This window comes from Indicator indicator, chromosome 1, assembly GCF_027791375.1.
Source record: "Indicator indicator isolate 239-I01 chromosome 1, UM_Iind_1.1, whole genome shotgun sequence".
NCBI classification, from domain to species: Eukaryota; Metazoa; Chordata; class Aves; order Piciformes; family Indicatoridae; genus Indicator; species Indicator indicator.
Genome location: NC_072010.1, coordinates 24,563,328 through 24,680,578, shown reverse-complemented (window position 1 = coordinate 24,680,578; position 117,251 = coordinate 24,563,328). Strand labels below are relative to the sequence as shown.

Here is a 117,251-nt window from a genome sequence, read left to right as displayed (position 1 = left end):
GGTCTGGTTGATCTTTCTTGTATTCTTGATGCTCTGCAGCCACTGTTTTCCTCCCACAGCTCTACTACTTAGTAACACAGACCCTTGCAAGCACCCATCTCCTATGGGCAAAGGCCATCTCTCCAGCCCTGATGAGAGGTCCCCAGCCCTGCAGAATGGCATGTAGGCTAAAGCTGCTGACACTGCAGGGGCAGTTGGCCCAAAAATGCTGGGGTCTGCACTCTGTTGTCACCATGGCAGGGCATGTGTCTGCTGTTCACTGTGAGGCCCCTGGCTCTGTCCTGCACTGATCGCTGCTCTGGGGAGCTATGTTCTCAGCCAGCTAGAGCTTGTACAGGGCTGCTCCAGACCTGTGGGAAAGGTGTGTGTCTGCTTTGGCTAGGAACCAGCTGAGCAGGAGCTCAGATTCTGCTTTCTTCCGGAACAGGCTGGTGCTGTTGGAGGTTGCAGTGTCCTCACATGCAGCAGCACACTGATGCTCCTTGAAAGGCTCTGGAAATCCTCCACTAACCCCAGGAGAAAGATCATTCACAAGATTTCAAAGGAGAGCCCAGAAAATCCTGCACAAACCACTGTGCCTGTTGGCTGCCTCTGACAGAAATGCAATTCCTCAAATGTATGTCTCCAGCAACTTGAATCTGCCTCCAGTGTTGGCAATTGTCCATTAAGAATATTCACTTTGACATATCAAATAATTTTATAATTCTTTAAACAAATCTATGCTAAAGCAGTTCTTCATTTACTGAGATTCAAGGCACACCATGGTTATCTTGAGGTTTGAATTTAGCACTCAGTGGATTAGGAGAACCATGAATTAAGCCTATGGCCTTCAATATATGTACACGAGTTGTCATAATAATGCATACAGCATTAACACAGCATTTCATACATTCTTGGTACTAACACCTAGAAATCAGCTATAAGTAAAAATCTGATTCAAGCAGCCTGCATGCATACAGGCATGTAAGACATACATCCATACACAAATGTATGATAAGCTATTTTGAACACACACTTAAATATAGTCAGAAATCAGAAAAATTAAGACAAACTAATCTATTAGCTTTGCATTTGTTATCTTCTAAACTATGCTAACACTCATCTATGGTGATGGTAAATGGCAGGTGGAATAAAAACTGAATGCTGCAATAGAATGACCTAAATTTGCCAAGCCAGGGAAAGGCTCCTTATTTCATGATCATAAGTGATGTTATCATAGGATAATCCAGGCTGGAGGTCTGTAGTACACAATGCAGTTCAAAGTATGGTCAGCTATGAGGTCAGGCCAGGTTGCTCAGCGCATTACCTAGCTGGTTCTTGGAAATCTTAGAGGGAGACTGCATAGTCTTCCTAGGCAACCTCTTCAGCTGCTTAACTGAACCCATTCTGTCCAGTTTGTCCTCCTAAGTTTCTCTTTACATCCAGCCTTCCAGCCAGATTTGCTTCTGACTTTATCCCCCTTCCTGTCACCATGCATTGCTGTGAAAAGCTTGGGCCCATCTTCTCAATAACCTCCCTGCAGATATTGGTAGGCTGCTCTTAGGTACCGCAAAACAATACTGAAAGTCCAGCTCCATCAACTTATCCTCACAGGGCCTGTGTTCTGCACCCTGACCACTTTGGTGGCCCTCCATTGAACTCACAAGAATTTATCAGTCTTTCCCGTTCTTAGGGTGCCAAAACCAAGCACAGTACCTAGATATGGTCTAATAAATACTGAGTAGAGGGGATCATCTCCACCTCCTAATTATATGCTGACTCTGCTCTCATTAATACATCCCACAGTGTTGTCTACCAACACCCCCCCACAGTGATTTTCAGCAGAACTCCTGCCCAAACTAGTCAGTCCCTGACTGTATCATTGCCAAGGGTTCTTTCTGAGCAGGGGCTGGACTTCATGTTTGCCTTTACTCAATTGCATGAGGTGGTTCCACTCCTCCAAGGACTGTAAGTGCCTCTGTATGGCAGTGTATTAACTGACCCCTCCTATTTTGCCTGATCTGGGAACTTCACAGGCAAGCACTCATACATCTCCATGTTTAACACATCACATCCCAGGACAGTTCGCTGTGGTATCCCAGTTATTACCAGCCTTCAGGCAAAGTAAATTGAAGAAAGGAAATGTCACTTCAGTCTTCAAAACAGGCAAGAAGGAGAATCCAGCCAACTACAGAGCAGTCAGCCTCACCTCCACCCCTGGAAAGACGATGGAGCAGCTCATCCTGGAGGTCATCTCTAACCACATGGAAGACAAGAAGGTTATGAGGAGTAGCCAACATGGATTTCCCAAGGGGAGATCCTGTCTAACTAATCTGATAGCCTTCTATGAAATTATGGCCAAGTGGGTAGATGAAGGAAGAGCAGTGGATGTCATGTATCTTGACTTCAGTAAAGCTTTTGATAATGTCTCCCATAACATCCTCATAGAAAAGCTCAGGAGATGTGGCATAGATGGCTGGTCAGTGAGGTGGATTGAAAACTGGCTCCACAACAGAGTTCAGAGGGTCGTCATCAGTGGCACAGAGTCAACTTGGGAGGCCTGTGGCCATTGGTGTTCCCAGGAACATCTCTCCTCACCCCCTAAGAAGGACCATGGGATGGTAACTATTTCTCCTGCTCTTTCTCCATTTTCTCCTTCCCTCTCTCTCCCTTTTCTTTTTCTGTTTTGTTTGCTCCATTTTTTCTCTCTTTAATAAATAGTCTGTTCATGATATATATGACCTTGTTTGTGTTTTAATTTTACTTACAGAAATGTTCAAAAAATATCCACACCTCCTTCCCAACTTCTGGACTGAGACACATACTTAGCATTTCAGTACCTCTCACCTGTAGACATGTATCTATAGTAGATACCAAAGGACAGGAAAAAGTATGATGCTCATGTCTCTTAAAGAACATCCACTATGGGTAACTTTTTTTTTCTTCAAGTGAGTTGGCACATAAATATAATACCATTTTCAGTGCAGTTAGCAGTGTAGTAGCAGTCAGCTACTATCAAGCACAGGAGAAGGTTCTCCAATAAACCCTCCACCATGCTGCACGTAGTATCAGTCTGCTATCAGCTCTAGTGGTGAAATTAGTGTGGTGGAATTAATTTTAGAATCATTAAAGCTTGGATGAGGCTGCACAAAGATGCACAGGGGATAACCAGAATACAGCAGATCTTCAAGTACTGCTCTGAGAGTCATCTAAGTCCTGGCAGAAACTATTCTGATCACTGAACTCCTAGAAGTATTTCATAGAAGGCCTGGGCACAGACCACTGTCCTGTTGCATAGTCACTAGTTACAACAGAATACTTAGACATAACACCTGCAGGGGAAATGAATAGCCTAAAACATGTCCAAAGATCTGACTCTGTGCAGTTAAAAAAATAACTAAATAAAAATGCCTTCTGATATCAAGACTGTGACAGATGAATTAGACCTAAAAATAAAAGGCTCAGAAGAAAAATACTTGAAGTAAGTTCCTGGCTAAAATGAAACTCCCACTGCTTCTGAAATGAATAGTGTAGAAACATGGCTGAGAAACAACAGAAAAGAATGTGAGGGTGAGGATCGTCCCATGCCTAGTAGAGGTAATGGCTATCAGGAGCATCATATTACCAAGAATATGGCATCAGGAGGTTCAATTAGGGAATCCACCTTGAGAAGCCTCCCAGTTGTTAAAGTCACTAATCCCAGGGATTTTAACTGAAGAACTTTTTGGGTTTCTTTAGTGCCTTTATAATAAAATGAGATAACCCAGCTAGTTAATAAAGTTCTCAATAGTTTTGTATTTAAATAGAGTGGTGGACCCTAAGCTAGTTCAGTATTAAGAATTAGTTTTTCTTGCAGAGAACAGGAACTGTAATAATGTTACTGCTTCCTTGGGTACAGAAGCAAAGCCACCAGTGACCTCCAGACCACTCATGCAGTCCTTGTTTGGGTATGCCAAAGCCACATTCACTCCAAAAGACAGGCTTTTGCAAGCTAATGTACCTCTGTAGCCCCTCTTGAGATGAGAGATCTCAGGATCCCCTGGCATAACAAAGAAATTTGTTGAGATATGGCAAGATATCTTCAGAATGGTCCCTCTCCTTAGTACTAACAATGGAAAAAGCTATTCTGAGAAGTGCAGTGTGCCCAGGCCCACCTATATATGCAAAGGAACCTCAAAAAAGTGGTAATTTTCTAGATTAATTCTTGGAGCATGTCCCTTTTCTCTCTTAGTGTAGAGTTAAAAGACTGAACTTCATAAAAAAATATTCCCCACTCAAACAAGAGCCCCTATAGGGGCAGGGCAATAGAAAGAAGACCTTCCTCAGTGAAGCTCATCAAGTCAGTCTTAAGAGTGAACCAGCTGCTAACATGCCAACAGGCCAGAGAGTAGAAAAATGGCACAAAAAGCACTATTTCATCAGGAAATATAAAGAAAGAAATAGGGTATTAGGCACACTGTCCATAGAAACTTACACAGCACATGAGAGAGAATGGAACAGTACAGCTTCCTGAAGTGTACAAAAACATTCTCCACCCTTAAGCAGGAAGTTCTTTCAGTGAATGTGCATATACGTAGTCAGAGGGTTGCAATTCTGTGTACACAACATTTCAAAGCTCCACCTTCATTTTTAATGCTTTATGCCAAGTATTATAGACCAAGTATATAAACTGAAGCAAGGCCCTCACTGTTGACAGCCATTTCACAACTCCACAGGCTACAAGAGAGCACCTAGTTTACAACAAAAACAAGTATTTGAGTCTAAACAAGATTTGTCTCTGGTGAAGGCTCTAGTATGCCGCAGCAATAGACTACACATTCTATACTGTTAATACTTTCTTTTTTTAGGGTGATTATAATTGGCTCTTTTAGCTTAACTTGCATAAACAGGAAAAAAAAAAAAAAAAAAGGGCAAGCAAGCTATATTCCAAATTCAGCACCAAATAGTAGCATAGAAACTAAGAAGGCAGAGTCACAAATTTTGACCAAATTAATGAATTAAGTATGGATTTAAAGTGTATTCCTGACACATTAAGCAAACTAAATATGACAGCACCAAGTGACAATAGTTCTGTGCTATGGCAATCTCTCACTTCCTTATTTTGGATAAATACAAAAATGGAAAGCAGGCGATGGATGTTGATCTGATATTAAATACAAGAGTTAAAAAAATAAAAATAAAAAAAAAACCCAAACAAAACAACACTAGTAGAAACTTAGGTAAAAATAAAACACAAGTAATTTTTAGCTCTTTACATTTGTTGGACAGTGCTCAAGTGCATAATCATTAAAAGTGGTAGGGATACATAAATTTGAGTAATTTTTCCTTCTATGAATACAAGAAAATGGTTTGGCAAAACTTGATCTTTCTTACTGCAATAATCTTACTTTAATTTCACATTCCTACCAAAGACTTGCCTCTTCCCTAATAGAAAGAAGAAAAAGTGAACTCATCTTCTGCCTAAATCCCTCCAAATGATTCCTTCTTTTTGGTTTACACTTCATTTTGTATTTTGGAGCACAGAGTTGGCTACTTATGCTTCAGGAGAGTCCTTCATTGTCATTTCATTGGAAGACAGCTTCACAATTTTAGCAAAGTAACTTTGGAAGTAGTGTGGTTCCCTAGAGAGCTGAGATATCAAGATGTAGTTCTAAGTACTAGTTCTCTAGTTGAGTGTGATGGTTTGAAACTGTCTTTTTAATTTTTCCTTGCAAAGTTCAGAACAGAGAAAGTGAAAGAATGTAAATAAGTCACTATTGGGTGTAAGAAAGCAAAATAACGATTGTTCTAAACACTTCCATTGGATAGATAGAAATGTTTAAGAACTATTACCCAAAACAAAGTAGGCACTCTGCACATTCTGCGTTCGGCAGTGGGGGCAGTTGCTGGGCTGTCTGGCTGCTGTTTCTTCTTCTCTTCTGGCTGAAGATAACACACTGACCTTGGCAGCTAAGTTAACAACTTTCTGCTCTAACTAAACTCTGCTTCTCTGTCCAGGGGGGTCTGGGGGGGAAGCTCCTGGGAGAGGGAGGCCCCTTTGGGAGGGTCCCCTTGGGGGGAAGCAAAGGCAGATCGATTGTGCTTTTTCTGTTGATTGTATATATTTGTGAATGTTGTGAATTTTGTATATTTGTACATATTCATTGCATTTCATTGTAGATTTTAGACTCTGCTTGTAAATACAGCTTTTCATTTGCTTCCAGACTGGGCTAGCCTGGTTATTGTTTGGGGGGGGGGGGGAATTTCAGCTCACACCGACACATTGAGCTACAGAATGTGTGCACTTTTCCACTATGCACTGCAGTTGGGTAGTAGCCTCATGGCTGCTTCTGTTTGCAACTTGGTATCTGTGAAACAAGCAGTACAACGGCTGCATTTAGAATCACAGAGTATCTTCAATTGGAAGGAACCCAATAGGGATCGAGCCCAAATCCCTGCTCCTTGCAGGATTACCTAAAAAATAAACTGCACATCTAAGGGCATCGCCCAGATATTTTCTTAAATTCTGACAGGCTTGGTACTGTGACCACTTCCCTGAGGAAACTGTTGCAGTGATTGACCACCCTCTCAATGAAAAGCTAATGTCATAAATGGGGGAGATATAGAAACCTGGCTCATTGGGGCCCACTGAAGGAAATGAAGAGCAGCAATGACACACATTGCTCTCCTATAGGAGAGGACACATGTGAGGGAAGGGGAGAACCATCCCAGGCTACTAAGAAGGTATATTGAATTAGTAGGAAACACTGGGTCATCAGGGTTTCACAAAATGCTCCTATGAAGAGAAGTTATGTTGCAAAATTTAGTGAGGTACTGTAGAAGGAATCATTACTGAAGGTTACTGAAGACTATTTCTAGTAGGCAGCTTTGAGAATCTTGTTTTGAGATGGATTTTATGTTTGCCACCTCTGCCTCATTTTTGTTGCATTTCAATGGATGCTTCCTTAACTATATCCTCCTATCTATGGAAGTTTGAATACTATTTTGCCTACTTACTCATAACTTGTGACACTTGACCTCAGCAGCAATCACCTTTTTTCCATAAACACATTCTGGAAACTAGCTTAAATTCCGTGTGTTCTTAAGTAAATTTCAACACTTTGATCTCTTCATCCAAATCAAAGAAAGCAACGTATTCTCAGTTCTCCTCTCTTAAAATAAATTTCAATTATGATATCATCACTGACTTAGCTTCTCCCATCTAGGTTTCTATCTTGAAGTGAAGCGTCCTGTCACCGGTCATCTGCTTTCCCATCTTATCTGTTAATTCTCTGCCCTTTGACATCACTCTAGCACCTTTCAAATTAATAACTTATTTCTAACATACCAATTCTCACCCAACATGCCACAACTTTTCCATCACCAAACCATACAAAATATAGCAGAAGACATATAGAAGGTTTAAAAAAAAAACAACACATTTTTTTCCTCCTTCAGCTCTTATCATTTGAAATGGCTATGGAAGGACAACAGTAAATGGGGAAAACACAAACACAGTTTCTACTGCCTTTCAGTATGTTGCAGGCAAAAGGCGCCAGAAAAATGGTGGTGTATATCAGGCTCATATAACACGTTCCTGCATCTACAGATATGGCTAAAAAAACCTACACCACTTAAAATTAATAATACCTTACTGTTTTATTAGATGAAAAACTCCTCTGCTCTTTAAAATATCTTTATCTTCCATTATTTTAATTTTGGTAAATAGAAACATAGTAACAAGGAACAGAGAAACCTCTAAGCTTAAAATCTACCTACCAAAGAGCCAACTGTTCCAAACCAGACCATTTCAAGATGCTGTGACTTTAGAAGAAAGCCGCCTTACAGTATCTGCACATCATCTTCACTTATTTGAAAAAAAAAAACAAACACCAAACAAAATCCCCCCAAACAAAAACCACAAACAAAAAGCTCCCCAAACTTTTAAAAGCAAGAATATTTTATTCTAGCACATTCTTTTATATTGTAATTACTATTATTTAGTCTGTTACTGAATTTGCATGTTCTCTTACACTGCATGTGCCAATTTGAACAATTGTATCTATAGAAAATTGATCAAATGCAATCATTTTGACAGTCTTACAGAATATCTAAATCCTTCAGCTCTCCACATCAATTCAGAACCACTTAGCATATTTTTGAACTGCAATTATTTTTTCTTAATAATAATAAAATTACTTCCAAATAAGCAGGTAGCTTATTAAGTAACACTGCTTTGATTTTCAAAATACAGCATTCCTCTGTACTGACATAATTGAGGTAGGATACAAGCTCCAGAAACACAACTAGCCAAACGAAACACCCCGTAAGATGTTATCCATCCTCCAAAGAAACTATGTTAAAGCTAACTCTGGCTTATCACATGATTACTGAAATACTGATTTGGAGGGGTAGAAATTCATATTTGAGAGGCTTCCTTACTTCTTACCTAGGTATGGTATGATGCTGCTATCTCAAAAAAATATACAATGTATCTTCATTATAAAAATGAAAGTGCTACTAAACACCACATCATGCCTGCAGTGAGACATTGAAAACAGGTTAAATGTGAAACCTTACTGTTACTGCATATACACACTGTAATACTGTGTCTGTCCTGCTTATCCAAATATAATGGCACTTGGTGAACTCTGCAGAATTCACATCCTTTAAACAGAAGAATGTGGAGAACTTTAAAGCAAATTGGGTGGCTTATCTGTACTCTTATCCCAAGCTGCCCAGCTTACTTTTCCACGAGCAACGAAACACCATAGGCTGTACTGTACGTAATGAAGTACGTGTCCTAAGTATGTTGGACAGACCTACTGACACAGCACCAAATCTGCTGACATCTGTGGAACGTAAGTCACTTCTGTCAGCATTAGGAAACTGCCCCTAAACGGTAAACACCTTTTGTAGAGGAAATATCTAACAACAATGCAAAGACCCAATGGCAATCTGTGAGCATAACAAGAATCAAGAATACATTCAGGTTCTTCTGACTGGACAAAGGGTTTGGTCAGGTGAATTTTACCATATTGGTCATCATAAAGACATCAGAATAGTGGGATGGCCATCTAGAATGCCATCTTAATCCTGTGTTTGTAGTCCTGCAACCTTTGGCAAACATGGTGGTATACCTGAATCTGTTTCTTAACAAAAAAAAAAAAAATTGTAAAATATGTGGTACACCTACCTTGGTGAGGTAGAGATGTATTAATCACTACAATACATGTACAGAAAACAGACAATTGGGGAAAAAAAACCCCAAACATTTCCATCCACAAACTCAGAATTTTCTGTGTCTGGGGTATACAGTTTTAAAATACACGTATGCTCTTTTCATGACATTAGCATATTCAAACGTATCAATGTATTTGGGTTTGTACTCCTATTTGTGTAGGATAAATACATTTAACAGAACCACAGGGTTGTAACTTGCAGGACCCAAAACCTATTGTGTGTGTTCACCAACGCAGACTTTGATAAACTGTCAAAACCTACACATTCAAAAAAACAGCAAGAAAACTGCAGACGCCTGTCCGTGAAGTTCAGTGGTAGCTTTTGTAGAGTATCAGATGACAAATGCTATGCCAGAATGAAGTATTTAATCTTCAATTCTAAGTTTTTTGCCAGTTACTTACAAAGTGATCATATTCATTTTCAGTAGAAATTTCTTTAATATGAATGCTTTTGTTGTAAATTCTTGTGGTTTTGCTCACATAAGATTGAAATGTCAAAACAAAAAATGACAAAATAACTGAAAACAGCTTCAATTTTGCTAAGAAACGGAGCCAACTGGCAGAGTCGAGTACTGTTAATACAGAAGTCTAGATTATCCTACGCAGAACAGGTGTAGTCGCATTACAAGTTTCAAGCAACTTCATGTTTCCTTCCTATTAGTAGTTGATTAGCTAGCCTTAAATATTATCTCAGTTGGTGACCAGTAAAAAATCCCATGCTTCTGAAATCAGAATGAGTAATTCTTAAACACCAGTGTCAAGATTACAATCACTGTTTGCATTGTGCATATGAACTACAGATCACTGAGAGTTTCCTGTTGCACTGCAGCAAGAAAACGTAACACAAATAAGCCTAATTTGCTGCCAAGTACAGCAAGATACTTCGGTAATCTCACAAAAACTTCATACTGGAACTTGTTACAGCGAGTTCAATTTGATCTTTTAATGTAACACAGTACATTTTTATAAACTTAACATTATCATTGCAGAAGAGAATGCTAACTCAATGTTAGCAATTTACCTTTTATACATAATTATACTCTACTGTAGCTACTGTAGGCAGATCTCAAAATGTTAGTACATAAAATAGTAGTTTTCTTTATATGAGATGAGAATTAACTTGGAAGAGTTTGAAGGTAAGAATGAAGTATTTGCTGTGCCTATTTCTCAAGAAATAATGAATTACACATTATAACCCAAGAAATCAACATTTAAATTGCAAACACTAAACATGATCAGTAATGTGCATCTGTATTTGATGAAGTTTAACCTAACCATGTTTACATGCATAAAGCCTCAAGAGTCTGCAGCAGTTTCAGCATCAATTTTTCATATTTTTTTATAAAATGGACTTAAAGATACATCTTCCATAAACATTTTCAGTGCAATTCTGTCAAAGAGGAAAATATAAAGCTAGTTTTCAATCATTTCATACCATTAAAAAAACCCCAACAACTTGCATTTGCACTGCTGAAGCATAAGCAAGCCAGTTCTGTTGTGCCAACTATTCCAAACTCAAGTAATTTCAAATCAATAATAAATTGTCTTGCTAGGCAGCACTTTCACTGTTATCTATAGGCATAAATGTTGAAAAGCTGAACACTGGAGAGGGTGGAGTTGAGGCAGAAAAATCTAGTTGTTTATAATACCTATTTCCAATAGTAAGAAAAAAAATTATAATGAAAACAATTACTTAAAGGTTTCTTTGCCATGGTTTAGTACAATCCTTTTCTCTAATCTTTACAGGCCACCTTGCAACTATACTTATTTATTGATGGATTATATGAAAATGCTTCATTATTCAATGACATAAAATTTCTTAAACGAGAAATTGATTTTTTCACACATTGTCAACTGTAGGGAATCAGAGGGAGAACAGCACCTGAAATTATAATGTATGTGCTTAGCTGAACAGCGTAGTAACCTATACATTTTGGTTCAAAGACAATTTGTAAACTGTAGTACTGCATACAGGATACTGCTTTAAGTATTTAGTTTCTTCCTTTTTTTTTTTTTTGTTTCATATTATACCCACCCACCTCCCCCCCCAAAAAGCAAAACAGAACAACCCCACAAAAACCCCAAACCAAAAAAAAAACAACCTTTTTTAAGGTAGCACAAAATAAAAATGGAGCTTCATTCAAATCTTGAATACCTTGACTGCAATAATCAACAAAAACTTAGTTCTTCATACCAAAAAATTTTGGCTCAAAAAAAAAAAAACAAAACCACCAAACCAAACCAAAAAAACCCCCAATAAAAAGTACAATAAACTCTCAATAAAAGGTTCTGTCATGACGCAACCTACCATATACTACTGCTAGATACGAGTTTCCAAAAAAACATTACATCCCATTTTCAGCACATTTTTCATAAACATGCAACTTCACTATAAAATACAAAACACTTGGCTCTCAAGAACAGCTTTATAAAGACACACTGCATCAATAAAATTTTTCTTTGTGATTAACTTTACATTGTAATAAGAACTGTATTTTTGCTAATGTTTATATATCAGATTTCATATTATAATGTAGTAATAATTTGCTCTTTGTGAACATCATGTTCAGAAGGAAATATCTATACACATTAACATACTACACTATTAAAAACTCAGTTACAGAATTTTATTGATACAGTAGATTAATAAAAACTGATAGGGGAAGATAAAATGGGTAGGGTATTCAGTACATTATTTAATAACACACTGTTAAAATTAAAATATTTTAAATCCTTTTTGATTTTTCAATGCCACTAGAAGTCCAGAAAAGTCTGGCATCAATACTGAGGTGTAAAACAAGTCAAACAACTTCTTTCACAATTTGCATCTCTTGTATTTTCTGTCCAACATTGTTCGACTGCAAAAGAAAGTAATTGAGCACCTCTGATGATAGGTAGGTGCCTAAAGGTAAACATTAGGCTAAATTCATGAAGAAACAAAGACCTTATTTTCCTTCTCAACAAATAGTGGCAAAAGAAAATGGCACTATTTGTTCAACTGATTTTTTTTCACAGTTAAATGTCAACAAGAGTACAAATATGAACACTGACAGATATTGCTTGAGATCAATTTTCAACAAACTCTGTTCTTTTTTAAATCAACAGATCCAATGAACAGTGGGGTACTGTCAGTTTAAAGCCGCAGATAAAAGCTATACAAGCACTTTAGAAGTCAGAAACATTAAAAAAAGAACTATTTACAATTTTCTTCTTTAGTTCATATGTCTACAAAGCCAGCGCACATTACACTTCACAAAAATCCACAGTTAATGATATCAACATGTGTGTGGCTAAAGCTTGTGACCTAGGGACTGCAAATGCAGGGGCAGTAAAGTAAGTTTTGTCTTTTTTTTTTTTTTCAGCAACCCCATTTGTGCACTAACAGCTTCATTCAGTCTCAAGCTTTAAAGTATTCTTCAAAGTTTTCACCTGGAAGGCTGATAACTACATGTTCACTCATCGCCTTTCCCTTTTGGAAGTTCTGCGACGGACCTGTTTGGAGGAAAAAAAAAGTTTTAAAAGTGTTTTTACAGAAATGTTTTGAAAAATTGAAGAATAAATATGTTTTATAATGGAAAAAACACTTAGTCTTGCAATAATCCTTGAGTGACTGTACACAGTGTCATTCATTACTCATTTTATCACAGGTACAAGTCTCAGTCAGTGTCCATTATCCTCAGTCAATGTCCAGTAACTTTGACATTACTGAGCCTGTACCTTTCAAGTACTCAAAAATAATCTAATTTCCTTTTCCAGAGTTTTCATACACTCAGATGCTCCAATCACCAGATGTGTCCAAAAATGTGAAGTCATTCACAGTTACATACTTGTATTAATACTAACGTATTTGTATGAAATAAAATTATTTTAACACATTTGGATACGCTAGTGGTTAGACAAAATTAAAAAAAAACAAAACAAAACAGTTTAGGATTCTGCTCCAAGATTCCATACTTTTTTCCAGTACTGTGAATTTTGTGTTCTTTTTTTGCATAAAGAAACATTATTTACTAGTATAATCTAGCTGATAAGAACAGGCTTCAGTTACCTGGAAAATAATTCCTCTAAGGGATTACACAACTCAGGCAAACAGGTAACAAAAACTATTCAGAAGAGAAAAATCTAAGATGCATGAGAAAAACCTGACATTTTCTAAGAAATGCAGCTTTTCTGGGAAACCAAAGTTCAGTGCCACTACACAAGAACAGCAGTTGGCAACCACTTCATTCATTCTAAAGGAAGAAGGCTAAGTTCTAAGAACAGAAGTCATTCTCTGAACATCAACATTCAGAGGATACTACAAAGACTCAAAGAAAATTTCAGACATTTCTCTTACATTGATTGTGGAAACTTCCTCTTCTTCCATTACTTCTTCCTGGGGAATGTCATCACTGACAGGTGAACTACTCTGAAATACATCCATCTCTTCACTAGATTCATTTTCTTTACTGGCTGCTTGTTTAGAACGTCCTGCACGGCTACAATCAGAAGAAAAATACAGATCAGTTTTACAATATATGTATGTATAAACCCTACGAGGGTATATGTTTATATGTTATATAAACATATTACTTTACAAGAACAGCAGCCTCAAAATTCCATGTTATACAATACTTCTGTCTTACATACCTACCTAGTTCATCCACACACAGAACAGAAGTGGAAGTAGGAGGCTGGATAACAGCATTTTCAAATCAAATTCTTCCAGGAGTACAAAGTTCAACAATATTTGCTTCTAGACATCAAGACAGACTTTTTTTCTTCTTCAAAACCAGAAAGAGGCCAAAGAAGGTTGACACAACAGTAACCAGCCAACAAGAAAAGCCAAACAGCCAGGGACTGAATTCTTGTTTGCTTTTTTCTCTCTCCACTTCAGCAGATATACTACTATAGGAGTTTATACACAAAAAAATTGAGTAACTGCATCTGTGTTTTACAGATCTTGAAGAATCCATGTTGTTATTTATAAAATTAACACTATAATGAACTTAAATGCAAATCTTCCAAGGTAGGTCATGCCAACAGCTAGGGATAATCAGGATACCAATACTTTAATCGGGATAATCAAGACCAGTCAACAATATCTTAAATGGTCTGTTAGTCATGAGAGATGAACCACAAGAGAAAAGCACTCATTTGCTCATGAGAAGTAGTCTGCCCCACACCTTAACAAGAAAGGCCCACTAGATATGTATCCAGTGCTAACAGCTGCACCCATATCACTGTTCTGGTTTGGCTCATTAGCACAGCGCAGAATCACATCACAGAATCATCCTGCTTACTGAGGATGCAGTCTTGGTGCACCTAAAACTAGGTGACTTTTAGGATGAAGTAGAACTAGAAACTTGGCTCCAGGCATACAAAACAACCACACTTCAATCTCCAGTGGGAGCATATAGATCCATAACCATTGTCCTCCAATAGCATCAAACCACACATGGTGGGAATTTTCAGTCCTGAGAACCACACTAAAATCTCTGAATTGCATATAATAATTGTAGTGTAGTGGGGGTCTCAGCATCTACCAATATGACATCCTTTGGGAAACAATACAAAGTGGCCTATACTCAAGCCTTCCAGGACTGAAAGAAGCAATGGAATTGAAAAGGATACAGAAGAATTATTCACAAGCTAGGTTCATCTTTCTAAATAATACAAAAATAAGCCAGTTTACATGCACTAATTGGTAACCCAATTAGTGCTCACAAACAGGTTATACACTATAACTTCATAGGTAAAATCCCAAATTCTTATGCCAAATCCATCCCTAAGAACCCCAGAAAGCTTTAAGCGTTCGGATGACACATATCCTATCTTGTGCTACATAGTGCTGCTCAGTCTATCAGATCCCTTCCATTAAAGCTGCTGTAGATACCACGTCATAAAGGGACAAAGGTCTAACTGCAACACACTTCGATGACCGGGGAATTACTACAGTCTCTTTTTTTTTTCTTGCAGATATGGAAAAAAGACAGTCAAAATTTGTTCGGTCTGATCACAAAAAAATAAAACACACAAGATTTTTTTGAATGAAATCCAGAATAGATCAAAAACTCTGAAGCCTCAACTTACTTGAGCTCCTCATGCCAGAACAAAGTACATATGTATACATGAGCAAAAGCCATGCCTGTTACTGATCATGTGTCCTGATAGCTTACTTTCTGTTTAAAATGGGGTAAACAAACACACTGAGTTCATTGTCTTCGCCAAAAAGTGAATCAGAAGCTAGGTAAGTATTTGCTAAGGGACATTTACAAAAAACATGACAGCACATGACCCAAAAAACCACTGCAACCTGTTGGCATGTCTTCTCTGGATGGCAGGAACAGTTTCCAACTCGTGTTCCACCACACATGTAGCAGTGGCTTCTGTATTAACTAAGATAGTGTTGGGACCTGTGTTTCTAGTTAGAGAGTAAAGGAGCAGGAGAGGCCTGACCTGAGGTAGAGAAACAGAACACTGGAAAGGTCAGGTGCAAAAATGCCAGAATATGTAATCTGGTGTGAAGCTAGAATTTGAATGAAGGGTGCAAGACTGTTCAGGCAAAGATCTCTGGTATGGAAGATCTCCAGGGACAGGCAAATCGGTACACTAAACTCCACAGAAAGATCAACATAATGATATGATGCTAGCTAAGCCAAATAAGCTAGAAAAACAACAGAGTAACAAAAAATGCGAGAGTGCAGATGACTAAATAGTGCCTGAAGGAATTTATCACCAGGTTCTGGAGACATATCTTGCAAAACTGGTCTACGAGCTGCAGGATGACACCAGTGGACAGGTAAGTCCTGTCCACTTGTACACCTCTGCTTTGCACATTTTGCATAAGCACGTACCGAAAAGGTAGATACCTGTAGGTTCCTACAGCAGGTACATGAATATGAAGCTAGCCACAGAGTTTACCTTTATTTTGGAGCTTAATGCACCTCAGAATTTTCAAGAGCTACTATTCTTCATAGATTGTAGCGCATTTTATTCATCTGGAAATTATTCAAGTGGGTATTAAAAAGGCCACAAGACAGAAAGTAAGTATTAATTTAAGGAAAATCAGAATAAACAAAAATCCTCTACAATACTGTTTCACTGCAGTAACAATTTGATTCCTCCTCCCCATCCAAAACAAATGGGAGCATGTTTCACTCCTTGAAGTCCTAATAAAGCCCAATCATCAAGGCCCTCATGTGTTTTATTGACTTTTCTCCTAGAAGAGCAAAGCTATGTATTATGCTATCTGAACACATTAAAATTACTTGTAGCCTCTTGCTCTGGTTTGAGATGTTCTAGGAGAAGTAGCTATGGAAAACGTTTTAGAAATAGCAATGGCAATTTTTTTCTTAACTGTCAATTAATGTATTCTGAAATATTTCCTGTAAGTGATTGTTTGGGGGCAGAGAGGCATATTTTTAATTTTTTGCTAAACACAAATTTAGAAAATATTCACCACTTACACTTTTTTTTGCTGTGATGGTGGTGTTTTTGATCGCCTTCCTCGTCTTTTCTGTGGCGTAGACTGTGCTGATTCAACTGTACTAGTTTCAGATGGTTCTGCTCTGTTTTGAGGAAGACCCAAATTGCAAAGTATCAAATTATAACTAATGTCCAAGAATAAAAAAGATGCAGCTTACAAGAAGATAGACTTACCTCTGTTGTGTTCTTTTCTGTGTCCTATTTTGCCTGCCTTTTGGTTTCTGTTCAATGTTTTCAGTTTGTCTTTCTTCTTCCTCTTCCTCCTCTTCTGCTGCAGCTGCTGGTGGTTGTTTTTTTTTGTTTCTTTTTGATGATTTTGCTACTGGTTCTTCCTTTGGTGTTGCCCCATTATTTCCTTTGGGAGGGCGTCCTCTTCTCCCTTTCTTTGGTGGACTGTTCTGTTCATCCTCACTTTCTATTACATCATCTTTTAGTCTTTTTTCCTCTTGCCATTGCGTTTCATCAGATTCTGAAACAACTGCAGGTCTCTTCCTTCCTCGTTGACTACCTCTAAGTTTCTGCTCTTGACCCAGTTTATTCAGGTCATCTATGCTTAGTTTCTCTTCTGATTCTGTGATAGCTGTTTTCTTCCTTCCTCTAGGCTTCTCTATCTCTGACTGAAAAGGTAAGATTACATCTTTAATGTTAAAAATTGAAGTCACATATGCAAAACTATAGAAACCCAGCAAGGCAAAGAGCCTTCAAGTTATGCAAGTTGTCTGCTAAGATTGTGTACCATCTGCATTTCAAAAACTTTTGCAAAAGTATAAACACATACGTACATATAAAATGCCAGGCAAGAGAGAAAGATTATTTCAAAGATGAGCAGTTACACTGAAGAGGGTCATGTCTTCTGTATTTGTATCCTCAGCTGCATCAATTGGCTAGAACATCCATAACTGCATTTTTTTTAGTACAGAATTATAAAGATATAGAGGATGGGAACTCTCAGCTTGTGGCTTCAGCCCTGTCATGAGCTGCAAGGTTCTTATAATTGGCTCCTATGCTGGCAGTGGCAGGGCACTAACACAGAAGATGGTGGGCAACCTGAATTTTCAGTTGTAGAAGGAAGCCCATGAATTAGTGGTAGCTGCCAAAACACTGCTATGAGAGCTGTACTAAAACTCAACATTTGCTCTGCATAGCAAAAAAACCCACGAGATCCTTAAAAGAATCATAGAAGAGTTTGTGTCAGAAAAGATCTCTGAACATCATTGTGTTCCAAATATCTTGCTATAGACAGACCATCTTCCACTAGGATCAGGTTGCTCAAAGCCCCATCCAACTTGACCTTCAAACACTTCCAGTGATAGGGCATCCACAACTTCTCTAAGCAACCTGTTGAAGTATCTTACCACTCTTGCTGAAAAAAAAAAATTTCTTCCTTGTGTCCAATCTAAACCTAGCCTCTTTCAGTTTTAAACCACTGACTCTTGCCCTGTCACTACACGCCCTGGTAAAATATCTTTATCTTTCTTATAAGCCCTATTCATATGTAGACAAGGTCACAGTAACGTGTCCCTTGAGCCTTCTCATCTCCAGGTTGAACAACCCCAAATTACTCTGTCTTCATAGGAGAGGTATTCCAACTTTTTAGAGTACTTTTTGTGGCTCTTCTCTGGACCTGATCCAACAGCATCAGGTTCGTCTTGCAATGGGGACTCTATAGCTTGACACAGCACTCTGCGTGGGGTTTCACCAGAGTGGAGTAGAACAGCAGAATTACCTCCCTGGACCTGCTGGCCACACTTCTTTTGATGCAGCTCAGAACATAGTCAGCTTACGAGGCTGAAAGCAATTACACCAGATGACAGTAAGAAAAATGTTTGAGCAATGATGGCATCTCCTGCCAGGTCATGACTTCACTGACAAAATTGTTAATCTACACAGAGACATCCTCATTATTACCTATTCTATTTATTTTTGCAGTGATTGTGCACATCTGTCCTTACAGCTACATTGACCAGGTAAGCAGATGTAGCCAAAGTTTCAAAGTAAAAGTTTCTCCCTCAGGTGAAATAGTCTCCCACAACCTTAAACTAATGTGCTACTCTATGATGTAATCTGGACAAATATCCTGAATAGTTCTATCTCTAAAGCATGGTCTTTCTGCTTCCCAATTAAAAGTTCTGCTTTGCAGTTAATGCTTGCTATATTCTGCTCCACAGCTCCCCACCACAAAAAAAACCCCAAAACACAACCACACAAAAAATAAACACACACAAACAAAAAAGAAACCCAAACTAAAAACGAGTTCTGAATCAAGGACCTTAAGCAGCTTGCTTACATAGCCAAAGTGAAATACAAATGCCTTCAGAAATACTCAAAATACTGAACTTTATATCACTTAGTATTGTCGGTTTCTAATTCAACCAGTTCATAAATTACGTCACTAGCTGTTTGGACTATCAGACTTTTCAAGGTTTACAGCTAAAGTGACATCACACAGCATCAAAAGTATTTTTTGACAAGACATTCCTGATTTTTCTGGTTTTGTTATAAGCCTGTTTGCTATTCCCACAAGGTATCACACTATGAGATGGTTATTTACACTTCAAGATGAGCAAATTTCAGGTCATTTTTCTAGTCAGTAGCTTATGTCCCAAGCAATCTAGAAAAATGGAACAAAATCAACATAGCAGGAGTATAGAGAAATGTCAGAGAGTCAAATAAATAAAGCAGCACTGATGTCAGATATAGGTCATCCTTAAGGCATTCTAGAAAATCCAATTGTAACAAATCTTGTTTATTACTTTTTCATGCATATTTCAAATACTCCAAAATGTACAGACAGACAGCTGTTAAGGCACAATGAACTAAAATTTACCAGTGATACATGAAATTATTATTATTTGAACTGCTCTTAGAATTACAAATATAATTTTCTTTGGTGGTTTATTTTTCTGTATTCTGATACTGCTTGAGGCTCTACTTAGCTGATTTTAATTTCATTAATATGTTAGTACTGTATCTAAGTAGAAGTCCAAATAATTTTTTGTCTTCATTAGGAACCTTTAGCATTACTGATCTTACAGATAATACATAAGCCCATCAGTAAGAATTAGCAAGGAAAAAGCTACCACATTAAAAGGCCTACCACCCTCAACAGCTTTGGTTAGTGGTCAAACAAAACACATTTAACTTTTCCCAAATGATCCTGATACTGTAAAATAGCAATGACACCATTCTGCTAGCCTTTGGGCTTCTCTGTTCTCACAAAACTGTGTTTTCTAACAGCATAGGCAATGTGCTTGTAAATCATTAAGACTATTTCACAATGTATTGGATTGTATTTGTCTAGAATTATCAGTTGGCTCACTCTGCCCTAAGAGCCTGTTGAACACTGTATTACACACAATCAAACAGTTTTAAAACCATGCTGCAAATTATGCTTGTGATACCTGGCATTCAGAACCAAGCATTTTCCTGCCTTCACCTGAGTACAAGTTGCATGCAAGAAAACAGAATCCATACAGCTATTCAGACAACTCTTTCTTGAATTTCAAAACCCAATGTCAAATCGTGACACCCTCTTGGTATTCTAGATAATCAGAGAACAGTTGCTGTCACTTACAGATTTTGAAAGGAAAATACGTCTGGCTGGAAAAGGAGAAAATTACTTAGCACCAGTGATGAGAAAAGACAAAAAAACAATTGTAATGTATCAACATTATAATGAGGTATTAATGCTTTGACAGCTACCAGCAAGAAACCACGTATGATAAAAAAAAAAAAAAAACAAAACTTTCCTAACCTCAAAAAACAATCTGAAATTTCAGACAGGTTAAACTGCTCTCCTGAAACTCCAGTATAGTTGATCATCCTCAAAATAATCCAATGAATTGTTCCAAAGCTGAATTTCAAGTAAATATCAAGAACACTAACATAAAAGAGTTCATATATTGTATATACTGTATATTGGGGTACGGAAGTCCAAAGAAGCTAGCAACTTGAACAATGTCCTACATGCTGCTTCAACAAATCCTGACAATGAGAAATACCATGGACTAATTTTCATCAACCTAGCTCCAGTAGAATCTACTTCTGTCAGTATTACCAGTATCTGAAAATCATAACTGGTAATCATTAAAACATACAGGAGTTGTAAGATGCAAAAGCAATGCAATGTACACATGAAAAACAGACAAATCAAACCTTTCTTCATTGCATTCTCATACTCAACTCTTAAGCACATTTTACAACGTACCTCATTCTCAGAGAATCATAAAATTGTCTTGGTTGGAAAAGACCTTTGAGATAATTGAGTCCCAACTATTATCCAATTCTGCCAAGTCTGGTACTAAACCATGTCCTTTACCACATCTATCCATCTTTTAAACACCTCCAGGGATGGCGATTCAACCACCTTCCTGGGGAGCTTAATCCCAGTGTTTGATAATCCTTTCAATGAAGAACTTTCTTCTAATATCCAATCTAAACCTCCCCTGGGTGCAACTTGAGACCATTTCCTCTTGTCATAGAATCATTAAGGTTGGAAAGACTTTAAGATCATCAAGTCCAACCAACTACCATGACCACTAAACTATATCTACACACTTCTTGAATACCTCCAGAGACAGTGACTCCATGACCTCCCTGGGCAGGCTGTTTCAATGTCTGACTGCTCTCTCAGTAAAGAAGTTTCTCTTAATGTCCAATCTAAGCCTCCCTTGGCACAACTTAAACCCATTTCTTCTTGTCCTATTGCTAGTTACTTTGGAGAAGAGACCAACAACAGCCTCACTACAACCTCCTTTCAGGTAATTGCAGAGAGCCTTCTCTTCTCCAGTCCGAACAATCCCAGCTCCGTCAGCTGCTTCTCTTAGGACATGCCCTCCAAAGCCCTCACCAGCCTCATTGCTCTTCTCTACACACACCCCAGGACCAAAATGTCTTTCCTATACTGGGGTACTCAGAACTAAACACAGTACTCAAGCAGGTACCTCACCAGGGCCACAGGGGCACAATCACTTTCCTACTCCTGCTGGACACAGTTTTTGATACAGACCAGGATGCCATCAGCCTTCTTGGCCACCTCAGCACGCTGCTGGCTCATGTTCCGCTAGCTGTCCACCAGCATCCCCAGAAGGTCTCCCCTCAGCCTCCTTTTCTCCAGACTAAAGAACTCCAGTTGCCTCAGCTGCTCCTCATAAACCCTGTTCTCTAGAGCTTTCACCAGCTTCATTGCCCTTTCTCTGGATGCACGCCAGCACCACAGTGTTTTTCCTAGTACTGAGGATCCCAAAACAGAACACAGTACTCAAGATGTGGCTCATGTCAAGCCAGCTGTTGATCAAGACCCCAGCTTTCCAGTCACTCTTCACCAAGAGTGTAGCATTGCATACAGCTGTTGTGACTGAAGTGCAGGACTGAGCACTTGGCCTTGTTGAATCTCACACAATTTTCCTCAGCCCACCAACCCAGCCTGTCTAGATCTCTCTGTGGAATCTCCCTACCATCAAGCAGATCAACATTCCCTTCCCAACTTACATGTCATGGACAAACTTACTGAGGGTTTCATATTTCAGTCTATTTTCATGAATGATATCAAGTACCACCATATTAATTTTTGTTTTAAAGTCTGGTGACTTAAAATGGAACATCTGCAATGCAACCAAACAGCTCACCCTTACAAGATCAGAGTCGTCCCTTTTGTCGGTTTTCTTCCCTGGTAAGGGCGAAGACAATGTGAATTCTTCATTTTCACTGTGGTCCATTTCAGTACTGTCAAGTCTAGAATGAATGAGCATTTATTCTCCATGTTAATACAGGGGGCAATCATTTTAAAAACATTAAAATTTTAAGAAGAAATCTATTGCTCAACCATCAACAATCTTGCAGAAATAAACTTTCCCTCTGGCTACTACAGCCACGTATTACAAGCCAGAACATCTAAGTCTCAGGACAACGGTGTCAATCACAAGGCAAGCTGAATCTTCTTTTTTTCACTGGGAAGGATGAGCAGCTTTTTGAAAGAGCAGAGCCTTACTGAGTTTCAAGAGATCTGTGCTTTTGTATATGTTTGCATACACTTTCATGTACCACTCAAGATCCACTCAAAGGCAAGAAAACAGTAGATTCAAATTTCAGACATCAGTTCATCCCACAGCTTTCTGTTGCTATTTAGGGCAGCAATTTCATTTCTATTTCAGTCTCTACATATGTAAATATGGACAGTAATACCACCTGCATAGGTAGAACATTGCAGCCTGCAGATAAAAGGTTAATATACAAAAGCCAAAACACAAGTCACTTTGTTTCGTCTGCCCTGGGGTAGGTAGAAGCAGCATTTTAAAATAACAGTGCATGTTTTAAAATTAAAATGAATGTGCTATTCAAATATGCAAACCCTTAACTCCCTGGCCTGGGAATTGTACAAACTGAGAAGAAAATTCTCACTTCTATAAACATAAAATCTGTAATAACTGTGATGTAATTAGAAGCTCCGTTTTTATACATTGTCTTAAGAGATGCAACCTTGATTATATATATTGAGACTGAATAGGGAACTACCATGCATACCACATCATTGCTATCACTTCTAGAAAACTGTTCAGCATTGGTCTCTCCACTCAAAACAGTAATCAGTTTAACTTAGGTGAACTGGGGGAGATCATGAATATGACAGAAAACGTTAGGCTGTGAGTGCAGCGTTTTTTTAATGAACTGGATGCAGAACAATATTGGGCTGAGATTTATTTCACTGGATATGGAGAAGAATCTAGATTCCAGCCTGTCCTTAACCAATAATGTATTTTGGCATGTGAACCTGCATGACTTGGAAAAAATAAGCCTGCACAGAGTTGAGAAGCGTTTCTTGTAAAACACTGAACTACAATTAATATTATATATTAGTCACAGAGGTACCAAATTGAGGAGTCTTATTTCTAAGCACAGTGTTTCCTTATACTCTTAAAGTAACGCAAGAAATTATGAATAGTGGGTACTACAAAATGTCTAAATATCTGTTAAAAAAAAATAACGATAAAGTGATTTCTGTTAAAAAACGAATGTGAGAAGATACAGTAACTAGGAACTTTAGAACCTAACACAAAGTAAGCTATAATTTTTGAAGATGGATAACTAGATTTATGTCGCACTACAGTATATTCCCCTCTTCATCACAGAGACAATCTAAAATCCAAAAATGTTCATCTGCAAAGAACAAAGTACAGGACAGATTTCTAGAGAAGGAAGTCATGCAAGATCACCACAACAGCTTACCAGTGCTCATTACCTATAAGGTGTAGATAAAACAACATCAGGTCATGAGAGACATAAATAAATATATCTCTAGACACATACACACAGGGGAGGATATATATAGATATATATAAAAAAAAAAGATTAAGGCTCTCCTTCCCTCTTATAGGTAACTCCAGCTATGATTTAATTCTGGTTATTTTTTGGAGGGGAAGGGGTTCTATTGGTGTTTTTTGTTTTAGTCTGATTTTTTTCACAGAGGATTTATTTCTGGTGTTAGAAAGCCAAATTCATGGTTTCAGTTGTACCAATGTGGAACTATAACTTTAATTCAAAATAAGGTAACAGAATTCTGTTTCTCACTTTAAAAACAAAGACATTTTTGACATTTCCATTACAAATACTTGAAATATCAAAGCTCCCTTGTTGTCTACTAACCTCCCTTTGATCCTTCCTGGAGAGCTTGGATTTGAACTGCTGCTGGCATTGCTTACAGTTTCCATTCGTGAAGATTTGGATTGAGACTGCTTGCCTGCTGACGAAAGAGGCTTATTAACTGCTCCAAGAACATTGGCTGCTTTGGGCTGAAACCAAAAATATATTGCCTTTATTTTAAGCTACACATTTAGATATTGTTTACATGTACTATGCTTATAATATTCAAAAATTTCATTTTCTGCAATAAATACCTTAATTTTAACAAAGTGATAAACATTTTCATATGAAAGTTACAACAGATACCAGAAAGAAGCTGACAAAGCTGTAATCAAATAACTAGCTTTCACCAAAAGCAGTGTTCTTCTCTCTACCATTATATGTTGTTTCCTTCTCATTGGTACTACTGGGTGCTCACCTGACCTTGCAGTAAACCAATTCAGCATTTTGTGTGCAGTTTGCTTTTTGCTGACCTAGCTGCCTGAACCACCTCACCATTTGGATCAGATAAGCATCTGTACTGGCAAAACAAAAGCTTCTGCTACTTTGTGCACAGATTTTAAAATGTTAGGCTTTTAATAGGTGCCAAAATAACACTTACACCAAAGATTCACTTTGCACTGAGTACAAGAAAAACTGCATATCCTTTCCAAAAGTAAGTCTTAGAGAACAAAATCCAGTTAAAAAAATTTACATCTATTAGCTTAGAATTTAACATTCATCAATATGCAAAACCAGAAAGAGCTCAAAAGAAAAGAAATATTCAAATTCAGACTGGACTGGACTTCCAACCAAGGTGGGAGTAACACTTAAAAGCCTGCACTAATAGCTCCTCCCTCAACACAGATCTATACTCAAACCCTTGCTACCTTTGGATACTGTTCCCTGCTTATATCCACCCCACTAACATCCACTCAAGCTCATCTTCCATTCCCAACAATAAAAGACTCTCTAGATCAACTCCAATTTCACATTCCTCTTAAGATGGAGAAGCAACTGAAAATGTTTGGTGGTTAAATACACTTCTGCAGTTTGTTCCAAAATTTAAGGACAACAAAAAAAACCAGCTAGAGAATCTGGCACCAGAAATTTAACAGAATATAAAATCTACCTTAACAGCTCAAAATAATTGCAAAGGGTACATGAAGCTACTGGTGACAGCCCAAAGAAGGGCCACTAAGATGAAGAAGGGAGTGAAGCATTTCTCATGTGAGTAAAGTCTGAGAGAGCAGGGGCTCTGGACTAAACGTCCTCCAGAGGTCCCCTTCCACCTTCAAGCATTCTGTGATTTTCATGGTAGTACAAACAATGTTTCTTTTTTAATACTGTCATAGTACACTTTATTAAGTTCAGGACAAATTAACAAGAATGTTATGTCAAAAAAAAAAAGGATGAGAAAACTTAATATTGACTACTGAAGCTGGAAGACATAAAACTTCCTTTTAAAAACATGTGCATCTTCAGTAGAAAATGAATCTCTAATCTAAATGCACAATATAGGGATAATAATACTCCAATGAATAAATGTTGGCTTTTAGTTTCTAATCAAAAACATGCTCCTGTTTTTCCTAACTTGCATTCCTCCTCTATTAGTCAGTTATGACCTTGCAGCTGATGCTTCACTAGCAAAGTTAAGGGTAATGAAGACGCTGCACCTTCGTTTCTTTTGCAAAGTACCAAGTGAACGTTCTCCTGTAATCTGTAACAGGATGCATTAATCCAGATGAAAATCACAATTTGTCTTTTCCTTTACTAGATTTTAATTTTATTCTGAAGGGTATCTGGGTTCAGTTTTAACGAAGAAAGAACAATGACATTCTATACAATGGATATTTAGAAAGAACAACTGACTGTTCTTTGGTTACATAATTTTTCTTGTAAGATACTGTAGAAGTGTTCAGCCTTGCCAAAGATTTGTGTGGTTTTTAAAATAACTGTTGTAAGTTTCCCCATAGCTGTCACTTCATATTCAATATTGCAGTCTTCTGCAGAAGAAAAAATGTTAACCATCTTGCTAAACTGTCAAATATTATGGAATTTTATTTTTGACCCTTTCTTTTTAAAGACAACAGGCTTTGCCTAGTATGACCACAATCCAGCATATATAGTAGCAGTTTTCTCTTCTACCTAGCAATTTCTACCTGTTTACTAACTTTTTAGTAAATAAACCCTTTGGGCATAAATTTTCTTAAACTTGAAGTGTTTCATTAACTACATTTAATTTTCTTATAAAAGCCATAAACAAAGCAACAACAGTCAAAACACCACACCAAATACAAACAAATAAAACCTAGCAACACTTACAATAATAAAAAATGTAAAAAATTAATAGTAATGATAACAAACAACTGAACAAAGAAATGTAAAAAATAACCAATAAAAAACCAAAACCAAACAAAAAACGAAAACCAAAACAAACAAACCCAAAAACACCAAACCAAAAAAGAAAAATCCCAAAACCCCAAGAAAAAAAACCAAAACCACAACCACAAATAACACCAAATCCCAAACTTCCAAAACTTCCATACCATACACACCTTTCCAGGAGTGAAAAAAGACTTCATTTCCGGAGGAAGATAATTTTTGGTGTTACTGAAATTCTGTAAAGAAGTGGGGAATGGAGAATGAAAAGTCACTGCACTAGGTATACACTTTTTGGAGGTAGTATCACAAGATTTTCTTTATATCATTTATGCTTTTGTAAATTTAAATCTGAACAATAGCTTGGGGGAGTGGGGAAATAAGTGTGTATGCACATACATAAATATTTATGGAATCATTTACAAACATACATACATTTTCAACTACATTATAGTAGAAGTCTGAAGTTAGAAGAACTCTTGAAAAAATGCACTGAATTACGACTAAAAAAAGACATAAACAAACTTATCTCAAGAAAAAAAAATCAGATGCCAAGATATACCTTGTCAGGTTGAGTAAAGTATCTGGCTGGAAGCACAGGGTCTTTAGGGGATTCCAAACTGTATGTGGTACTCTTTGACATAATGATATTCATTGCTACATCACAGACCGTGTATAGTTTCTGTAAATAACAACATTTTAAAAACCAAACAAAGAGCACTTTAGAAGTTCATCACAACTCTTGACAATGGACTATCTTTTGAGCACAGAACTACAAGAACTCAGTCTAAAAGCAGTATTCTTAAACATTTACATTAGCCTGCACCTTAAACCGCGTATGACAGGGTACTAAAATAAAGGAGCAAAAGACAAAAATGACTGTAGGCCCAGCAGTTGAAAAGAATTAGATTTCATGATCTTTCCACACTTAGGAACAGCATATCCCATGATTTCAAATTAAAAAAAAAAAAAAAGTAGTATCTTTGGGAAAAGCAGTCAAGTGACAAATATGCACATGATGCAAAAACCTTAAAACCAAGATCAGAGTTTAATACACTCACTACACAATACACACTGGAGACATCTAATGTATGCATTTTTCTTCCAATACTAAGTTTACTCTTGCACTTTTAAAACAAAATATTATAAAGCACTTCAGTGGATGATTTAGACAGCAAAAATTAAAAACTCTGCATGTATTTAAAGTTGGCATTTAATAATCTTACTGAGACAGAAACAGAATGACTGCAAAATATAACAACTGCCCTGCAAATATGCACAGGAAGGTACCTGTCATCTTAATTACAATAAATGTAATAATTACAGTATATAAAGTATCATTCCCACATACAATCCTATTGAAAGACATTTTAGAGTTGGTGTGTAAACAAAAAGCAGTTCATTTCCAGAAGCAGGCCAGAATGAAATGCAACTTCTAACCAAAAGGTATCACTTACTTCATTCATTTTTGGATCATCTGGTCCTTGAGCATCCTTGGTCTGTTTGATATTTTCTACCATTTTTCTGATAAATGCATGACTGTTGTTTTCATTTTTAGCCATCAATATTTCCAGTATGAACCACAGGCACCTTAAAGAGAAACACAGTACCCCTCATGAATAAAAACGCAAAAGAAATTATTTTGAAAAATATATTAGAGGAAGTGGTTTCGTCAAGATTTTACCAGCATTATGGGAAACTAATTCTCTAGGAAAACAGAAATTAAGGTAGGATGAGCAGAAGAAGAAAGTTTCCCTGTAAGGTATTACAGGGCACTAAAAAAAGCATATATACTATTTCTCACAACATTTTACAGAAATAACTGCCATCTTTATGTGCACTGGCCAATGTATTAGTGTACCACAATGAATTGAAATTTCACATAAAGTTAAAACAATATAACCCTGGAAATAACACTATTAAAAGTAATCTTACTCTTTAATGTCCTTGAGTTGTTCAATGTCCTGGACTTTAACATAATCTGGATCATGAGCTAGAAGATGGATAGTATATGGAACAACATACTCTGGTAGAAGTGACAATAGTTTCTCTGAAAAGCAGAAAAGAGATGCATCAGAAGAAAACACCACAAGAAATATGCTTTTCTACTACAGAGGAAAGAACAGAACTTAAGTTCAGTATACATTAAGACAAAGTATAGGCATATATGGGCCTATTATTTCTTTATGATGTTGCTTCTCATGGTTGATGTGCAAATGCTTCACACATGCAAAAATTAATTAGCAGTATTCTGGGCTGCATGTTTTTTAGCGACCTCAAGGATATAGCTACAGTCACCCCCTACTCCCAATACTTTTCTCAGTTCAAAGCTGGTATTCTGAAAGACTCTGCAAAACAGAAGTGGAGATAGATCACAAAATCCATGTTAACTGCAAGATGTGAGAACAGCACAACTTCAGGATAAGCTACCATTCTTTCTTTGGACATTCAGTGTGCAGCCTTGCTGTCAAAATAACTGAAAGAAATGCCCTTTGCAGGGCATTCAAATTGCCACAATGTTCTCCAAGCCCACAGCTTGGAGGATAGGAGGTAACACAAAAGCTGTGTGCGCCGAGTTTGAAAAACTCACTCCCGCTTGAACAGAGCAGCCCAACTCAACTATGACATTCACAGAATTATAGAGCGGCAGGGGCTGGAAGGGACCTCTGGAAATCATCTAATCCAACACTCCTGCTAACATAGGTATGCCTAGATCAGGTTGCACAGGAACAAATCCAGGCAGGTTTCGAAAGCTTCCAGAGGAGGACACTCCACAACCTTTCCAGGCAGCCTGTTCCACTGCTCTGTCACCCTTAAAAGTAGAGTTTCTCCTTAAGTTCAAGTGAAACCTCCTGTGTTCTAGTTTGTACCCACTTCCCCTTGACATATCACTGGGCACCACTGAAAAGAGCCCAGCCCCATTCTCATGATCTCCACTCTTCATTTGTACCCATTGATAAGATTCCCTCCTCAGTCTTCTGTTTTCCAAGCTAATAAGACCCAAGGTCTTGGCCTCTTCTCATAAGAGAGGTGCTCCAGTCCCCTAATCACCTTTGTGGCCCTCTCTTGGACTCTCTCCACTAATTCTCCCATCCCTCTTGAACTCAGGAGCCCAGAACTAGACACAATACTCTAGGTGTGGCCTCACGAGGGCAGAGTAGAGGGGTAGGAAACCCTCCTTTGACCTGTTCACCACACATTCAAAGCACTGAAAATGTTTTCTAGCACCCTTTGCGACTTGCAGGAGCAAGTCTTTCCTACATCCTGACAGTTAAATGGCTTAGCTTCTCTGAGGATTCAGAAAGCAAGGATTGTTGCAAAAGGCCCTCTCAAGAGTTAAGATCTCAAAATATATATGCCATAATGTAACAAGCTATGTTACATACGCAGAGTGAACTTCACAGCTCCTCAAAATTTGATAATGCATATCAGAATAAAAAAGGTCATACCCCACAGGGCAAGGACAAAAAGACAGGTAGTACATCTACAATCAAAAACCATTGGGTTTGTTAGCTTAATGACTGAGAAGAATTGGATGATGTGCAGTATGCCAAACTCATTAAACCTGTACTCTGTAAACATGGATGGCATGCCAGTGTTCTATGTATATTACTGTGGTACAAGCATCTGACCTTAAGTGCTTGCGTCAGTTTCAAAGTCATAGTATTAAGATGCCTATGGATAAACACTTGAATGCCCATGTGAAGGAAGGAGGTAAATTCCTGACTCTGCTTTTGAAAAAAAAAAAAAATCATGGTTTTGTGCTAGTGTATGATCATGAAAGACATGACCAAGTCTGGAAAAATCTTATGGTCAGCGAAGTCCAAACATCTGTAAATCACTATAAATAATAATTCAATTTTTTTTTAAAAAATATGTATTCTTATGAGATGTGCTTGAGATATACTGTGCACACCAAATATATACAGTACATCATTACTGTAGATTTCACAAGGCTAACTAAATGACTGCCATGCGTAAGTCAAGTCTCATGCTAAAATATCTGCATAAATAGGAATAATGTACAGCTTCATAAAATGTCTGGATTAATTCCTAATAGCAAGGAAGGTGTTCAAAATTAATAAAGGTCCACAGAAGTCAGTGCTGTCAAGTTCCAAGGATACAAATTTAGAAAGCATTTCCAGTTGATGAAGGTAATTACCAAGAGTAATCTCTCTACTACATAGACTGCAAACCATCATAAGATTTGAAAAGAATAAAATCATCCAATTTCTTTCCTTTTCAAGCTATATTTATGTAATTGAAATCCAGTGTAGTTTGCAAAGCAGTTTAACGTGTTTGAATTGACATTCCACTATTAACTTTTAAAACATCCTTCACTTCTTCAAGCACTGTCCTGCATTTCAGACAGCAGCTGTTTGTGTAATTAAGTAAAATAAAGATGTGGCAGGGGAAAAAAAAATATAATTATGATTGCAGAACACTAACAAAACTAGCTTGCATTAGACATATCCCAAGCAAACCAACCCACTATTATTTGTATTTAATTATCAGCTTCAAGAGAATGCTCATCAAGAACTCATGAACTCAGTGTTTCATTAAATTCCTGCCATGTACAATTTCTAATATAACTATAATAAATATTCCAGCTAGGTCTGGAAAACACAGTAAAGGAGATCCAGACAAAATAGGAAGAAGATTTTTTTTTTTTAATTTAACTCCTGCCATGACAAAAAAGGAAAAAAAAAGTATTTGCACATTTTTTTTCTTCACCAATAAGGAAGAAAACTCACAACCTGAAAGGTGCGGCGGCTTTACCAACAGGAACTACCAGCACTTGTGTCACAAACCAGCACAACAGGCCTTTATGAATGTTTAGGAAAGCAACTTGCTAAAACCCAACATTAAAAATCATCTTTGCTTCTCTATTTTTTTCATTTAGTGACTTGCAACTAAAAGCATAGTGTCAGAAAACAAAGATTACTATGCAAGACACACGTCTACCCAAATCAAACCAGTAACACCATACACAACCAAAACAGGTCTCTTCTTGAGCAGCTTCCATTCTGAATAGCCTTTAGAGAATTTAAGAGGCCTGAAAGCAATTTCTGGTGGCCTGTAAAGCGTCAATGTGGTTTTTCCTAGGCAAGTTTTACAGAAGTTTACTATCTTTTCAACAAATGGAGAATGACAGAGGAAGACGCTATTTAAATAGTAGGATCTTACCACAGCTGAGCTTTGCTAAAGATGCAAACAGTTCAAGACATTTTATCTGTAAAAAATCAGACTGGTAAATCTAAATGTCTCAAAGTTAAAATTGTAATCTTCAAAAGAGTCCTGCAATCCAGACTCCTCACAGATTACAGTACATATCAACTCAATGCCATCACTCAAAGGGAGTCTTTCAGCAACAAAAAAACCAAAGAAAAATCATCAAATGCACATTGAGATCCTGATGGATAAAAAGAAATCATACACAGACTTCTCATGTCTTCTACAGATTTTTGACAGTAACTTTGCTCCATCTACCTTCATATAGTTCAGAAATCAGCGATTACTTTTAATCATATAAGAATTCTTATACTTTCGTCCTACACAACTAGAAAGAGTTTTCAACTTTAAAGAGGAACAGTCTTACGATGACTTAAAGGCATTTGCCCAATGGATTTTTTGTTTTTACATGTTACCGAGAGAAAAGCACTGCTTCTTTTCTTTTATAAACTAATTAAGAATACGCAAAAGGATTTCTCTGCACACTTATTCCCTGATCAAAGTTTCAGGATACTAAAGCACACACAGATTGACGTAGCTAATATAAGGTCTGTGATTCATAAATGCAGAAGGAAATCAGTTATCTGGCAGCATCTGTGAGATTAGATTCACAAAACAGAACCGGTCTATCCTAAAAGGAGATTAAAAAATCCCCTTCATTTCACAAAAGCCAAACCATCAGTAATCTTTCAAAGAACTAAAACTTCCAAAACTCTTATTCAAACAGCCCATAGCTCTTTATAAAGGTCTACTTTTTCCGACGACCATGTAACAGTGTTCTCATGCTGTATGTGGGCTGCTTTGACTAAGTCAAAGGTAAAAGGACTGATTTAATAAAAGACAAGACAGTTAACATTAGTCTGACATTAGCTAACAAAGCACTCCCTCAGCAAGACTGCAAGCACTTGGAAGAAAATTAGATAAAGTAATCCTGAAGGGCCTACACTATAGCCCTTTACCAGCATATGACAAGAAGCTATTCAATACAGCAGTGCAAATATAGTAAATTTTGTACAGCATTTATGTGATTATGGTTGCATATTACTAATTACTGAAGCAAAATTCATCACTGTCACTTTGCTTACAAAATAATTAACCATTGAGTTCAAACAGTACACATTACTGCCTTGAAAAACTACTTCACTTGCAATATAGTAATTTTTACAGCTTTTAACAAAACTGAAAGATCTCATAAATGTCTGTTATTTTCAGCTGTTCTATGTATAAAAACAGAAAACCATTCACATTTTCACAGTCTACTCATGCTTACATTTGAACTATAGCACTTGTACCAAAAAGTGATTTCTCTTACCACTAACTGCTGCATGTTGCTTCAGATATTCTCTTCTGACATTTATGTTCTTCACAAGGCACTGCCTAGCATGAGCTCTCCTTTCTTTCACGGGATCTTTCGCACACAGTGCACAAATAGCCATATATTCTAGTGGCAGCCGTAGTCTAGAAAGGCCTTTGTGAAGTTTCTGAGCAAATATTTGTCTCACTTGGTAACATTCATCCTATTGAAAAGAAAAAAAAAGTAAAAGAAAGTTATAGTAAACTTTTCTCAAATATAGACTGTGAAATAAAACATGGGAGCCTGGGTACACATAAAACAAATTTCAGACCTCAGAGCCACAGAAACATAAGAATTATGAGAATGTTTTTATGTCAATTCAGAGCAACTAAATTGAATTAATCAATTGAAGCTTCCCTTAAGCTCAGGAGAAGAGTTACAATTTAGAAGCTGTACAGGAAGATATCACACTCAGGACCCAAGGCCTAATTCAGCATATTATTGAGGCATAGAGTTAATGAAATGATTTACAACAGGTATCTCTGCCTAGCTGTTACATTGACAAGGAAACATGTCCACCTTGACTCAGAGGACAAAGGAGGGTTTATTGATGGTGTTGTGCGGAACACAACTGGAATGATTATTATTTGTATATCTTGTAATGTTGAGAATAAACTTAAATTCAGCTCAGTTACACTAGTTCACTGAGAAGGTGAATCAAACTCAACCAAGCTCAACATTTTTTATTGCATACAAATAAAGCCCAAATTTTCCGTATCCACTGAATTTAACGCCAATTCAACAGAAGTTCAACATTCAGAATTATTAAAATAAAACTGCAAAACATGCAAAGCAGCATGTACCTCTATGACACAACTGTGATTCTTGAAAGTGGACAAAGACTTGCTTAAATAATTAAAACACTCTCAGCTGATAAAGGACACTGAAAAATCTTTGAGAATTTTATTTAAAAAATGAAACTTACGCAATCTAAAAGATGTAGTCTAAACAAGTTGCATTCTCAACAGCAAAGCTTATTAGATCTTAAATCTTGCCTTAAAGCCTGTTAAATAGTACTTAACTACTATGATCAATTAAACACTACTGAACTACTTAACACTATGATGAATTATTTTCTACTCTGAGAGACTTTATTGCAGCCTTTCAATATATGAAAGGCGACTTACAAGAAAGATAGAGAAAGCCTTTTTACCAGGACCTATCTGCAGTAACGGCACAAGGGGCAATGGTTTTAAATTTTCTGAAACAGGGTAGGTTTAGACTGAATCTAAGAAATCTTTTACAATGAGAGTGTACAATACAGGAATGGGTTGCCCAGAGAATTTGTTAGAAGTGTTTGAGGTCAGGCTGGATGCGGCTTTGAGCAATCTGATCTAGTGGAAGAAGTCCTGGCCCACAGCAGGGTTTTCGGATTTAGATGATCTTTAAAAGCCTCTTCCAACCTGAACTATTGTACGATTCTACGGTAATATGTGACTCTAAGTTGTTTATAAATGTTGATGACTAGCATGTTCTTTAAATTTCATCTCTCAAAATTTCCTTTTAAAAATTGAGAGGTAAGCACTACACCCAAATGTAGGAAAAAAGATACGACATCTATTATCAGTACTCACAAACAGTTAAGACTGATACAGATAGGACATATGAAAGATAGAGAGAGATGGTGATGAAATGGAATGTAAGAAGCTTGCACCTAACATACTGAAAAAAAGAGTCAAACAACGAAGGCAGATTCTGATACAGAGTAACTTTGATGTTAACATTTACAATTAAAAAACATTTACCAAAAGAAGAAAATAACTGAAAAAATAAACAGATTTTTATCACTGGGATCAGAAGAAAACAGAACATGCAAATACTATATTGGCAAGGCTAATCCAGCATGACATTATCCAGCTAGAGTATCCTTTCAGGAACAAACCTTAACTGTCATTGAAGCTCCAAATTGTAAAAAAAAGGTTGAATGTCAGTTTAGTATGAGACTAACATTCCTATTAGGTTATAGAATCAAAAAAGTGAAAACTACCAGCCCTTGCTTTGGGTGCAAAGACTTTCAATTATTACCACTGATTATTAGCCAGTCACAGGAATACCATTACTACTGAAGGTATTCCCTGGAAAAAATTCCTTCCAGAGGATTTCTTGACTTTTGTGAAGTTGGGAGAACACCAGCAGTTACACAAGCAACACCAACATGAGACCCTCCATGATCACTCTTGGGGTGTGAATCAATGTATGCAGAATTTACTACAAGATGGGAATACAAAGGCTCTCTACTTAGAATTTGAAAGTTATTTCTTTTCTGCTACTTTGGGTACATAGGCAGAAATTAAGGATGAAAATTCCAACACACATTGAAAAATTCTCCCTTTCTCTTCTAGTATTTAAAGGATGTCAATTATCTTTGCAGACCTCTGCATTCCAGATATATTCTACCCAAGGAGTGGTATCGAGGTAAATCAAGGTCAACGCTGTCATCACAATTCAATACACTTAATATCATCTCATTTGAACTTCTAATAATGTCATAACACAGCAGGTATATTACTTTAAGTCAATACTGAATTCATTAGTTTACCAATATTCTAACATGTCGTTATTTTAAGTTAGCATTCCTCTACCTGGCAGCCTAGTACTGTAGATCTAACTCTCACCCAAGTTCAGTTTTCAGGAGTATGTTGTGGAAAAATTCATGTCAAGGCTGCTCATTTTGCATAAAATAGATTAGCAGAGGTATACGCAACATACAGAACAAACAACAAATACACTCATAGATTTGCCAATGACCCACCAGCCCACCTAATTTCCTTACATTTATGGCTAGTGCACATAGCTGGTACTGTTCTAAGGTGATTATTTCATGGTAACAAGGTTCTTGTGCCAATTTCACAATAGCATTCCCTGCAGCCAGCCTCAGCCGTGACATATCAGGTTTACTGAAAAACAAGCACATGGAATATGAAGGTTAATTAGTTTAAAAAAATTACATACTTGACTTTATTAAATCCCAATAATTTTGCATTGCTGAAAAATAGGTACTGTAAGAAAGTAAAGATTTTGCTGCCCCCACCCTCCTAAATCAACACCAAAAGTAATTTCAAACCAGTAGCTTCCATGTCACATTTTACAGCCTATTACCACATACCTATTACCTTGCCCCAATTTAGCAATGAAAATATTTCTTGGAACTTCCTAAGTTCCATGTGGATGTGAGAGTTTTAGCTGTGTACTGGGCCAGTACAGTCCAAATTTCCCCTCATACTCGTCATTTAAACTGTAAGACACTTTTGTTCAGCATGTTGGTTTTCCTTCGGCAAAGGACTCCTGCCAAAGCAGCCCATTTCTAGTTCTCAAAGTTCCCAAACTTTTTCCAGCAATGACAGCTCAAACTCCATGCTGCAAGTCAACATAAACTAAGATTAACTAGATGTTATGATACTAGGTCACTAAGAGATTTGTATTTTTAAGACAATAGCAAAAAGGACTTAGCAAGTGAAAGAATTTGCATTATGCTGAAAGTATTGTTACTTTACTTACACACCAACCTTGCACTCCCAATTAGCAAAATATTCCAACCACTTGCTAATTTTCATATCAAAAGATCATGAACAGGTTTGTCTCTAAGCTACATCTGTACATACAAAGGTTAACAATATTAAAAGCACCTTCACATGAGCTTTGCAAACTGCTTCTCACCTGTGTGCATGGATAAACTTAGTTAAGCTTTCACTGTTCTACTTATAAAATTTCAGTAAAGTACAATTTCTGACTTTATATCAAACACAAAAGAATTAAGAAACTTTATGCAACTTTCACACAAAACACTAATCAATTCTATACACAAGTAATAAGTACAGCTTTCTCCTTGATAATTCTGAGAAGGAATCAAGTCATAGTCTTATTTAAAACAATTATTATAAGCATGACAAATACTGTTTAACTTTTAATCATCTGCCCTTTATCCTTAAAGAGGGCAAACACCATCATCTTAAATCCATTATAATGAAAACTGTATAAAGCATTTAAAAAATACATAAAAAACTATTGTTAAAAAGAGAATGCACGATAAAAATATGTGAAGAGCTTAAACTTTAAGATTTACCTAATCAGGCTTCATACACATCTCATTATTTTATGATAACCATGGTATTTAAAAAAAAGACAAAAAGCCAAGAAACCAACCAGACAAACCACAAAGAGATCACAAGCAACCAAGTGAGAGGACAAAAGCTGCACTAACTTTAAAACAAGGCAAGCAGATTAACATGGCAATGTCTACCTCTTAAATGCTAAATTTCACTTGAAATTGCTTCTGCTGCAACAAGTGAACCCAATAAAGATTAATTTTTATTATTGCTCAATTGTCACTAAAATACAAATGTCTTACAAGTACAGAGTGATTGAGCCAAAGGAAAGGATAAAATCAAGAACTTTCAATCTTCCTCGGCTTTGGTAGTGGTAACATTTAATTCTGAAAACTGAATCAAAGATATTGCACATAAAAGTTGGCCAAATCTTTACAGAGTATATGCATCACTAAAATACTCACAAGCATATGTGCATGCTGTGGAAAGGAAGGGCAGTGAATAGTAAATATTCTTAAAGATGATCATCAGATCTGTCTTATTCCCCATTATCTTAGAAAAAACTCTTGAGAATTTGTTTTTGATCAAATTGCTACAGTCAAGAGCTTTCTAACCTGCATTATCCCCAAATATACATTTATTAGGGCTGAAATAAAAGCTTCTGTATGATATAATTGCAATTTTTGATTTTCAAAACTATTAGAAGTAATTAGGACAAGGACATCCTTGGTAATATTAGAAGCTCTCTGAGAGACACAAGAGCAACCTGAACATTTGTTTTCTAGAGTGCTGTTACTATTGATGAAAATCAAATATTTGAAATGAGAACAAAAGTGCAACCACATGGAAAGATCGAAACACAATCTTCATTAAGGTGATGGGTTGCAAAAGATAACCCAAATAAATGCATCTTGGAAACATACATGGCGCATTTTGTATATTTGTACATATTCATTGCATTTCATCATAGATTGTAGGTCTGCTTGTAAATATAGCTCTCATTTGCTTTCCAGACTGAGCTAGCCTTGTTATTGTCGGTGTGGGGGGAATTCCAGCTCACACTGACACATCACCTCCTCTCACCTTACACACTAGCAATTAACATTTTGAATTCTGCTCCAGAGGATAAATGCCAATGTCCAATTTTCTAAGTGTTTGCCATGTTCCATGGAATAAAAAGTGTCTTTCGAATACAGCCTCTGAAAATGCTGCGTATCGCATGGCACACCAGACCACCTGTTGGACAAGCTATGAAGTTCTAAACGTCAAAGTTTTAAAGTAAATTTTCACTTGGTAACCTACAGTTGAGGAAAACACAGACAATATTTCAGAGAAATCTCAGTTCAGGTTCATATCCAGTATCAATACTTCTAGCAACACTTACTTGTCTCTGATACTGAAATACTCATTTTATGCTTAGTATAGATTAAAATTCAAATCCTACTATGAAAGCATGCAAGGGTGAACTTTTCTGTTTAACCTAATTACAAACAGAAAATCAGTGTAACTGTAGAATGGTTTGGGTTGGAAAGGGTCTTAAAGATCATCCAGTCTCAACCTTCATGCCACAGGTAGGGACACCTCCCACCACACCAGATTGCTCGAGTCTCTATCCAACGTGGCCTTTTCACTAGTGAAGACTGAAGTGAAGGAGGTATTCAGCATGTCACCCTTGTCCATGTCCTCTGTCAGGAGGACTCCTATCTCATTCATCATGTTCCATAATTTTCCTTTTGTCAGCTATTTACTTAAAAGAAGTTCTTCTGGATACCTTTGCAATTCCTCACTAGATTCAATACCAGTTGGGCTTTCCTAAATATGTCTCTCTCAGACAGTGTTCTCTGCAACCAGGTTACTCATCCCTACTTCCACTTTCTGTACACAGAATAGTTTGGGTTGAAAGGGACCCTGAAAAGTCATCCAGTCCAACCCTCCCCTGCAGTGAGCAGGGACAATTTTAACTAGGATCAGTTTGCTCAGAGCCCTGTTATCATGATAGGGCCAAATGTGCCCAGCACAAACTCAAACAGGCCCTGATGTGTCTAGACATGGTCTCTCTCTCTCCCCTCCCTCCTGCAGGAGTCAGGGTAACATGGGAAAAGGGACAAAGGGACAGGACCTAACATGTCTGGTAAACAAGTCTCCTTCTGGGGTAAGAGCACCTGTACTGGCCACTGCTTCTCCCAGACCAGGACTATGTTTCTGCCTTTTATGGCCACAGCCTGGCAGAGTCCCTTTCCATTGGGTAACTATTTGCTGGCTTCAGTTGCCCTATTGGCCCAACTGAATCTTGGGCAAGATATATGCATAGGCTGAGTTGTAGTCATTTTGTCTTGCCTGCTTGGACCTGCCTTGCTTTAATTTGCCTTGCCTGGAGTTGCCTGGTCCAAAACCTGGGATAGAAGCCACGAGCCCTATGCACTGCAAGCTAGGGAAGCCACGAGCTTTAGGATCCAAGCCTCGCTTCCCCTTGCAATAGAATTTTGCTGTGCCTCAGTTTACCCAGGGAAGCCAAGAGCCCTTCATGGAAAACATGTCGTATCGCCTGCTGTCCTGCTGGAGCCTGACCAGCCATCGAGAAACCACATGGCAGTCCTGCCAGCAACCAGCCATGATGGGCACACCAGAGTGCCCCAAAAAGCCGCAACGGCTAATACAGCAGCAGCACCTCCCTATTTGGGGTAGAACCTTTTGTGAGTAATTAATTCACTTGCCTCCTGTATTTAGGGGTCTTGTTGAGTCTCCCACACCCCGTGGTCGAGCACCATTTTGCGCTGGAGAATTCTCTCTTTCCCTGTTATCCCCTGCAGTTTGCTTAAAATTGTTATAATTGTTATATTTGCCTAAATATTATACATCCCCACTGTAAGTATATATTCCAGGCATACATCAAACATATTTGATAAGTTTTGGTCAGTTTTTCATATTATCAAAAAGTTATTAATGTTTTTATTAATATCCATATTTGCCGTATTAATTTTCATTAATTCCTAACACCTGTCCAACCTGACTTTGAATGCTTCCAGAGATGGGGATTCTACCACCTCCCTGGGAAATCTGTCCCGGTGTTTTGATGCAGCCCAAGAAACAAACTGGCCTTCTGGGCTGCAAATGCACATTGTTGGCTCATGTCCAGCTCTTCATCCACCAGTACCCTCAAGTCCTTCTCAGCAGGACTGCTCTCAAACCCTTCATCTCCCAGCCTGTATTAATACCAGAGACTGCCCTCATCCAGGTGCATGACTAAGGATGTTCTGGCTGTTCTCACTACAGGTACTTAAGTATCTGAATAGTTCAGACAAAAATACCCCCAAGTCCTTTTCTGCAAGGCTGCTCTGAATTTCTCTGTGATTTTGTTTTGTGCCCTCCTTGCTGCTCTCAGGATTCTGAACTCTGTTGTCTTATAGCCATTACAGTCAAGCCTGCCTTCAACCTCCACACACCCAACAAGTCCCTTCCCTTGCTGGTAAGTATGAATCCCAACACAGCACCTCTCCTCATTGGTTTCTCTATCACTTCTGTCAGGAAGTTGGCACTGATGCCATCCAGGAAGCACTTGGATTGTTTAGGCACTGCTGTGTTGCTCTTCTAGCACAAGAGTGGTTGAAGTCTCCCATGAGAGCCAAGCTCTGCAAACAAGTTGTTGCTAGCTATTTATAGGCGGCTTCATCCATTTCCTCTTTCTGGTCATCAGGCATGCACTACAATGTCACCCATACCAGTCTGCTTTTTAATTAGCTCTCAGTTGGCTCATCATTCATCCCCAGGCTGAGCTCCAGACTCTGGTATTGAAGGGTTGCATTTAACACAGAGCAACCTCATGTCACTGCAGCTTTCTCACTCCCTTAAAAGTTCTCCCAGCCCTCCATTAACTTTAATAATGGAGAACCAACCACATCATTACATGCAGTTTCTTTTATAATTTTTAGTTTTGAGCATGAAGAGTGGGAAAATTAAATTTCTGTAACACAAGCAGTAAGGAATCATCACTTCAAGCATGAAAACACACAGGACCTACAGAACTAGTCTGTTCTAACTACTGGATATGACAATGAGCAGTTATGCCGAAAAGCCAAAATACTGCCACTTAACTCCCTAGTAAATGCCATGAATGGTTGTATTAGAAAATTTTAAGGTAATAAACAATTGTTTACAAGGAAACCGAAGACAGACTACACAGCTGCTACAAAAATAACATACTAGACAATTCTCAGTTTGCAATTTTGCACACACAAAACAGGTTCTATCCACATAATCACTGTATAATATTAAATTCATCCCTGAAGTTAAAATATTTTTACTTCTACTGGCACAATCCACTCATGCCCTTAATAGCTTTTGTAAACATAAATTTTCAATGTTTGACAAGCAGTAGCAGCTGACAGCTTCTTACCCTCCACTGCAGAGGATTAAGAAGATATCCAGAAAAACAAGTAAGTTGTCTAAGAATCATATAAAAGGTGAATTATTTACTGAGACTAAATCTTTTCTACACATTTCCCTTTTCCTTTCACTTTTATAGGCTTCAAGGGGTTAAAGTCTGCCCTCAAGCAGAAGTGCCTTATGTACTACCTATTCCCACCTGGTTTACTGCAACATGCTATTATTTTTTATTAGAATGTCTGCCTATTGCCCTTTGACATACACAACAACTGATACAGGAAGAGCAGGTTGCATAAAAAAGTAAAACCAATTTTCAATGAGGAAGTAGAAGTTACCGTTTTTTCTTATGTGTAATGGCTCTTTGAAGAAAGATAAAACAAGAAGATAAAGCCATTAAAATACAGCTATATCTACAGTGTTAAAACACCCGAGACTCAGCAAATGTACAAAGGAATCAAACCAAGCTTACCATTAGTTCTTATAAAATAAGATGTATAATTTGTTAAGCAGTCTAATGGAATAGATCAAGTACTATTTTGACCAAACCTCCCCCCACTACAGTATCACAAACATCAAAACATTACCATCTGTTACATACCTAATTTTTCCCTGCTCTGTTAAATCTCCATCACTATGTAATATTGTTGTTAACAACCTCAGAGTGGAAGTTCCTGACTTGCTGTGGTTGTTCTTCATTCCTAGCAACCATCGAACCATCATCTTGATGGCCTGAATCTGACAAAAAAAAAAAAAAATGATATACAAAGTCCAGTCACACCTGGAATCACACAGTATCACAGTACATTAGAGGTTGGAAGGGAATTCAAGAGATCATTGGGTCCAAACCCCTATCAGAGCAGGATCACTTAGGATAGTCCACACAGGAACGCATCCAGGTGGGTTTTGAAAGCCTCCAGAGGAGACTCCACAACCTCCCTGGGCAGCCTGTTCCAGTGCTCCATCACCCTCACTGTAAAGAAGCTTCTCCTCCTGTTGGGGTGAAATCTTCTAAGTTCAAGTTCAAACTCATTGTTTCTTGTCCTATTACTCTGCACTACCAAAAAGAGCTTGGCCCCCCTCCACTGGATACCCACCTCCCAGATATCTATGGACATTGATGAGATCCTCTCTGAGTCTTCTCAAGACTAAAATGAGACTGGTGTCTCTTTTTTGAAACAACCTTTATCTTAATTACACAGTATGCTCCCTAGTGTGTTTTGCTGCTATGAACAGTAACCTGTCAAAGCTCCAAACCACCATTTCAATACTGAAAGATAACTAGACTCATTCTCACTGAAACAAACTCTGATGCATTTTTACAGCAAATAAAAAACATACAGTATTTATAGCGTGAAATGTTTCTTCTAGTAAGCAATCACGTATTTTGTCCTGTAAAAAACATCACGTTAACTGAGCTTACATCCATTAAACACTGTGGAACAGGCAAAGGAATTTCTACTTAAGAAAATGTTACTGAATCGAAAAGCTGCATCTTCCTATATTCCTACAGTTTCTGTGCTTAAAAAAATCAAATATGAAATATTTGATTAAGATACATAAATTTAAACAACACATTACAGGCACACACATTATACGTTCTGACTCTTCAGAGTATCAACATGTAATAAGATAACTAGAACAGAATATTTCATTCATTGCTATTTAAAGAAAAGCCTCAAAGCCTTTTACTTAGGATTACTTGTCTTTTGCTAATAGAAATAGTGTTTTGAGACAAGCTTCTAATAGTATGCAGATTCCTGCACCTATCATGAAATGCTGAATAATTTCACATTTCTTTAGTGAAAATAAAGCATGAATTTGGAGATTGTTTTAGTATTTGAATCCCTTTGTCCTTCCATTTTCCATATATGTAAGAGCAGAAACAATAAATACAACAGAAACAGGAGTATCCTCTTACTGCAATGAAAATGCTCATGACTCATGCAGACATCCCTGGGGAAAAACAACCAAAACCAAACAAATCAAAACACCAAACCATGAAATCCAAAACAAACCCCAAAGACTGCAGAAGAATTGAACTACTTTTTACAAACAGTAACTTCAAAATCTTCTCTGTAAAGGGATAAGAAGTTTTAATAACTTTTATATATACATTCACACCACTATCACCAAATGAAATTCACTGTACAGCTGATCTATTCCATGCAACAGAGTGATCACAATGCTCCCTTCAGATATAAGTTCTGGCACTGTCATCTATACATGAGTTGACTTTTTAGCACTGTAACCCATTTACTCCACTTACAGAATTCTAATTCTACTTGGTACACCAGCAAGATGTAGGATATCAGTCACTCAAGAACTCAACACGCAAACGGAGCTTGTGGAACAAAAACTAAATTCTTAATTTATCTTTTAAAGCGTCTTCCACTGAAATAGCTAGAAGAATCCACCAGAAGCTTTTAATAGAAATTAAAATATAATAAAAATTCTATCACTTAAAACGAAACTCTACAAGGAGTGGAGGAAAGGACAGCTAGAATGGGGCTATATAAGGAAGCTGCCCGAGCAGCAAGAGACCTGGTTAGGAAAGCCAAAGCACAGTTTGAATTGAATCTAGCCAGGGAGGTTAAAGGGAACACTAAGAATTTCTACAGGTATATTAATGGTCAAAAGAAGACTAGGGAAGGCGTGGGCCCCCTCAGAAAGGAAACAGGAGAAATGGTCACAAGAGACCTGGAAAAGGCTGAGGTTTTCAATGACTTCTTTAACTCAGTCTTCACTGCAAGGGCCTCCAGCCACACTCCCTGGAGTCATGGAAGATAACGGCAGGGACCGGGAGGAAGAGCTGCCCATCATAAGTGAAGATCAGGTTTGTGATCACCTGAAGAACCTGAAAGTGTTCAAGTCCATGGGACCTGACGGGATACACCCACGGGTACTAAGAGAACTGACAGATGAGGTTGCTAAACCCCTCTCTATTATATTCCAAAAGTCCTGGCAGTCTGGGGAAGTCCCCACGGGCTGGAAAAGGGGAAACATTACTCCCATTTTCAAAAAGGGGAAGAAAGAAGAACCAGGGAACTACAGGCCAGTCAGTCTCACCTCTGTGCCTGGTAAGATCATGGAGCAGATCCTCCTGGAGGCACTACTGAGACAGAAGAATAGTGAAGAGGTGATTGGGTGCAGTCAGCATGACTTCACCAAGGGCAAATCCTGCCTGACAAACCTGGTGGCCTTCTATGACAAGGTCACAACATTAATAGATGAGGGGAGAGCAACTGATGTCATTGACCTGGATCTGAGCAAAGCCTTTGACACTGTCCCACACCACATCCTGGTCTCCAAACTGGTGACACATGGGTTTGATGGGTGGACCACGAGATGGATAAAGAACTGGCTTGGTGGCCACACCCAAAGAGTGGCTGTCAATGGCTCCATGTCCCAGTGGAGACCAGTGACAAGCAGAGTCCCTCAGGGCTCAGTCCTGGGACCAGTCTTGTTCAACATCTTTGTTGGTGACATGGACAGTGGCATTGAGTGCACCCTCAGCAAGTTTGCTGATGACACCAAGCTGTGTGGTGCAGCAGAGACACTGGAGGGAAGGGATGGCATCCAGAGGGACCTTGACAGGCTGGAGAGGTGGGCACAAGCCAACCTCATGAGGTTCAACAAGACCAAGTGCAGGGTCCTGCATCTGGGTCGAGGCAATCCCAAGCACAAATACAGGCTGGGCAGTGACTGGCTGGAAAGCAGCCTTGAGGAGAGGGACTTGGGGGTGCTGGTGGACGAGAAGCTCAACATGAGCTGTCAGTGTGCACTTGCAGCCCAGAAAGCCAATCAGATCCTGGGCTGCATCAAGAGAAGTGTGGCCAGCAGGACAAGGGAGGTGATTCTCCCCCTCTACTCTGCTCTGGTGAGACTCCACCTGGAGTACTGCATCCAGTTCTGGTGCCCCTATTACAAGAGGGATATGGACATGCTGGAAGGTGTCCAGAGAAGGGCCACCAGGATGATCAGATGGCTGGAGCACCTCTCCTATGAGGACAGACTGAAAGAGTTGGGGCTGTTCAGTCTGGAGAAGAGAAGGCTCCCAGGTGACCTTCTTGTGGCCTTCCAGTATCTGCAGGGGGCCTCCAAGAAAGCTGGGGAGAGACTTTTTAAGCTATCAGGTAGTGATAGGACTAGGGGGAATGGAACAAAGCTGGAAGTGGGGAGATTCAGACTGGACATGAGGCAGAAATATATGACAGGTGTTTGCACGACCATTAATTTTTTTCTTTGCATCTAAATAGGATAACCAGCAAAGGATAATTCCAGTTAGATGGAGTGTCTAGAGGTTTCCAGTAAAATCTCCTGTCCAGTCTCCTGCTCAGCTATGAATTCAGACCACATTGGTCTCAGTTTTATCCACTGTGGTACTGAAAGCCTCCAAGAACAGGGATTGCACAGGCTGTCTTGGCAACCTGCAGCCTCTTGCAACCTGCTCCACTGCCTTACTGTTCTCAGGTTTTTCCTTACATGCAATCTGAACATCTTGTTTTTCTCTAACATACATTAGAAGCAGAGGGCAGACCGAGAGAGTCAGGGTTGTTCAGTTTGGAGAAGCAAAGAATCTGAGGAGACCTTATTGATTGTGGCCTTCCAATATCTGAGGAGGGCCTACAAGAAAGCTGGTGAGGGACTTTTTAGGATGTTGGGTAGTGATAGGACTAGGGGGAATAGATGCAGGCTAGAAGAGAGTACATTTAGATTAGATGCTAGGAGGAAATTCTTCACTATAAGGGTGGTGAAACACTGAAACAGGTTGCCCAGGGAGGTGGTGGAAGCCCCATCCCTGGAGGTTTTTAAAGGCCAGGCTGGATGTGGCTCTGGACAACCCGATCTAGTGGAAAGTGTCCCTGCCCATGGCAGGGGGTTGGAACTAGATGATCCTTGAGTTCCCTTCCAACCCTGACAATTCCATGATTCTGTGAAAAGGAATTCATTTGAGGAAACTGACAAATCCCAAACCCACTTTTTGTTTATTCCAAAACAGCATTGGAAGTTTCTGGAATATCCTAAAAGTTCAAAAGAAAAAAGGAAGACTTTGAAGTCTTTATGGTCTTTAAGTTCTATGTTAAATGGAAGCGAAAAAAATAGTTTAACTATGACAATATCTGAAATACGAAGGTGTTGCACACCAAAGCTAAGCCCAAAAAAATCCGTAATAAAAATCTGATGAACTGTGCAAAAAAAATTGGGAGTTTCCAAGAGCAAATTCTTCTCTATTAGCAATCCAGAAAAATTTACCCTGATAGGATCCTCAACTTAAAACTTATTACTTCTCTTTCAGTTTTAGATGACAAGGAAGTTGAGGAAAGTAGTTGACAACTTTAAAGACTCCAGATATTTAATTAACTTCATTATGTATTATACACACAATCATAGGAAAAGTATTAAGTGCTACTTACTTTAACAAGAGTTTCAGGAGACACTTCTTCATCTGGGACCCAAAGTTTTGTTGTCTTCTTTCCTGGAAGCTAAACCAAACGTTACATTGTTACAATACTGTTACCGCTTCCAGTGAAACCTGCTGTAACCTCTTCACTGTTTGCTTCTGAAAATGACGCAACAGCACTCACTGTGCACCTTCAGTATTTCATACAAGTGATGATTACGGAAGCAAGATAACTGTTCTTACCTCACTACTCAAGTATCAGCAAATTTAACAGTAGTAAAAGGTCTTTTGTTGCTGTCACCTGAAAACTATTGTTTTAGTGTGTGGCAGCCACTGACTTTGACATAATTTTAGTTTCTGTATTCAGTAGTTTGGAACTTAAAACGCACAGTTTTAGACAGTAAACCTCTCCCTAAACAATGGCTGACAATGTCAAAGGTTTTTTTTGAGGTTTGGTGTTTTTTTTTGGTTGGGTTTTGTTTGTTTGTTTTGGTTTGTTTTTTTTTTTTTTATTACTATTAATATAGAAGTGTAGGAAAAATTAAAACAGTCTTCATTTAAACAGTGTTGTTTCAAATGCTTCCTATTTACTAAAAAACCACAACTTTTCTGCTCAAGACAAGAGACTAAGTCAAGTTAATAGCAATTTTCCAATTTTTAACAGAAGGCAAGCCATGAGCGATTAAATGCTTGTCACTTTTGTAAAGGCTACCAAATTAGTACTACCTCCCTTCCTGTCCTGTGGGTTTTCGACGGAGTCAAACAGCACGTGTGGAAATGGAAAGACAGACGTATACAAAAAGTAGAACCCAGAAATCAAAAATTTCCACCGGTATTTGCTGAGCACCATATTATATGAGAAGCAAAGCTTTAAAACGAGGTTTTAAAAATACTTACCCTATCGTTCATTAGCAAATCTTTAACAATAAAAGTGGCAACCAAAGATTTCAAAGGGGCAGCAAACTGATCAGGTGCTAGCATGGCTATATGGCCAATAGTAACCAACGGCGTAATAAGATGCTCAAAATTGCTTGGATCCAGGCTTTTATGCAGTGGCTAGAATGAAGGCAACAAATTCAGATGTTAGTGTTCTAATCTGTCCTACTGAAGGCAAGGGCGTAAGAGTTTTGTGCTAAGTCATCCAAGTCTATTTCTATTTCAGAAATACAATTTTAAAAGAGCTATTAACTACTTAGTTTCAAAGGGATGTTCACCAACCCTGCAAGTCTCCTACAAATCAAATGAGAAATAAAGAGGACAGACAAAATGTTTATCACATCTAGGCAGTTCAAAAAGTGGCAGCTCTAGCAGGACCAAGAAGACGTGGGCATACCACATCTCAATATGGCAAATTTCAGTAATGGACTATGATTCAGCCCTCACAATGAAAGGATGATGGGCACAAATTAAAAGGTGTATTTGCAGTTATAACTATAAAATACATTTAAATAGCATCTACCATAATTCAGTTTTCCATGACTGCCGTAAGCGTGTAAATGCTTTGGGTCAGCCCCAACAGAGGTGAGGAATTCTGTAAGATTCCTCTTTCTGTAAGTAGTTCATGGTTCTAGCAGACAGTTCAATGCTTTGTTTTAATCTATTGTCTGTTAAAATACACAACCCTAAACACTGCATATCATGGGTTACAAAAACATCCTCCATTACCATTTTTAAGGCCAAACTGTGTAAGAAACTGAAAGGGAGGGGGGAGAAACAAATAATAAAAGAGAGAAAGACCTTTTCTGTATGTGATACAATTTGCCATATAAATTTTCTTTACGTCCCTTAGTTGACATGCAAATCATAAGATTAATAAAAATTATCTCAAATATTTTCATTTTACCTCAAATATCTGCGCAAACTGGGTTTCTTTGCTGGAAAATATTGCATGGATGCAGTGAATAGCATACTTGGCTTGACGAGGTGGTCCCTTTTTAGCTTTATGATGCAACACTGGAAGCAAAGCACTGAAAAAATAGAACAAAACAAAAAAAAGCTAAGTAATTTTTCACAAAATTGAAAATGTTCCAAAATATCAAACTAGCAAAAAAGTACAGATATACGTAGAACACAACACATCTGCAAAAGTGCTAATTGTCCCAGTTTTGGTAATTTCTTCAAAGAAATTGAAAAGGGATTATTTATTTATATGGCCTGCAAGTAAAATGCCCCCAGTTTTTGTTGATAAAATATCACTTGGTAAACCAAACATTGTGTCTGCATAACTTACTAAATGCTCTTTTGGAAGTATTCTTGCCTACATATCCCCATTAAATTCCAAAGAGTGTTTTCACATTTCCACACATTTTAATTAAAAAAGACAGCCATTCTGAAGGGCAAAGATAAAAAATACAATAGTATCAATAACATATCAGCTGTCATTACTTTGAAGATATTCATTTCACTTTATTCTTCAAAAAAGCACTTAATTTTTAAAGTAGTTTAAAATCTTATTTTACCTGAAATAATACTTTATTCCTAAAGAATGCAGAATAATGCTACAGCACGTGAAAAGAAGAACAAGAACTTCCAAAATCCCATATAGTAAAATACACTACTCAGAATAAGGCATACAACTTACGATCTTATATGAGGAAAGTCTTCCTCAATTTTGCTTCCTGTATTTTTGAAAATCTGTAATGCAGCTTCTGCCACTTTTTCATCATCCATTTTCAAGCAAGCCAGGAGAGATTCAAAAGTTTCAGCTGAATGAAATGAGATAGGGTGTGTAAATGAAAGTACCTGCCAAAGTAAGATGAAAGCCAGGTTAGTATTTTTTAAATATCCATTTATATAGAATATTCCATCAAGAATCATTTTCCACTGCCATACTGGAGTATCTGTAATATTCTGTTTTGTTACATGATCCACATTTCTCTTTTCATCTAAACTTCTCTGTCTATATGTGATCTCATCAGCTTTAACTTATTTCTCCAGTCCCAATTTCTTCTCCTGTTAGTGTGACTACATACTTCTCAGTGGCTACATCTACATGAACAAGTACTGGATTACAGCAGAAGCAATTGTTAGAGAAACACAACTTATGCTGAGGAAGCAACACTCACATTTCAGAGAATTTCTGGACCAACCGAACCTACTTCAGCTACTGCAATACAACATGGGCTTCTGAAGCCCATCTCGTAACGTCGTTCCTCTAAGAGGCATGCAGCTTGCACGCTCCCCAACTTCAGGCTTGTTTTCCAAGTGGAACAACTGATTGTGCTCTAAAATTCCTATGTCTAAATTAAAAGTACAGACAAACCCACCAATATGGTCTCTAGTCCCTTTCCAAAGCACCTTACTAGATACTGTATCTATCCTTTAGATCTTGGACTCTGCTTTCAAGCATGACAGTTGTCCCATGTCAAAACAAAAAAGCTTAAAAAAAAAATCCTCATTTAATCCTTCCTGAAAGTTTGCTTTCTCTCCATTTTTAAATGGCTATTGATTACTAGCCTCTTGGCTAATACTTGACCCATGGCAAAGAAACAATCCTCAAAATCCATACACAGATTTCTGTTTTCACCATTACCTTCCTCCCCACTACATTTTATGGCATTCCCTTTTCTGGACTCTTGACACTTGTAGTTTTTTGATTCTTCTCATGATGTGCAGACTGCTTTCTTCGGAGCAGTCATACTCTCCCACTCTCCTTCCTTAAATGTGCATTGCCAGTTCATATGAATAAGTACTGACCTGGAGACTTCTTTCAAATTTATAGTCCTTCAAGACATGATTCATTCTTGCTCCATTTCCTTTTTCTGCTACTGGCTTTTTGATCTTTATCGAAATACGTACATCTGACTAAAGAGTCACATGCTCTCAGAAGAACCTACCAGGCCCCTAGTTGATTTAAGATATTCTGAAAACTTCACAGCATGGGAGAGACACATAAGATGAACAGAGAGAGTGAAACCCAAACTACCACTCTTCCAGATAGCTCTTAAGACTAAAGACAGTGAGCACAGATTAAAAATTTATTTTAATATTTATTTATTAAAGTTGCTTCAGAAAGTTTCACATGCTCACTGACCACCAATATACTTGCCTTAAGCAACTCAAGACCTGCTCTGATTGCCTGGTCAGTGGGTACTCCCTCATCTTCATCATCAGCTGTTCCATCTATAGACTTGTTTACTTGCTTGATAAGGGCACTGAAGACGAAAATAAAGCATGGCTTTGTATTTACTGCAATTCCATCACATAAGATTACTATAAACTTATGAAAACAGTCATATTGAAAGAACTCATTTAAAACATTAAGCAAACTTGTTACAGAACCAGCATGTCAACTACATTTGTAATCCGGTTGCTCTCATGTCCTATCTTAATCAGAACCATTCAGTTAAAAAACATTCATGCATCATGGATGACCAAATCAAGACAATCTGAACATTACAAGTAACAAATTCAAGTAAGAATTATGGTGAGGTTACTAGCTGTTATAGATTCTTAATAATTGAGGGAAAATACCTGTTTACCTGTGTAGTCTATAACCAAGAAGAAAAAAATGCTGTGCTAAAAAGTTCATGAAAAATTTAAAGACCTATCTCCTGCACATTACACCTTCACAGTAATGCTTGTGTTTTTCTTACACTGTACCCTAGGACAAAAAATGGTGACTGCCCAAACAATCCTATTAGTGACTGGTGTAAGGCAGCTTCCCTATCAAGAACCAAACAACATTCAGAACATTATTTCAGTACATCCTATAAATGATATTTATAGCCAAAAAACCCAAAGAAAACATAAAAAACCCACCAAAACCAAACCAGAACACCACACCCCTTAAAAAAAACCCAAACCAAAACAACAGCACAGAAGAAAAAAAGAAAACAAAAAAACCCCAAAACCCAAACAACAAACCCCAAACAAAAAAAAAAAAAAAAAAAAAAAAAAAAAAAAAAAAAAAAAAAACAACCACAGCAAAAAAACCCACACCACCAAAAATAAATTTTAAAGAAGGAACAGGTAGTAAACCAAGAGACAGACCTCCTAGTCAGACTTCAAGGTTTTTTTTTCCTGCCCCTAACTGGATGCAAATGACCATCTATTAAAAATAAACTAAACAGTTGACAGTCTCTAACATGAAGAAGTTTAGTGAAATTTTACCAAGACGGAAGATGAATTCTGTGGCAAAAGCAAACATGTACTTTTTACTATGGTTGTGGGTTTTTTTGGGATTTTTTTGCTTGACTGTGAAATAAATATTACAAACTAGTGTCACGTGAATATTACTTGAAATACAACATATATTGTACTTGGTTCAAGATCAGAAAGATTTAAGTGAAAAGTCAAAGCCTTCATTACATTGCGTATGTGACAGAAACTGAAAAGCTCACAAGTACTTAAAAGTCAATTTCTATAGATGTGATTGTAACAAATAAGAAGGTACAGGTATTTAGAACTAGCTGTCTCTAGTAAGAGAAAGACGGCTGCTAAAAAAACATGATTTCAGCAACTGTTTTTTTCCCCTTCCATAACTCATTTAAGTGAAAGGAAGTTATTCTTCTTTAAATTCTTGATGCTTCATGACCATAGTCTTTACTTCCTCAGTTAAATTACTGTTTATGTCACTACAAGCTAATGTTTTAGATGGAAAGTTTCAGGAATTACCATAGAAAGACAATTCCTTTTGAAATAAGTCAGTCACTGACAAACCAAACTTTGCCCATCAGCAACCAAACTATTTTTACTCATAGTTGTCCTGGCTGTGCTGAATGACAACTCAATAGATTCTGTGGCTACAAATGAAGAAGGATACAAAAACCCCTAAGCAAGGGGAAACAGCAGAAAACACTGAAAGTCACCAGGCCTTAAATTGCACCCACCCATTCATTACTGCTTGTGCTTACAGGTGAAAAAAGAAACATCAATTTCAAACTCTGTGACCTATAGCAAACAATACACACATACAAAGATACCTGATGGATTCAGTATCAATGTGCACGGGAGCAATTCTCTCAAGAAGAAATTTTATCATTTCCAGAAAAGGATTTGTGGGTTGCTTTGGATTGCCCAACTTCTTTGTTATTTCCCTCTGCAACAGAAGTTTTAGTTAAAATTATAATCAATTAATTTCTGAAAATATTCACATATTTTAAGAGTAATTCTTACCACACATCCTTCAGCTTGTTTGCAAGAACACGTTGGGCTAACAAGCATTTCTAACTGACTTCTTATTTTTTCATCATCTTCTAGAACTTGTGTGAACTTTTTCATGAAATCTTGAGCTTTCCCTGGATCAGGAAGGTTTCCTTCAAATAAGCAAAAGAAATCACTATATATATGCATCCATTCTGTAAATTACACAAGTTTAAAATGTCACACCAAGAAATGTTTCTACATACGTTTAAGTTAACCAAGAAGGGATGGGGGGAGAAATAAACCACAAAACGCCTGAAGATGTGCAGATATATCTATGAGGACATCAATTTCTAGAAGTTTGAACACACACAGAACTCCCATAACTACTCACTTTCCTCGTGCATCACACTCATTTTTCAGCCCGACTAGTTGTTCTTGTTAATAATATCAAGAGCTGAACTTGACTTCAGAATGCAAAGCCAATATTCCACAGAAAAATACATTCTGTATTATAGATCGCCTGATAGGACAAGCGTGAAAAACACCAAAAGGGGAGTTTTGCTTCACTACACATAAGCTTTATAACAGCATGCAACATTTTTAAGAAAGCTTTTAAAACGCGTTTGTTAAACTACATACCACAGGACAGTTAGTTCAAAACAAGTTCTAGTAAGTATTTTTTTGCTGTACTGCTTATTAAAAAACAAACTAGAAAAAAGGCAACCCAAAACTAAAAGAATCAGAAAAATTACAAACTAATCTATTTTTATATGACAAACAAAAGCAAAAAAAGATTTGGAACATGGCCAACCAAGCAGCAAGATTCAGTTTTTCAAAAATGTACACACCCTTGAGTGGCATATACTTGCCAGAACATTTCATGTTTTTCTATTAAATAAATAAGGATCTTGATTTAAAAACAAGATTTCAGAAGCATAAAGCAAGTTGTTTTTTTTCCTTCTCACTGGTTTTAGTACTATTGCATTGTGGGCCAGGAGGGAATAGGAAGTGTTGCTCTGAGGTCGGTGAGTTTTACTTTGCTCAGAGTTCAGGTTACACAGAAGTTCTTCAGTTTCCAAAGTGTCTTCCCTGCTACTGAAATCCAAACTCTTTCACATTCTCCCAACAGCACTTACAACACCAACACCTCAAAGACAGATACATTAGCAGATAGTTCAGGGGGTCAGGTAACATCAGCTAATATATATTCTGCTGAAGCAGACACTAACACTCTAGATGATCTAGATTTTGAATTTGTACTCAACTGATGTAGCCAAAATATCATGTCAGAATGAGCTTCATAACTGGAGACTTTTTACAGTAAGGAAGTAATTATGCTTACAGTAGTCTTAATTCCTCACAAAGCATGTTGTTACATCGTATTTATCATGATTTGTTCTAAGTTTTATCTGTTCCAAAACTACTTTTTGTAAGCTTATCTCCAACTTCAATTTTTAGAGAGAGTAAATATTTCAACTGACTTACGTGTTATAACCATTACTTTTGAGAATATAGCTTTACTGCTGGCATCTGTCTGCAAGTTAAAAGAAAAAACTGATTAGGTAGAAATTTCACATGATGTATTTCCACTTTAACACGAGTAAGAAAAATCCTGTAACGCATTATCAAGAAGTCAGCACCCATTTTGCTAACAGTATGAAATCCAAAACACCAAATTCTAGACAGTTACAGGAAATAAAATGTAGATTATACCTACAGTATCACTGTCTCACACATACTTATGTAAGACATTTTTATTACTTTTCAATCTACTATATAATTTATGAACAGCACAAATGGGTTATGTCTGCAACCGTTTTCCATCTACAGCCTCTTTGGTTTTAAATATAAAATGAAGAGCAAGCATTAAATTCACTTTTATATTCTTTTTTCAGGTATTGTTTCTAATTAGTCTGAGTAGTAGCTGCCACCTTACTGGAAAGAATGGAGTAAATCACTAAGACAATTGCTACCCCTGCTTAGCTGAATAGGGACTGCAGATGATAGCAGTGTGGTTAAGTGACAAATCACAGACCATGACCACAGCTGTCCACAGCACCTTACAAGCAAAATCAGTAACACAAAACAAATTTTTTTAGTCTTATTTATTTTCTTTCTGTTGGTACTTCTTCTGGTATAGGATTTCATGTTCCACATGCAAAGTCCATCTCAAGAGTTAGTTGTGACTGAGTAAATGAAGGGGGGAAAAAAACAATACAACAAATTTCACAGACAGGTAAAACCACATAGCAAGCACATTTTATTTACGAAACTACATTTCCTAAAAATAAGCAATGTTACATCAACATATCACCTACTGCTGAAGTTTGACAAAATATTTCTCAAGACACTTTTTCCTCGCTTTTATCTGTAATCCACAGACTAGGATGTTTTGTGGAATTACAAAGTTTGAAACATTAAGGAAATCCTTAACTGTACAATGAAAATAACCCAAATCATCTTCAGAGAAGTGTTCTAAAGTGGATGAAAGAAGAAGAAAAAAGAATTTAAATATTTTGTTGTGTAATAAGTTCTGTTAAACAGCTCTGAAACCTTCCTAAGTAAAATGAAAGTGCATGTAAACCCATCAGCTTCCAAACCACAAAGGAAGCTGTGCTTCGCCATTTAAATTCTGACAGATCAACTTCAGTAATATAACTCAAAGACTGCAAAACTTCATAAATGCATGAAAATAGTTGTAGGCCGTAATAGATACTATCAAATTATATTCTTCAGATTCAAATACGAACATAATCACACTTTGAGCTTTCACTGAAAAGTGTTTAAATTTTGAAAGAATAGTGTTTAGCCACAGCAACTGCTAGAACTTAAACAGAATTCCCTTTAACAGAAAAAAGAAGTAGCAGTTAAGCCTAAAAATTACAAAAAAATGTCAAATCAACTCAGAAGGAAGGCTCACCTTAGAGGAACTCTTCTTACCAAAGTACTTCATATTATGCAAATGAAGGCCTACAGTGGGCCTTTTCATAAGGTTCATATCAGGAATGAACTGCTAAGAGGTAGTGTTGCAAGACTAATATTTTCTGATTAAAATTTCATGATGGAGGTCAAAGTGTCAGACACCTTTGCATTTTAGTGATAAAATCTGCATATGAATCTCAAGTAAGGTTCAAACAAACCATATTGTTTGGAGATAACAAAAATTACAACTTACTACAATGACCCTGACTAACACGTGGGAGGGTCGATTTCCAAGAGCAGTATGCTTCAACTTCTACTTGACTAGGTACATAGTCTAATACACATGCACAGGATTTTCTGTCACTAAAGAAAAGGAAATTAATTAGCAAATTTGTGGAAAATCTGGCAATGTTTGAGCATAATGCAACCTCGGAAAGATCAGAGTATAAGAGAAATACAGTATGAGATGAAGACAAGCAATCTTTTCAGTGAACATCCTCTCTACCTTTAGACAAGGACACCTGGCATATAATTCTAGCCATTCAGTATTTCTGCAGAACTTTTATCACTTTTTAATGTCAGAAGAATACTGTCACAGCATTGTGAACAGGTATGTTCAGACAAGAAATGAAAACAAACAAGCAATCAAGCCTTGTTTACAGGATTCAAATGTCAACAGATTCAGAAGCTCCATACTCACACCTCTTACAGCTCAGAAGGAAACATCAAAATACTGAATAATGACAAATTGAAGATAATCAATAAACATTTATTTTAAGAAGATTTACTGTGATACTATCTTGTATTACTGATATAGAAGCAAGTGATATAGAAGCAAGTGCAGCAAATGAAGCTTAGACTTAATACACACCAGCATTCACCCATTTTTTCACATGTGAACAGGTTAAGTTTATTTTATTGGACTGTACACCATTGCTGCAGGAGAACGCAAGAGGAGTTGCAATTTATGCTTTTGCTCTTCAGAAAAGTAGCTCATCTTAAAGGTAAGTTTGAGGTCTGCTCTGTCTCAGATTAGAAGATATTAGAACCAAAGAAATCTTTCTTAATGCATTTTCAGACTCCTCAATAGTGGTTAGACTGAGGACAGCCTGAAGAAGAAAACGAGAATGCCTGAAGAGTTTCATTAAATGGCAAAAAAGTTTTCCAAGATGAAAGAAACAGTGGACTGCAAGGTTCAAAGATTTATAATCATAGAGTAATGTAGCTTGGGAGTTACAACTGCAGGTCACATGTTTGAACTCCCTACACTCAAAGCAGGGTGAACTTAGATCAGGTTTTGCTCTAGGTCTCAGAGTTGCATTTTAAATATTTACAAGGATAAAGATCTCACAACTTCTCTGGGCTACCTTTTTTCCACGGTTGATCATCCTTACTGCCTTTTTTATCCTGCGCATACAGTAACACCAAGTCATTTCAGTTTTGTTTCCTGAATGACTAATGGACATTTGTCTCAATACTGCCTTGGCCTGTATGCCCCTTCAATTTATGATTATGAAGACACGCTCATCTTAAACACAACTATTTAATTATATGCATTAATTATCAATTTGGGGAAGGAAAGCAACCCAAACAAGTCATACAAGGAGCATCACAATAAAATTTTTTGTAAAAAATAGGTAAGCATCTGCATTGGGCACAACAGACAGGGTTTGGGATAACAAAGGCGTGCCAGGGTGACCTGTGCAGCTGGAGGTCAGAGACTGCCTTGCTCTAGTCAAAACGCTTCCAGACAGTTTTCCAAATGACAAACCAACCCAACATCCAACAAAATTTGAACCAGTCAGAGAAAGCTATGGTGCCACTGAGAAAACACATTTAAGAGAGGAAGCACTGGGGGATGTATAACGCTAAAGGGACTGCAGCTGGTGGAGGGATCCATGCTATAGTAAGAAACAAGTAGCTGTGCTGCCATCACCTCAAAGGGACTAGACATATCATGGGGTGAGGGGCCTATAGATCCTGCCTGTAGAACGGAAGAAAGGCATCCGAAGGGGAGTCAAAGGCTGCTTCTCTATTTAATAGCTTACTTTCATTTCTCAATACCAGAATAAACAATTAAAAGTTTGTTAATTGACAATTAAAGTAAAATTCCCTGACTCAAAACTCTTTTGTTGCCTGCAACAGAATCACAGCCTATCATAAGCCCCCTAAAGTGTCCCATGCAGTCCTGTTACTCAAAAGAATATTCAAGTGTAGAGAATTAGTATTTAATAGCAGAAGACAGGTAAAAGTTACATTGCAAAATGTGAACATATCAACAGCATAAATGCTGGCAAAACCTTCATAATACTGTATTGCATTTGATATTTCATAGTTAACAAAAATCCTTCATTACATCTCCCTGAAAACAAAAAGGAAAAGTTGAGATTTCACTTTCAACTGAAATGGGGAAAATATCAAGAAATTAAAAGGTTTAAATGCGTAAGGTTATTTAAACTACACCAAACCATAAGAAATACTACATGAAAACTATTTCAATACATTCACCAAAAAGCAATGGAATATTATTGTGCTAGCAATTACTGCACTCAAAATGTAATACAACATTACAGCACCTTTTGAACGCACCATTTCAAAATTATGAATCTCACTACTACCAGGACAGAAACAGCAAGGGATGCATTTTAATTTATTAAGTTTTTCTCTGCAAGACAGCAGCATTTCTAAGCAGATACATTAGCTAATCTAACCACACAGTTATTCACTCCTCCTGGTTAAGGTAGCGCCAGCAAACATATAACTTGGTCAGAAAACTTCATTAAATTTACTGTAGTATACGTACAAGCACATATCGAACAAATTAAAAAAAAAATGGCAACACTTCCTACTATCTATTCTTTTTGTTTAAAAAGCACCATATCAAACTTTTTGCATTAGAGTTGAGTTCTAATCACATTCCAAATTATAGCTAGAATTTCATCATATGATTCTTCCCCTCTACTCGAAACAGGAGTATGCATATAAATACAGATGAAACAAGAACTAAATTTTGCTTTATGAGAATGTTAAATGCTTATATAAGTATTTTTTAACTCTGAGCAAATCTGTAAACAAATAATTCAATTGTAATCTGCTACTTCAATACAACATTTAAATAGTTTCCAAGAATAAACAGAAATAAGTAACCTGTTGGGATAATAATGTGATTTCTCGAATATTATTAAGCATATATAAGACAAGAAGTTAGAGTGCATAGGTACATTTTCTTAACTACTCAATTTGGCAATCAAAAATAGTATGCTGTTTTCCCTGCCACTTTCAAGAGCCAGAACAATATTGGCAAGATATAACTCAAACTCTGTGAGTAAATATTTTAGTATGAAATTACACAAAATCCCTGAAAAAAAATCCATAACATCCCTTCCTCTTCAATTTTACTAGCAAAATGTATACGTATTTCCTACTGCAAGTATAGTCCAATGAAGCTGAATTTCACAGTATTTTCTTCTACTATTAAAAATAACTTTGAGTTAGTCAAAGAAATGGAATTTAACTCACTTTGGGTTGTTTTATTAGGTCAACTAAATCCTTGACTTGATGTCGTAGCAGATTTTGACATTTCCACATTTCATTCAGTGCTCTAAAAAAAAAAAAGAAAGAAAAAAAAGAGTTGCCAAAATTGTCTACTCAACAAATAACACAAAACTGTCAAGTAAGAGCCTTTAAATTCTTTTCAATTTCAGACTCAGAAATGTTATTATCATCTGAACTTTCATTGTTCTGTGAGCAAAGTCTAAGTACCTCCTAATGGCATGATACGGAAAATTTAATTGGTTGTATTAGACTGGAACAAACTGATATTGAAACAAGTTTCATTTCAGATGCTTAACTACTGTCTTTAAAAGAAATAGGAAATAACTGGTGCCTGGCCCATTAAGAACTCATTTGTACAAGCCTGAAACCACTCTTCTAAAAACATTCCAAGCAGCAGGCTAAAGCAGATGTTTAAGATTTTTATCATCAAAACAATGTTTTTCTTGAACACAAAAAGCAGCTACTAGATGAATAAACTGTAAATAAATGATGAAAAGTGGACATGATTAGACTTGTAAGAGATGCATTAGAATTATTTCAGCTGAAGTGAAAATTGGCACACTCTCCCGGAAAAATAAAAGTGATATAAATAAAGTCATCACAGCTTCATTTAAAAAACTTCCAGAATCCATAACTGAACATACTATGTGTTTAAAATCAGTACTGCTGCATATGAAAACTGCAGAATTCAGAAGCTACTTATTGCCTGAAATAACAAGCACTGCAATGAATCCAGTCTGCGTTTTTGTTTAGTTTATACTGAAAAAATACAAGAACAGTAACTTTGTTTTTAAATATACTATTCTCAATTTTAGTTTGTTGCAGTTGCAGTATATTTAGGCAGGTAGCACAAGAAATGCAGGGAATTCAAGCATCACTTTCAGTAGGTTTCTGGAGGCTCAAGGGTCTTTTAACCCATTCTTCCATATGCAAAGTTTTTTCTAGTCTCCCTCATGAGACCAAAAGAAAAAAAAAAGCCTATATTTTCAAGGGACTGAGTACTACTAAATGAAAAACAAAGTAAAACTAACTAAATTCAATCAAACTGCATATTACGGCAACAAAACTATTATTAGTCAAATTCATGCACATGCACTTATTTTACACTGGAGAAGGCACGTAACATAAGTAAAACGAACATTGAAGGAAGAAAGACAAACAAGTCTCTCCTTCCCATTTTTAAGTTATTCTGGTTGCTAAAACAAAGAGCACTTTAACTAGAAAACTGTCAAAATAAGATCTAGGGCGGGTCAACATTACTATCTATGCTATCCCTTTTCAGACAAAAAGGGCTGACATGGCAACATTTTTTTAACTGCTAATGATTAAAAGGTACCAAACTTTGTTAGAAAGCACCCTATCCCTTTTGTTTTCTAAAAATATTGCTACATTCTGTTTTCTCATAGTTCATAAACTACTTCTGGCACCTCATAACGATTTAAAGCTCATTTATAATAATATTTGTATTAAAAATTGTTTTGCAAGAATTCAAATATAAGCACATACTTCACAGCATTTGAATCCAACGTTGCATAAAGGTAATACAAACACTTCATTCGTTCATTTGTTTCCAAGTTGTGAGGGACCATGTACTGAGCAAAGATACGTTCAACAAGTAACCTGAAAGACAGGATTAAGAAACTTAAACTGTAAAGGAACAAAGTGGTCTTGAATTGATGAAACATTAATTAGAAAATTCCCAGGCCCATCTAGAGATCAGTTATTGCATATTTTACATAAGGTTATTCAAAAACAAAGGCTTTACTTCAATAAAGCCCAGCACAAACAAACAAACAAAAAAAAAATCTATTATTATAGAAGACATAATGTTAATTTTAGCTGTATGACATTCAAGAGATGGCATTATCAAAATTAAATGTATTAACCTAAACAGGAACCAAAGGATTTTAGAAGTATATTTCAATTATGACCACAAAGAGATGTTATCTGTGAATTATTTTCACTATGAATTTACCCCAATAGTGACCTGTAAACTGACACAAATTGACTATATCACACATTATCATGAATCCCATAGAGAGAATTTAGATACTAGTCAGAAGGAACTGACTTCCATCTACTGCTCCCTAGCCCCTTCAAACCTGGCCCCTGATGAATGAGGAAGCCCATTTCGTTTACTTCTGCAATTAAAAAAAAAGGCTTAATTCCCAAGGGAATTATAGAAAGCCTCTGCTGTAACTTGAAAACTCCTTATATGGAAACGAGAGAAGAGAAAGGTTTGGCTCTGCCAGTTACCTAGGAAAGACTGAGAAAAAAAACCAACAGAACAAAAAACAAACAAACAAAACCAAACACCATGCCACCAAACATATGTTGCAGTCTTAAATACCAAGAAGGCCTAAGACTTCTGCAAACTGAGGTCAAAACCTAAACCCAAGTAATTTAAAAAAAATCCTGAAGTTTAAGAGAAACAAGTGAGTAAGACTGGATCTGCTGAACCTGATGGTTCTGTCCTTTTCCATGGTACCATGAAATAATTGTTTATTCTGAAGATGACTTTAAGGCCATGAGTTTTTGAAAACACTTGCATGGGTTTAGAATGCCATCTGCATCTGATAATGCTCTAAACACCAAAGGGCTCATTTCCAAAGCCACCAAGACTGCCTTGATCAGTCTAAGGTGGACTAGTTCCCAAACTGGTTCCCTATGTGCAACCACATACAAAGCTATAGCTGGTATGCCAGTGGCACCGCTTCCATCACAAACACAGGACAGGGCTCCAATTCATGGCTATTACAGTACAGAAAAAACGACCTTCTGCAGAGTGAGATGTCATAACTGTTGTCTTTACAAATACTAGACTCTTCTTTAAAGCACATAGAAATAAAATGCAAATCTAAAGCAATTTAATGCAAACTTCTTGCATTTTACATAAAAATTAGCAAGCTACTTAAATAAAAACAGTGTCCCTTACTGAAACAGTGGTGAAGTACAGCTATAAATTTTGAAGCATTTCAACTATCTCAGCCTTCAGAATCAGTTTTGCAAACAAAAGGATAAAAAAAAAAAACAACACCCAACTAAATCAACACAGAACGACATTTGGCTGCGGTTGTGTAAGATTACTCACAAAACCAAAACACACAGGATTATCAGGTCTCTTCCTTGTTGTGAGCACTTCATCCCGAAGGAAAAACAAATTTGCACAGAATCACCTTGTTTTCACAACTGACTTACCGGTCATCAATACTGTTTTGGTAATATATATGCAAAAGTTTATCTTTGATCCATGATATCTGCTTTGCAGCTTCTTTTCCTGCTTCTGATTGTAATGAGTATTTCTTGTATATCTGTGCAAGTCCCATCATAGCTTCCTTCCTCACTCTCCACTTCAGAACAAAAAAGAAATAGTACTAGTTTAGCATTTCAAAACTGAAAAGATTAGAGAATTACCTGGTAAAGTATTTCTTAGTCTAAACCAAACTAAAGTAATTTAAGTGACTTAAATTGAGTTCCACATGAAACATTTTCTCATTAGGTCATATATTGCATCATATCTACTATGCCAAACCTTTCAGCATCAGTAACTACTATGCAAGTACATCTCTTGAATTTAAATTGTTACAAATTTAATCCAACATCCTTTCTCACAGTCTGCACAGAATATTTGAAATTGTATTATGGTTGCAACAGGGAAAAATGTCACCAAATGAAAAAAACATGGTGCTAATTTTAAAAGTTTGCCATCAGTGACCTTTTTTACCATGCTTTAACAAACAGCAAACCTCAAATTTTAACAAAAACATAGCCAATTTCAAGACTATTCAACTTTGAAAGCTACTACACTGATCTGCAGTCTTTCAATGATCTCATTCAAAAAAAAAAAAGTCAAAAACACCAGATAAACTGTCTACCTCTGATGGTGGAACAGCTTTCACCAGTAATCTACAATACATTTTGAAACCTGCTTTTAAAATTTCTCATGAAAAATGCTAAACAGTTTTACCAGGGTCTCATTTTACTTAAAAATTTAACTAAAACTAGACAATTGGAGCAACATTACTGTACTTCAGCTTTCTTTTTTCTCCTTAATCACACTATCTTAAGTAAAATACAGCACAATGAAAAATTCCAGGCACAGAAGACACCTCATTAAATAACCTATTCAAAATTTATTATATTGGTTTTCATTTGTCATTTAAAAATTTTCCAGAAGTGCTGCCTTTTAAATGGATGAACTACACACTAGAAATATGATGTATCACCATCACTAGTACTAATTACATCTTACCCGCTTGTCCAGTGTTCGTTCTCTGACAAAATTAAGCAGATGATCATTGACAAGCAAAAGATCTTTTTTAGCAGCAGTAACTATGGATACTATAACATCATGCCTTATGGCTTCTTCAGGATCATGTGATCTTACTTTAAGATATTCTGGAGAAAAAAAATAGTAAGTATTTCATTGTAAGTAAACAACTTCAGTTTTTTTTCTTTCTCTACACGGTATTCAACTTACAGAAGCAGAAAACAATTTTTGGTTTGAGCATCAACAGTAAGATACCAATAGTATTCTCTGAGATTAACCAAAATGTCACTAGACATGTTTGCTTAGAAAATAAAGTATTTTTATTTCTGGATTATGGAAATAATTATGGGGTTGCATTTTTATTAGTTCTTTTAATAGTTATGCCTACATTAGCAACTATTACAGCCAACAGAACTGGTCCTATAGTACAGATGGTGCTAAGAACTTGATAACCACACTAAATACGTTTTGAAGTCTTACTTCCAGGCTAGAGGCTACTCTCTTCCTGCAGACTCCATCCCCTTTGGCTGCTGCAGCACGTTAGCTGCACTCCTGACCAGAACTTCTGTGTTATCCACACATGTTCCAAGAACGCTCCACAGTGTGAGCCATATAAGCATTGTAAGCAGGGACAAATCAAGAGACATACTTTGAAAGCATGCTCTTTGACCAAACCAGAATGCTTAGACATGTATTAGCTTATTCATCTTAGAACTATTTTTAAAGATTATTTTGGCCCATTGCTACTTAATTGGTAGCATCAATAATACCATCAATATTTTAAGACTACTACTTTTAAGTGTCAAACATATTAGCTACCTATTGTCATTTTAGAAAACTGACAAAACAACAAAGTTACTTCATACTAGCACATATTTTAAGCCAATTTAGAAACACAGTGGGTAGGAAAACACACCAAATGTTATTAAGATCACTGTACACAATATACATCAGTGGAACATTAAGAACCTTAAGAAACATTGAAAATTCCAAGTTTACTCTGAATGAAATACCACAGGTCACTGTCCTCTTATTACTGTCTAATGACCAGCAAAAATTTCCATGTCTCATATGAAATCTTGGGCATTAACATTTCTGAAATCAACACTAGGGTCAAAAGAGCACTTTAAGAAATAAAGCTTCACACTTATGGGGACTACGAAATTTGAAATTCAAGTAAAACCGTTTTTAAGTTTTCTTTCACAGGAATTAAATATATACAAAACTAAAGCACGACCAATGCCATTGCACAAAACAATTCTGGTCTCAAACACCAGTGTGTCAGAGAAGTTTTTCCAACAATCTGACTCAAGCACTGTAGGGAGAGAGAGGAGGGGCAGGTAAAAATTACATTTCCCAGAGGATACCATTAGAGGGGGCACAAAGTCTTTCTGCAATGCAAAAAAGAAAAAAAAACCCACCACCCTGAAAATACAATTCTGATAATCAAAGAAGTATCTTTACCATTCTATTAAGGAAAGGTCCAGTAATTATTTTTTTTTTTTCAAGCTTGCTTAGCAGTATCAATAACCATGGGATGACTCTAGCCTGCCTGCATTTGTGTCTACCTTGATACTAAACAAGCAGGAGTCCAAACACCCTTAACCCTTCAAATTTAATCCTAAGAGTAAATGGGAGTTTATTGATCAGGGTAGATATAGTCTCCATAAACACGCTGAGGGGAAAAAACAAAACAAACAACAACAAAAAACACCACCCTAACATTTTTTTCCATTAAGAGATTGGTAGCAACAAATACTACATGCTTCTGTCTGCGAGGTCTTCTTTCTACAGAGGTCTTGAACCACATCCTGCGTTTGATATGAAGGAGCAGGAACCAGCGGCTGTCATCACAGTTACAAGGACTGTTTTAGAGACTCGCTGCAGATTTACACATTTCAGCTTTGCAGAACTAAAGTGTCCCCTCTTGATAATAAACGTAATGACCATTAGACTAGCCAGGCTGTCTTTGCATGAACCCATGCTGCTTAATTTCAACAGCAGTTGAGAATGCAGCTACTGTCAGAGAAGGAGAGCAATCTCTTCTGTTAAGGCATTCTTTACATACAACCCACTCAGCCAGAGAAGCCACCCTGAAGGCAGGGACTCCTATTTCAACCATGTCCTCCACAACATCTGATTGGTGCTTAGGATTATAACTGACCCTCCTGACTTCCAAAAGCCTTAAAATTGTAATAGAATATTGTAATAAATCCTGTACCTGTTAAGTCTTTTGCTAGGTCGGGATGGTTCATAAGGCAGTGACTCGCAAATTTCACACATTCAAGACGAATAGGTACATGTATATCATTAAACCTATTTAGAAACAAGATAAAGCATTACAGCAATAGCAAAAATATCACTTCTACCAAAGCAATTAGTTTATTTCTATGCAATCTCAACTACTTCTGAAAAGATTTTTATACTTCCTACACCGTTACATGCATAAACCACCTGGTTTCACAATATTAACTAGACTGTTACTAGCTTCAGAAAAAAACTCCTGCATTCATTTCTTTTCCTGTTCAGAAAACAAATTAATAAATATTCTTTTCTGGTACACATGAAAAACTCCCAGGCAGAAAACAGATTATTAAAAAGATGTCTGACATTTTAGCTGTATTTTCTGTAAATGCCCCATGTAATTAACTGTGAACCATGTATGAAGAGAACTAAAAGGTTTGTAGGATTGTGGCATTTGTCCCCTCTTTAAATCGCATGACAAACAGCAAACAAATGGCCATCTAGCCTAGTACAAATTTTCTTCTGAGAGGGACCACTTCAGCTTCTGTAAGGTTTCCTTTCGAAAGGCTGCGTTAGGTTTAGTGCTTGAGAAAATAGCATTTTCTCATGTTTAATTTTATATGAATAATTCACACAGAACGCCAGGTTGGAAGTGACCCCACGATGATAGTGTAGTTTTAATGAAATAGCCCAGCACCCTGTCAAGCTGAGTCTTAAAGCTGACCAATGTAAGAGAAACCACTGCTTCTCTTGGGAGATTATTCCGAGGTCCACTTGTTCTCATAGTGAAATTTTTTCTTCTGGATTCCAATTGGAACCCTCCCCAGGAACAATTTGTGTCCATTACCCCTTGTCTTTTCCATGTGACTCCTCGTAATAAAGAGCTATCATCATCCTGGTAGCCACCCTTTATGTACTGTTATGTAGAAATACGGTCTTCCTTAAGCCTTCCCTAATCAAGGCTGAACAAACCCAGTTCTCTGATATAGTCTTTCGTACTATAGCAGGTCTTCTGGTCTTCTGATCATTCTTGTGGCCTTTCTCTGGACACTTGCCAGCACGTCTGAATCTTTTTTGTATAGTGAGGACCAAAACTGCACACAGTACTCCAGGTGTGGCCTGACAAGTGCTGAGTAAGGCAAACACTTCTTCATCTCTGTGCTGGTAATGCCCTTGTTGATGCAACCCAGCACCCTGTTGGCCTTTGCTGCTGCAGCACACTGTTCACTCACACCAAGCTTGTTATCCACCACCCCCAGGTCTCCCTCCACAGGGCTGCTCTCCAGCCAGGTGGATCTCAGTCTGAGCTACACTCCTGGGTTATGTATTTCCAAGTGCAATACCCTACATTTGTCTCTGCTGAACTTGATAAAGTTCTTGCTAGCCTACTCATTCAGCCTGTCCAGATTTTCCTGGAGGGTGGCTCTCCCTTCTGGAACATCAACGTCCCCACTCATTTTGGTGTCATCTCCATTTTCACCAGGGTGTTCCTGATGCCACCACCCCACTGAAGATACTAAACAGCGCTGATCTCTGGGGGGCCCCACTTGTGACTGGCTGCCAGGTTGAGAAAGAACTATTGACTAACACCTTCTGGGTGTTCCCCGGTTCCCCACTCACTGCACGGACCTGTCCAGGCTGCAATATGCCAGTTTCTAAAAGAGATTGTGGGGGAGTGTATCAAAAGCCTTGGAGAAATCCAGGTAGACAATGTCAGCTGCTCACCCCGCAGCGACCAAGTGAGTTACTTTGTCACCAAAGGCAATCAGGTTTGTGAAGCACAATTCGTCTCTGGTGAATCCATTTGGGCTTTTCCCAATTATGTGTTTCAGTTGACTTGTGACAGTCCCCAGGAGGATTTGCTCCGTAACTTTCCCAGGGACTGAAGTGAAGCTATCAGGTCTAGAATTACCTAGGTCCTCTTTGGAACCCTTCTTATAGATGGAGGTGATGTTAACCTTCTTCCAGTCTTCAGGGATGTCCTCCTGAACTCCATGACTTCTCACAGATTATGGAGAGTGGCCTTGCAACAACATTGGCCAGCTGTCTTAGCACCCTTGGGTGGATGGCATCTGGGCCTATCAACTTGTGCAAACCAAGCTCCTGTAGTAATTGACACAGCAACTCTTCTTCCACTGGGTCTGCATCAACACTAGTTGTTGATCCCACCAGCTGGAACCCAACAGTACTGGTAAAGACAGAGGTGAATGAGGGTTGAGGACTTCTGCCTGTCAGAGCTGTTCAGACTAGTTCACCTCTCCTATTTAATCATGGGCTTATAGTCTCTTTTTGTTTATGCTTGTTGTTAATGTATCTGAAGAACCCTTCCTTGAAGTTTCTGACATCTTCGGCCAATTCCAGTTTAAACTGAGCTTTTCCTTCCCTAACTTCATCTCCACATACCCTGGTAATGCCCTTGGAATCTTCCAGTAGGTACTGTTCCACTTTTCCTGTCTCTGGTACATTTCCCTTTCGGTTCTCAGCAGAACCAGAAGCTCAGAGTTAAGCCAAGGCGGTCTCTTGTTCCACCGACTTCTCTTGCCTCCAGAGGGAATGAACTCATTTTGTGTGTCTAGGAGAGCATTCTTGGAAAAACTCCCAGAATGCACTGTCTCCTTTATCCTCCATGGAAGCTTCCCACAGACTCCCTTCCAACCAAACTCGGAGCACGCTCAAGTTTGCTCTTCTTAAATCTAAAACATTTATTTTGGAACTAACCTTTACCGTGCTCAGCAGTACCCAAAATTCCACAATATTGTGATTGCTGCAGCAAAGGCTGTCATTAACCAAGATATTCCAAAGCAGGCTTTCCTGGTTGGTGAACAGCAAGTCCAGCAGTGCCTCATTCCTGGTGGGCATGTCTAACTTTGTGTGAGGAAGGAGTCCTCTGTGCATTCCAGAAAATTGCTGGAGGACAGGTAAACTGCTGTGGTGTTCTTCCAGCAAATGTCTGGGTAGTCAAAGACTCCCGTAAAAACCAGGTTTTGTTGCTTAAGTGACTCAAGAACTGTCTCATTGGTCATGTCATCTTGGTTTAGGGGCCAATAACAGATGCCTGCTGTAAGGTCTCCCTTGGAGACAGCCCCTCTGATTTTTTGTGGTATGCTTTTAAAAAAAAATAAAAATCAAGATACTAAGGATGGTGCTTTTAATGACACAGCTGAGTTAAAATCCTCGAAAAAAAGTAAATATATGTAAGTGATAACTAGCTGAAAACAGCAATTATGAACAACGGATTGCACATTTTGACATTGCTGTGCATTGTAACACAAAGAAGCATTTTCCTTCAGGCCCAATTAGAACTGGTATTTTTTGATGGCATGCAATGTTTTAAATAGTTACATACTTTCAAGCAAAAGGCATTCCCTCTGTTAAGTTCCCTATACTTTATAAAGTAGCATTTCTTTGAGGACTCCACTTCTGATACAATTGAATACTAAATTATAAAACAGCATTTATAATACTTTATAGACTTTGTCCTCATTTACTCAAATCAAACACATTTTCATCATAGTACCAATACTTAAGTTTCTCTTGACTACAAGCTCCAGGTGTATTTTCTATCTCAAACTGGCAGAGTATTTCAAAACCAGAAGCCAGCATCATCATAACTACTACATAACACTTTTAAGGCACTCCTATCAAGAAAAAAAAAGTATTGAAACCAATACACAAAGAGTGTACATAAAAGCCTCAGAATCAGTTCTAGTATCACCTGATACTGCAAACGTCATTTGATGCTGCTTTAGAATTAAACCATTCTTGAACAGTACCACTTCTGAAGAAATTAAAACTATTCCTTTTTCTTTACAATGGCAATACCAATAGTTTCTCCAAAAATTATCTTAAAAGTGATGGTTTTTAATTGTTCACAGAATCACAGATGCAGAAGACGTACGTAAAATAATCACTTCTGCATTATCTGAAATCTGACAGATAAAGCAGCAAGAGGGAACTCAGTTTGGTGTGTCACTTAAGGAAAAGAAAAAAACCAAAGTTGAATTATATTTCATTGAATGTTTTTCTCCTCCTAGGGAAGAAATTACAACAGTAAATACCTCCCCAGGTAGCACTGCCAAAGTGGCTTGTTTTGAGAAGCCAACTCTGAATCCTTCGCCCCAAACATTTTTGCTAGAAGTTTTACAACTTGCAGACGTTCTTCGTTGTCATTGCTCTGGAAAAAGAACACATTTATTTAGTTATTCAAATTAAAGGGGAAAAAATAAAAATTAAAAAAACACCAAAAAAAAAAAAAAATCAGAATTTTCGTTTTGTACAGCTTTTATACCAATGCACTTCTAGATCTCTAGAAATGTAATATGGAACAGACTTTTTGTACACAAATGTACATGAAGAAAAATATTATAAAACTAACTAAAATTAGTTGATATTAACTAGATATTATTCACTCATTATTTCAGTCTTTTCTGGTAATAAACACAAGTACTGTTTAAAATACTGTTGTACCACCTTTGCCATTCTTAGTAGCTCAACATCACTTTTTGAATGTGAACATGAAATAAGAGCACAATGTAGTTGTGAGAGTTCTCTAATACAACCACCAATACAAGACCAACTGTTTCTTCTGTCTCAATACCATAAATGGGCTGAAATGTTTGCCAGTACATCCTCTTAAATTCAGCTTCCTAAGAACAATAAAAACTTTTGTAAAATTCCTTAAAGTAACAGAGCAACAGGATGAAGAACTCTAACACTGATACATTACCATATTACAAAAGACTATAACTCTTCTGAATACTTACAGTATTACCAGCATTAACAGTAAATCCATTAATACATTTGTCTGTATTGGACTAATTCTGTCAATTACAATTCAGATTGACATTACTGAAAGCCATCTACAACATATGGTATCTTCTTTCCTTGATGAATCCCAGCTTGTGTCCATTACACTAGAAATTTTTGTTCTGCCCTTGTGGTTATGAATTTTACATTTTGTAGTCTATATTAATCCAGTCTCCATTACTCACATCCACTTCTGCTTAAACCAAGAAAATATTAAGCATCTGTGATTTTCTCTAGGTAGCTAACACAGATCAGATCCAGAGCAAGACACCCTAGAGGGTGGGGAGGAAGAGTGTGGCGGGGTCAGGAGTACACTAAATATTAAACTACTTACACAGCCAGAAAGAGAGAATAAAGCAAACAGGCAAAACCAACTAAAATATCCTTACTAAATTAACCATGGAAGAAACTTTCATTGTATTAGCCACTAATCCAACTGTAAGATAATCCACTCCTGTATCTAGTCTTGTTTGTAGAAACAATGAATATTTGTGATTACAGAACAAGAGTATTTTGTGCTTTCTAAATTTGTGTCCAGAGGTTGGTCTCCTTGAAACAGGCTTATATAAGCTCCAAAAGGTAATAAAAAGACCCTAAAACAAACCCACACAACTATACTTCTTTTTAAACACATGCAGTCTCTCTCCTTTATTCTCTTTTTGTTTTATGAACTAATAAATATTTTTTAAAGAAAATCCTTAATCCTTTGCCATTCTGCAATTGAAGAGTCTCATCCTCTGAATCTTTTCTAATGTATGATCAAGTACTTTGTCAACAAAAAAAAAATTAACACTGAACACTGATACTTTCAGTTCCCCATATGTGCAGAAATAAAGCAAAAAGATTCATTTATTCACTACTTCCTATCGGCAGGTAGATGTCCCACCAGTTCCTGCAGAGCAGGGTCACTGCATGCACAAAGCTTGCTTGGGAAGAAACACTATGAGCACACACATCCTCCCCTTCCTCCTCCTATCCCTGAGCTTTCACTGCTGAGCACATATCCCCTCTAAAGATCCTGCCCTGCCTCAGCCTGCTTGTGGCAGGGGCAGAAAGCCTTTATCTGTGCAAGCACTCCTCAGCAATAGCCAAACATTAGTGTGATCACAAATACAAAGCAAAGCACCACACAGGATGCTACGAAGAAAATTAACTCCATCCCAGCCAGACACAAAAGGATTAAGTAGTTTGTCCACTTCTGTGTGGTGCATGTCATGGCACAGCACAGACCTTGCTGCAATTCAATTCTCTTTAAACATATCACAAGATTCTTGCATAGATAGGACATAAAAAGCCACAGAGGGAGTAAAGCACACTACAGCTGCACATTTCAGAGCACATTAATTGCTGCCAGCGACCTTTCATTCTTCATCCAAGTCAACACATAAAATTCTCACAGAAATCAAAATTACCTGGCATCAGTGACCAACCTGTATGGCCATTGATCGTACCCAAATGGCAAGGTGCATGAACACTAGGTGGCCACATTGTTTAGGTCCATAATTAAGAGTACGCACAACAGTGTTACTGAAGTGTAGTCAGAACGCTCATCTTCAAAATACCGTTTTGACCACAGAAAGATCTTACAGAACTGTAAAATTGTTTGGTTTGGAAGGGATCTTTAAAGATTGACCAGTTCAGCTCCCCCTCCCACAGGCAAAACCACCTTCCACTAGATCAGGCTGCTCAAAGCCCCATCTATCCTGGCCTTGAACACTTTCAATAACAAGGCATCCCCAACCTCACTGGGCACCCTGTTTCAAGTGTTTCAGGATTTAAACCAGGATTATCCTATTCTGAACAGAGGGCTTTTTAATCTGTAGATGAGGCAAGCAACACTGACAGCCAATAGGACAAAATAGTCACATATTATTTGTCCTCAGAATTTAAGGCATCAAAAAGACACACCTGAAGCAACAAGAGAATTCAAACAGAAGCTGTATCATGCACTCAGAACAGCTACAAACTGTAATAAGTTCAACATGTCAAAAAGAAAAAAGAGCAGTAAGAATATAACTATCAAAAAGTACATGTCTATTGGAAACACTGATAAACTGAACATGAACCACCTTATCCCAAAAGGTTCAGACCACGAAGAGCAAACTACACTGAGGATCAAGAGGACTAAAACCAACAAAATGCATGTTCACTATTTAAAAAGAGGATACTAAGAAATAACAAAAATTCGGGGGGGGGGGAAATTATAAATTATAAATTAAGAAGCACAAAAATATGGAAATGCTTTGGGCTGAAGAAAAAAAAAAATCATTCAGCTTAAGGAAAGGATCTAAAGTTGTTCCTAGGCCAGGTCAGGGAGACCCAGAGAAATAAAAAAAGTTGACAGTGTTGGGCTACTAAGCTTGCTGATTCCAGTGATAAAGTAGGATATAAAACAGAAGTTTGTATTGAAATAGTGGTATATGAGGATTCAAGTGAAGGAGAAAGGAAGACAATTCAAGAGCCTGCAGTTTTAAATAGACCTAAAGATGGAAAGGTTACTGCAATTATGGCTATGATAAATAAGGATGCAACAGCAGTTAGATTCAATGTCTTGAACAATGGCCTCAGCTACAGAAGTACCACTTTCATTGGACTGAGAATAATTGTTTGCCATCTGTGAAAACATGAAAGGATGAAAAAGGCCTACTTAAGACAGACAGGAAACAGCAAAATGAACCCTAGTTCTTTCAGAAATATGAATGCAAAGATAAAACCAAGAAAACACACCCCATGCAATACACATCTAGCAACACTAGTAAAAACTAATACGCATGAACAAGCCACTATGATAATATATACTGCAAGAAGAACAGGCTAAAGGCTCTATAAGCTTAAAATCTGTCCTCGATAATACACAAACACGTAAATTCAAAAGTGGCCCACTGCACATTAGCCTTCAAGTTTAGCACAGATCACTTTCAAACTTAGTAATATAAAACTAATCAGATTTCCCACTTTCACAAAAAAACTATGGAATGACAAATAGAACAAAAATAAAGTAGGAAAAAAAGACTACTAGCTGTTATATTGAATTTCTCCAAGTAATAGAGACACTCTGAAATGGTAGGAAGTCAAAAAGAAAAATACCTATTAAAACAGACAGCTAGCACCAGTTATCCTCTAGACATAAGAAATAAGCCTGAAAATTCATAGAAGTAATCACAGCAATGAGTACAAGACATATTTATGGAGTCAAATGTTCTGCTTCCACCTGTCACAGACATTCTGTTTGGGAAAAAAATGTCAATACATCAGGTTCCACTAAAACGGAGCCCAACCTTGCCCTCACAAAATTCACTGTTTGGAACAGATGCAGTTTCTCTGCACAACTAGCAGTATAAAGTAATTTAAATACATTAAAGCCCTTCACAATAAATAGTACAGTAAAATGAAAGGATCAAAACCATCAGATTCTCAAGTCAAAAAAGTCAAGTTATTGATTAAAAGATACAAGCATAAAAGTCCCCACCAAGCAAACCCCAAGCATACACATACATGCACTGTAGATTAACACATCTGAAGATGTGTTACTCTTTTTTGGTGGCTTTTATGAGTTTTCCTTTAAACGATGCAGAGAATATAAGTTTTACATGTAAGCATTAGTTTTAAATGCCAAACAATTCGATGAACTCGTAAGCAGAGAAATCATTAGTCAAAGAGCACACATTTCAAACATATTGAAATGATAAGAAGTGCTTACCTTAAGTTTGAATTCAAGCTGTGGCAGAACAGAAAGCAAGAGGTGACTGTCAATATTGTATAACTCCAGAATCAAGTCAAACACATGCTCGGACAGGTCACTAATTGATGTTTTGCCGAGCATGAGGACCTGATTGAAGAACTGGAAAATAAAACAGAGTATACATGAATAACAAGAATCTTCTAAATCCTCTGCTTGTCTCCTTTTCACAGGATGTTAGGGGTTGGAAGGGACTGCCAGAGATGATTGAGTCCAACCATAATTTTGCAAGTATTTCACATTAAAAAAAAAAAGAAAGAGAGAGAGAGAGAGAGAGAGAGAGAGAGAGATGGGGGGACAGAGATCATGATTCTGCAGTAGAAATCTTAAAATATCATTGTATTGTATTCAATACTATGTGTAATATAGAGCTTACCACAGCTGGCCTACAAATAATCCAAGAAACATACCTTTAGAAGGGTTGCAGTGCTTCAGATTTTTTTTTGGTGACTGTAAAGTTACTGCACTACTAAGAATAATCACTTTTAAATTATTCTAGTACTTAGTCAAGATAAGGCTGAAGCAACTGACTAATTACTACACTTCACAGTTGACAGGTTAAAGAGTTAAAAGTAAAAGCATAGGAATTACTAACTGATTGTTCCAGAATTTCTAATTACAAACAGCATAATGCAGCTGCAAATTATTCTCTCTTGGTAAACTTGACAGCTTGAGGAAAAATTCCTACTTCTCATTAAAAAAAATTCTATAATATCAAATATTAATTCCACCCTACTTTCAACTATATCCTCTCAGAAGGGCAAGAAGCAACTAAAAGAGAAATATACTACCTCTAGTCATAAGGGGGAGGACATAATTTGGAAATTTTTTCTTCTCTCTGAGTTAAAACAATCCACCATGGTGTGGTTAAATAAATTATAGTATTTCCACCTGCCACTAAGACAGCAGTATACACTTTACTAGCACTTCAGTTTCCTATTCTGAAACTTGGGACAGGTGAACATCACAACCTTCTGTACCTGACACGGTTAATTATATTAATAAAGAAACTAAAAACATGAAAGCTGCCACTTTTTTAAGATTATAAAGTGAACTCCAGGTGATGCAAGAGAAAAAGACAACAGTTTCTAGTAATGACTAGAAAACAACAGATTAAGTGTATTTCATTAGAAGTTACAATACTGTCTTACAAGAAAGTCTTCCTTTTCTGGATGCAGAGTTGCCTGGAAGGTATATATTCCCAGTTAGGAAATAACTGCAACTCTGCCTTTAATACATCTTCAGAAAACTAACTTTCAAAATAATGAAACCAGGCAGCAGATTTCCCATTCTGTATGGTAAAGGGGACAGGTAACATAGTACTTCATTAACATAAAAAAAATTAGTTTGTAAAAACTTATTTGACTACATGCAATTCATTCTTTCTGTAATGCAGCTGTTAAAAAATAAAACGTACTGATGTCCCTATTTGTTTGCAATCTTCACTTACGTTAGTAATGTATGGTTCAATTGCTTGTGCTGTCCTCTTCAGTAAAGCCTTTGCCAAATCATAGGCTTGCTTGTTTAAATTCTGGGAAAACAAGACAAAACAAAAACAAAACATAGAAACATATACATTAATTCTAAATATGGTGATGCATTAAAGATACAGCCTGTTCTTTTTATATTTTCAGTAGCAAAGATAATACAGTAAAAGTAAACCTAGTCCAAACAGAGCTTTGTAGTTTTCACTGACATTACTGAGAAAACTTTTTTCTGGCAAATGTGGTCTTACTTGTCAGGCTTAGAGGGGCAACTGAACTTCAGTGAAGTCAGTTCCTGAATTTTACTGTTTCTCCTTATCAGCTTCCCCCACAGAAATAAAAAGGAAAAAAAAAACCAGGAGAGCAGTATCAAGCAACACCAAGGCGTTTACAGTCACCACAGAACAAGATTCTGAACAGGATTGCGGTACGAAGTACAGTTCTGTTCTTACATCAAGCAGTGACCTTTGAATGACCATTACAGCCTCTCCATAGCACCTTGAAAAGATACACACATCTGTTTGATGGAGATAGCAAAGGAAACAAAAAACAACCACCAAAAATGCCTAGAATTTCAGTTCATGACCAAATAAGCAAAGAACACATGAAACTCCGGTATTCAAACAAACCACCACCTACAACATTCCTATCCCTCCATTTTTCTAATTGAATTATTTATTTATTATTGTTTCCACCACAGTTTCTCCATCCTCTAGTTGCTATACATCCTTTAGCCAATTTCTGTATCAATTATTTTTCACAAATTTAAAGAAGAAAAAGCAACTCAGCCCTTGTGATACCCACTGCAGTCTTGAATAACACATGGAAGAATAAAGAAAAATTCTTCAGTCCAAAAAACTTATGTATTTTTTATTTTATAGTCTTTTAATAGCTAAAAGTCTCTGCAAAAAAAAAAATAGTTTCATTTCCACAATTCTTTACAGTCTCTGCAATTTAAAAAAAAGTGCATATTTTATTTACAATTCAAAAGTATAAAGAGGCAATGTGTGGTTGGAGTTTGTTATGTTGTCGGGGTTTTTTAAATACATCTCATCCATAAAAGGAAGACATTTCCTTTTAGCATAATGAAAAGCAAACAAGATGCACTGCCACATCGAGGGGAAGAATACCAATATGCTTGCTTCTTTGTTGCTGTCTGAATAAAAAGAAGAGGTGATTTGCAAAGAGATGGAGAGTGTTGTCTGTAATTTCAAAGACTGTACAGAACTATAGGCTTCTAAACAGCAGTGGGATCAGATTAACCTTTTCTGTTAACATAAAAGAAGTCTTGGCTGGCCAACTAGTAGTATTAAGGTAGGTGAGTGAAGTCAAAAGACTCCCAAGATTCATGCCTGAAGCATCACTTTTATTCACCTTCTGTAGCAGCTCTGAGTAAAAATCCCTACTCTGGAAAGATACCGGAATGCCTACATCAGATGCTAACATACTTGTAATTTCCTCTTGCCTTATCTAATCAAGATACAAGGGTCCAATTCAGCAGTCTTTTTACAAAACTGTATAGCTCTTGCACACTCCAGAAAAAGAAGTTTCTGCATCTTAGATTGCTCTTCATGGTTAAAACAAAACAGCAACAAAACAACACAAACACAAAACCAAAAAAAGGCATTTCTACCTGTAGCATTTGTTTTCTGTTATTCAGATAGAGTTGTGACTCTTCAGGAAATAAAACACACAAGTAACTGTAACAAGGGATGTATACTACTTGCAGTTCTTCTTCAGATTCTTCTTGACTTCCCCAGTTCACCTCCACCTAAACTACTTTCACCTAGGTGAAAGTGAGCTCTAGATCTTATGATCTAGATCTGATATGTGTAAAACAAATACTAACAAAAGACCTAGCATAGCACAGTTCCATCAGGCAAATTTGTTTTGATTAACCTTACAGTATCAGCTTGTATCTGCCACAGAACAGTTTCTTTAAAAACCTTGATGTTTGCCAAAATAAATGCTAGAAGTAGATATTTGCAGCCCTGAGTTACATAATCAGATAACCCCTCATTCTAGGAATTCTTTTAAGACCCCACCTCAAATACTGCATCCAGTTCTGGTGTCCTCAGCATAAGGACACAGAGGTGTTGGAGCAAGTTCAGGGGAGGGCAACAAAGATGATCCAATGGCTGGAAAACCTCTTCTATGAGGATAGGTTGAAGGAGCTGGGGTTGTTCTGACTGGAGAAGACTCCAGGGGGACCTTACAGCTGCCTTCCAGTACCTGAAGGGAGCCTACAGGGAGGCTGGAGAGGGACTCTTCATAAGGGTGTCTAGCAACACATCAAGAGAGAATGGTTTTAAGGTGAGGGAGAGTAGGTTTAGACTTAATCTTAGGAAGAAGTTCTTCAGTATGAGGATGGTGAGACTTTGGAATAGGTTGCACGGGGAGGTTGTGAATGCCTCGTCCCTGGGGGTGCTCAAGGCCAGGTAGCCACATTGGATAAGGCCTTGAACAGCTGAATCTGGCTGAGAGGAATCCTTGCCCATAGTGGGGAGGTTGGAGTAGATTATCTCTGAGGTCCCTTCCAACCTAAGCCATTCTGATTCTATTTAAAACAAACAAACAAAACAAACAACAAAAAACCCACACCACTGTAAAGAGAAAAAATAGTCTACATTACAACTGGTTAAAGAAAATTAAGCACTTTTTTCATGCCTCATGTACTTTATTTACTTGTGCCAATAGCCAATGCCTGAGTATCCAGAAGAAGAACTTTTTGAAAATAACACCAAAGGTATTAAAAGAACACAAGAAAGTTTTGTTCTCCCTTATCCACACTCAAGATGAAAGCAGAAAAAGTGGCACTGCCTTAGTTGAAATGGAGAAGGGAGGGGAAAAAAAAAGGAAGCTAGCTAGGTCATTACTAAGTAGGTTCAGCTTTTAAAAAACCTCAAACCTGTCTTGCCAACTAACTTCAGAGACACAAAGATACTTGAAACTTGGCCTGAAGGAGAAATTTTATGAGGGTAAGATCTACTTCAACGAATGTCTTCTCTGTTTATCTACACTTTATCACTATCTTCTGCTTAATCTTTCTATACATTTGGAAAAAAAAGAATGACATGCAATTTAACATCTTTTAATGATTTAAGAAAGCTCATGATGGGGACAATAAGCTTAAACAGGACGGCTCCAAGAACATGAAAGCACACAGTGAGGATAAGCATCTGAGAGTCCTGAACTGAGTGAAAACTAAACCACCAGCTGGCAATGCTTTTTAAAGTAATTATTAGTGATTACTACATTTTGAAGGAAAAAGCAGAAATAAGTATTGATTGATAAGGACAAGCCAAAGAACCATCCATAAAAAGGCAGAACACAGACCTTCTGCAAGAGAACCGAGAATTTAAAGACCTCTAAAAACATTTAAAGACCTCTAAAATCAGAGTCCAACCATCAAGCTAACATCACCATGACTGCTAAACCATGGCCTGAAGTGCCATGTCCACATATTTAAACATAACCAGGGACAGTGACTCCACCATATCCCTGGATGATCCCTTTCATCCAAATGTAAACCTCCCCTGGTCCAATTTTAGCCCATTTCCTCTCGTTCTATCACCTGACACTAGAGAGAAGAGACTGACCCCTACCTCACTAAATCTCATTTCAGGTGTTTGTAGAGAGAAATGAGGTCTCCTCCCCTCAGTTTTCCTCTTCTCCAGATAAAACAATCTCAGTTGCCTCAGCAGCTCCTCATAAGACTCTTTCCCTAGACCCTTTAACCAGCTTTGTTCCACTTCTCTGGACACACTCCAGCAACTCAGTGTCCTTCTTGTAGTGAGGGGCCCAAAACTGAACACATAATTCAAGGTACAGCCTCATCAGTGCTGAGTACAGGGGCATGAGATCACTTTCTCAGTTCTGCTGGCCACACTATTCCTGATACAGAAAGGACAGGATGGTGTTGGCCTTCTTGGCCACCTGAGCACACTGCTGGCTCATGCTCAGACAGCTCTTAACCAACGTCCTCAGGTCCTTTCCCACCAGACAATTTTCCAGCCACTCTGCCCCATAACCTGTAGCATTGCATGGAGTTGGCATGACCCAAGTGCAGGACCTGGCACTTGGCTTTGCCAGCCCATCAATCCAGTCTGCCCAGATCTCTTTGCAGAGCCTTCCTATCCTCAAGCAAATCAACACTTCCACCCAATTTCATATCATCTGCAAACTTACCCTGCAAACTTTTCCCTTGCCCAGATCACTCATAAAGATATTAAAAGAGAACTGACAGACTGTTCCACCCTGAAAACTTCCGTTTAATGTCAGGAAAAAAATATTAATTGAGGAGAAATGTTTTTATGCTTAAGTGGTCTCTGTCTGAAGACAGACCATCTTTGTCAACCATAAGTTCCTTCCTTTGTCTCGATTCCTGCCATGAGTTTTGTGTATGTATTTTGAGCATTTTACACTTCTGGAAGACATTAAGGCTTTTGCTAACTCACTTTCCATACCTCTTCTTCTCTAGAATGTTTGATGAGTTTCTGCTACAGACACAAGAAGAAAAGGCAACCTATCTGCCAGAATGATATGGACTTCTTTTTTTTGGGGGGCATTTATAAGCAGTGGTCTCCAGGATCCTTTGCTACAGAGCCAGAAATCAATTGTACAGGTACAATGGGGTTGGTAGAGATGGAAGTGCAAGCACACTAATATTTTTTTGCAGTTAGTTAGTTTTTCCAGATGCCTCTCAATGTTCTATTTAATGCAGCTCAAACAAAGACTTAAATAATTTGTACCAATGCTTTAAAAGAAAACAAAACCAAACCAACCACCCACCACCACAAAGGGAAAAAAAAACATCGACACAGAAAACAAATTCATGTCCCTTATTTTTGATTCAAAGAGGAGGAGTAGCTAGTATCAATCCAGTCCCTAATTTTATAACTTCAAGAGTATAAGCAAATGTTAAGTCTGTATCTAAAGCAAATATTCTTTCTAACTATACATTATAACATTATTTTCCTGAAAGTTGAAAAGGGTCTTTATTATTATTATCAAGGGCTCATCGACAGAATTTGTATCCAAGAGCACTTGACAGAACAGTTCTAACAGATTCTCTAGTTGTGACTGGGTAGGGAAACAGCTTTTTAAGGATGACTGTCAAAAGAAAAAGCTCAGCTGAATTGTTGCCAAAATAGATAGAAGCAATAATCAAGCAAGTTCCTAGTAAAGACAGTTAGGAGTTCAATTGTCAGTGTCACTTTTTCTAGAAGATAAGCATGTGGGATACGGCACAGAATCAACTTGGAGGCCTGTGGCAAGTGGTGTCCCCCAGGGATCAGTACTGGGTCCAGTTTTGTTCAATATCTTTATCAACGACCTGGATGAGGGCATTGAGAGTACCCTCAGCAAGTTCACTGATGATACAAAACTGGGGGGGTTGGCTGATACCTGTCAGGCTGTGCTGCCATCCAACATGACCTGGACAGGCTGGAGAGCTGGGTGCAGGCAAACCTCATGAAGTTTAATAAGGACAAGTGCAGGGTCCTACATCTGGGGCAAAATAACAACAGGCAACAGCACAGGTTAGGGACTGCCCTGCTGGAAAGCAGCTCCACAGAGAAAGACCTTGGAGTGCTGGTGGACAGCAAGTTCTCCATGGAACAACAATGTGCTCTTGTGGCCAAGAGAGCCAATGGGATCCTGGGAGGCATCAAGAAAGGTGTGTCCAGCAGGTCTAGGGAAGTTCTTCTACCTCTCTACTCTGCCCTGGTGAGACCACACCTGGAATACTGCATCCAGTTTTGGGCTCCCCAGTTCAAGAGAGACAGAGAACTGCTGGAGAGAATCCAATGGAGAGCCATGAGGATGATTAGGGGACTTGAGCATCTCCCCTATGAAGAGAGACTGAGAGCCCTGGCGCTGTTCAGTCTTGAGAAGAGAAGACTGAGAGGGGATCTGATTAATGTCTATAAATATCTGAGGGATGGGTGTCAAGTGGAGGGGGCCAGGCTCTTTTCAGTAGTTCACAGTGATAAGATAAGGAGCAATGGGTTCAAACTAGAACATAGAAGATTTCACTTCAACATAAGGAGAAACTTCTTTACAGTGAGGGTGACAGAGCACTGGAACAGGCTGCCCAGTGGGGTTGTGGAGTCTCCTTTCTCTGGAGACTTTCAAAATCCACCTGGATGCATTCCTGTGTGGACTATCCTAAGTGATCCTGCTCTGGTAGGGGGGGTGGACCTGATGATCTCTTGAGGTCCCTTTCAACCTCTGATATACTGTGATACTGTGATATGCAATGTGGAACTTCCTGCAGCACTCCTGAGGCTGAAATGGTACACTCTGCAAACACTGAGGGAAATAAAGTATAATTTGCCTTCTATCACACTGCACAAATACAAAATTGTTTACAGGTGGTATCATAAAGATTTTATAATCTAAGACGACAATTTAAAGAGAAAGAAAAATTATTAATTTTCCTTTTTACACTGACTACCTCTCCCTTGCTTCTGGTCTTTTTAGTTCACTATTTGTTCATTTCATTCCCTCTTAATATAATCCCACCAAAAGAGTTTCATAGAATCATAGACTGGTTTGGTTAGAAAGGACCTTAAAGATCATGTAGTTAAAAACTACCCTTCCGTGGTTAGGGACACCATCTACTAGACCAGGTTGCTCAGGAGAGTTCACAGAAGAAAAGAAAAACCACAAAAGGAAAAAAAGGTTAAGCACACGGTCAGACAAGTTAAAGTTACTGTTTTATTGAGTTCTTTGATACTTGGTGTACTACTGAAGCTAGTGTGTGCATACTCTAAAGTACCCATCTCATGATATTAGTGTCAGCCACGTTCACTCAGGTTAACATCAATATGGCTTCTATTCCAGCCAAGTGAGATGGATGACAAACTCAAGCGAGGTGCAGTACCATAGACTACTTCAGTGACTACTAATTATGGTACAGACATTTCAGTGTACGTCTACCTGCAGTATGAGTTCTTTATGCCTGAGTTTTTGCAGCCACCCTGTTATCAACATTGGTGTTTACTCACTGAAAATGATGGCCTGTTACTGATGGCATATACAGTATGTTGCTCTACAAGCTACATTCTTCAGAAAGCATTTAAGTACTCACTTCCTAGATAGTTTCCCAGAAGTTTTGAGGGATCTTTTTGTCATACATGATTTATAAGTTGTCTTCCACATTGTAACCCACAAGATTGTAGTAGGATTCCACTAGGTTTCTGACCGAAGAAGTCAGACTTCCTTGATTTTAAAACACTGAAGTGTCACAACATATGCCAAGTTTTTCCTCAGTTCACTTCTAAGACACTTATCTGCAAAACCTGTTCACTAACGACAGACAGTGATTGCTTGGCCCCTTCAGGCACCACCATTTCTGGACATAGTACTATGGCTGCATCACAAAACCATGCCAATGTGCTTTCAATAACACCAAGTCAACATTTCTGAAATAAACCAGTCAACTACAAATTAGCAGTCAGCACACCTTCCCTGCCACTTGGGGCAGCACATTAGTTTGAACTATTCATAGAGCATTACACTAATTAAAAACTTCCCAAAGAATGTTAAATTGGTATACTGAGTTGGTATTGACCACATATAAACCATGTGTATAAATTCACATGACATTAAGGCTTTTTAGATTACTGTGACCACTGACACTTTGGTTTATGGCAAGTGAATCAAAGCAATGAAATGCTACTGAATTTTCTTGCTATTAGAAATTGCTCACTAAAAGTAATAATAAAAATTAATTAACCAAGTAATAGGAATATATTTGCTACAGTTATTCTTTCAATGAAATGTAAACATCAGAATACATACATCCAACAAATCACAAACAAAAAGACACAAACAAACCCAAACAAAACCCAAAACAACCAGCCAACCAAAGAGCAACATCAAAAAAGCCACTATGAAGTCTTACCTTATGTGCTGGCACTAAATTAACTAACACTGTATCCAAAAGTTCCTGTGACACGGTATCTCCCTCACAAATGATAGAGCTCATTAGATCAACCATGTGCATGTGAACTTTTTGATTATGACCATTGCTGAAATAAAAAACAAGAATTCTTACTGTTCTATTCATATAAAGTACAACTTCCATTCAGAGTACTCGTGATGGTGATGCCAAACAGCAAGGAAAGTAATACATAAATCACAAGGTTTCATAGAAGTCAAAATACTTCATTTTTTTGGCAGCATATACCATTTTGCAAAATGTTCTTGTATCTCATGACCTCTTCATTTACTACTGCAGTAAAAGAGTAAGGAGACTGTATCGGACCCTACCAAGACAAGACAGCATATTAGAATTTCTCTCCCCTCTACTCAACACTGGTGAGACTTCATCTGCATGCTGTGTCCAGTTCTGGGCTTCCCAGTGCAAGAGACACAAACATCCTAGGGTCAGTTCAGCAAAGGGTCACAAAGATGATTAAAGACTGCTACAGCTCTCATACAAGGAGAGGCTAAGAGTTGACTTTTTTTTTTTTTTTTAACCCTTGAGAAGAGATGATCTAGGTAGGGACTTATAGTTTAAATACCTGATGTTGTGAGTAAATAAGACAAGGTCAAACTGTACTGAGAGGTGTGTCCAGTGGCAGGACAAGGGGCAATGGACACAAGGTGAAAAACAGGACATACCATTTAAACATCAGAATGAGAAACTTCTTAAAAGTAAGGATGGTTGAGCACTAGAAGGTTGCCCAGAGAAGCCATGGTGTCTCCATCCTTGGAGATGCCAAAAACTCAACTGGGTACAGTCCTGAGCAATTTGTTTCAGATGACCCTGGTTTGAGCAAGGGCAGGCAGATCACACAATCTCTAACAGTGCCTTCCAGTGTCTCCTGTTTTCCAACTTAGAGTTTTTATAGCCACAATCCTCCAAATCCCTTAGAGTTACAGGCTGCACCATTTTCAATTTTGAGAACAGAGTAAAATAAACTAAGTAAAAGACAATCCAATTAGAAAAATAAAAATATTTGCAGTGTGTCTTGTTTAAAACAGGCAAAACCATCAGATTATGTTTACACTGCTTAGTTAAACTAAATTACAAAACTAAGCTCATTAACACTGAAATTCACACAACAGACAGAACATTTAAGTTAGAAACATCCCAACCACGCAGTAATATATTGTAACTGGGGGGTGACAATACTTACTTTATTACTGAAAACAGGGTTCTATATAACTGTGTAAAAATCTCATTGCTGTCTTCTAATTCAAAGCATATATTATAAGATTTGACCCAAGCAATGTTCTGTGTTGGAACAGCAAAAACAATAAAAGTAGTAGTTAATAAAAGATTAAGTTGAAAAATTACTTTCAACAGTTACTATGAAAGAAGTTATAAAACTTACCTCAAGCAAATAAAAATACCGATTGAACTGGGGGCTTTTTGTATCCTCTAAACCCTTAAGTTGCCTTGTTATGAACATAAATATATCCTGAAAATAAAGTGATAGTCATTTAATGAATGGCAATGAAACTTTCAACGTTAATTCCCTTTTAAAATGACTGTAATTATTCATTACTACAAAATGTTCAGCAATGACAGATACACTATTTCACTGTCCAAAACAAGATGATCTACAAAATCACAGAGAATGTCAAGGAGTCATTTTAGAATACCTGAAGTTTCTTTAGAGCTTTTTTTTTCCCCTACAGAAGCAAAAAAAATTTCTTTCCCAAAGGAAAAAGCTTTAACTTCAGGAAGAACATTAAACGTTTTTTTTGTGGATTGTTGTCTTGATATCAATTAACCACATAATGGCTTCAGGAAGTAGCATCACAGAACACAGTCAGATAGCTGAAGTTCTACTACCATGTACACCCTTAAAACATCTCAGTCGCAGCCCAGTCAGGCAGATAGGCCACTTGTCCAAGAGATTTTCTTTCACACAAACAAGTGATTACAACATCTTCTCCTCAAGAACGTTAGATTTGGGTTCTACACTTTCCCCAGACTGAAGACGACTTGTACAAGTTTCCAGATCCCAGAAGAGCAATCCTGCTCCAGTAATCTACTTTTAGCTTTTAGCTACTTTTAGCTTACTGGTAGCATTTTCCATCCGTGTTGTCAAAACTCGTTCAACAGCCAGCAAGGACTATGAAATTTATATTGAGGACACACGTGAAAGAGGGAAACATGGAATTCTGATCCATTCCCTCACTATCTCACTTACGCTATGCATAAGTTAGAATAAGTTACATTAAGATACAAAGAGTCTGAAACAAGGGCAAATACTTCAGATATCAGTTTTCCACTCTCAATAAATTATCCTCCTCAGTACCTCCCTTTGCCATCTTTAATTTTAGCACTAAACATACTAGAAGAGGTTCAAAGCTGCATATGGTATTAAGTACTGGTTAAAACCAGTGACAAGATACAACCCAGGAGGAAGCATTTCTCAAAGTCATAAAGTGGTGGTAACTCTTCAACATTTGTATCAAAGCTTGTCCAGCAACCACAAAAGCTGTGCTCAGCAGAAACCTCAATAACCCTAAGCAAATTACAGAAGTGAATGCAGACAGTGCAAGTTTGTAGTCTCTTCAGAGACCTAGCCAGGTAGCAGTAGCATGTTTATGCTCCAAATATGCAATCAGTAATGTAAACTTTCCAGTATTATATATTATAAAATTTGAAACTTAGTAGCATTTGACAAATCAAATTCTGCAAGGAGGAATATTATTATTGGTTAGCCAAACTCGGAAACAGAGGAAAAAAACCTCTAAGCTTAACAAGTAAAAGAAGACATACTCAAAACTGAAGTAGAAATTAGGATGCCTCAAAAATCAGACAAATCTAACACAGCAGAGAAAGATAATGTTTGACTCAGTTGAAACAGTCTAATCAAGTAAGTTACCTAGATAGTGTATAGTAAGAGGTGCAACAATTCAGAATAAAAACAAACATACCTAGGGATTTGTAAGCTATCTCTCCCCTATGTCTGGCAACAATGGACATAACAGAGTTGAAACTGTACTGTATGCCCTACTTATGAAGAACTTTTGGTGCAACCACCAGATTAGAAATCGAGTGATTTCTTGAGTGATAATACAGATATCTTCCACCACAACCATCTTTTTATCCTACTGTGGAAAAAAAGACAAAACCCAAAACAAAATACCCACAACACATACACTTAAATGAAGGAGCAAAAAAAGTATGCATTTTTTCAAGTATTATTTTCATCTGCAAGATCTTCTGTAAAATTTGGGTCATTACTCTAGACTCTAGCTGTGTAAGCAAAATAGTTTGACTGTGAGAGTTGGAAAGAAAGTTAGATTTCAGTTAAAAAAAAAACAAAGCAGAAAGAAGAGCAATAAGCAGTTCTAAATTTAATTTCTCAGAATCAAATGGGGGAGATCTCTACTGTGTTTTCACATCTAGCATTCCTCTATCAACCATCTCCATCTAGTGGGATCAGTGATGTTTGTAACCACAGAATTTTATGTATTAAAAATCATTACTGTCTGCACAAAAATATTTTGTTTTAAATACAGCCTTCTTCCATAAAATTACAGCAATCGTCTCTTGTCAGTTCAAGTGGAAATAGCAAGAGTATTTTCCCACCTGAAGGAATTGCTTATCTTGCCAAAGATTTTAAGTACTATAGACATATCAATATTTCTAAAGTAGCAGACCACTATCTGTAAATTCCAATGACAGTTCAATAAAATATTTTCAATGTAAATCCCAAATTCTACAACCCGTTGTAAGATGTACTATATACCACCTCATGTGACGAAAATTTGACCTGATCCCAGAGTCAAATGAAAACCTTAGACTGCTCAGGTTGAATCAAAAATAAAGGGAGAAAAAAGAAAGTTATCATCAATTATATCAACCATTTGGTTTAAAAACTCAGGTGTGGAAAAGATTCAATTTACCTTTAGTTTATCTGGTGAAGTGTATGGAGCTTCAGGGGCATAAATTCTGAAAATATCAGCAAGACAACATGCTACCAACAAACGCACATCCTTATCAGGATGTTTGAGGAAAAAGTCTGAAGCAAGATGCAAAGCAAGATTCAGATAGAGCTCCTTTTCTTCTTCAGAGTCCTGGTCCATATCCATAAACGTTTTCACAACCATCTGAAAAGAAAGAAATATCAGTACATAAAATGAAGTATTCCGTGTAATGAGGTCCTAACTGGAAGTTCCTTTCCTGGCTCTGTGTTACTTCTGTAGGAAGCATCATTAGCAATGTAGTAGTGCTTATTTGAATAACCAGTGTCTTATTTCTCCTACAAAATAAAGAACTTCTGCACTTCACAGCAGCTGTGAAGTTTTCAGGCATATGAGAATGCTTTACTAAAAGGCACATAAGATTAGTAGCTCATTCACACTTTTCACTTCTGTTGTGAGAAAAGTCCTCTCCAGTCAGACAAAAGATGAACCATTTGAAGCGCACTGGTGCTCCTCAAACGACAAAAAAATTATCTTGCCTCCAGAGCAATCTCTCACAGTGTTAAAGTAAAAATGAAGAAAACTACACTAGTTCTGCTAGCATCCTTAGAGGATTCCCCACCCTGAAACTGCACCCAGGCCACCATGAGTTCTGGAGCTTCATCTTTCAGATGTGACCTGTATTTCTTAACCTATGCAATAAATTTCTTCCTACATCTTTCCACACTAAGACACTTTGGAATGGAGTTATACAATTTATGGGAAACTATGGTATTAGAGTGCTGGTCTAAAACTGTGGAAAAAGTGTTTCTCACACTACTCAGCATTTCCAAGTGTTTATGATCTCTGTCTTCAGTGCTAGCTCATGACTACTACCATTTATTTTCTATCTCCTTTCTAAATCTATTAGAACTTGGAGATGCATAGAGTTTCTAAGGTAAGATACACTAATATACAAATTCACTGAGCATATTTTCCTTTTTTCTTTCCAGATTTCCCAGTAATTTGTATTTTTATTAAAACATTGTCATTAATAAATAGAACACTATCTGCTTGTGTAAATCAAAATAAAACCCACAGGAAACTGTTTCTCCCCTAATACTTATATGAATTTGGCAGTCAGGGAAATTAAGAGGCAAACAGTTCACTTACTTATCAACAACTGCTCTTCAGTACCTGCAACTATGTTTATACTCTATGTCTATGCACTTGTGATACAGCCTAAATCATCCAATCCTTCATAAAAGAATACAGTGTGGTTGTCACTCCCTGCCTGCATACTGATGAATGCACAGCCAGAATAAACACCTGACAAGAAGTATAGGACATCCTGTTAAGTACTCTTCTCCTGCTAGTCAGATAGAGATATGGAACTATAGGAGAAAAAGTATCAGTAGGAACTACATGCATTTTCACAAGCTGGGGAACAAAAAAAAAAAAAAAAAAAAAAACACCACACCAAAAAAAACCCAAAAAAACAAACACCACCACAGAACAACAAAAACAACAACAAACCCCCTAAGTGCTAATAATTTCTTCTGTTAGAAGTCACTCTTACATAAATTTATAAATGTCATCTTCTACTCAGCATCACAGAATGCAGAACAATTAACGTCTAACAGCCCAGTTCCCAAAGCACAGACAGGTTACTGGGGTGAGGAGAGAAGGAATACTTGTGTTTTGGGGGCTTGGTTGTTTTTTTTTTTTTCCACAGAAACATAGAATGTTTTGGTTTGGGTCATCTACAGCGAAACACGTCACTCGGAGCCCCATCCAACTTAGACCTCAAATGTTTCCACAGATCCATCCACCACCTCAGGGCAACCTGTTCCAGTGTTTTGGCACCTTCATGGTAAAACAAAAACAACACTCTTCCTATTTGTTCATTTACCAGTAATTCCAGACGACAAACTACTTCTCAAGACAAACTTCAAATTAAGGTCTTCCAGCTGCTGGAATACTTAAGGTTCCTCTACCACATCTGTTCCCTTCTGTTGCACAGGGCAAACCCAAGCTGCAGGCACTCCTTCTGCACGATGCTAATAGGCTTGCCTTTTTGCGAGAGTATGTAGGTAAATGAACTACTGTACTAACGTAATTATCCCCCAAATCTCTCCAAACTTCCTGCAGCTAGACTGAATAAAGCAATCAAGAATTTCAGGAGACAGAAATACATAGCACAATCAAAGACTACCTACAGGCTAAAATAATGAAAATAAAAAAAGTTTTTTTTCATAATGAACCAAAAGAGCACAAATGCATAAAAGGAATGTATTCTGAGGCATCCACATTATTGGCAAAATTACTACTCTTTTCATGCAGTATTTAAAATTTATAATATAAAGTTATTTCCATTTGTGATTTTTAAACTCATTTAAATGCTTCTGGACAAAGTCACTTCAAGAAAGTATTAGAACAGAAGTCACCATAGAGTACAAAGAAGTTTCACATAAATACAGTAACAGGATCGCTGAATGCTGTATACAGAAAACTTCAACCTGCAGTTACTTGCTTACTGACCTTTAGCCTTCTCACCATCTCTTCTTTAGATATTTTATCAGAGATTTCTTTGACTCCTGGAGGATATGTGATTTTTCCATCATTGGCTCTCGTCTTTGAATGAGCCATGATTCCACGATTTTAAAACTGTGGGGGAAAAAATTAAGAAGTCAAATTTTTTATCTAGTTTATCTTACCCATCTCACTTTTACAAACAAAATCCACAGAGAAACGTACTTACAAAACCCATACAAATTAAAAACTGTGCAAAAGATTTTTATTGTTTTCAGGAATCTATATTGTTTTCATATCCATGTAGATTGTTCTATACTGTAATGGAACTTTCACAGCATCACAGAATGCTACGAGCTGGAAAGGACCTCTGGAGATCTAGTCCAACAAGACTGCTAAGGCAGTATCATGTAAGGCAGGTCACACAAGAACACATCCAGGTGGGTTTTGAAAGTCTCCAGAGAAAGAAATTCCACCACGTCTCTAGGCAGCCTGTTCCAGTGCTCACTCACCCTAAAAGTAAAGATGTTTCTCCTTAAGTTCAAGTGAAACCTCCCGTGTTCTAGGTTTTACCCACTGCTCCTTGTCCTATCACTGGCCACCACTGAAAAAAGCCCAGCCCCATCCCTCATAGCCTCCACCCTTTAGATATTTAAATCCATTGATAAGATCTGCTCTCAGTCTTCTCTTTTCCAGACTAAACAGCCCCAGCTCCTTCAGCCTCTCATAAAATTGATGCTTGAGTCCCCTAATTATCTTCATGGCCCTCCACTGGACTCTCTCCAGTAGTTCCCTGTCCCTCTTGAACTGGAGAGCCTAGAACTGGACATAATAGTCCAGGTGGTGACTGATCAAGGAAGAGCAGAGGGAGAAGAGAATGTCCCTCAACCTGCCAGCCACACTCTTAATACAGCCCAGAATACCATTGGCCTTCTTTGCCACAAAGGCATGTTGATGGCTCATGGTAAACTTACTGCCCAGCAATACTCCCAGGTCCTTCTCCACTGAGCTGCTTTCCAGCAGGTCAACCCCTAACCCGTACCAGTCCATGGAGGTTATTCCTCCCCAGATGTAGGCCTCCACACTTACCCCTGCTGAACTTTATGAGGTTTACCTCTGCCCTACTCTCCAGCCTGTCCATGTCTCACTGAACAGCAATACAGCCTTCAGGTGTGTCAGCCACTCCTCCCAGTTTTGTATCATCAAAGTACACAACAGAAAAAAAACACTAAACCTCCTCCTTCCTGAAGATATTTGATCTTCACACTTAGAAGTACAACCACAAATCACCTTACTGTAAAAACTGTTTCCACTACTTTGTAATAATAAATCCTAATCAGCTTAGATTGAGACTCTCCAAGACAGGTATCTTTCTGTGTGTTTTCCAAATGATTAAATACGTCCCCGAAAGTCTAAATATCAGTAGTGTTCCAGTGTTACACATCACTAATTTTAATTTGCCTATTCTGCCAAACATGCAGCATAGAGAGAATGAATTAGGGACAGAACAGAAACAACTAAATGGAAGTCCTTCCTCTATGTCATAAAGCCAGGTTTTTAAGCAAAAGACTGCAGATAAGCAATTATCATCTTCCTTTAATTCTGACTATGAATTTAAGTTACTTGGTTTCTAAATTCCTTTCAACTTAAACTGATGCAAATGTAGACTGTTACCTCACACATGCAGCTTAACAAGCCATAGAAGCTCCACTGCTGTAGAGAAGGAAGCCAAAGTGAAAGCTTTACTTACATAAAATCAGTTAGTATAAAAGACAGTGAAAAACACTGCATGCCATGTGTTTGGATACTTGGGATTTTTAAACCAGGCTGTAACAGGGCAGTTACAAGTCAAGACTATAACAAAGGAAATAAAATTTCTTTGCCATTACTTTCATACTTTATTTTAAGTCTAAAACAATTCCTCACAGTCATGACTTTCCTGAACTGTGAATTCCAAGTCAGGTGCTGTCTTCCTACACAAGGAGGATCTATGCACACTTTGAACTTCTCAGAAGTGTAACATCAGAAACAAACAAAAACAGGAAAGAAAAAAAGCCCCAAACAATCAACCAGAAAACACAGAGAGATGGGCTAGAAGCACCTTCTGTAACAGAATGCTGTCACCTGCTATAATTGACTTACCAGCCCAAGCCAATTTCATTCTACACTGAAAGAAAGCTACAACATGAAATATATTCACATCCACCTCCCCCCCAAAAGTATCCCAACTGGGTTTATATTTTTCAACCCACATTTCATAGTAACAACCTAAGCTGCATATTTTGCTTCACCTTTACTAATCTTCTACAAACCAAAATTAACAACATTTACACACTTTTTAAAAGGATTACACACAGCACAACACATTTTAGGAAATGCGGAAAATGAGGAAAATTAACATAATCAGACATCATTCAACAGGCATATGTAATGCAACTCAATAGCTACACAAAAGTCAACTCAGTTTCTGTTATCACTGTATCCACATATATACAGCAGCCTCACCCAAGTGCTATGTATTTGCAGTAGTAGTAAAAACAGACAATGAGAAAGCTGTGATAGAACAAAAGTCCCTGAAATAACTTTTTCTAATACTCCCAAGAAAACATGATGTCACCTTTATCCTCGTTACATTTCTTAATGCAGAATAATGACAGTAAGTCTAGGACTCCTCAAAACTGCACAGAGAATGCAACCAAGTTCACTCCTCATGCTGTTCAATATAAACACTCTACATTCTAGCTTTCAGATGGTGTGATGTTATATATGAGCAGCTAAATTCATTCTAACAGCTCATCACAGCAGAAAGGAGTCTTGCTCCCCTGAACTCAAGAATATATAAAAGCATCGGATGCTTTGCTGGACCAAGCAAACTCACCAACTCAGAAAAACAAGCCTAATTGCCTTTGAAAACCATGTGACAAGCATCAAAGCACTCCAAGGAAAGAATAGAACTAAGGGAACTGGGGAACAAAACTCCCCTTTCCAATAGTGGATAGCTGTCAGATCAGATCAACTGCAGTGGAAACTTGATTAGAATGCAGCTGTATAGTCCCATTTGGAGCATATTTTGAAATAATTCAAAGACTCAAACTCTTGCATTACGGTCAAGTTGATGCATCCTGCTGATATGCCTAACTGATATGCAACCAAGCTTTTAAGCTTGAGCAACATCCAAGGTCTGGGTTTGAAATGGAACATCTGTGTTCTGTTTACGTGGCAAGGTTTTGGTAGCGGACAAGGCTGCGGGATGACATCTGTGGGAAGAGACCAGGACCTGCCCCCACTGTTGACAGGCAGTTCCAGCCAGCTCCAAAATAGATTCACCCCTGGCTAAAGTTGAGCCCATGGGTGACACTGCTGGCACTTCTGTGATGACATATGGAAGAAATAGGAAAAAGCAGTACACAGCAACTGTGAAAGAGGAAAGCGAGAAAAACGTAAGCATAACAATCCTGTACACATCAAGGTCAATGATGGAGGACAGGCAGGAGATACTCCAGGCACCGAAGCATAATCCTCTTCGGCCCATAGCAAAAACCATGGTGATACAGGTTGTCCTCCTGGAGCCCATAGAGGACTATGTCAGAGCAGGTATCTTCACTGCAGCCTCTGGAGAAAAGCCCACACTGGAACTGTGAGCTCACTAGATACCCACACAGAAGCAGTCTATTCTTGAAGGACTGCACCTCATGAGAAAGGCCAATGCTTGAAGCAGTGGAGAACCCGCTGTGACTCATGCTGGAGTTCCTGAAGGACTGCAGCCCATAGGAAAGACATGCACCAGAGACACTTAGGAAAGACTGTATCCCTTGGTTAGGGCCCACATTGCAGCCAAGGTTTGAGGATGGAGTGGGAAAGATAAAGAGTTGTGAGCTGCCCACAACCCCTCTTCCTTATCTCCCCTGTACTGCTTTGACGGGTAAGGGGGAAGGTAGAAGCGTCAGAAATGAAGGTGTGACATTGAGCCTAGAAGGAAAGCTAAGAAAAAGGAGTCTTCAGTTCTATCTTGGCTTCTCACTATCCTGACGTATTTTTAATTGGCAATAAATTAATCTCCCCCGAGTCAAGCATTTTGTCCATGATGGTTATTGGTAAGTAATCTCCTGTGTTTATTTTGACCCATGAGCTTTTTCATCTTATTTTCTGTTCTGTTCTGTTGAGCAGCATGAAAGAAAGAACACAGTGGAGCAGTCTATCCTGGACACATAGCATGGTATATTAAAAACCCTCTCAAAAATATATAAAATTAATTCATATTTACTGTTTTCTATTAAATTAATGCATCTAATGTTAATAAGAAAAAAATTAAATATTCTTAAAAAGAGCCTATTATTTAGACAAAGGACAAAGAATAATAAACCTTTTAAATTTCCTATGTAATAGAAATTTGCAGATCACACCTGAAAGTTTTCTAGAATTAAAAGTAACCTTTATTTGGAACAAAGACTAAAACAAATGGTAAAAAAATATAAATAAAATTAAAAGCAAGTCTATCATTCAAGAGAATTCAATGCTGAACTGCCTCCTTTTAAAACAGTTATTATTTCAACTATTACTTACATAAAAATACTACTGCTAGAAGTTTCTGCACTCCTGGACTGCCAGTAGAGACATGGATACCTAGTTCTACCAAAATAATCTGCATATCTGCATTGAGCACTTAGGAGGATCTAGGATTTGGTGAGGGATGGTGGTGTGTTTAACCTGATTCTAGCCAGATGGAATTCTCCATGGATTCAAGTAACAGTTACACCAGCTGACTCTGTCAGGGAAAAAGACGACAGTGACAGCTAAGAATAGCAGCCTTAAGGCAAGGCCTATGTAGAACGTGTTCAAGCACTCTTTTTGCTGTTTTATGAGGGGGGAAAAAATCTAAATGTAACAAGAAATTTTTAAAAAATAGTTAACAAATGCTAGTCCTAATACGTAGGAATAAAAATAATGACTCAATCGGGCTTTGGTTATATTAAGTAGTACTGTATGTCAAATATTCAAAAAACACCACCAAAAAATACACACACACATCTTAAATTAATGTATCATTTAAAATATTAATTCCAATCTTTGCACAGAAGAAGAGGATACAATAGGACTTAAGATGCCCAGGCACTGCTTCTTTCAGTACCACTGGAAGCATCGTTGCAACTTTAACTTGAAAGACTTTAAGTCAAGACCAAGAACAAATCTACAGAAAATGGTCTGTATAAAAAAGTTTAACAAATTAAAATTTAAAAATACAAAGGAGGGTGTGGTGGTGCAGGAAACTAACATAATAAAGGGGGAAAAAAGAGGATAAAATGCATACTCTTTGTACAATGTTAACAGGAAAATTAAAGTATGGAGAAAGTAACAAAGGTGGAAGTTGCATTAAAGTAAGATGGACTAAGTCATCCCTTCCTGTGACAAAAGTTAAATTGAAATATTGTGTTTAATATAAAATTACTATTATCAGCCAGATCATAGATGGGGAACAATTCATTACTCTAAACCAGAGTTAATTTTTAACAGGTACCATTGCTTATACTTTTTCAAACGCAAGCAAACAGAATATAAATTAGTAGTTCTGCACATAATTAGCAAGACCAAATAGCTAGTCAGTTCCAGCTAAGCCTACTGGCCATGATATTAAAAGATTCAATATTCAGATGTTTCTGTGATTCTTTATGAATAGTTTAACTACACATACACTTGCTCAGTAGTATGAACTACATATTGCATACATGCAAATAAAGCACAAATTAGCATCTTGCATATTAAGCATCTATACATATTTAATACGTCCATAAATATCATAACACAATATTAAATCAATGATCTAAAAGGGAGACTTAAACACCATTTAATTGTATTTTCTTTGGATGACAGTTCACACTGTCTATGGGGATTTAATTAACTGCACTAATCATTAAACAAACTGTGTCTTAACATACACAAGGTAGTATAAACAGAACTTTTTACATGTGTTTAAATCTTAATCCTTTAGATTTGTCATAGCATTTTTTTCAGATATGAAGCAAGCTTTAGTAAATCAATTCCTGTATTTCTTACAAGTTCCTCTCCTGCCCTATATTGCTTCCTCTTTAAAATCCAGAGTCCAAACGTGAGGATATTGATCACCCATGGAAGTGATCAAGTTTGCAAACTCCATCATTCTTATTTTTAGAACTTTCGCTGAACTATACATAAGTAATTAAATAGTTACATCTTGAGACCAGTATTTTTAAATTCTGTCTATAAAATTCAAGAAAGCTTTCATAAATGTGATGTATATAAATACTTCTAAATGCAAAACATTTTAGAATGAGCCTCTGGGAATAACACTTTCTTAACATTCACAAAGCTATTAGAAGCCTAATTCAATTTAATAAGCTGCTGGCATGGAAGAAATGTACGTGTTTACACAGTTCATACCACTCCAGCAAGTGTAGCTGAAAAAAAAGGATATGCAAGTATTCATCAACCTGACCTCCACGATCAAACCTCCCATTGTCAAAGGCCATTCCATCAAGAATACAAAGACAGTTTAGAAGACCGAAGAACATTGTGTCATTGCAAGGAAGACAATTTTTTCTTGTAAACCACATTACAGACTTCACTCCAAAGCTCCATTCCTCTTATCAACATGATGTTTGTTATTTCTTTTTAATATTTAGATTTTTTTATTATTACAGGTGAACAAACCATTGCAAATACTTTGAGAGTATTAACTTTGCTTCAACCATACAGCATGCATGAGGAAATTGGCCAAATTGCAATTTCCACAAAAGTTGCAACAAGGAATTCTGAAGAAACTACTCAGCTATTTACAGATTGGAACAGGCAGGCATCTTTCCACTTTGGAAGGATTATTAATAAAACACAAATAATTTCATGATTTAAGACAAACTGAAATTTTTTACATCCTGGTAAATTCCTGCTGTGCATAGCTGATTGACAACAATTGATCAAGGTAGGAAGTGTCTCAGGTGGTAAAGACTTTCATTATGTAAGTGCCACTAAATTAAATCTATTTCCATAATAAATCTACTGCTAGGAGTTGTAACTGAGTTATAAAAAGCTGCTCCAAGCTGAAACCTGGCAGTTAATTTTCTGCTGTTGAGTACAACGGAAAACTTTAGAGTGTTGGGCCAAGTGCACTCATGTAAATCCAAGTCATTTTTCATACTGATTGAGATATAATGTCTGGATGAATACTTACCATTCTCTTTTAGAAATGTTATATTACATTATACTGTTTATTTAACTATCATTAACCCAAGATACTAGAATTATGTATAGTATCAAAAAAATGTTACCTTCCCATTTCTGTAAGGCAGCAGTATACATAGTGACTGATACAGGAAGAATTTACAGAAACCATTAATTAAAAGTCTTCTGGATTGAAGAACCACGTTATATAAGGCAGAAGTTACACTTTCAGCCCAGCAAATTACATGAAAAATACTGGGTTCCACTACAGAAGTCTTTTTAATGGCAATCCTTGGACAGTCAATACGTAAGTACTAACACCTACTTAAATTAGGAAACCCTATTTTTCAACCTTCCATTAGAAAATCGGCCAAGGGCAATAAGTTTCTTTATTAACATCCTATGGAAACACTTTGTGGAAAATTAAAGTATGTGCAGGTAGCAACTGCACAAGAGCAGATTATTTTCATCATGTACAGAGGATCTGGAAGATTCAAGAAAAGAACAGAGAATAAAGAACAAAGCATTAAGACAAGCCATGATACCAACATTCAATCTGCTAAAAAAACTCAAGCAATTTACATAGAATATAGCACTCCCCCTTTCAATCAGCTAGGAAATGATCCCAGGCAAGTCCCCACCACTGCTACTAAGATTTTTTTCAAACTTCATTAGGGAAAGCCTCAAAAAAATTAAGTAGACAGCATTCAGTATGAATTTATCTCAGCATACAGCTCTCTCCAATAGTATGGTAGACACACAACCCAACTTGTAAATGTGAACATTTTTTCAGATATAATTAAAAGCTGAAGTGACATTTTAACTTTTTGTCATTTAGGAAACAGAATTTTTACTAATCCAAATTAAAAATTAAGGAAAAAAAACAAAGGAGGAACTACATAAAAGTACATCAACAACATAAAGAAAAATAATATTGCCCTGTAATTGTGGGATCTCAGATATCACAATTCCATCCAAGGCCAAGCAAAATGGACTGCAACCATCACAATTTTAATTTATTTCTAGGAATGGCTTCAGGAAAAGAAGATAAAAAAAGACTGTGGCAAAACACTGACAAAGAAAAAAAGGAAAAACACAACTGACCAAAGAAATACTGGTTATGATTTTAACAAGCCTAAGTATTTGCTTCAATAAGTAGGCTGAAAAGTATATTAGTAAAACAGAAATCTGCAATACATTTGTCAGCCAAATACTAGGGAAAACATTCCACCTCACTGCTTTTTAGGTGGTCATATTACACAAACATACCACATAAGAGCTTAAAAAAGGCAAGTGTTTAACAAGCAGACTATCACCACTTTGCTTTAAGCACTGCGAAGTATGTGAAGTAAAAATGGTAATATTGCAAATACTCACAGAAAGACATTCAAATTGGCTTGAACTTTAAGTTGGTTGGACAAGAGCATGATAGCTTTCACCTAATACACTCACTAAATATCTCCAGTGCTTAGTACTTCACAAAAATACAATTCCTTGATTAAATGAAAGAAGAATGCATAGAAGGAGCTGAAAACAGGCAGGGTATCATTATACTCTCAAAATCAGAAATGCAGTGCCAGATGTACAGCTTGGATGTGCTAGATTTTGTGAATAGATAACACTTTCCCAGTGGAGAGAAGTAGGGAGAAAAGCACATGCAGAGAAGAGAGGTAACTTTTACGAAGCCTGAGAAAAAGCCATTACGTTTTTGACAATGACCTTTCTACTTTAACCTTCAAAGGGTAAAACCTCACGTACTAAAGCTCACCTTCAAACACTATGAAGTTTAGCTAGAGAGGCTGCTAACAAATTCTTAATTTTTCTTGATAGTCTCCATTAATTAAAATTTTAAAAAAATTTTAAATCAGTCACTTCAGCTTTGAAAAACTTGAAATTCTTAGAATATATCCTATATGAAGGATGCGCAGTTGAGTATTAATGGTTCAATCATGTCCAAGAGTAAGTCCAATATGATGTAAACTATACACTAGCTATCACAAACCTGACAGAGATGTGTAAAACCACACTGGTTTCCCTGTCCACTAGAATACAAGTACCAATCTAGGAAGAGACTACTCTTTAATGCAAGACTATTATAGCATATTCTTTAACCACAGGAAAATTTGCCCAAAACTTCTGAAAAGCTATGTGATATACATATTCTCTATCGACTCTTGATAAAGCTGACAAAAATTGTCTTGATTATGCCCATGCCTTCACAGATTTTACCTCAGGATGACACAAACAGAGTTTAGGAAAGAACCTAAGTTGTTTGTTTTTTTTTTTTTTAAATAAATACATAGAGCATACAGTTAGAACATGGTATAAGCAAGACTACAATTGAAGTGCATATATTGACCTAACTCAAGTAATTAGAATGCTTTCATCTTTCCTGCTTATGTTTTGAATGCAATAAAACAAAAAAGGGAACTGAGCTGCTCACACTAATCAGTACTACACTGAAACACAAGTGTTTCATGTCAAGGCATGCTTCTTTGAAATAATACTGACAAGATTTGAGAATAAACATGCTAATTTAACTATTACAAACAACATTCAGGCAGAATTATGCAACACTGTAAAGCTCATAAAAGCCCCTTAACTCCACCACTGGTGAATGAAGACTCATTTCATACATTACCTCGCCGTGACAAATATGTCACTTGACTTCTTTAAGAGACATCTTTGACATACCCTGCTGTTCTACTGCTGGTGAGAAATCTGACATGCTGGTACTCAAAACACATTAGTCAAGGGACACGCTTGCAATCTTGTTCATACCTCCAAAACAGAGAGAACATAACTCAGAAATCTATCGATACCAAAAAGCATAGATGCTCTGGGTATCTTTTGGCATTGCACAGATAGTGAACCAATAGCACATACATCAGTCACAGAATAATTCTGTTTCCATTCCACATGAAATTATCACACACACCAACATTACCCATACAAGTGGCTTTCAGAAAAGTAAGAAATGTTCACAACATTCTATCTATACATTTGAGCTACGGAGAAGCACCGAAATTTGTCCATATGAGTCTCCTTATTAACTATTACTACATCTGGGATTACTGCTCTCAGTGGGAAAAGTGGAATAAAGAACCCTTCTGTCACGAAAACCACATGCACATACTTGGGACAACCAAAACTATTCCACATCACATTTAATCAGGATATAGGTTATTCTCCAGCCTGTACACACACCCATGACAAAAATTATGGTTTCACAAGCAACATCATGTAAATACGTAATCCCACAGGATGTTATTTGCCAACACTGAGAGACAATGAATATTTCTATTAAACTGACACAAAGCGTATAAATAAAGTCTGTTTTGAAAGGGACAAATTGAAAGCCGAAGTGATTTGGAGACATAAACAATTCCAACACGGTCGTCATGGGCAATGTTCACGCCAAAGGAAAAAAAAAAAGAGTTTTAAACTGTTTGTACCCTTGACTGGGGTGTAAAGAAAGCTTTCATACTACTAACTGAATTCAAACAACTACTTCATTAAAGTTGTAAGAATAATCAGAGATGGAACTGGAGACAAACTGAGACCTAACACAGATTTTAAGGTACTGGCAAGAATTTGCCTGGAATACTATGTATAACTACCATTACATATCACCAAGAAAATTTAAATTGGAAAAAGTGCACATAAAGCCTACTACACCAGGAGAGCACATCTACAGAGGTGACAAGACAATCAGAAGGATAAATGGAAGAAAAGCAGAAATCACTATAAATACCAAAAAATACTGGCAGATCCCACCCAAAGAAACCAAACCACTGTAAGACAAAGGCTGAAAGACAAATGGTTCAGACAATTAAGAAAAATTGATACTTAGAGAAATACTTCTAGTTTTTTAAAATTGAAGTTTTTTAACAATTTTGAGGTTGATAACTGAACGAAAATACTCAAAATATGGCAGAGCTGACTCAGTAGGCCTAAGACATTAGTACCTACCTGTCATAGGCTACATGAATCATTATTTGAAAAAGCAGGCCTTCACTGTGGAAAATATTTCTTTTACCAGGATCACCAGAAACACTGACAGAAAGTTCTTAAAGTGGTAGTCTGAAACAGGAGAACTGACAACCAATCTAAGTATCAAAATTTCACAGTATCACTATTCTATGGCCAGAATTTTCACACAGCTCTCTTTTAGTAGAGAAGCTACTTTAAGACACAGTAAGGCAAGAATGACTTGTTTCCTTCCTCTAACAGTTGGAAATGAGTGAGTAGGGAAAAGAGGAAGGAATTATTATTTTCCTTTACATTAACAGCATAATGAAATTATAAAAACCTCAGATATCAGCTTTCTAAAATAATGTAGTGTGAGATATTTGTACTATTTCTAAACAGAGGGAGAAAAACAAAACAGGTAAGAGTAGCATGGAAGCCATGAGGAAAATAAGGGGAACACAACAGAAAGCCAAAGATAACTACGAAAGACAGAAATTATGTACAAATCAAGTTTAATCACTGTATTGCCCCTTGGGAGAAAACAGCACTTAGTATTATTTCAGTACACCATTTACTTGGCAAAAATGCATTATTGAGCCTTACTAAATTTTTAATTCTTACAAGAAAAAAAAAAAAGTAAACGCACAAAACCAAACAAACAAAACCAAAACGAACACCACCACCAAAAAACAACCAAACATTAAGAACACTGGCATGCTACCACAGAAGCAAAACATTTGGCAAATTTTGCAGATGGGCAACCAGTATGAAATTGCTTTGGTAACACATCAGAATTTCTACACATAACTGAGACTCTCTTTCACTCCTAACTTCGAACATAATGTTAAAAAATACACAATTAAATGCCTCACACAATAATGCAGATGATTAAATACAGCACTACTAAAGATCAAGGAGAAAAAAAGCTAGTGGAATGGATTGAATTGTAAGACCTAAAAGAGAGCATGAGTATTGCACTGTTACTTAACACAGCATACACTCCTAATCAATATGAATTATAAACATTTATATTATGGCTGCATACAGAAATCTTAGTATCAAAATCACATTCAGCTGGGTGTTTTACAAACAGAAGTTGTCTACCCAGATGGCTTAACTTATAGTTTAGCTTTCCCCCCCCCCCCCTTTCTCCAGCAAACTAGGACGTTTTTACTTGCTTTTCATAAAGCTTTGTGACAGAAAAACAGACTGAGAAAGTAATTGTGTCACTGAAAACAGAGAAAGAACCCACAATTGTGATTACAAAGCACAAATCAGACAAAGACTTACTACAGGCAGGTGAACATAATTGTGGCAGACAGGAGAGGTGCCTGAGGACTGGAGAAGAGCCAATGTCACTCCAGTCTTCAAAAAGGGCAAGAAAGAGTTTCCAGGGAACCATCAACAAGTCAGCCTCACTTCCATCCCTAGTAAAACGATGGAGCAGCTCTGACTGGAGGACATCTCAAGGCACTTGGAAGAGAAGAAGGTTATCAGAAGTAGTCAGCATGGGTTGACGAAGGGGTGCTTGACTAATCTGATAGCATTCCATGACACCATAACTGAATGGGTAGATTCAGGGAGACCAGTGGATGTAGTCTACCTTAACCTTAGCAAGGCCTTTGACACCGTCTCCCATGACATCCTAGCAAGCAAGCTCAGGAAGTGTGGGATGGAAGAGCAGGCAGTGAGGTGGATTAGGAACTAGTTACAAGATAGAGTTCAAAGAGTGGTGATCAATGGTGCCAGGTCCAGCTGGAGAGCTGTAACTAGTGGAGTCCCCCAGGGATCAGTGCTGGGTCTGGTGCTGTTCAACATCTTCATCAGTGACATTGATGAGGGGACAGAGTGTCTGCTCAGCAGATTTTCTGATGACACCAAACTGGGAGGCTTGGCTGATACAGCTGAAGGCTGTGTGGCCATCCAGTGAGACTTGGACAGACTGGAGAGCTGGGCACAGAGGAACCTAATGAGGTTCAACAAGGACAAGTGCAGAGTCCTGCATCTGGGGAGGAATAATAAACTGCACCAGTACAGGTTGTGAGGTGATCTGCCGGAGAGCAGCCCTGTGGAGAGGGACCTGGGAGTCCTGGTGGATAACAGGTTATCCATGGGACAGCAATGTGCCCTTGTGGCCAAGAAGGCCAATGGGATCCTGGGGTGTACTAAGACAAGTGCGTCCAGCAGATCCAGGGAGGTTCTCCTCCCCCTCTACTCTGCCCTGCTGAGACCTCATCTTGAGTACTGCATTCAGTTTTGCACTCCCCACTTTAGGAGGGGCAGGGACCTGCTGGAGAAGGTCCAGCAGAGGGCTATGAGGATGATTAGGGGACTGGAGCACTGCCTTATGAGGAGAGGCTGAGGGACCTGGGGCTTTTTAGTCTGGAAAAGAGAAGACTTAGAGGGGATTTAATAAACGTTTATAAATATCTGAGGGCTGGGTGTCAGAGGGAGGGAACAGGCTCTTCTCACTTGCTCCTTGTGACAGGACAAGGATCAATGGATGTAAGCTGCAGCACAGGAGGTTCCACCTCAACACAAGGGGGAACTTCTTTACTGTAAGGGTTAAAGAGCACTGGAACAGGCTCCCCAGAGAGGCTGGGGAGTCTCCTTCTCTGGAGACTTTCAAGGCCCATCTGGATGCATTCCTCTATGACATGACCTAGATTGTATGGTCCTGCTCTGGCAGGGGGGTGGACTTGATGATCCCTTCCAACCCCTGACATCCTGTGAACCAAATGTGTTAGTAGCAGGTTTTTAAGATTACAGGACTAGAATTAACTTCAAGTGACCATCTGGTCATGTGCTATCATACATTAACCAATAGGAAGATCACTTTAACAAGTTGAATCTGAAGACTTAATGTTTCAATTTGCAAAGTCTAACTTACCTTTGACATCTCTCTCTATGCTCGACCAACATGTAAGCTCTCTTTGCCAATAATCTATTCACTCCTGGAATTTCTTTTAATATGGTTACTAATCCCCTATAATTATTTAGCCCTATGAGGTTGTGTTCTTACATAATGGTTGAGATTTAAAGGGACCTCTGGAGGTCACCCAGTCAACCCCCTTGCTCAGTGGTCACCTGAAGCTGGTTGCATCTGAGCATCTCCAAGCATGGGCACTCCACAACCTCCAAGGGCAACCTGTGCCAGTGCTCAGTCATCCACAAAGCGAAAATGAATTTCCTAATGTATAGAAACACACTGAACCTAATTCAGTTTGTATGCACTGCCTCTAGTCCTATCACTGGGCACCACTGAAGACAGCCTGGCTCTATCATCTTTGCACTGTCCTTTCACAAATGTATACACATTGATACATTTTAACCTTCTGTACAAACACGAGGATGTGCACTGTTATTAAAGATACACCACCCTTCTTGATAGTACATCTCCAGAGTGTGGGTTTTTTCCCTCTTGAAATTAATGCTTAGTATTTAGTTATCTTTCAGTTACAGCCCATCACTCAACATTAGGACACAAGGAAAAGGAATGAAGCTGCATCAGGGAAGTTCAAATTAGGTATTAGAAAAAAATTCTTCACTGAAGGTGGTTGGTCACTGCAACAGGCTCCCCAGGGGAAGCGGTCACAACACCAAGCCTGTTCAAGGAACCTTCTGGATTATGCTCTTAAGTCACAAGGTTTAGGTAGTGCTGCAAGGAGCAGGGAGTTAGACTGGATGATCCTCATGGGTCTCTTCCAACTTCAGATTTCTATGACATACTCACTCCACAGCAATCACCAACCTCTATGTGAACATTAATGTGCAGGTTACGCTTCCCCTCAGGTTGAACATACACGCTTCATTTTGCTAGACTGGATCACTTCCTTACAATATCACAATACCACCTCACTCCCCAAGAAGGACAAAATTCTACTGAAAAGGAAAACCTCAAACACACCAGCATTAACAAGAACAAACAAAAATTCAAAACAACGAAAAGACCTACACACCTGCCTACTGGTCTGTGTTCCATACAAAGAAACAGTTAGGAACATGTTACACCTGGAAGAGGTAACACTAAAAAACTCAAATAACTAATCTTCACTCATTGTTTAAAGAATGGGGGTTGCAATTGAAAAAGACTAAGCTTTAAAGTATTAATAAATAGATACAGCTGCTTGCACTATGACTTCAACGATACAATCAAGACAATTCAGAGAGTTTCCAGAATGGTTCATGTGCACATTACAGGTTGCTGTCACCTGATTCCCCTGAAGTTAAAAGTTTAGCATAACCAACCTAGATATTAACAAACATAGCTTATAAATCCTGTTGACAAATGAATCCATCAGTAATTCACCTGTCTGCTGCTACTTCTTTAGCAGAAAAAAATGGAATCATCTATGCCTCAGCCAGATTCTCATCTCAAGAGCTAATTAAGTCTTTGAGGCAAAATGCTCAGCTTAGCATGCAAACAGCTAAGATACAGACACACTGAATGTCTACCACTCCACTGCAAGGACTAAGATGTATCAGGCAAAGGGAAAACTTCAGGGGTTACAGGAAACGAATACAACTGAGACCCAAAGTTAATGGGAGATGGGAAACAATGTCCCCAAAAAACACTAGAAAAAGAAAAGAAAAAAACCCACACCCAAAAAACACCTCCATACACCACAGTTTAGGGACCTCAAGATTGGAAGTCTACAAGTGTTGAATGAGGTGAAAAGAAGTGAGATTTATTTGGACAATGGAGGACTGGAACCAGAAGCCTGCAGAGAAACAAGAGAGAAGTCACTAGAGAGAGAGACCAGAGCAGGAAGGTCAGCAGAACTCAAGCCTTTCTAAGCCCTGCAGTACAACATGCTATCGTCGTATGCTATACTGTTGCTCTACCAATAACAAGCATTTGTAAGAATCCACTGAAAAACTCTTGTACCTCATCCATCTTAATGCTAGTTAAGAGAAAAACTTACTGCTACTAATAGCATTCCATTGATTTAATTAGTAGTAGCTACATGTAGCTAAAGGTTACAACCTCTTGACTCACACAAGCATATCCATACAGTGAATCTGTTTACTAAGTTTCTTTAAAAGGAATAGCAAAAGTATAAAATTAGTTGCAAAATCAGTTATTAAGAGTCAGGAAACGTCAGAATTAAGATTTCTTACACAGTATTGAAGAGAATACACACAAAGGAGCTGTGCAAGGTCCTGCACCTAGGTCAGGGCAATCCTCAATATCAATACAGGCTGGAGGATGAGGAGATTGAAGGCAGCCTTGCATAAAAGGACTTGGGGCTACTGGTGGACAAGAAGCTGAACATGAGCCAATGATGTGCACTTGCAGCTGAGGCAGCCAATTGCACCCTGGACTACATCAAAAGAACAGCAGCTAGCACGTCAAGAGAGGTGATTCTGCCACTTGGCTTTGCCAAGATCTTACCTGGATTACTGTGTCAGCTCTACCTCTGGGCACACCCCCCAACACAAGAGCAACACAAGTACGTAGACCCGATGGATTGAGCTCAGAGGAGGGCCACAAAGATGATCAGAGGGCTGAAGCACCTCTCCTATGAGGACAGGCTGAGAGAGTTGGGCCTGTTAAGACTGGAGAAGAGAAGGCTCCAGGAAGACCTTACAGCTGTATTTCAATATATGAAGGGGAGCTATAGCAAAGCTGTGGAAGGACCGCTTAAAAGGGCTTGTAATGATAGGATGATACGCAATGGTTCTAAACTAGAGCAGGGTAGATTTAGACATACATAAGGAGGAAGTCCTTTACAATAAGAGTGGTGAAATACTGGAAGTGGTTGCCCAGAGACATAGGTGAGGCGCCATTCCTGAAGACATTCAAGAGCAAACTTGATGGGGCTCTGAACAACCTGATCTAATTGGAGATGACCCTGCTCACTGCAGGGAGCTGGACAAGATGACCATCAAGGGTCCCTCCCAGCCCGATGCATTCTGTGATTTACCTGATCATTCATAGAATCAGAGAATCACCCAGGTTGGAAGAGACCTCCAAGCTCATCCAGTCCAACCTATCACCCAGCCCTAAGCAATCAACTAGACCATGGCACTAAGTGCTCATCCAGTCTTCTTTTGAACGTCTCCAGCGATGGTGACTCCACCACCTCCCCAGGCAGCCCATTCCAATGGGCAATCACCCTCTCTGTGAAGAACTTCCTCCTAATATCCAGCCTATACCTCCCCTGGCACAACTTGAGACTGTGTCCTCTTCTGCTGCTCGTTGCCTGGGAGAAGAGACCAGCCCCCACCTGCCTACAACCTCCCTTCAGATAGTTTAGACAGCAATGAGCCTCCTCTTCTCCAGGCTAAACACCCCCAGCTCCCTCAGCCTCCTCTCATAGGGTTTGTGTTCCAGGCCCCTCACCAGCTTCCTTGCCCTTCTCTGGACATGTTCAAGTACCTCAATATCTCTCTTGAATTGAGGAGCCCAGAACTGGACACAGTACTACCATTTCCATACTACAGGACGACTTCTCAGTCAAAGCAGCTTTCCTCCTTGTGTATCCCTTCCTATATCCTATTTAAACCATGCCCTAAAGAGACTTAATTTCCTACTAGGCTTCTGTACAGAACTTACTACCGTAATAGTTTAGCATGTTATATAAATTAACTTGTTTTCACAACACTTTCACAAAATTATCCATAAAAATGGATATTCTTCACATGTTAATAGATGAGTAATTACAGACAGATTTAAGAACTATCCACTAATTTTGCCTGCAGCTATAGAAGGTTTGGAAGTACACTATGCTATCCAGCACTACGTCTGAAACTAAAGCTTCTGCTGAGCCATGCAGAAAAAAAATCAGGGTCTAGAGCCTGTCTCTCAAGAAATCAAAACACTACTTATAAGCTCTTGTGAAAAGTTTGGTTTAAACAGATTTATCTGGGATCACAAGGAACTGACAGAAAAAGAATTCCAGTATTCTAAAGTGACACTCAATCATTCAAATCACTAGATATTCTTTTCTTTCCCACAGTCCCCTGTCAATTCATTTCACATTTCCCAGCTTTTGGAAAAACACATGCAATTCCTAAACACAGCAAGCTAAAAAAAATATTTTTTTTATATATATATGTCTATCTCAAGTAAAGACTATCATAACATGTACTTATAAGGACAGAAATTAATTAAAACTTCCATAGTTTAGAAAATAAATTGCAATTTCAATATTCTTTTAAAGGCACTTTCACATGTAACATGGAAGACAGAGTGCAATGATCCATTACGAAATAAAAAGTTACTCTAAACATGTTCATACACAACACTGTATGAACACCCTGATGCAGAGAGCTTACTACAGGCAACGTTTATAACTTGGTCAATATCTATAAAATTTTTTGAGTTCTCAAAGTGCAGATATACCCATCAAAAATGAGCACACAATCTCATTTCTGAAACTGTGCATGCATTAAAAACTGCTAATTCCCTCCACTGCAGAAATGCTTCCAAGAACTATGGATTACATAATCTAAACTGGGCAAACAGAAGGCAAATGCATCTCCTACTTGGTCTCTCCCTGAAAAACACTCTCACAAATCTTCTGAAAAGCTTATCACTGGGTTTATTCATTCTTTATTTAATTTTCAAAAGCAAGGACAGTAGCCTGGTTTTGACTAGTTCATACTCTCAGAGGAAGAAAACCCAATGTAAATGTCATTACACACAACAGCTTTCAAAAAGCGATGTCATAAAAAGCTACAGCCTCTTCCATACACTTTGTTTCCAAGTACAGGAATGAACTTCATGCAGTGCTTCATACTGAACTGCCAAACAACAAAATAATTACTAGAGATACTGTCACACTGAACAGTAAACCACCTAGCACACCTCTACATTTTCCCCATGTACTCTTACAAATTTTTTGTTGGTAGATGTGGACATAAATAAGTAAATAGAAACAATAAGAAGTTTCCATAAAGCATCTTCTGCTCACCTCTCATGACTTTTTTTTTTGTTGTTAACAACAGTAACCTAACATAGTGTACATTTCCCAGGAATCTGATTACCTTCATTGAAACTCTACATCCTAGTACAAAATAGTACCAATAGAAGTTGAACTCAAGGTGGCTCAAAGATTACATACAGAACACTGTGACGTAGATTTTTCTTTAAAGACTTCCTCATGAACAATATGTGCTCCTTGTTAAAATATATATACATAAAATTGAAGTAGTTGTTGGTTTGTGGTTTTTTCCCCTCCTTTCTAAGACTTTCAGAATCCTGACTTGATACTGAAGCGAGCTACAATGTGGATATAATGGGGACATATCAGAGAGAACCAGAGCCTGCTTTGAAATGTTGCAGACAATCAACTGGCAGACCTAGACCAAAGGTGGAACACCTCACTCAACAGTTACTTTAAGTGGTTAACAACTATACTTTAACTGAATCAAGTTCTTTTTTAAAGCCCTACAAAAGGTAGTTGCAGACTACATGGTGGAAGAAATTAGCAGTAGCACTTTTGACTGCTAACTTTTTGTCTTTTGTCCGTTAAAAAAAGTGTGCAGAGAAGCATCGCATTTTAGCACCAGAGGCATCCACGAGGATTTCTAATTAAGTCAGAGAAAAAGTACACACAGTATTGTCTGGAACTGATCTTTAAAGAACAGGGTCTAAATTGGAAAACCCCAGATGGGGTCTTGCTCCCCAGTTACGGTACCACCATACAAATGGTGACAGACACAAGATGATTAGTACAAACATGCCCATCTGTTCCCAATGGCGGTATGGCGGTTTTTAGAATTATCATTTCTTGAAGCATATTAATACCGAAGTTGTTTTGAGCTGAAATAAGAGACGATGATCATGCACCGTAACATAAGCAGAATGATACAGACTGTTTCTAATACTTGGTACAGGATGTGGAAGAGTAAAATTCCACAGACAGGGACAAAGTAATGCAGACCTTAATCCTCAGAATCTACTTTTAGGACCTCTTCACATATAAAAGGTTGAAAAGCAGTATATACAGAGATAGACAGTAATAGCCTTTTAAAAGAGTGGAGAAGCTAACATTTTGATTCTTAAAAACTACGTTAAAGTTGTATTTCATGGAATTGTTTCAAGTTAGATGTGTTACAGTAATTATTGAATTTAATAATATTCTTATTGTGAAATAAACACTAACTTGCTAAAATAACAAAGTTAATTTTTATTCATACACTGCAATTCTGATACGTTTTACTTAAGCACCAGAACCAAACAGAAAAAAAAAAACCCAAACCACCACCACTTAAAATCAAGTCTTCTATGAGACTACATTCAACTAAGGATGTCACCAATGAAAGAGCAATAGGTATGTCATTTACATACATGCACAATATTAATTTTTAGATGTTTCATCTCCAAGGACAAGGATTTTTTTTAAGCATATATTTTGCAAATCTTTAAAAGCCTGCACACTATCCCTTCCAGGATCAGTCAACACTGTTCAAATAGCCCAGAGGATCTACAAATTCGGTAAATGAACACACTTCACCACCAAGGATCACACACCAACACATCCTTCAAAGTTGACTGAAAGTATGCAATATTCTCTCAGTCAAAGATCATTCCAGGTTGCAGTATTGAGATTCTGTATTAAGAGTAAAAACACCATTACTTTAGAAACACGTTAAAAGGAGTACGATACACTGCCTTACTACTTGTAAGTACCACACACCAGAATTACTTTTCGGTTCTAATAGAGGAAAGGGTGCACAGGAGACTATGTCAAGAAAAAAGGTGGCATATAATTGAACTAAGTAATAATAGTGGAAGGGAACATTAGAATGAAACTAGTAGGGAAAATGAGTTGTAGTATCTTATTTTCCTCCATTTCAGGTTCACATTTTCTCATCCATTGCTCCCATGAAAACTCTACTTGTGCAACAAGTAGCCTTCATTACCTTTGAAAGACTTTTCCAAACTCAGATTTAAAGAAAAATGCATTTACTCCAAAACTTTTAAATGAAAATCTCTTAAAGACTCCTACATATCCATCTCCTTACTTTTCTGTAACAAAAAGTATAAACTGTGTGACTGAAGAAAGGGGGGGAAGCATTAACATGAGAGCCTGTTAGAGAGCAAGGTATCTCGAAAGATGCATCTCCTGACCTACAGAAAGTAACAGCCTTAAGTCGAAGATGGATGATGCCCATACTTTGTTACTATGCTTTTCCAAATGCTAGCAGCCACTGTACAACTTCACTGACTTGCTCAATTGAAGTCCATAAGTAAACTTGCTAGATATGACCTAAACTGAGTATCTATCTGGTACACAAAGCAAAACTAAAAAAAAAAAAAAAGTCTATTAGCTGTTCCATCAAAAACTGAACTATAGTTTATCCAGCTTGTATAGTGACTAGCAACAGGAATGCAAGAGACACATAAGCAAATACTATTGCACAAAAACTGCATTAAAAAAGAAAAAAAAAAAAACACACAAGCACCCCCACCTCACAATACTAAGGTACAGCCTTGCTTCAAACACAGACACAAGGTGTCATGCAAGTACTAAACTACTTTCTCCAGCAGTGCACGCTTTCAAATGCCGGTGATGAACACGATATATACACCTCCGTTATCTTACCTGACTGCCTGTCACACTGTTTTCTTTTAGGGTGGTCTGAGCTGAGTCTCAGCTGTTTCACATGATTTTGAGGTATTACTTCACACATCTACACATGATATTTAGAGCAGATCTATAATACATACCAAGTAAATTTTCCATTAACTGAAAACAAAACAATTCCACTAGTAGGAAATTTTAAGGAATACACGTCATGTTATCTCCTTCCCAAAACGTGATTTGACACCCATTTCCAATTACAAAGCCACTCAAATTTTCAACACTCCTCCCATTGCATCTCCGGCAAAGAGAAATCAGTTACAGCCAAAGCATGTACTCAGCAATCACAAAACAAAGACCAACACGAGAATACTTCGGCAGTTGTGTTAAACGGGAAAACAGAACATCTAACAAAATAGTCGCTCTCCGTAACCAACCATGCAGGAAGCAAACGTAAGTCAGAATAAGGCTCGCACGACAAAATCCAGCTCTGTAGAAGCTAGTCCGCTGCAGTTTAATTTTCCAGGATTGTTCACCGGCATTAATTGTTGATTTGTTTTGAAGAACAGATAGTGATTTATTTGCAGCAAGATGAAGTTGCAGACCTAGATTCATGACCAGAAGCTCTCCACGTAAACAATACATAACCTATAAATTAACCATTCTCCATCTGGCGATTCAGATGTAAAATTCATAGTTTTTAACCTACCAGGCGGCGGCAACCACCCCCTCCCCCCACCCCCCTTCCTTCCCGAGCGCTTTCTAACCCAGCTTGATGCAAAGTGGGAGGGAAAATGAAAGGGGGGGAAGAAAAAAAAGAAGGGGAAAAAAAAAAAAACCGCCAGTATGAAAGAAACGGGCTTGCACAAGTAGCGACCCACCAAACCGAGGTCCTCGGCGGTCGCCACCTCCTTCCAGCTGAAGATCGCTACTAAGCGCTGAGCAGAGAGACCGAACCGGGCGAGGAGGGGAGGGTCCCCTACCCAAGCCCGGGCAGGCCGGTTGCAAGGGGCAGGGAGGGGACACCCGAGAGAACCGCGATCACTCGCCACAACGGGCCGGCAGCCTCCGTCCCTCCCCCATCCCCGTCCGCCGCGAGGAGCCACCGGCGCGGAGCGCGCGACACCGCCCGCCGGGCCACCTGGGGGGAGGGGGTGCCCCAGGCCCCGCGCCCAGCGAGGGGCAGCGCGCACCCCAGCCAAGGTCACCCTCTCGCGGGGCCCCGCCGCGCCCGGGAAGGGGGGGAGGGGGGGCGGCAAATTTAATTTGTGACGCCGGCCACGGGAAAGGGGGGAGGGGTGAGCCCCGCGCAGGGGCGAGGGGGATGGGAAGGGGGGGCTCCAGCCGGGGGGCGGGAGGGGTTCTCTTTCTCCGCTCTCCCTCCTCCTTGAGAGCTGGACGCTGAGCTTATTCGAGCGGGCACCCCTCGCCACAGAAAAGGGAAAATGGAGCGAGGACGGGGTGGGGGTAACCGCGACCAAGGTGCCGAGCTCCTTACCCCGCCGCAACCTCCTCTCCTCGCTGGTCCCAGGCGGGTCCGCTCCGCGCTGCCGCTGCTCTGGGCTCGGAGAGGAGCTGCCGCCGTAGCCGCAGCCAATCGCCTCTAACCCCCTCCCCTTCCGCAGCTCGCCCCGGTCCCCCTGTCGGCTTCAAAATGGCGCCAACTTGTCTCCGGCTGCTCCAATAGAACCGCCGGTGGAAGAGAGCGGGGCCAGAGCGGGACAGCAGCGCCCCCTGCCGGTCCTCGAAACCGCCACAGCGCGGGCACTGACCGAAGCTACCAGCCGCAGGGCTCGCCGCCAGCGCTCGCTGTAACGGCGGCCGGCCCGTCGCGCCCCGGACGCCCCGCGACCCCTGCCCTCCGTGCCGTCGCGGCAGGAGCCGCCGGGCGCCTCTGTCAGGCGATGAAGTGGGTAGGAGGTGTTCAAAGTCGCGACCCGTCCTCACGCGTGCTCGCCCCAGGGGTCCCAACCCAGTCCTTGCTTCTCAGCTGGGGGAAACCTGCGACTGAGCCTGCCTCCGTCGGAAGACCACCAGTAGCGGCACGGCACCTAACGAATCCTTGCCAAAAGCGAGCAATTGGGCGTAGAAACGCGGCCGCGCGAGGTCCAGGCTGGCAAAACACCTCGCTTCAGCAGCCCGGCCCGCCTGATCGGCAGCACCTGAGAGAAAACCAGAGACCATGAGGAGCAAAGGAGCAAGCGGCGCGGATGGAGGGAGGACCGCGTAGTCACTTGACAGATGAACCACGGTGGATGTTCCGCTGATGTCTGCTATGTACATCACTGCAGATAGACATTTCCCCCAAACAACACAAATTATTAAAAGATTGTTGTAAACCAATAAGGAATAAAGTTGCTTAACTGCGGAGAAAGAGAGGAAAAAGTAACAGAAACTGTTCATTAAACCTTTCGGTTTGCTTCAGTGATTGCAAGAGTTTCAGGAAACTCGGGAAAAGACAAAAAAGTGCTGTAATTTCTTCTCACTGTTACAGATAAAATGCCACATTTATGAATGACACAACATGGAGAACGTTTCTAGTAATGTGACTTAAATCGTACTAAGCAGATCTGCTGAAATAAAATCAGTGCTTTGTCTAGTGCATAAAACAAATAGCATGTCAACCAAGACGTTATAAAAAGCACTTTAAATCTTTAAGTAAGTTCCCTCACACGTTCTAAACTTGCTAATACACTGTAACCACCTTTCTTTCAAGTTTTAAACGAAGTTAAATAGCCTCCCCTTCTAATATAGGCTACATCTGTCCTACCGGGCTAAATTGCCAGAGCTATTACATAAAAATCACTTTTCAGACCCCAAAACTCCTCTTGGGTGAATTAGGGTTTTCCGTTCTTCCTGAAAAAGTACTACTGCAGAGGAAGAAAATAGAGGAATACTTTATCTGACAAGTTTATATTGCTTATTATTGTGAAGGATACTGCACTTACAGTCAAGGACTTTTTTTTTTAATGCAGGCTGAACAATTTCACCTCAGTCCCCTCGCTGCCATCTATCCGAGTTTACCAATAAATAAAATTTGGGGTTAGGGAAAGCGTCTTTTTCCTATGGAGCACCTGGACATTTGTGCAGGGTGGAATAATTACAAATCACAGCAGAAAAGTGAAATATTCACAAAACTGTTTAAATTGCAAAAACAAGTGTATAACTATGAACATAACGTGTGTGCTCGCATACTTCTCATGCATTTCTCTCCGTTTTACTAATGGAGCAGATTACAGCAGCACGTAATGCCTTCAGCTCCGTCCGGACGCCCGCTGCGGTGAACGCTTCCAGAAGCAGAACAAGGTGCTGTGTAACGGAAGCCTCTCCCAAGTTACGCTCTGCCCTTCATTTTGCGCCTGCACTGAGACTCGTTAAAATTTCAGAAATCGATATTTTTGAGGTAATTCTTAACTCCTCCCGTCCCCATCCTCTTTCGGTTTCGCCACGGGGGCGGCGTGGAGCCCCGCAGCGCGATGTTCTCTACAGGCGCCGTGGTACGTGACGGGCGCTGAGCGGCCGAGCTCCGCCGCAGTAGCGTGTGCGGCCCTCAGGAGGGAGCCCGTCCAACACCGCTGCTCCCGCCGGCCGGGCCCGCTCGCGAACTTTCACCCCGCCGGCCCCGGCCGTTACTCCGCGGCCAGTTCATGCCGAGGGAGGCAGGTAAGAAGCGGCTCGCAGCAGCGGTTGGTGGCGGCTGTTGGGTGGCCGCGTGGTGAGGAGGAGGCGCTGTCCGGCCTCCTGCCGTAGGCGGCAGGAGCTGCCGTTCCTGAACGCCAGCGAAGTATATAAAGTAACCGGCTAGCCGCGTTAGAACTCCTTCCTTACACACTCGTTTAGTGGCTCAGATAGACGTGTTGCGCGGGAGTTACCTCAGAAAAGTAATCTGCAAAGTGTCTACGACCGATACTCTACCAACAGGAGCGAGTAACAAGTATCTAGTCCCTTTCGATGCACTCCTTAGACTATCTGTGCAATCTGAACACAAGCTGGCCATGTTCCCGAGGGAGGACTTGGCCTTTCCCACAAGAAATGTCCCATCTCGCAGGACTGTAAGCAGACTCGGGCTTACTAGATTTGCCACTTCCAGTAAGTGCAGGCAAAAGTAAGGATAAATGTATGTTACTTACAGAAATGGCACAATTAATATTCAAACTACTCACACAAAAGTATTTTGCTTACAGTATGACATACAAAGACAGTGCCTGAGAACTTCAAAGACAAGAGCTTTTACATGGAATGTGCGTTCATATCTCAGCATTCGAGCAACAATGATGAACGTCCCAGTCAAAGAACATCCTACACAGCACTATTCTTCCCACAGCTTTCTGTCTGTAAAAACATTGTGTGAAAATACCAGACTACAGTGACAAGGGCAACTTCATACCTTATAAATACACAGAATCTTGTCAACAATGAAAATATCCTTCTGAGTCAAAGACATTCCATCTAGCACTGTTTGGTAAACAGCAGTGGCACCACCATCAAAAACACAGTTTTCACAGAGACCCATACCCTGCATTTTGATTTCGCTGGTCCCTGCACTTTCCCCAAATGCAGGGAACTTAAATGCATCGTTTGAGCTGTAGTTTTCCACTGTGTCTGTGTGTGTATATATATATATATATAATAGATATATAATCAGTAAAGCAGATACTACTTTCTGTTGTTTATCATACACTACCAGCACCTACAGTTGCTGTAATAAGGATACTGTGTCTGGTTTGTACACACCTGTCTATTCCCTTTAGAACCCATTTATGAACCTGGCATCCATCAGTTTGTGTGATCCCTTTTTGAACCTGCTGACACTGTGTGTTTTCTAGCCTACTTAGGCAGCAGTTTACAGAAGCCCACCTCCCATTGTGTCAAGAACCCTGTTTCCGAATTCACCTTAAACAGGGCCTTCTTGATTTGCTGCATTTGATCATATGCTGCTCAGTCTTGTCTTCTCA

The 117,251-nt window shown here is 38.2% G+C and overlaps 1 protein-coding gene across 2 annotated transcripts; it reads right to left on the bottom strand.

Moving 5' to 3' along the window:
* Positions 1–12,656: 12,656 nt before the first annotated feature.
* On the bottom strand, positions 12,657–90,715 carry PDS5B (PDS5 cohesin associated factor B). 2 transcript variants are annotated; one of them, XM_054398899.1, is made up of 34 exons: positions 90,608–90,715; positions 88,070–88,273; positions 85,537–85,623; positions 85,339–85,436; positions 84,099–84,225; positions 76,156–76,236; positions 74,667–74,807; positions 70,219–70,334; positions 66,138–66,232; positions 63,899–64,044; positions 62,845–62,996; positions 61,153–61,266; positions 59,611–59,692; positions 54,655–54,703; positions 53,200–53,339; positions 53,007–53,122; positions 51,131–51,236; positions 49,664–49,824; positions 48,926–49,049; positions 47,980–48,138; positions 47,096–47,164; positions 42,280–42,416; positions 36,026–36,149; positions 33,211–33,415; positions 28,602–28,716; positions 28,124–28,256; positions 27,229–27,348; positions 26,843–26,905; positions 24,309–24,454; positions 22,295–22,400; positions 16,842–17,284; positions 16,649–16,750; positions 13,537–13,678; positions 12,657–12,692 (listed from the first exon to the last, which is right to left on the bottom strand). In XM_054398899.1, the coding sequence occupies exons 1-34, from the start codon at positions 90,713–90,715 to the stop codon at positions 12,657–12,659; spliced, it is 4,347 nt and encodes a 1,448-aa protein (XP_054254874.1). The 2 variants fall into 2 exon arrangements, with proteins under 2 accessions (XP_054254874.1, XP_054254940.1); XM_054398965.1 differs by having other exon boundaries at positions 22,301–22,400.
* Positions 90,716–117,251: the final 26,536 nt, after the last annotated feature.

Bases quoted from the DNA above. Each gene is read 5' to 3' on its own strand.
- PDS5B (XM_054398899.1), bottom strand. From the start codon at position 90,715: ATGGCTCATTCAAAGACGAGAGCCAATGATGGAAAAATCACATATCCT. The intron at 59,693-61,152 runs GTATGTGCTTAT...TTTTTTTTTTAG, and splicing joins TTGGATTCAAATGCTGTGAA to AGCACTGAATGAAATGTGGA. The intron at 17,285-22,294 runs GTGAGCTGTTTG...TTACCTTTTCAG, and splicing joins ACGACTCTGATCTTGTAAGG to TCAGAGATAGAGAAGCCTAG.